The 144,179-nt window shown below is 45.3% G+C and overlaps 3 protein-coding genes and 1 non-coding gene across 6 annotated transcripts; 3 read left to right on the forward strand and 1 right to left on the reverse strand.

The window, feature by feature from the left end:
* The first annotated feature begins 5,450 nt into the window (after positions 1-5,450).
* LOC112230293 (BUB3-interacting and GLEBS motif-containing protein ZNF207) lies at positions 5,451-12,818 on the forward strand. Of its 2 annotated transcripts, XM_024396525.2 has the most exons (11): positions 5,451-5,628; positions 6,154-6,280; positions 6,385-6,520; positions 6,657-6,848; positions 7,074-7,155; positions 7,348-7,412; positions 7,977-8,110; positions 10,398-10,496; positions 11,236-11,460; positions 11,678-11,834; positions 11,985-12,818. In XM_024396525.2, exons 1-11 carry the CDS (start codon positions 5,588-5,590, stop codon positions 12,128-12,130), a joined length of 1,404 nt encoding a protein of 467 aa, XP_024252293.1. In that variant the 5' UTR covers positions 5,451-5,587; the 3' UTR covers positions 12,131-12,818. The 2 variants fall into 2 exon arrangements, with proteins under 2 accessions (XP_024252293.1, XP_024252294.1); XM_024396526.2 differs by lacking the exon at positions 10,398-10,496 and having other exon boundaries at positions 5,452-5,628.
* On the forward strand, positions 7,440-7,573 carry LOC112230478. The gene has a single exon (XR_002950339.1). It is a non-coding gene; the product is annotated as a small nucleolar RNA SNORA49 (small nucleolar RNA).
* Positions 12,819-16,670: 3,852 nt separating the features above from the next.
* Positions 16,671-20,189, forward strand: LOC112230292. 2 transcript variants are annotated; one of them, XM_024396521.2, is made up of 5 exons: positions 16,671-16,860; positions 17,588-17,944; positions 18,212-18,577; positions 19,035-19,138; positions 19,662-20,189. In XM_024396521.2, exons 1-5 carry the CDS (start codon positions 16,806-16,808, stop codon positions 19,908-19,910), a joined length of 1,131 nt encoding a protein of 376 aa, XP_024252289.1. In that variant the 5' UTR covers positions 16,671-16,805; the 3' UTR covers positions 19,911-20,189. The 2 variants fall into 2 exon arrangements, with proteins under 2 accessions (XP_024252289.1, XP_024252290.1); XM_024396522.2 differs by having other exon boundaries at positions 18,215-18,577.
* A 1,435-nt stretch (positions 20,190-21,624) lies between these two features.
* On the reverse strand, positions 21,625-87,392 carry LOC112230291 (trinucleotide repeat-containing gene 6C protein-like). The gene is given in 22 exon segments (XM_042310823.1): positions 21,625-28,920; positions 29,317-29,530; positions 30,234-30,455; positions 31,107-31,223; positions 31,545-31,694; positions 31,912-32,109; positions 39,448-39,612; positions 39,807-39,935; positions 39,938-40,037; positions 45,867-45,950; positions 46,373-46,492; positions 46,657-46,797; positions 47,728-47,871; positions 48,172-48,317; positions 48,417-48,474; positions 48,779-49,026; positions 49,557-49,766; positions 51,434-54,259; positions 65,682-66,041; positions 74,044-74,065; positions 76,112-76,202; positions 86,596-87,392. Coding segments are annotated over 21 exon segments (6,084 nt in total). The 5' UTR covers positions 76,166-76,202; positions 86,596-87,392; the 3' UTR covers positions 21,625-28,544.
* Between the last annotated feature and the right edge of the window lie 56,787 nt (positions 87,393-144,179).

Here is a 144,179-nt window from a genome sequence, read left to right on the forward strand (position 1 = left end):
TCACATGTCTGTTTTCAAAGGATGACGCTAAAAACATGAACAACGTCACAATTAAGAACACGATAACAACATGGAAGAAAATGAAACACATTCCACAAGAACCACTATCACTTCCTGAAAACACAACCCTTATGGACCAATCCGTGGACAGCTTTTCAGAATTGACCGATAAATTGGCTCACATGGAAAACTGGAGACATAGAAATCGTAAATGACATGCTAATAGAAAGTGCAACTTTTTCATGGCAGAATTAGAAAGTCATTTTGGACAGAACATTGTAGACATTTTCAAATATATGCAACAAAATGTTGACCTAAGAGCTTTTGGGGGGGATGCATGCCAGCAAAGCCTCTACACAACACAACCCTAACCAATACATTAATTGCACTATAAAGGTGACAAATGGTGCCCACAAACTGTTAGGGCCTACATACACTGCATTCGGGAAGTATTCAAACCCCTTGACTTTTTCCACATTTTGTTATGTTACAGCCTTATTCTAAAACGAATTAAATCGTTTTTTCCCGTTGCCAATATACACACAATACCCCGTAATGACAAAGCAAAAACAGGTTTTTAGACATTTTTACAAATGTAGTAAAAAACTGAAAATCACATTTACATAAGTATTCAGACCCTTTACTCAGTACTTTGTTGAAGCACTTTTGGCAGCGATTACAGCCTTGAGTCTTCTTGAGTTTGAAGCTCCAAGCTTGGCGCACCTGTATTTGGGGAGTTTCTCCTATTCTTCTCTGCAGATCCTCTCAAGCTCTGTCAAGTTGGATGGGGAGCATCACTGCACAGCTATTTTCAGGTCTCTCCAGAGATGTTCGATCGAGTTCAAGTCCGGTCTCTGGCTAGGCCACTCAAGGACATTCAGAGACTTGTCCCAAAGCCACTCCTGCGTTGTCTTGGCTGGTTGCTTAGGGTCGTTGTCCTGTTGGAAGGTGAACCTGACTAATCTCCCAGCCCCTGCCACTGAAAAACATCCGCACAGCATGATGATGCCACCACCACCATGCTTCACCCTAGGGATGGTGCCAGGTTTCTTCCAGATGTGACGTTTGGCATTCAGGCCAAAGAGTTCAATCTTGGTTTCATCACACCAGAGAATCTTGTTTCTCATGGTCTGAGAGTCTTTAGGTGCCTTTTTGCAAACTCCAAGCGGGCTGTCATGTTTCATTTACTGAGGAGTGGCTTCTGTCTGGCCACTCTACCATAAATGCCTGATTGGTGGAGTGCTGCAGAGATGGTTGTCCTTCTGGAAGATTCTCCCATCTCTACAGAGGAACTCTGGAGCTCTGTCAGAGTGACCACTGGGTTCTTTATCACCTTCCTGACCAAGGCCCTTCTCCCCCGATTGCTAAGCTTGGCCAGGTGGCCAGCTCTAGGAAGAGTCTTGGTGGTTCCAAACTTCTTCCATTTAAGAATGGTGGAGGCCACTGTGTTCTTGGCTTTTGCTCTGACATGCACAGTCAACTGTGGGACCTTAGACAGGTTTGTGCTTCTCCAAATCATGTCCAATCAATTGAATTTACCACAGGTGGACTCCAATCAATTTATAGAAACATCTCAAGGATGATCAATGGAAACATGATTGACCTAAGCTCAATTTTGAGTCTCATAGCAAAGAGTCTGAATACTTATGTAAATAAGGAATTTCAGTTTATATTTTTTAATACATTTGCAACAATTTATAAAAAACGTTTTTCACTTTGTCGTTATGGGGAATTGTGTGTAGATTGATGAGGGGAAAAAATAATTGTATTAATTTTAGAGTAAGGCTGTAACGTAACAAAATGTGGAAAAAGTCAAAGGGTCTGAATACTTTCCGAATGCACTGTAAAACTGTCCCAAAAGCAAAGTCCCAACAGCAGTCCCAACACTTTACCACTGCTACACCTGGCTATCAGCGGAGCCTTGTCTGGCATCCAAACCGTTAATTCAGCCTCATTTACTGTCTTTAAAAAAACATAGCTGATAGAGCTGACTTGCTTAAACAAATGTGGTTTCTACTGACAATTGAGATATAGAAACTATGACATAAGAGGACGACAAGCGGATAAGAGGCATTCCGTAATGTCGATTAAGACATTAATGAGTGAGCTAGGACGGACGTAGTCAATATAACTATTTGTTCAGCACTTTTGAAATATACAGCGACAGAATTCAGAACATGGGCCGTTCTTACAATGTTCTCCCTGTACACCAGGTCAAAACAGTAACGTTAAGTGAATTTAATTGAGGGAAAAATAGACCAAATTATTAGGGAGCGGCACATGGGCTACTAACAGCTTATTACACAACATACACTTAGTATTACTTTCTTAGCTACAGTATACATATCTCCCCGGAATATTACATAATTTATGCAGCAGCATACAAGACATTTTTTGGACTCACCTTGTTGTGCTGTGCTCACTTGAACAGGAAGGTGGGGCGGCGGTCCTTTGTGGGCAGATTTTGTCATCAAAGTTAGTCATCAAAGTCTGGCATTCTCTGGATTTATGGTGCTTTCAATACAAGGTTGAATGGTTGAATGATGATGACGTCAGTGATCTTCAGGTCGTAGCTCTAGAAAAAGGCCAGAGTTCTCGATTTACAATTCCGAGTTGGATGACCGTTCAAAAAGTATATTCCCAGTCGGAGCTCGTTTTTTCCTGTTTTCCCAGTTGACTTGAACTCACTGGTGAGATTTCCCAATTACGAGTTAACAGTTGTTTTGAGCGCGACAGAAATTATGCTGGATTGACAGCATGGCCAATGTTGAATGTTTATCATTTTAAACTTGGAAAAAAAGATCCTTAAACCCAGACTTGGGACAACACAGCCACCACTGAATAGCAGGCTAGTGATTGCTTTGCAATGCTTGCAGTTAGCCACTGATTCCTTCCAAACCACTCATTGCTGAATTTGCGATTTCCAACTTGTTGTGTAATGTTTAGGTCCAATGGCCGATGTGCACTATAATGTTATCTATAATTTCTCTTCATTATTTCTCTTCATATGACAAGGATTAAAAAGGATTTGCCAGTAGATTGTCATCTTGATTCATGATGATGACTGCTAGCTAAGATTATGAAAGTATGATGTTGACATGATCAGTCCAATCAAAGCTACTGTAGATATAACAAGTAGACAGCCTCTGATCTTTTCTGTCCATAAGAAACAATTGGATTAGTGGAAGAGGCAGGGCAGGCCAGGAACAAGGAAGAAGGGTGTGGTCAGCAGGGCATCCCCCGAGGCTGAATGCCCTAAGGTTTTTATCAGAACGGTTAGTTTCGCCTTTTTGCTTTTCCCGACATGAGTTCGTGGTGTTTTGTTTTAAAAATAGAGGTAAAAAATAAAATAAAAAAAGAGGAATAAAAGAGGTATAAAAGGACTTCATTAAAATTGTAGCTCACAGCTGTGCATAACGGGATTTGAGGTAATTTTATCTGTGGCCAAAGACCTTGAGTCTTCTTGGATGGGCACTTCTAATGTAACTCTGTGGCAGCACCCCAAGGGGCTTGAGTTTTCGAGCTCCCCATGAGTGACAGAACACTGAGCCAATCACTGCGCAACTAGAGAACATTACAAACTCTTACGCTCTGTATTTTCTGCTGGCTGCCCCACCACCACAGAAAGTACTGAGTTAGGCTGAAACACCTGCATTTTGGAGCTGCCTTATTCAAGAAAGCAAAACAAAGTTTGTATGTGGCTTTATTAACTCAATTATTTATTTCATTTTATTTACATGTTGTTTGCAAACTAATATGTGACACGTATTAATGCAAAAATAACATTAGCTGAAAATGATGGGTCGCCATTGGATAGGCCAGATGTACAAAACCTTGCAGAAAGCCTATTCAACTGACAATCTATTAAAAACATATAGAAACTATTGGAACCAAGACTTAAAAATGACTGATATTGATGGAGGGAGTGTTGGAACATAATGAACGAAATTACATGCCTTATTATTTAAATATATATTTTAAAATCTGGCTACAGACAGAAACAACATAAAACAATTTGAAGTCTTACAAGCATTAGAAACAACATTGGGTGTGGATATGGTGGGAACATGTGGGTCTGAGCAAGTGGGATATCATTCATATTTGTGGAAATGTATGTAGAAAGTTAAGTTGTCTATTGTTTTCGTTAATGTGTGTTTTTGTTTATTGAAAAAAATAAAATAAAAGTAAAATAAAATATATACAAATAAAAGAAATGCTTGAGTACAAGAGTCGGCCCTAATTCATTCAGAGAAGGGAGGCCTGCCACTGTGGTCTCTCTTCAGTCTAGTCACTGCCTATGGGAATCAACAGCAGCTCCCAATTTATACAATTTAACATTCATTAGGAGCCCTGAAATTGGCTTCTGTTGTGTTTACTCACTTGCATAAATATCCCATTTTCCAAATTAATCATTTACCTAGGAGAGAGAATGGGAGGGAGGGGAGAGAAAGGGAGAAAGGGAGGGAGGGAGGGAGGGAGGGAGGGGGAGGGAGAGAAAGAGAAGGGAGGGAGGGTGAAGATGGACATTGCCTGAAGTAGATTTATTGTTTCCTTTCTGCTCAGACTGCTGAGCACAGCTTTGGGTATAGTTATTTTCAGTTATTCAAATTAGTCTGGCTTATATGCAAGGCACTGGGCTGGGGGACTCACAATATAGGCCCTATTGAGTCTATGTACTGATCTAATACATTTTTATAGAACATTTTATTTAATCAAATGAAATTGAACATCCATATCATAATGCATGGCATGCATTGCAAGTTGGTGCTGTTCCGTATTATAAACTGGGTGATTCGAGCCTGAATGCTGATTGTCTGATAGCCGTGGTATATCAGACTGTATACCACGGGTATGACAAAACATGTATTTTTACTTCTCTAATTACGTTAGTAACCAGTTTATAATAGCAATAAGGCACATCGGGGGGTTGTGCTATATGGCCAACATACCACGCCTAATCGGCTGTATCAGGCACTCCGCGTAAGAAAAGTCCTTAGCGCTGGTATATTGGCCATATACCACACCCCCCATGTCTTATTGCTTAATTGTTGTTGTTGTTGTTCTATTATAAGGAGGGATAGGTCCGGAACTCAATCGGTTCGTATTTATTCAAGTCACGATATCAGTCAGCAGGTCTCAGTCAATGACTACATAGATCTACATTTGAATTGATTTCAGCATTGACGCCTTCATCACCACACAATAGTATGGTGCAATGTCGCGCCCATGTGGACATTACAGTTATTACACCAGCACAGAATACATTGAAATGACGCGAAATGAGCAGAAAAACATTAAATAATATGAAAATGTGGTGTGATTATTAAATTCCGATTATATCGGATCAAATCCCCCAAAATGTACAACTTCGTCAAAATGCTGGAAAGACGTAATTTAAATCACTTTTGTTTAGTGCACGTGTTCCATCAGCACAGCATTGTGGGTGCAAATCATAATCCATTTCCTCCAATTGAAGAAGCGCCATTTTCGGCGTTGTCACACAGCATGTCGCTAATGTTTATGACATAATAAGAACGAATTTCAGTGTTTGTTATTCTACGTTAGCTTTCCAAGTACTATCTGAAAGATGGGGCGAAAGAAGAAGAAGCAGATGAAGCCATGGTGCTGGTATCCTTTGGTTTGGGGAATAGACCAAACGCAAATCATGAAAGGAAAGTGAGGGCTCGAGTGCTTAGCAAGGTAGCTACTAAGATACTGTAGGCCTCACCAGACCCGTTCGGACTTTTGATACTTTGTCGTATGTTTGTAATATTGTTGTGTCAATTTAAGTTTACAACATTCTCTTTTAGTTTTATCTCAACAAAGTTAACCTAAATGGTGTATATTGTCGAACATTTATACCGGAAATCTAGGTATGTTCGCTAACTAGCCAGCGGGTTTATTAGTTAGCAAAGTAACTTATTGTATTCATTATGTAGCTATCTACAACTACCCAGTTTGACGCTTACTCGGCATACTTTGTCTGTCATAGATGGTGGTCAGAAGTTGTTCAAAGAGTAACTATACCTTACGTTCAAATAAAGGAGTAACGTTAATAGCAGGGAGCACCATCGATTGAATTAACTGAAACCAACTAGCTAGCTTGCTGACGTTAGTTTATACTCTGGCATTTCCTTAGTTCACAACTTGAAGGTATTGTAATCGAGATTTCGATGATGAAAAGATCCTCATCCAACATCAAAAGGCCAAACATTTTAAGTGCCATATATGTCACAAGAAGTTGTACACTGGTCCAGGGCTGGCAATTCACTGTATGCAGGTTGGTATTCACATTAACAACATGTTGGTTATTCATTCATCTGTGTTGTCATACCTTTTATGTGTGATATGAATCATTGATGGTGTGGGTCGTGTGCGTTTCAGGTTCACAAAGAGACCATCGACGGGGTCCCCAACGCTATACCTGGAAGGGTAGACATAGAGTTGGAAATCTATGGCATGGAAGGAATTCCAGAGAAGGATATGCAGGAGAGGAGACGGACATTGGAACAAAAGCAGGGTTAGTTAGTGTTAACATTTCCTGCATCTGTAAATGGGGGGATCTGTAAATGGGGGGGGTAGACCATAGAAATCTACAGCCAGAACAAATCATGTTAAACAAATATTGTGTGGCTAAAATACCCCCTTGTGTTCAGAGAGCCAGAAGAAGAAGCAGAATCAGGACGACTCTGACGAGGATGACGACGATGATGATGCTCCAGGCCCTTCGTTCGTTCAGCAGCAGATGCCTGTTGCCCAGCCTCAGGCTAGCTACGTCCCTCCCATGGCCCAGCCCAGCATCCCCCCCGGGGCCAGGGCTCCAGGCATGCCACCAGGAGCTTACTCAGGTAGAACATGGGCTGAATGGCCATACGATTGCTCTGTTCTGCCAGTAAGACATTTGCATCAAGTAATGATGATTGGCAAAAATGTTCAACTGCTCTGAATTGTGAATGAATCGTGCCCATTCTGAAAAAACCACAAACTGGGAAAAAATACATTCCATATAATGGATGATAAGCTATACCTGGTGTGTTTAAAATCTAGTTCTTTCCATTTTCTCCCCAATGCAGGAATGCCCCCTATGATGCCAGGTCACGGTGTCCCGCCCATGATGCATGGGATGCCCCCTGGTATGCACGGAATGCCACCAGGGTGAGTACTCACTCGTACTACTCAGTGGGCGACATTTTCATCTCTCAATGCATTTGCTCACTCTTTGCAGGAGTTAAATGTCGCCCAGAACTGGTCCATCGTTGCAGAATCTGACTTATTATTAAAGCTACAGACAGTTAGATTTGATCATTCAGATTGTAACTCACACCTGTTGGTTTGATCTCCATACAGCATGATGCACGGGATGGGAGGGATGATGCCTCCAATGATGCAAGGGATGCCCGGTATGCCGCCAGGTAAGCACTGTCCTAGGAGGTACTCCTCTTCCCCTCCCTTACTCCAGTCACTCTGTACTCGGTGGGGTGGTCTGGCATTGACAGGGGATACAGCACCGCGGCCCTCTCCCCTCTGATCTAGGACTATTCTCCTATATGAGGCTTGTGAGCGAGTTGACAATTTCACAAGAATAGAATGGTGCATAGAGCTGGGCGACATGGACAAAACTATTTAATGGTAAGCTTGTGCACCACCGTTTTAATATTACCCGTAAAAAATACTACTACTTTGAATGTTGTCGCTATCGATTGTTCGGTTATCAATCACCTATATGAAACAAAATAAGTTTGCTGAAACATCACATTTCTCTAGTAGGGCCCTATAGGTTATTTATTGTAATGAACGATATCAGCAAAATGCCCACGATAAGTGGTCGATGTCGATCGTTTTCGGTTTATCGTCCTGGCTCTAGTAGCACAAAATCATGTTCACTACATTCTATCATGACCTAGAAACCATCTGCTCCCCTAACTCCTTGAGAAAGAACTGTGATTTGATATTGAGACCTGATGTCTTGTCTATAGGAATGCCACCTCACATGGGTCACCGTCCTGGTATTCCCCACATGGCCCAGGCCCCCACCCCGGCAGGGATGCCCAGGCCCGCCGCAGCAGCCCCTGCTGCCGTCAGCAAGCCCCTGTTCCCCAGCGCAGTACAGGTGGGTCACCTTGCCTAGAGGCGAGGTGGGATGGAGCTGTAGCTTGTCATACCTGTCTCATTGGTTTACCTTCTTCATTTTAAATGGTGTCCATTGAATAATTCACCAAGAGGATTTCCTCTGTAGTAAGATGGTTGTACTGGTGCGCTCATCTCAGGCACATGCATACTATCAGAGTATCATCATCATTAATGATGGGGAGTAGGCTTGGGCGGTATCCAGATTGTCATACCGACCATGTGCCATATCGGTATGTTTGTTAATACCGGCACTGAACACAAGGGGCACTATTTTCAAACCCCAGCCTAGCTTTTGTAATTCAAAGGTTAGCAATGCTAACAAGTATATGTAAAATCCCATAGAATGCTAAAAAGCACATCGTGAACATTTAGACAGCCTTTGACCTAAACTGTTTTCAGGAGAGACATCCCAGTTCACAAAGTTATAAAAGTAACTTATATATGCTACAGTTTGGTGCATGCACAACACAATTATTAGACGGCAAGGCTCTTGATCCAGGAGGGGGTGTTCTGCTGTTACCGGCAGTATAATTAATTTTGTAAGAAGCTAACCACTTAGTTAGATAACTAACTAGCTACTAAATTAGCAAACCAAATGTACAGCTACAGAGCATTTAGCACATTTTACCTAAAAGTTTACTTACCGTAATTTCCGAACTATAAGCCGCTACTTTATTCCCACACTTTGAACCTTGCGGTTTATACAATGACGCGGCTAATTTATGGATTTTTCCCGCTTTCACAAGATTCATGCCGCCAAAAAACTGCGCGCTCAAACTTCCCATCATTCTGATTACGGTAGTAATTTTGTCACCATCTTTTACGGTAGTAATTGTGTCACCCTCATCATGGCAAAGACACGGAGAAATGCATATGATGCAGCTTTCAAGTTGAAGGCGATCGATCTGGCTGTTGGAAAAGGAAATAGAGCTGCTGCATGGGAGCTTGGCCTTAATGAGTCAATTATAAGATGTTGGAAACAGCAGCGTGAGGAACTTACTCAGTGCAAAAAGACAACAAACGCTTTCAGAGGGAAGAAAAGCAGATGGCCCAAAGTATTTGCAGCCACTCGACATCAGTGTAAATCGTGCAATTAAGGTGGCGCTCCTTGTTCAGTGGGGGGCTTGGATGACAAGTGGGGAGAAATCCTTCACTAAAACGGGCCGCAGGTGAAGAGCATCTTATGGTCAAGTCTACCAGTGGGTCCTGACAGCGTGGAGCATTGTCAAAAAATCCACTATCATCAACGGGTTTTCGAAAGGCTGGACTGCTGCGTGTTGAAGGGGCAGCATGAGCTCAGCGGGGTATTTGCCTCCGGATGAAAGTGACGAGAGCGACAATGAAAGCGATCCAACATCGGATGAAGCAATTCTGAGGCTATTCAACTCCGACACCGAAGGACATGACTTCAGTGGTTTCAGTGCACAGGAGGAGGAAGATAGTGACCAATGACTTCCTTGGTAGGCTACTGTTTTAATTTTTGTTACAAGCCGTGTTTCGTTAAAGCCTACTTATTTTTGTTACAAGCCGTGTTTCGTTAAAGCCTACTTATTTTTGTTACAAGCCGGGTTTCGTTTAAAGGCTGTGTAAAGTGAATTTGTTTCAATGTACTGGTAGGCACCTGCGGCTTATAGACATGTGCGGCTTATTTATGTACAAAATACATATTTTTTTATAATTCAGTGGGTGCGGTTTATATTCAGGTGCGCTTAATAGTCCAGCAATTACGGTAAGTTATAAAACATCTAGCTGGTGAACATTAAGTTGTGAATTCCATACTGTAACCTGATCACCTGGAGTGTGCTGCACAACGAGTGACTCACAAGGCTCTGATCCCGTTATTGTGTGCTTGCAAACAAACACCATGTGACTGGGTACTAGCGGTAAGCTTCATAATAAAAAATTCTGACAGGTGAAATGAAATACTCATTGTCTCTTAATATATTGCACAAGTTGACTGTAGATATTTACTTGGAATGTAGCAACAAATATTCACATTTATGCAATCTCCAAATAAATAATTTCAATGATATTGAAAAACCATCCTGTGGCTATTTCCAAATACCCCGGTATATGGTATACCGTCCAAGCCTAATATGGCGCCGCAATAGCAAAGTTGTATCGGTAATGCATCCATAGTACGGAACAATAGTGAACTGTAGCTCATTATCAAACTGCCCTCTTCTCGATTTCTTCTCTAGAGCTGCTGGTATTCACTCTAGGTTCTGCTAGTGTTGTTCACTCTGCCTCTCTTCTTTATGCTGCAGATGGGCTCTCATGTTCCAAACACCATCACAGCCTCTCCCAGTAGCACTGCAGACTCTCAGTCTGCTGCCTCTAAGCCTCTGTTCTCTAACACTCCACAAGTAGGCAGGACTCTTTCACTCCCATGTCCCATAGACGCTTGTGGCATGCAGCATATCCGCTTGATTTGGTTGGGAATGCTACAAAATGTCTGTTCTGACATACACATAAGTTAACATATTCAGCAGGCTTTTTGTCATTCCTTATGCATTTTTATGAATCGCTCCACCAAAAGGATGAGCTGCCGGTCGGCTTTCCCTTAGGAGGACTTGCTGCATGCCTGTGTGTGGCCTGCCTTAGTATTCTTAGCACTGGATTGGTGATTTAAATGTGTTTTGTTTAGGCACCGCTTGCATTTTAGTCATTTTTCCCTTCCCCTGACTTGTTAGCATGATTTCCTCAGATGGTATTTCGCATAATGCAATGCTCATCAGCAATATGTGATATGACAAGTTTTTCTTGCGTGTTTCAGCTGAACTGATGTTTCAATCACCTTTTCAAACTGCAATTTTATATGAATATAACCACCTGTGGAATCCTGATATTTTCCAGTCATTTAAAGTGCTAATCGGTTCAGCGGTAGATGTACAGTGCACTCTGGTTGATTCCTCAGATTTTTATAAGCAATCTTGTTGTGATCAAAAATCATGGGACAAATTCTGTTTAGAACGCACTTCTAAGGAATCAATAGGTCAAATGTCTAAATAACTGATTCCTATGAGAGGAGAGCATTGTAATCTGTGTGTGATTATGAGGAGTCGCTCACCCATCTGACGGTGCCTCTTCCTTCCTGTCTCCCAGGCCCAGCAGAGTGCCTCTGGAGCTGTGCCCCACAACGTGCCCTCCACCTCCTCTGACCCTCCCAAAGCAACATTCCCCGCCTACACCCAGTCCTCTGCCTCCTCCTCCAACCCCCCCAGTAACACTGTGGCCAAGCCCCCCGCCACAGTGACCAGTAAGCCAGCCACCCTCACCACCATGAGTGCAACCAGTAAGTTGATCCACCCTGATGAGGATATCTCACTGGTAAGTTGCTCCTTGCTTTGCGTTTTGCCCTTAAACAGTAAGTAATGAATGAGAAAGTACATTTATCTGTTTTGATACTTGTAATATTAGTTTAAAGCAAATTAGTTAAATCTAATATAATTTAGTTAGTTGTGTGATTTGCCGTTGCACTGAAAGGGATAGGCTAGTGTTGCATCCTGTCTAAGAATCCTCTCTGTGTTTGTCTGCCCGGTAACAGGAGGAGCGACGGGCTCAGTTGCCCCGGTACCAGCGTAACGTGCCCAGGCAGGGGCAGGTCCACATGTCTGCCCCTCCTGTGGCGGCCGTGGGCGGCATGATGCCCCCACAGCAGGGCATGCCCCCCCAGCAGCCTGGCATGAGGCACCCCATGCACGGTAGGAGACATTATGGCATCACTAGACCAGAAACTTGTAGCCTTTGATGGCACAAAAGACCCAAGTATCATACCAGTCAAAACATGTTTTTTTTTTGCATTTGCTTGCATTGTGACTGTGATGTTTCAATATACTTCCTCCTCCCTCCAGGTCAGTATGGTGGTCCCCCCCAGGGCATGCCTGGCTACATGCAGGGCGGGATGCCTCCGTATGGGCAGGGCCCTCCGATGGGATACCAAGGAGGGCCTCCCATGGGCATGCGGCCCCCCGTCATGTCTCCTGCGGGACGATACTGAAGCAGTCGCAACGACCTGGCCCCTCACTAGGTTTGGTGGTTAAACCTTTTCTCACCTTGTGCTTTGTAAAACCAAGCCAATGAGCTGTAAGACCAACCAGTGATGGTGAAGAAAAGTATTGATGAAAAAATATATATACGCAGCACACGGACATTTAACATGACATCTTTAATGGGGGAAAAAACATAGAAACAACAAAACACACAAAACAACTTGATGATAATGACAACTTTGTCGTTGTGCAGATTTGATACATGTATGGTGTTTTTCTTCTCATGTTTCACTCAGGTTTGTAGAAGTGAAGTGTGTTAAATATGGTTCATATTATTTTGACTGCTCGCTGCTGGAGTAACATGATCGTACCCCCCCTTACAAAAAGGCAAGTTTCCTGTAAATATATGATTTTCTGTTGTGTAGAGTAAGTCGGTGACGAGGCCCTCACAGCACACTTTGTGTGTTGTTGGACGCCCTGTCCCCAACCATATGGTTGGTGAGGGTCCTCCTTTATGATGATGATGATTCCAACTGTTTAGGAGTTTACCACCAGATCTATGGATTATTATCTATCAGTCTCTAGCTTCATTCTTATTTCAGGTTTATTCCATGATCAAAAGGGTAACTTGTGTGGATTTATTCTCTGTACTGTTTTAAGCAATCTATGTTGTAATAAAACTCACTTAAAATCCAACACTGTTTTCTTCCTGACCCGTGGATGGGGATGAGGCTTCATGAAGGTTTGTACCATGAAGGTTAGTACCTTCATCATGAAGGTTTGTACATAAATGTTGTATTTATGAAATATTGCTCAAATAATAGGATATCAACTTTCTAGGTCTCTGGTATTTTTAAAAACATGTTTTAATATACAAATTGTATTGATGCAGATAAGTTTATAGCCTAGACCTTCTTTAACAGTAATCCAGTCATTTAATACCTGCACCCTGAATTAGTTTACCTTCCTCACCTTAGGTTCACTAACATTTGCATGCAAGTGCTCTATGCTGTGTTTGTGTGTGAGTAGTTGATGATAAATATACAGTTTACTTGATGTCAGGTGTATTTTTCCTAAACCACCTACTCATGTCCTCCGGTTGTCTAGCTTTTGAAGTCAGAGGTCCTTATTTGGTGTTTGTTCACTATGGTGCATCAGTGTTTCCCCTATATGCATTTAGCAGCAGCACAATGCCGCTGCTAAACCGTGGCCACCACTGCAAAAAAATATATTTAAATTACTAAAACCAGGAATATAAAAACAATAATGGAGCAATATGTTTTTGAACTAAAAATCGCCAAAATAACTAGACAGTCGGAGTATCTAAAATTCCAAAATGTCATGACATAGGTCCCCGTTTTGATTTTGTTTGAGTCGTTTAGATAAATTTAGAACAATGCATAAGCCATGGCAAAATGTGTAGAATTGCAGGAAATTAGCTTTAAAGCGGCAAAATATTCATGGGAAAATGTGTAGAATTGCAGTAAACTTGCTTTTAGAACAGCTACAGTTTCTCTGGCTGAGAGGAGGGCATCTAAAATGTGCCATTTGCCATGCCCACTACCCCCACACGCTAACTTTGCCACCGCTGTTGGAAAAAAATACTAGGGGAAACACTGCATAGCATATTAAAATCAAAAAAACATTACTTTTATACTTTTTTTTTTAAGCCCATGTCTCTTTTGATGGTAATGTCCTTATCTGCTTTTCAGCCTAAAACACAGATTTCTTGCGAAACAGGTCAGTTATATCTGTAAGTACCCATTCCCTTACCATAGTGTGGCTGTATCTTGCACCGGATGTACGGTTTTAGTAGTAACTAGTTATTGAATCTGAAATCATGCATTTTGGGTGTTTTCCAAGATTTGTATGTATTGTAGAGTTATTCTAAAGTACTTGCTCAAGATTTGTGACACCATTTCGTTGCATATGAATGTTGAATGCTGTGGTGTGCCATTGTTGCCTCTTTCTGTCTGGTGGTGAAGGGGGCTGTTCGGTGGAAACTGGACACATTTTTATCCCACTCATTTGGTAAGTAGGATTTCACATCAGCTTTGAAAGTATTCATACCCCTTGTTACAGCCTAAATTCAAAATGGATTAAATAGATTCTCACAGATCTACCCACAATACCCCATATTGACAAAGTGAAATCACGTTTGAAAATGAAATGCATATCTCATACATAAGTATTCAACCCTTGAGTCAATATGTTAGAATCACCTTTGGAAGCCATTACAACTGAGTCTTTCTGGGTAAGTCTGAGCTTTGCACAAATATAATACAATCCAGGTGTGCAATCTTTAATTCTTCAAGCTCTGTCAATTTGGTTGTTGATCATTGCTAGACAGCCATTTTCAAGTCTTGCCATAGATTTTCAAACCGATTTGTAAGTCAACTCTTAACTAGGCCATTCGGGAACTTTCAATGTCTTCTTGGTAAGCAACTCCTGTGTATGTTTGACCTGTGTTTTAGGTTATTGTCTTGCTGAAAGGTACATTTGTCTCCCAGTGTCTTGGAAAGCAGGCTGAACCAGATTTTCCTTTAGGTGTTTTCATGTGCTTAGCTCTGTTTCTTTTTTATCCTAAACTGCCTAGCCCTTTGCTGACGACTAGCATACCCATAACATGATGCAGCCACCACCACCATGCTTGAAAATATGACGAGGGGTAGTCATTGTTGTGTTGGATTGGCCCCAAACACAATGCTTTGTATTCAGGACATAAAGTTGATTTCTTTGCCACATTTTAAAAAAATAAAAAAATGTTTTACAGGCTTCCTGTTCACGCTGTCATTTAGGTTAGTATTATGGAGTAACAATGTTGATCAATCATCCAGTTTTCTATCACAACCATTAAACTCAAATGTTTTATTGGCCTCATGAAATCCCTGAACGGTTTCCTCTCCGGCAACTGAGTAAGGAAGGATGCCTGTATCTTTAGTGACTGGGTGTATTGATACACCATCCAAAGTATTATAACTTCACCACACTCAAAGGGATATTCAATGTCTGCTTTTGATTTTAATTTTACCCACCTACCGATAGATACCCTTTGCGAGGCATTTGAAAACCTCCCTGTTCTGTGGTCAATTTGTTTTGAAATTCACTGCTCGGCTCGGGAACCTTTTTATCTGTATGTGTGGGGTACATGAATGAGGTAGTTATTCAAATCATGTTAAGCACTATTAATGCACACAGTGAGTCTATACAATTTATATTGTGACTTAAGCAAAATTTTTACTCCAGAATTTATTTAGGCTTGCCATAACAAAGGGGTTGAATACTTTGATTCAAGACGTTTCAGCTTTCCATTGAAATAATTAGTATAAAGTAAAAAATAAAAAAAGAATTCCACTTTGACATTGTGCGGTATTGTGCAAGCCAGTGACAATCTCAATTGTCAATTGAATCCCTTACAAAAAGTGAAGGGGGTGAATACTTTTGGAAGGCACTTGCTGACGATGGCAGTTATAAAATAATGATTGACAAGTTCATTTGAAAACACTCCCAAACAATATTACGGTAAAAAAAAAAATATTTTCCCCAAGTTATGATCATTGTTTACAGATGAATAGATTATTAATAATTATGGATTATAGTATTTGACCTGTTAGATGTCGTTCTCAACAAGAGTCCAAACTCGTCTTCCAACTTTCGTAAACAATGCTCAACTGTCTCGGATATGCTGCTGTCATTAATACTGTTACTCCACAGTACTCCATAAAGATGTTACTAGGATTAGCTTCACCATTATAATTAATCTCCCCACTTATAAAAAATTGTCAACATACATCCCTTTTAAAGGGAACCTTTGTTCAACCTTTGTCCCTGTTTGTTCATTAACTATACATTTCACATAAAACAAATGGACATGTTATTTCACAAGACCATGTAGGCAGTATCACAGTTGCTCTCCCCTTGCTGATGTGCATACATGTATCCTAATATAAGAATCCAAATGCTTTGTATCAACACTCGCTGTATAATAAATCATGTGTATATACTGTACAATTTTCAGTGTCTTTTTTTTTCAAGCCTATTGTTTAAAAACCCATTTTATATCAGGAACAGGACACATCTGAAGCATCTTTGTAAGAGTACCACTAGATGGTCTTGTTGGGTCGTGAACTTGACTTTCTCAAAATAACTGTTTCCAATATCTCCCACGACATTACAGTGAACAGTTAGTCTTGTATGTTTTTAACATTTTATAAACTTTCAACACATTTAGTTACTTTGAAGTTGTTTGGTTGATACCTAAATATATTCTCTTAGTAGCAGTATTTGGCTGAAATTGACAGATTTTTGCAGCTTTACCAATGGCATGGCTAAGAACTCAGTATTTTTATACTCTTAGTATAAGGTCAGCACACTTTGTCTGGCTTCAGTATTTTGCAGAACCATCTCATCTTTGCAGATCTATGTTGTAGTAATGGGGGGCATGGCTATTTGCTGTGACACTAGTGATAGTCATTTAGAAACCTCTCTTCCTCTTTAGAGTTACGTTTTGGGGTGGAGCATATTAGAACTTCCTGTAACTAGTCACCAATTTCCCTTCATCTGGCTGAGACCCCCCCCAGTCAGTGAACCACACTCAATAATTCCAGTTTACTAGTCCACTTATGTCTGAGGCTCACTGCATGCTGCTCAGTGTGATAGCATCATATAAGAACAAGGGAAGTCATGACTTTTCATCTGACAGGTGTTTGGCTGCTGCTCATGACATGTACTGTGTTGGGTAAGTTGTGTTTTTGTAACTTTCGGTGTGGGTTTAGTTTATTGGGAACTGTTGGCCACAGGAGGCTGCTGAAGGGAGGACGGCTCATAACGGCTGGCGTGGATGGAATGGCATCAAACACTTGGAAACCACAGGTTTGATTTATTTGATACCATTCCACTCATTAACACGTGCCTGTCCTCTCCAATTAAGGTGCCATCAACCTGTGGTACTTTTTTTTTCTGCCATTGCATGTTTTGGATGACTTTATTAGGGAGTAGTTTTAATGCCTATCAAAACAGCACTTGTTTGGTGTAGTCTAACCAGAGCCCTGCAACTGTTCCAGAATCATTACGTTGATCATTATGCAGGTGCTTTCTTGACCAGGCTAGGGAGAGCTAAACTATGCTGTCAGTACAATGGGATTCCCTTATGATCACCAACAAGCCATTAAAAAAACGACCAATGACACTAACGGGGCTCCCGAGTGGCGCACTGGTCTAAGGCACTGCATCTCAGTGGTAGAGGCGTCACTACAGACAGCCTGGTTCCATTCCAGGCTGTATCACAATCGGCCCTGATTGGAAGTCCCATAAGGCGGAGCACAATTGATCCAGCGTCGCCCGGGTTAGGGTTTGGCCATCATTGTAAATAAGAATTTGTTCTTAACAGACTTGCCTAGTTAAATGAAAGTAAAATAAAAACGGGGAGCTAACGTTGTATTACTTTCCTATATGTTGCCTCCTAGTGTTCTGTGAAATGGAATTCCTGGAGAGAACGCAGGGTGACTCTACAGAGTTCTACTGTATCTCTGAGTTCAGTGCCTCCAAGCCCATTGGGTTCTACCTGAAACGAAAGTGGCTGCAGCCCAACAGAGAGGTCCTGTTCATGTATACTGAACAAAACCCTGTGTTTTACCCTGACGTCAAAGAGCGCATCCATGTCACGGGAGACCCGAGTACTCACCGGGTCAACGTGACCCTCAGCCAGCTGAAGGGAACAGACACAGACCTCTACTACTGTGAGTTTGTCTTCCCCGATTCCTCCAGCTTAGATCAAAAGATTCCAAGCAAGATGGAGTTATTTCTGTACGTTGTCGATGCTGGTGAGTAATTCTTTATGGATTCCTCCATTGATTTAATTAATGTTTCTTGCTGCGAGTGGAGTTGTTGACATGATGTGTCAGCCACAGTAAGTAGCCTGCCAGTTTCCCCCTTTTTTGTTAATTACTCCAGATGCCATAGCTGAGCCACACTGTTCATGTTATGCATCCTGCCACTGCTTCCTCCTTTAGAATAGCCCTGGCTATAGCAATAGACTCTCATCTCCCACAACCTCATAGACAGTTATAGTGTTTGTTTCCCATGTGGAGAAGATGCCCCAGACAGCAAGATGGATGTAGGCCTAATAGAGACGTGCGCCGGGGGGTCAGCTGTTCTCCCCTGCCTCGCCCCCTACGGTTCCCCCTCGGCTATGGAAGGGGTATGCCTGAAGAGGCGGTGGGGCCGGGCTCCAGTGGAGGTGCTGTTCCACTCAAAGCGCCCCTTTTCCTCCGCCTCGTTCCCCCCAGAAGAAAGGCTTCACCTGGGCACGGGGCTGGGCGGCCTGGCCTACAACCTCACCCTGCTAAAGATGCAGCCGGAAGAGAGCGCCTTTTACAGCTGTGAGCTGCTGCTCCCCGGCAGGCCCGACAACAGTGCCAGGCTAGGGAGACACGTATACTTTGTATCTGTGCAAGGTGGGTCTTTATCTACTTCCCCAGAGTCAGATAAACTCATGGATATTTTTGTCTGCGTCTAGTATGAAGGGGAAGTCGGCGGTAGTTTCGCGAGACAATACTAGCTAGAGTTAGCGCAATGATTCAAACTGCACACAGACATAAAATGGTATCCACAAATTAATCTGCCAAAATCCCAAACTCTCCCTTTTAAACTGTAAATTCATGCCAGAAAATGTCCAGTTTATCTGTGGAAGCTGTTTCTATGACGCTGTATTGTTTATTAACTCTAGTAGCCAATTCAGTAACCCAGGTAACAATTATCAAACAGACAATGTTATATTAGTAATTCGTGTAATGTTCACCATACACAGTATCTGAAGGGTTGTCAATTTATTTTTAATTCCTGTAGTGAGCTGACATTCTGTGAAAGGCTTTAAAGTCTGACACCACATATTGGATTTTGTTGTTTCTCCAGATGTTAGGTGTAGCTGTGCGGGTTACGCTCCACTGCTCTATGCCCTTTCTGCTACTGTGGGGCTGCTACTCATCTTCGTTATGGCCCTGGGAGTGGCTCATTATGTGAGTGGGACTGTAAACTACTCACTATGGACAAAACGATTGACACACAGAATATTATTTATAGAAATGGTAGCCACTCCAGTTTTTTGCTGCTTTCCGGTCATAATTTAAAAAGCATTACAACCTCACATTCTGCAAAATTCTCATACATTTTCTTGAAATCACAAACCATTATTCACTCTGAGTTTATAAAGCCACACTCTAACCTTTTACAGCCACACCTGTAACCTCTATGGTTGTAGACTGGGGAGACATGATATTGTAATGTTTTTAGATACTTACTCATTTGGTAGCTACTGTATTCCTCAAGTGACAAATGTGGCAGTACCATAACACTGATTTCTGACCGGTATGACAATGTACCAGTGATTTGTCAAACACATCAAATTGAGGAAGGATGCCACTTTGAATCAAAACATCCATCCTCTTACTATTCACAGAATTTCACACAGGAAAGATACTAGTTTCACTAGTTGTTTTCCCCTGCTGCCTTCTCTGATTGGCTTCTGTCCACTGTTGTCAGGGTAAGACCCGAGGCGACCGTGTCAAACCGCAGCCCCACCAGGTCTCCATCTACGAGGAGATGGTCGGGGTGCGGCCCCCCAACCGGAATGGAAAAGTGTCCCCCTCTTACCACCCGAGGCCTCCCTTTCATCTGGAGGAAAAGGATGCTTCTGCCTATGACACCCCCCCCCTGAGGTCTCGACAGGAAAACCACTACGAGAGGCCTGAAGGGGTACCGCTAGTATCTGAAACTGTTGGGGAGATGTGAGGAACGAGGTTGGCCCAATCTCACCAACACTGTGTTTAACTATTCATTTATAAACTGGAGTCTGAACTATAACTACAACTTACTCACATAACTTTCAATTTGGACAACCAACATCCACCTTAGCCCACCTAATTTAGTTTGTTGTACTGTAAATGCTGTTGAGTTTTAATCAAGGATGTTTTGTATTTTATGTAAATGCTGGCAGCTGAATGTTGTAGCTTTTTCTTTTTTAAAGGAATGGTATTCCATTTTTTTTTAAATAAACAAAGTGTAATACTTGTCTTGATTAGTGTTATATTATTTTGACATTTACATGTATCCATGCCCATTCCTCACTGTCCAGTCCACAGGGAACTGTTATTATTGCCAATCATGGAGATGGGCTTAATATTTCTGCTGGATCAGTGCTGGAAACAGACAAGAATCGTGGCCAACCCATTATACCAGGACTTACAAAAACAATTTCAGGGATGCAACTAGTCACCTTATGGCGAAATTCACGGTTTTGAATCTAAAATAGGTGACCTACGTGAATCGTGTAGATCAGATGAGAAAAGTTTGGGTCTCTACTAGCTGTTACGCGAACGAGTGAGGCGCGGCTCAACCAATCGTTCACATGACAACAGAATGCCGCGCTCTGGAGAGACAGCAGTAGGGTTCAAATGCAGTTTGCCAGTTACAGCAGCGCGTCCCCTGAACGATAGCGAAGAGGTAGGTGATGAAACTTACTTCAGGAGCTGTAACCTAAAAATAACTTGCATTTGGAAAATTTGAGGAGAAAGTGTGGTGGAACAAGTATTGTTAGCATTGTATCTTGCTATAGTACTTACTGTAGCAGCTGGATCGAATTATCTGTTAGCTAGCCAGATAAATGTTGAGCAACATTATCCAAATAATTGAGTTAATTGTTTGAAAATTAGTTGGCTAACAAAGTCAGACAGCTAGCTAACGTGAGTAACCTAACCAATTCGCTATAGTATTAACTGGTAACGTTATACGACTCGTTGATGTGCCGTAATAGCTAGTTAGCTTGCTAGCTCATTTGTCCTGGGATAGAAACATTAGGTTGTTATTTTCCTTGAAATGCACAAGGTCCTCTACTCCAATTAATCCACACATAAAACGGTCAACCGAATCATTTGTCATCTTTCCTCCCTCCAGGCTTTTTCATCTTTGAAGATGGCACGTGGGTACCCGCTTCTATAAGCCAATGAGATGGGAGAGACAGGACTTGCAGCGTCATCTGTGCCAGAAAGTTCTATTTTAGCCTTTGGCAACGCAGACACTCGTTGACGCACGCGAGCAGTAATTGGATAACAGATTTCTACATTTATTTTGCAATGCGAGCGGTGTAGTCAAGCGTATTAGTCCCTGACTGCGTCGTGTGCGTATAAATATGTTATTGCACCAATGAGCGTCTGGCTAAAATAGAATTTAAAAAATAAAACTCACCTATAACAAGTCGTGCTTCTCAAGTGTAAAGTTAAGTGGATTCCTCAGTGGTGTGTCTCAATAGTCTAGTGGCTTCATTGTGTGGGTGAGTTGTCTAAAGGTCGCTTCCTTATCCGTCCGCATCTAGTTACTAGCTTTCTCTGGGGGTTGTGTCAATGCTGTGGTTTCTTTGTCTCTAGAGGTGCATTAATAACTAAATGTCCACATGAAAAATCCAACCCACAGTGAAGACTACACAAGAAAATCGACAAGACACTTTAACAGCCAAGAAAAATGTCAATTTATTAATATAGTCCGAAAGAAGCGCCATAACTTATGGAAACATGTTTTTCCCGGTGCATATCATTAACAATTACATTCTATGAGGAGAAAAAAAAACATTAAAAGCCATAACTTTCTCAGCACAGACACTTCTCCTTAACATTTTTTTTTTTAAATAAAAAAGGCGATAGGCAGATTATCACCTCCTCCCCCTTACAAAAACCGGATTGCCTTAAATCATGGGCTTTTTCTCAGTATAACCCACAGTGCTTTAGCAGAAGGATAAGCGCTCATTGGTTAAGGATTACACAGCATGGTGAAGCAATAAAGTTGCCATAAATCTGATGAGGGGGAAGAAAATCTAACATAGCACAACAATGACACACCCCTACATCAAACCCTGAACCCCAGAGTACCAGTCCTGGGCCCCAAGAGAAAAGCAGGCCTGGACTCTCCCTCCCACTTGTGCATAGATCATGAGCCTTTAAAAACCAGCTTCCCCCCTCCACTTCAAATCTTTCTTCTGAAACCCATCTATTAGACATTAGAATCTCTTAACTCATTGAATACCTGCCACAGGAACAGAGACATAAGAGTAATGCACAATGCTCCTGAACGTTACAGGATGGAACCGCAAGAAAATACATAAGTACAACTAAAACCATTGATAATTTTTGTTTCAATGTAAAGCCATTTCTACATCGATTTTACATGTAAAGCACTCCACTTTTTCCCTCTCAAAAAGTTCATTTTCAGTCATTTATTTGGTAAATATGTAACCGCTACAGATTTTTTAGAATCAAATGGTATTTCATATTCTATTTAAATCCCTAACTTTCAGTGCTTGGAGTTCGATTTCTCAAAGTTATTCTAATTTATAACTCTCAAATTTAAATAAAAATGGAGTTTAAACTCTGGAAATCCTGGCCTTCCCGAGACAAGATCCACATCTTTACGAGTGTGCAAGATAGTAAGCAGATTGCGTTGCCTTTTTACAAGACAAAATTCAAATAAATCAATACATACGTCTGTCGACATAAAAAATAATAATAATTGAAATACGACAACACTGATCAATCCCAGAGTTCTGAAAGTAGCATAAATCTTAATTTTGCAAAGTTGGTTTAATTAATGTTCATATTCATTTGATGGAAGATGGAATTAGTCTTTTTCAACATTTTCATTATAAAATTCATTTTCCCTCAACTTCAGACAAATGAAATGTTTGTAAACGACAGGTGGCTTTGCAAAAAAAATAAAAAAAATAGGCACCTCTGAAATGAGTCCTGTAACAAACTCACATCCCCACATTATCCCTTTCCATTTCTCCATGAAGTTAACATGGGGATTACTAGTCCTACCATCTATGGCCACAAATCTTAGATTGTTCATTTTTTGTAGTCTTTTTTTTCATTACATTTGTATGTAATCAGAACAAAATGGTGCAATACTCAATGATAATCCTTGTTTTGGATTATTCCACAATAAAAAGCCACTATAAAAAGGTAGATAAACATTTTACAGATAAAACAAAAACCTTTTTTCCCCCATTAAGTCCTTGAGTAAACATTTACACATGAATTATCACCCTCTCCCCTCAGTACTTAGTCTCGTTTGTCTACGATTAGCTGAGTGAGGGGTAGAAGACACTCAGTGCCATGTTAGAAGATAGACATTGTTATCAAAATATAGTTGACAAGCAAAAAAAATAAACTGAATAAAAGGACAGACAACAATGTCAATACACAACATACTGAATGGAACATGACAGCAGTCCTAAGCCTGCCAAGCACACAGTCGTTTGCACACATACATTTGACTTTCAAGCACACAAAATAATTTTTGCACATTTTTTTTCTACAATATTTTTTAAATCATTTTTTATATATATTTTTTAAACTGATGACCTCAAAAAGCTTGGAAGTGTACAAGTCAGACTTTTAATTTGAATTTTTTTAAACAATTTTTATTTTTTTACAAAAGACTTCACATTACGTTATTGGCTCTCCTTGATTCAAGTATTTGTGTATTTTTGTGTTGATATGTTTAATGATATTTTTCTCTGCTGGGAAAGTATACATTTAAAAAACAGGTGATTTCAGGTTGGGTTGTTTAGACAAATTCACTCACATACAGTAGAAGTACTTCAAGGTACTTACTGTAATGTGTTCATAAATCCAGAACGTGCATATCCAACTCCAAATAGGAAAGACATTACTCATGATCCATCTAGTACCAGTTTAACCCCTAACCCCATTTCATTTCCTTCAGATCACTTATTTCCGGAGGGGAATAAATATTGCTAATTTTCAGTTTGTATTGAACCCAGACCTTTTAAAAGGAACAAAAGGTTTTAGGAGGTTGAGATCAAAGGTGTCTGTTGATGTGCTACCTACCACACGTACATATCCATATGTGTATATACACACACACACACACACACAATCTATCTATAGTTAAGTTGTAGAGAGTGCACGGCGTGCCCCTCAATGCTGGTGCAGCACCACACACAGAGCGGACGTTTGGAGGCCCCCACCCGGCTAATTGGTCTCTGAGTTTGGATCAAGGCAGTTACAGAAACAGGCAATAGTGATTTTTGCTAGTGTGCTGCAGGACACCTCAGAGTCCCAAAAGGTAGCCTTATCCCATTTTAGTTTTTTTTTAGTTTTAAGAATTTTTGAACCTTTTTGAAATGCGCCCCCTCTCGTTGCCCACCACAGACGCAGTGAGGCGAGCGACCTGGGCTGATACAGTGGGCCCGAAGTCATCTGGGTCTGCGGAAATATACAGTTGTGGGCCCGCTTTGGGCGGAAACATTAACAAATAGGATCAAATATAGCATCCACAAAAAGGCTCCCCAACCTGCATTCTGGAAGCTAGAGGACTGGAGACATTTCAGCTAGAAGTGCAGAGCTTTAGTTAACATATTATTGATCTTTTATTGATTTTTGTACTTAAAAAAAAAAACTAAAAAAAAGATTTGTCAAACTTCATATTAAAAATGACATTAAACTTGAAGAATTTCTTTTTTGGTTTAAAAAAAATATGTACCCGGGATTACCCGTCAAACTGACTGTGCACCGTAGCATACTTGGATCCCGCAAACTCAGTAAAGATTTTATCCTCAACAACGGGGCATTCCCCACTAAAGCAAAGACTGCCTAAATGGCACCCTATGTCCCTATATAATGCACTACCTAGTAAACAGGGTGCCATTTGAGACACAGGCATATTATCTCAGGAGTTCAGGATGAGGTGTGTTGCCCCCACCCATCTGTTTAATCCCTCCTGCCCCCCTGCCTCCATCACAAAAGTTATCAAAGATCCTCCATCACAAAGGTTATCAAAGATCCTCCATCCAGAGAGAAGAGCTCTTTCTCCAGATCGTATAACATGGGCTAGTTTTATAGATCTATATATTTTTGGGTATTGGCACATAGGATAACACTGGCCTCTACATTGTAACATTACAGTAGGCCCATAGTTGAAGGGAATTCATTACTATTCCATTCCCCCAAAAAACAATTATCCAGCCAATACAAGTCTATAGTACTACTACTGCACAGCTTGCCATTAGTTAGTGTAGAACTTGGCTCTCTTACACTACAGCAAAAGGACATACATACAGAGAGAGCTGCATCTTTTAACGTCATCTCCTACCCTGAGATCAAGCTGACAGGAGATCAGTCTTCAGCACAGTAAAGAGAGGCCTACTATACCTGCACTCCAGTGGTACTAACTTCCCATAGAGGGTGGAAGTTTGGAATATGACAGTGTTGTGGTTTAAACCCAGCTATAAGGACCAAGAGCAGACATGTTCTAAGTGCTGAAGGGTACATACATCAGGAGGTCGTTGGTTCTAGCTCCGAGTCGGTGCTCAATCTTTAGGGCAGGATTGGCACGTTGGCTGTAAAGGGTCCGCAGCCTCTAGTCTTTTGCATAGAAACAGAACTGAGTCGCTTTTTATGTCTGGTCAAGGGGAGGGCCATGGTTGCTTTGGAGGGGACTGGAGGAGGGTGTAGCGTAGCAGCTGTGTGAGGGGGCGAGGGGACAGCCCTGGCAGAACCCAGGTGGAGCAGCTAGGGTCAGGCAGGACACACTCACCCATCTGAGACACCCTATTGGTCTAACTTACACATCTTGAGATACTACCTGGAAGTACTACAGCATACTGTCCAAAACAAAGCAATGATCAATCAATCAGTTAAGATACTAACTAATAATAGACAATCAATGACGGGCTGTAGTATTGATCCTCGTTTGCATTCAATACACAGGATGAACATACAGAGGCACCTCTGACCAAAGTGTTTCTGCATATGAACAGTGAAAAGGGCTAGTTTCAAGCAGCCACCTTGAAAAGACCACTGCATGTAGACAAAAATAAACCAAAAAATACACAACGTCAAATGAAAACTAAATAAAATGCATCAAACACTGGCAAAATTCCAGAAATTTGACTGTCTCTTGACTTCCAGCTAAAGTGATCTTTGTGTGAAAGAAGATTAGGGGAAATGAAGAGGGTTGGTTGAGACAAGGTCGAGTGCTGCTGGCGCGGTCGTTAGCTACCTAGCTCCGTGCTGATTGGCCAGTCTTGGAGGGAGCGTGGTTTCCTGCTGGGCTGAGGGTGTCCAATGAGAGAGCTTGGTGCAAGCCCAGGAGGAAATGCTGCTGTGGGGGGTAGCCTTGCCTAGCGACCGTCGCCATGGGCACCACAGCAGAGAGGCACTCAGTGGACCGTGACCATCCCCCTCCCCACTCCGACCGACCGTTGGCCGGAGACAGGTAACATTGCATGTCTAGTGTCTCCAGACAAGAAAAAGGCTAAACATTTTGGAGTAACAGTGATATTCACTTTGATATAGTTAAAAGAAAATGTCTTTAGAAAAAAAAAATCACACTTGCAGAATATTTTTTTCAGATAAAAGTAGATTTCCATTTTTTTTTTTTCATCCTGCTACCATTTCAAAGTTCATACAAGTCCTTGGACCAAAGAGGAACAAACAAATACCAGAAGTTATTTCCAAGTATAGATACAGTACAAAAAGAGCAAGTTCTTTGTCTTTTTTTCAGTTTTCAAAGTTGCTGCTCCATCTGTCTGATTTATTGGTTTGCAAGTTGAAGCGTTTAGCTTTCTTCATAAGTGCTATGATAAAACCCTTTGATATAGACAAAAGGTTAGTCGCTCTTACATTTTTGTACAGTACCAAATACAAGGAACACTCGTAGTAGATCTACTGCATTAGGAGAAACCCCTCTTATTTGGTATTGTGCCCCTCCAGTGACTCCCCCATCTGGATTCACCCTGTTCGGTGTGGCAACGCGGAGAGGAAGGGCTTTCTCATGTACCCCAGTTCAATATGAGGAGTTTCAGGGCTGCAGGGACCGTTTCTGAACGCACAGTTATAATAGTAACACCATCCTCGCTCCTCCTCTCCGCAAAACATAACGCAACAGTTTCTTAGGGAGTGGCCTGGTGGGAATCAAAAATGAGAAAAGGTAACGTTTCTGTAGTTCTTAAGTTCTTTGCTTTGATCAACAACGACAATACAAATTAAGAACGAAAAATGTAAAGAAACCAGCTCCTGCTTTGACTTGAGTGTGGACGGAAGAAGGGTCTGTGGCGTATATATTGCACAATGTAACTGTCACATCAAGTTGAAGCGTTTTTTTGTCGTCGTTTCCAGAAATTGGTGGACCATAATGGGGACGAGAGGGTCAACAACGGAATCAACTAATAATGTTAACTGACAAGAAGCATCTGTAAGTCCTGTTGGGTGAATATAGCTGAAGTCGTAGTTCTGAGCAGTGGTAATCTGAACTCCCAGACGTGAATGATTAGGTTTTATCAGACATATACTCAAGTACCCACACAAAACAGACGAAGCTAGGTCGGTCGATGTGTAATAATCTCAGTTTATGTTGCGATAGATATTATAAAAATGTGCCTGGATATACAAAAATAACAAAAACAGCAGTGTAAATCCCTTTAAGAACAAATGAATGACGAAAAAACGGAAAAGGTTTTAACTGATGATTGGTTGGGTCAGTGTTGACAGGCCTCATACTGCCGAGTGACTTGGGGGTCGTATTGATTAGTGCACACGTGGCAAAATGTTTTGCAACAGCATGCGAAAACAAGCTTTTCTTGTTGGACAAAGTTCAGGTAGTCCCTCAGTTTCAGTCCACTTGCTTCCGTTTCGTTCATAGTGAATACGACCTTGGTTGATCACACTTGTTCTGTTCCATTCACTGGCTCAGAGATGGGAACTGTGCAAGCTTTTAAACTCATACAATTTTCCTTCAGTTTCAAAACAATGAAAAAGGCTTGAGATTGAAGGAGGACCTGGGCCGCAGTAGAGCACTTAAGGCGAATATTAGTGCTAGGAAACAAAAAAATAACATAAGTAAAATGTCTTTGAACCACATCATTGGCCACGGGCATGCTGGGAATGGTATTTTTAAAAATCAATTTTGAGTTGTGGGCAAAGGAAAGATTCAAAATGGCAGCTTTTTCGATTGCTTCTCCTTAAAAACACTTCACACAGAATGTGCGATATTCATGGAAACTTAAAAACACTTAACGGTTCTCTCTTCATCGAGTCTTTGACATTTCATTTTTGTTTGCTTCCAACAATTTATCAAATACTAAAAAGAAAATCCCCTTTTAAAAAGATAACTAAAAAAGAAGAAAACGTAAAAACCAAAGGGTGTAGGGGTCAGCAGTCTTGTGTCGTCGCCCCCAGCCTTCCGGTACACGATTCACAGTTCCGTTGATACTGATTATCGCCACATGATTTGCTTGGTTTTGCTCCTGTTCATTGTCATTTTTTTTGTGTATTTCTGTATTTATTATTATTTTTCCACTGTGTTCCAGCATTGAAACATCCATTCTCATGGTTGGTTTGTTAGTGTGTTGTCCTACATGGACTCTCCACTCAGCAGGTCACCTGGCAACAGCGTGTTAATGGGGTTGGGGCTCCCGATGACGCCGCGACTGTCATCGCCACTAGGGGGCCCCCACAGGCTGGAGTACTGGGGCACGCCCCCCCACAGGAGGTCTCCGCCTCCGCCCGTCTTGGCTCCTCCCCCCAGGCCTCCACCGGCACTGCTCCAGTGATGGCCAATAGCGTGCTGCTGCGAACCTACGCCTCCTCCCATGCGCATCTGATTGGTGCCGGGGTTGGGCTGCCAGCTGGTGGTGGGCGGGAGCTGCTGCTGGCCTTGTGCAAAGTAGCGGTTCACCTCCTCCTCCCCAGCAAACTCTGCCAGGATGGTGGTGTTCCCCAGCACACACCTAAGAGGACAGGTGTCAGTTATACATCACATACTTACAAGTGTTACAGTATCAACATGGATGTCTTACACCTGGTGAAGTGCAGTACAAGTATTTCCTTATAGACTTTGACAATTTGTCAGTGAGATGTGTATAGCCTAGAAGTTGAGACAATATTTTGTGTTTCGTTTTAGGTCAGACGGAGAAAATCACTACCCTAAACAGCCTAGAGTATGGGTGAAAGAAAACCCACTCAATCTTTTGGTATTTTTTTCATTAGTCCACTGTTGATACAGTCCCACAATGTTTTTTCATGTCAGCAGTCAAGTTTTCAAGATATTGGACTTTCAAGAAGAAAATGAGTCACCGGCCACATGGCGATGCATGTTTTTTTCCCTTCAAGTATGGGAGTCTTACATGTGCAGGGACTTCTGGGCCTTGGCAGCCTCCTCCTTGGAGCTGTATCGCACCACAGCGTTTCCCTGGGTCAGGAAGAGGTGGAATGTGATGAGGGGGCCGTGCTGCATGCACAGCGTCCGCAGGGTGGAGCCATCTATCTGGGGGGTGAGGTTCCTCAGTACCAGCCAGCTACTGGTCCTGTTGGAGCTGTCTGTGCTCCAGGTGGTGCCCTCTGAGAGAAACAGAGAGGGGAACATGATCAGTCAATATTCAGGTCCTCACAAAATATAAATCAATCATTTTTGGTCAATAACTTGTCTTCTATTAATGACAACATATTTGTATGTATGTCATAAGTTGTCCATTATCTATGCATGTTTTTTATTTATTTTTTTACATATTTGTATCGTCTCATGTAAGCACTTTTACACTTGTACTACTACCACCTCAGTGTGACCTTAGGACTCATGCCAAAATAAGGTCACACACAGTTTAGGTTCTCTTTGAAGCCATGACAACAGTCCTTTAAGTCTTCTCTTGTAAGCTGCAAGACTTCAGTATGACAAGGGCCTCTAACCACAGCGGGGTGTGTAATTGCTCCACCTTACTACAGCGAGTGACAAGGAGAGGAGCTCAAAACAAAACACGGGGGAAAATCACTCTACAACAACCACACCTAGGAACATTACATGCTTGTGGTGTCCTACGCTATGCTTCTTGAGGCAAATGTGTCAAAAACATTATGTTAGGGTAGGATGTTGACACAGCACAAAGTAAGGTCAGCTCAAATCCAGTCAATGGTTTTCCAATCGATCTCAAAATGACTGATTTTCCTCTACTAGGTATATTACCAGGTTTAAGTCTTTCCAGGCTTGTTACAGAGGAACTCCGCCGGTCTATATTTCAGGCTGAGGAGTTATACTGTGGCATCTCACCTGAGGTGTACGAGCTGCTCCAGCCTTGGGCCAGGCCCAGGGAGTTTCCCCCCCAGGTGGAGGAGGGCTTGGCTGGGTTGGTAAGGCCGGGAGGTGGCCTTGAAGGGGCTGTGTTGTTACGGGGTCCCTGGGGGACCTTCCACAGCTCGTGGGATAGAGAGGCCTGGGAGGGGTGGGAGATGGGACCCGGGGACCAGGTGGACTTCATGTCAGATAGCTTACCTGAGAGAGAGAGAGAGAGAAAGAGAAGAGGGGAACCTATGAGATCCTGTTGTAGAGATGGAGACCCTCTATGAAGCCTATGTTCTATGACAGATTCTTCGAAATCTAACTTTGGGCAGATGCAAAGTTTTAAAAAGACGCCCCCTATTAACAGTTGTTCATCAACAAGAAACCTCAATCTTGACTTCATGGGTTTATATGAGTCATAATGGAGAACGCATTGAGGACTACAGGAAACATGAATGTAAAAAGAGAATGCAGATCCACTCAGACATTTAAAGGGGGACATTTTTCAAGTATTCATAGCAATTCTCAGTGGGTTGCTTAACGGCAACAAAAATGTCACGTCAACACATACTTATGTCTAGGGCCACAACATTCAAAGCATTTCTTGATTCAAACACTCAAACTTTTCATTCCATGAGGAATACAATGCAATCACATTGTAGAGCACTTGATACACCGGCACTGGGTAGTTGGTAGTAGGATTAAATTAGGCAAAAGAAGGATCTATCTACCGTAACACTCAACAAACACAGACCACACACAAACAATAGGATAAAGGTGTGTTGCTATGGTGGTAATTAGGGGAGGGGGTCAAGCTTGAGGACCATGGGTCAGCATGTCCACATAGGGGGCTGTGATCTGTACCTGCACTCTCCTCATCCGGGGAGGACAGACTGAAAGAGCTAGTGTAGCAGCCACTGACTGGCCAGTCCGTGGAGGGGGGCAGAGCACCGTTCTGAGGCGGTGAAGGAGGGGAGGAGCCTAGCCGTGGTGGCCCATTGTTATGGACAGAGGGGGTGGTGGGGAAAGAAACATGTACAACTTGATTTAAAGAACGTGTATAAATACAACAGGGCCTATGCTACTGGATGACACGGTCACAACAAGTGAGGTACTACTGTAACCCCTTCAGTGCCATGGAAAGGAATAGGATATAAGCTTAAGTTGTCAATATAGTAACACAAGTCAACAGCTGTTTGAGAATCAACAGCAGAGACCTGCCCTGTTAAGGAGCATATACAGTCTGTGTATCTTAAAGCCAACTAACTACAGACCCCGTCTCTCTGATTGACCCCTCCTCACCTCCGCTGCGGTCCCGGAGCAGGTAGCGGTTGACGTCCTGGATGTTGGTGTTGATGGTGGGGCCGCTGGGAACGCTTCCTGGGGTCATGTTGGGGTCGTTCTCGGGGTCAATGTTCTGCAGGCCCTTCCAGGGCACGCCTGGACAGAACTCTGAGGAGACAACATGGAGGACAAATGGTTATTTATCCTTTAAACTGAATAATTTAAATCAGATTTTTTCACTTTCTAAATCTTTCTTTTCTCTCTAAAATCAAAACAGTTTAGAAGAGTTTAAATCTCTTTTCTTTGTCCTCTATCAGTAACGTGTGTCAGGATCACGTGTGAAATAATGTTTGATCTGATTGAAATGTCGGTCTTCTCTACCAACCTGGGGGCCAGTTGATATTCGTTCCATTGGTGATCTGATCCTTGGGGCTCTTTCCTGGTCCCTGGCCCCAGCTGTCAGGGGGAACCAGGGGGGAGGTGGGAGACTCAGACCCACCCATCATACTGTATGGGCTGTAGGAGTCATCCATGTGGGGGGGCTTTCCGGGGGGGCCCAGGTTAGAAGCAGCAGATATGGCACCTAGGACAAGTCAAAGGAACTCATTAATTCATTCGACAGACATTTAAAATACATACAGTACCAGTCAAAAGTTTGGACACATCAACAGGTGTGCCTTATTAATTTGCGCTCTTAATGCGTTTCAGCCAATCAGTTGTGTTGTGACAAAGTAGGGGTGGTATACAGAAGGAAGACCCAGAGTTACCTCTGCTGCAAAGGATAAGTTCATTAGTTACCAGCCTCAGAAATTACAGTCCACCAAGGCACTACATCGCAGTGCTAGCTGTGCCACTAGAGATCCTGGTTCGAGTCCAGGCTCTGTCGCAGACGGCCACATCCGGGAGACCCATGGGGCGGCACACAATTGGCCCAGCGTCATCTGGGTTAGGGGAGGGTTTGGCTGGCCGGAAAGTCCTTGTCCTATAACAACTCCTGTGGCGGGCCAGAGCATGCACGCTGACATGGTCGCCAGGTGTACGTTTTTTCCCGACACATTGGTGCGGCTGGCCTCCGGGTTAAGCGGGCATTGTGTCAAGAAGCAGTGCGGCATGGCTGGGTCGTGTTTCGGAGGACGCACAGCTCTCGGCCTTCGCCTCTCCCGAGTCCGTACGGGAGTTGCAGCGATAGGACAAGACTAAGCTACCAATTGGATACCAAGAAATTGGGGAGGAATATAAAAAAAAAAAGTACATTCAAATTGCAGCCCAAATAAATGCGTCAAAGTTCAAGTAACAGACATCAACTGTTCAGAGGAGACTGTGTGAATCAGGCCTTCATGGTCAAAGTCCTGCAAAGAAACCACTACTAAAGGAAATCAATCAGAAGACTTGCTTGGACGAAGAAACACGAGCAATGGACATTAGACATTAGACCGGTGGAAATGTGTCCTTTGGTCTGTTGAGTCCAAATTTGAGATTTTTGGTTCCAACCACTGTCTTTGTGAGTCGCAGATTAGCTGAACGGATGATCTCCGCATGTGTGGTTCTCACCGTGAAGCATGGAGGTGGTGGTGTGATGGTGCTTTGCTGGCGACACTGATTTATTTAGAATTCAATCACACTTTACCAGCATGGCTACCACCGTATTCTGCAGCGATACACCATCCCACCTGGTTTGCCCTTAGTGGGGCTATCACTTGTTTTTCCTGGTGGTGCTCTCATGCATACTTCAGTGTTACTTCCCTCGAAGCAAGCATAAGTAGGCATTTAGCTCATCCGTTGCCTGTAATCCATGGCTTCTGGTTGGGATGTACGTACGGTCAACTATGGGGACGACGTCGTCAATGCACTTATTGATAAAGCCGATGACTGAGGTGGTGTACTCCTCAATGCCATTGGATGAATCCCGGAACATATTCCAGTCTGTGCTAGCAAAACAGTCCTATAGCGTAGCATCAGCGTCATCTGACCACTTCCGTATTGAGCGAGTCACTGGTACTTACTGCTTTAGTTTTTGTTTGTAAACCGAAGGATAGAATTATGGTCAGATTTGCCAAATGGGAGGGCGGGGTAGAGCTTTGTATCCATCTCTGTGTGTGGAGTAAATGTGGTCGAGTTTTTCCCCCCCTGGTTGCACGTGACATTTAAGTTTGCCTGCATTAATGTCCCCGGCCACAAGGAGCACCGCTTCTGGATGAGCATTTTCTTGTTTGCTTATCGCCTTATACAGTTGGTTGAGAGCGGTCTTAGTGCCAGCTTCGTTTTGTGGTGTTAAATAGACGGCTAGGAATAATATAGATGAGAACTCTTGGTAGATAGTGTTGGGAGTCTGGAGTAAACTTTGAACATTGTTATAGGAACATTATTTACACAAGAGACATGAGGTATGCCATAATAAAGCTTAGGAGGGGCTGAGTACAGGGAAAACAATCACATGTGACAGTACTGATAAGGGGAGAAACCGTTGAAGGCTCATATCACTTAGTTCCCTGCTTAGCAGGAAGGATGCAATGTTTAGAGATAAGAGACTCTACCCAAAGTGGGGTATGAATACCACTACGGGGGAAGCCATGTCTTTTGTCGGAATACAGCTGTGTCGACCCTTTGGGAAGAATTAAACTTGGTTAAGCTTCTCTAGTGTCCGTGTTGTCTACAGCTTATCATAAAGTACTCTACCTTAGGCGAGCAATACCCTACCTCAGGGGAGCAATACCCTGAGACTTAAATATTAGACATCGCGCAACAGCTGTTATTGACAAAGGCACACCCACCCACCCACTCCTCGTCTTACCAGAGGTAGCTTCTTGTCCTGCCGGTGCATGCAAAATCCCGCCAGCTCTATATTATCCATGTCGTCGTTTAGCCACGACTCAATGAAACAGTTTTTACTGTCCCGTTGGTAGGATAGAGATGGCCGCCTCGCTTCGCGTTCCTAGGAAACTATGCAGTTTTTTGTTTTTTTACGTGTTATTTCTTACACTAGTACCCCAGGTCATCTTAGGTTTCTTTACATACAGCCGACAAGAACTACTGAATATAAGATCAGCGTCAACTCACCATCAGTACGACCAAGAATATGTTTTTCGCGATGCGGATCCTGAGTTCTGCCTTACAACCAGTGTAACCGAGTGGATGACATGCAGCGACCAAAAAAAAAAAAAACGACCCAGAAAAAGAGGGAAACGAAGCGGTCTTCTGGTCAGACTCCGGAGACGGGCACATCGTGCACCACTCCCCAGCATTCTTCTTGCCAATGTCCAGTCTCTTGACAACAAGGTTGATGAAATCCGAGCAAGGGTAGCATTCCAGAGGGACATCAGAGACTGTAACGTTCTCTGCTTCACGGAAACATGGCTCACTGGAGAGACGCAATCCGAAGCGGTGCAGCCAGCGGGTTTCTCCACGCATCGCGCCGACAGAAACAAACATCTCTCTGGTAAGAAGACGGGCGGGGGCGTATGCCTTATGGCCAACGTGACATGGTGTGATGAAGGAAACATACAGGAACTCAAATCCTTCTGTTCACCTGATTTAGAATTCCTCACAATCAAATGTAGACCGCATTATCTACCAAGAGAATTCTCTTCGATTATAATCACAGCCGTATATATCCCCCCCAAGCAGACACATCGATGGCTCTGAACGAACTTTATTTAACTCTCTGCAAACTGGAAACGATTTATCCGGAGGCTGCATTCATTGTAGCTGGGGATTTTAACAAGGCTAATCTGAAAACAAGACTCCCTAAATTTTATCAGCATATTGATTGCGCAACCAGGGGTGGAAAGACCCTGGATCATTGTTACTCTAACTTCCGCGACGCATATAAGGCCCTGCCCCGCCCCCTTTCGGAAAAGCTGACCACGGCTCCATTTTGTTGATCCCTGCCTACAGACAGAAACTAAAACAAGAAGCTCCCACGCTGAGGTCTGTCCAACGCTGGTCCGACCAAGCTGACTCCACACTCCAAGACTGCTTCCATCACGTGGACTGGGAGATGTTTCGTATTGCGTCAGACAACAACATTGACGAATACGCTGATACGGTGTGCGAGTTCATTAGAACGTGCGTTGAAGATGTCGTTCCCATAGCAACGATTAAAACATTCCCTAACCAGAAACCGTGGATTGATGGCAGCATTCGTGTGAAACTGAAGGCACGAACCACTGCTTTTAATCAGGGCAAGGTGTCTGGTAACATGACTGAATACAAACAGTGCAGCTATTCCCTCCGCAAGGCTATCAAACAAGCTAAGCGCCAGTACAGAGACAAAGTAGAATCTCAATTCAACGGCTCAGACACCACAGGTATGTGGCAGGGTCTACAGTCAATCACGGACTACAGGAAGAAACCCAGCCCAGTCTCGGACCAGGATGTCTTGCTCCCAGGCAGACTAAATAACTTTTTTGCCCGCTTTGAGGACAATACAGTGCCACTGACACGGCCTGCAACGGAATCATGCGGTCTCTCCTTCACTGCAGCCGAAGTGAGTAAGACATTTAAACGTGTTAACCCTCGCAAGGCTGCAGGCCCAGACGGCATCCCCAGCCGCGCCCTCAGAGCATGCGCAGACCAGCTGGCCGGTGTGTTTACGGACATATTCAACCAATCCCTATACCAGTCTGCTGTTCCCACATGCTTCAAGAGGGCCACCATTGTTCCTGTTCCCAAGAAAGCTAAGGTAACTGAGCTAAACGACTACCGCCCCGTAGCACTCACATCCGTCATCATGAAGTGCTTTGAGAGACTAGTCAAGGACCATATCACCTCCACCCTACCTGACACCCTTGACCCACTCCAATTTGCTTACCGCCCAAATAGGTCCACAGACGATGCAATCTCAACCACACTGCACACTGCCCTAACCCATCTGGACAAGAGGAATACCTATGTGAGAATGCTGTTCATCGACTACAGCTCGGCATTCAACACCATAGTACCCTCCAAGCTCGTCATCAAGCTCGAGACCCTGGGTCTCGACCCCGCCCTGTGCAACTGGGTACTGGACTTCCTGACGGGCCGCCCCCAGGTGGTGAGGGTAGGCAACAACATCTCCTCCCCGCTGATCCTCAACACTGGGGCCCCACAAGGGTGCGTTCTGAGCCCCCTCCTGTACTCCCTGTTCACCCACGACTGCGTGGCCATGCACGCCTCCAACTCAATCATCAAGTTTGCGGACGACACAACAGTGGTAGGCTTGATTACCAACAACGACGAGACGGCCTACAGGGAGGAGGTGAGGGCCCTCGGAGTGTGGTGTCAGGAAAATAACCTCACACTCAACGTCAACAAAACTAAGGAGATGATTGTGGACTTCAGGAAACAGCAGAGGGAACACCCCCATCCACATCGATGGAACAGTAGTGGAGAGGGTAGCAAGTTTTAAGTTCCTCGGCATACACATCACAGACAAACTGAATTGGTCCACTCACACAGACAGCATCGTGAGGAAGGCGCAGCAGCGCCTCTTCAACCTCAGGAGGCTGAAGAAATTCGGCTTGTCACCAAAAGCACTCACAAACTTCTACAGATGCACAATCGAGAGCATCCTGGCGGGCTGTATCACCGCCTGGTATGGCAACTGCACCGCCCTCAACCGTAAGGCTCTCCAGAGGGTAGTGAGGTCTGCACAACGCATCACCGGGGCAAACTACCTGCCCTCCAGGACACCTACACCACCCGATGCTACAGGAAGGCCATAAAGATCATCAAGGACATCAACCACCCGAGCCACTGCCTGTTCACCCCGCTGTCATCCAGAAGGCGAGGTCAGTACAGGTGCATCAAAGCTGGGACCGAGAGACTGAAAAACAGCTTCTATCTCAAGGCCATCAGACTGTTAAACAGCCACCACTAACATTGAGTGGCTACTGCCAACACACTGTCAATGACACTGACTCTACTCCAGCCACTTTAATCATGGGAATTGATGGGAAATTATGTAAATATATCACTAGCCACTTTAAACAATGCTACCTTATATAATGTTACTTACCCTACATTGTTCATCTCATATGCATACGTTGATACTGTACTCTATATCATCGACTGCATCCTTATGTAATACATGTATCACTAGCCACTTTAACTATGCCACTTGGTTTACATACTTATCTCATATGTATATACTGTACTCGATATCATCTACTGTATCTTGCCTATGCTGCTCTGTACCATCACTCATTCATATATCCTTATGTACATATTCTTTATCCCCTTACACTGTGTATAAGACAGTAGTTTTTTTTTTGGAATTGTTAGTTAGATTACTTGCTCGTTATTACTGCATTGTCGGAACTAGAAGCACAAGCATTTCGCTACACTCGCATTAACATCTGCTAACCATGTGTATGTGACAAATAAAATTTGATTTGATTTGATTTGATCGTGGGTCATCGATTTTATTTTCCAATGATTGCACGTTGGCCAATAGAACGGGATGGCAGTGGGGGTTTGCTCACTCGCTTATGAATTCTCAGAAGGCTGCCGGAACTCCTCCCCCCTTTTCTCAGGCTTTTCTTCGTGCAAATGACAGGGATTTGGGCCTGCTGCCGAGAAAGCAGTATATCCTTTGCATCGGACATGTTATAGAATACAGCTTCTTACAGTTCGATGTGAGTAATAGCTGTTATGATGTCCAGAAGTTATTTTTCGGTCATAAGAGATGATAGCAGCAACATTATGTACAAAATAGGTAAGTTAAATGCAAAAAAAACCCCAGATCAAAATAGCACAGTTGGTTAAGAGCACGAAAAACCATCCCCCCAGCATCATTCTACCTACTACAATGACAACACACCTCCAGGCGGTGTAAGGGCTATTTTACCAAGGAGGAGAATGATGCAGTGCTGCATCAGATGACCTGACCTCAACTCAATTGAGATGGTTTGGGATGAGTTGGACCGCAGAGTGAAGGAAAAGCAGCCAACAAGTGCTCAGCAAATGTGGGAACTCCTTCAAGACTGTTGGAAAAGCATTCCAGGTGAAGCTGGTTGAGAGAATGCCAAGCGTGTGCAAAGTTGTCATCAAGGCAAAGGGTGGGTACTCTCAACAATCTCAAATATATTGATTTGTAACACTTTGTTGCTACATTATTCCATGTGTTATTTCATAGTTTGTCTTCACAATAATTCTACAATGTAGAAAAGAGTAAAAATAAAGAAAAACCCTTGAATGAGTAGGTGTGTCCATACTTTTGACTGGTAATGTATATAGATGTCTCAATCATAAAGGCTTAAAAACATGGCAAAGTAAGAGTGGTTGTCAGTGTTGCTCTTAGTGGAGTATGGAGGGCAAAACACTGAACACTGGGTCGCAAGGATACATCCAGATGAATATCAACGTGAGACATCACTTGAGAAATAGAAATGGATTTAAATAGTAATTTTCGATGTCAGACACTAAAGAGAAACCATTGATTTCATACTGAATACTTCCAGTTGAGATTTCCCACACCGTTTCATCACTGAGATATGTGGAAACATACAAAAGCCTTCGAGTAATAACAACCCCCTGTTTACTGGTACAAGTTGATTACTATAAGGGGCAGAACAGCAGCTTGTTGCTCGCGCCACAGTGGGAGAGGTTAGGGGAGGTGGTGTTTGTGGCTCACACGTTCAATTTCCAGTGTTAACGTGTCTGTTGTGAATGCAAAACCGTGTGAAAGAAACCCAGAGAATGTCTGTTGGCTGGTGAGAGAGTTGGTGTGAAATACGTTAATGTTATTCAGAGCGAGTCAAATAAGTCACTATGTTGGGGAAGAAAATCGACTAAGTGAGCAGAAAACCCAATTTTTCTACCGAGATGACTAATAGATGGATTTCTTGTTTGACAGCGTGTATATGTTTATTTATTGCCCCCCACCCCACGAGGGAACAACAGAATTTAAATGAGACTTCAAAGTTCCTAATGTTCCTCCTACCGTGCTTATTGAGGTTGGGCTCCATGTGGGAGGAGTTTCCAGAGAGGCTGTCCATGGAGTTGGAGTGGGTCCACTGGGACAGACGGGACTGGGGCTGGGGAGGCTCCTTCATGGACAGGCCCCCCACCTCCATGCAGTTTACATTCATGTTTGGATTGAGTCCAGCTAAGAGAGAGAAAACATCTAACATTGAATACACAGCTCAACACAAACCAGAGAGATAAAAGACATTGCAGGGACTTATACTGGCGTATTTAAGGCTTACTAGTTATACAAACAGCTTGTTTGTGAGAGATGTAGAGAGAGCGTAGGGGCTGAAGGAGTGCGTGTGTGAGTGACAGTGTGAGTGCTGGACTCACAGAGGGGGTAGGGGCTGTAGGAGTTGGGAGAAGACTGCGGCTCTTTGGTGTGCAGGTCGGAGAGGCCCGGTGCCTGGGGGTGGCCTGGGAACGAGTCCAGGGCTGATTTGCCTTGGCTGGGGTGCAGGCCGGAGTGGGAGCCGGGGGCTGCTGCTTCATCAGCAGGGCCTGGTACAGCTGACGCTGGTGCTGTTGGATCTGCTGCTGCATGTTATTGATTGTACGTGCAACCTGGAGGGGGGTTGAGAAAGAAACAGAACAGGAGAAAGAGGGGGATAAAGGAGAGAGAAAGAGTGAGGGCATAAGGTTACAATGACCAAGACCAACAGACCGTGGCATGACTCCTACAATCAGCACCTCATCAACAGTCACTTATCTGGTGGGAAAAGACTGCCTTTAGTGCATGCGGTTCCCAAATTAGGGGTCTATGAAAATGGATAACACTGAATTGATGCTATAGTTAGCAATCAAGAGGAAACTGACTGAAAGACTCAAACTCTCCACTTTATTCTCTCCAAATGGACGTTAGCTTTGAGGGCCGAGGTGCATTGACTTTTGTCAGGGGATGCTATACACAAGGACATATTGTTCTGTCTCATGATTCCCGAGCATGAAACAGCACAGGTGATGTTCAGCGTGGCTATATTGACGAAAAACTGATTCCACTCTAGTTATGAATGAGTCTCCCTCTACCATATGGATGCATTGTATGATACACCCACTGAGTTATAATAGGTACACCGAAAGCAACTGGCAGCAAGAGCACAGAACTCAGATACGCAGCAGGTAACATCGACTGTAAACTACATCGCGCACGCCTGTTCCCAAACTTTTGCGGCGATATGGGATCAGAGCATGACAATGTTCCATTTCAAACCGAGGCTTGGTGGTTATCGAGGGGGAGTGTGGGAAAGATTATATTTTTTTTAATTGAGAGGAAGTGTCATTGGCAATGGATGTAAAAAAACAACAAAAAACAGACTTAGCTGAAAATGAAACACGTCTCCTTGCCTATGTAACAGACATATTTGGGAAACTGAAAGAAATCATGCAGGGCAAATAGGGAAAAAAAATGGATACAGATGAGTGACCAAATCAGCTAAATCCGTTTGTGATCCTGGATCAGTAAGTGAAATGGAACAGCTGACCGAGCTGCGATGTCAAATCAAAGTTTGTCACATGCGCTGAATACAATGCTTACTTACAGGCTCTAACCAATAGCACAAAAAAGGTATTAGGTGAACAATAGGTAGGTAAAGAAATAAAACAACAGTAAAAAGACAGGCTATATACAGTAGCGAGGCTACATACAGACACCGGTTAGTCAGGCTGATTGCGGGAGTATGTACCTGTAGATCTGGTTAAAGTGACTATGCATATATGATGAACAGAGAGTAGCAGTAGCGTAAAAGAGGGGTTGGCGGGTGGTGGGCGGGACACAATGCAGATAGCCCGGATAGCCAATGTGCGGGAGCACTGGTTGGTCGGCCCAATTGAGGTAGTATGTACATGAATGTATAGTTAAAGTGACTATGCATATATGATAAACAGAGAGTAGCAGCAGTGTAAAAAGATGGGTTGGGGAGGCACACATCCGGGTAGCCATTTGATTACCTGTTCAGGAGTCTTATGGCTTGGGGGTAAAAACTGTTGAGAAACCTTTTTGTCCTAGACTTGGCACTCCAGTACCGCTTGCCATGCGGTAGTAGAGAGAACAGTCTATGACTGGGGTGGCTGGGGTCTTTGACAATTTTTAGGGCCTTCCTCTGACACCGTCTGGTGTAGAGGTCCTGGATGGCAGGCAGCTTAGCCCCGGTGATGTACTGGGCCGTACTCACTACCCTCTGTAGTGCAGCTGCTCCTGTTTCAACTACCTGTCCCAGACCTGCGGTTTTCAACTCTCTAGAGACAGCAGGAGTGGTAGAGATGATCAGCTATGAAAAGCCAACTGACATTTACTCCTGAGGTGCTGACTTGCTGCACCCTCGACAACTACTGTGATTATTATTATTTGACCATGCTGGTCATTTATGAACATTTGAACATCTTGGATTTATGAACATTTGAACATCTTGGTTATGTTATAATCTCTACCCGGCACAGCCAGAAGAGGACTGGCCACCCCTCATAGCCTGGTTCCTCTCTAGGTTTCTTCCTAGGTTTTGGCCTTTCTGGGGAGTTTTTCCTAGCCACCGTACTTCTACACCTGCATTGCTTGCTGTTTGGGGTTTTAGGCTGGGTTTCTGTACATCACTTTGAGATGTCAGCTGATGTACGAAGGGCTATAATAATACAGTGCCTTGCGAAAGTATTCAGCCCCCTTGAACTTTGCGACCTTTTGCCACATTTCAGGCTTCAAACAAAGATATAAAACTATATTTTTTTGTGAAGAATCAACAACAAGTGGGACACAATCATGAAGTGGAACAACATTTATTGGATATTTCAAACTTTAACAAATCAAAAACTGAAAAATTGGGCGTGCAAAATTATTCAGCCCCTTTACTTTCAGTGCAGCAAACTCTCTCCAGAAGTTCAGTGAGGATCTCTGAATGATCCAATGTTGACCTAAATGACTAATGATGATAAATACAATCCACCTGTGTGTAATCAAGTCTCCGTATAAATGCACCTGCACTGTGATAGTCTCAGACGTCCGTTAAAAGCGCAGAGAGCATCATGAAGAACAAGGAACACACCAGGCAGGTCCGAGATACTGTTGTGAAGAAGTTTAAAGCCGGATTTGGATACAAAAAGATTTCCCAAGCTTTAAACATCCCAAGGAGCACTGTGCAAGCGATAATATTGAAATGGAAGGAGTATCAGACCACTGCAAATCTACCAAGACCTGGCCGTCCCTCTAAACTTTCAGCTCATACAAGGAGAAGACTGATCAGAGATGCAGCCAAGAGGCCCATGATCACTCTGGATGAACTGCAGAGATCTACAGCTGAGGTGGGAGACTCTGTCCATAGGACAACAATCAGTCGTATATTGCACAAATCTGGCCTTTATGGAAGAGTGGCAAGAGCCAAAAAAGCCATTTCTTAAAGATATCCATAAAAAGTGTTGTTTAAAGTTTGCCACAAGCCACCTGGGAGACACACCAAACATGTGGAAGAAGGTGCTCTGGTCAGATGAAACCAAAATTGAAGGGTTTGCAAAACGTTTAGTTTGGCGTAAAAGCAACACAGCTCATCACCCTGAACACACCATCCCCACTGTCAGACATGGTGGTGGCAGCATCATGGTTTGGGCCTGCTTTTCAGCAGGGACAGGGAAGATGGTTAAAATTGATGGGAAGATGGATGGAGCCAAATACAGGACCATTCTGGAAGAAAACCTGATGGAGTCTGCAAAAGACCTGAGACTGGGACGGAGATTTGTCTTCCAACAAGACAATGATCCAAAACATAAAGCAAAATCTACAATGGAATGGTTCAAAAATAAACATATCCAGGTGTTAGAATGGTCAAGTCAAAGTCCAGACCTGAATCCAATCGAGAATCTGTGGAAAGAACTGAAAACTGCTGTTCACAAATGCTCTCCATCCAACCTCACTGAGCTCGAGCTGTTTTGCAAGGAGGAATGGGGAAAAATTTCAGTCTCTCGATGTGCAAAACTGATAGAGACATACCCCAAGCGACTTAGAGCTGTAATCGCAGCAAAAGGTGGCGCTACAAAGTATTAACTTAAGGGGGCTGAATAATTTTGCACGCCCAATTTTTTAGTTTTTGATTTGTTAAAAAAGTTTGAAATATCCAGTAAATGTCGTTCCACTTCATGATTGTGTCCCACTTGTTGATTCTTCACAAAAAAATACAGTTTTATATCTTTATGTTTGAAGCCTGAAATGTGGCAAAAGTTCAAAGTTCAAGGGGGCCGAATACTTTCGCAAGGCACTGTACATTTGATTTGATTTGTAGTGCCTTGCGGTCAGAGGCTGAGCAATTGCCATACCAGGCAGTGATGCAATGCTGTCGATGTTGCAGCTTTAGAACCTTTTTAGGATCTCAGGACCCATGCCAAATCTTTTTAGTTTCCTGAAGGGGAATAGGCTTTGTCGTGCCCTCTTCACAACTGTCTTGGTGTGTTTGGACCATGATAGTTTGTTTGAACCTGAAGCGCTCAATCTGCTCCACTACAGCCCCGTCGATGAGAATGAGGGCGTGCTTGGTCCTCCTTTTCCTGTAGTCCACAATCATCTCCTTTGGCTTGATCACGTTGAGGGATGTTATTCTGGCACCACCCGGCCAGGTCTCTGACTTCCCCCCCTATAGGCTGTCTCGTCGTTGTCGGTGATCAGGCCTACCATTGTTGTGTCGTCTGCAAACTTAATGATGGTGTAGGAGTCGTGCCTGGCCATGCAGTCAATGTGACCGTATGTTGCAGACAACGCATTCACGGGTCACTATTGAAGAGTTTCGGTTCCTGACTCAAAAGGAACACCGTGTCGTCTCCCTCCAAGAATTAAAACTCATAGTACGCCGATTCAGTGCGTTCGTCTGCATTAAAAACAAATATCGATCCAGGTTGGATGTGACAGGAGAGATGAGGTGCGCACTGTGGACCACACCCCTCGACTTTAAGAAGCGCATACGCGACATGCATCAAGCACACCTATGTCATAATTGATCTTATGTCAGACTCACTTGTAATTGACTCATAGCCCCACATTAAAAGTATGTGATGGTGAGTTGAGAATACAAAACAGAAATACTGTCAGAATGTTTTGCAATTGACTGCCATGGCCCCAGTTTAAAAAAGTCAACATTGGCTGTTAATCACACGGTTGGGGTCGCGAGAACTTTCAGATATCAAAATGGGGTCACGTGCCAAAAGGGTTTGGGAATCCCTGCTTTAGTGTCTTCAGATTATTTTACAGAAGTTCTCAATTTGCAAGAAAAAAAAGAAAAGGATCCAACCACACAAGCAACCAACTTCTGTAACCACTTCTCCATACATTCTAGAGAAATAGCAAGTTTGAGCAACTGGAGGTGCTTTTGACAAACACATTTCCCCTGACTCACACGCAACTTTAAGTCAGCATATCCGGTCGAGTTCAACACTAATCGTAAACAATACAATTTATAGCACATATCTACGGTATTATAGATTCTTTAAATCATTTTTAACTTTGTCAATGATCAAAAACTGTGCACGCTGATTATTTTTGCAGATGTTGTAGCTTAGACCCGATTTTGATATTATCTTTGGTGTTTGAGTTGTGCCTGCCATTGGTTGAGACACCATGCTCTTCAACACAGGGTGGATGTTCTGAAATGGGAATACATTTTAATATGTCAACTTTCAAAATGGTAGCAGGTCCACACATCAGAATGTTGACTTGAATGGGATAGATCAGTTGTTTTACATTATACTTTAAGTCTTCCATAGGAAACAGAGAAATGTCTGTTCTATTATTTGTTTTATATTGACATTCAATGGTGGGTGGACCAGCGGCCATCTTTGTCGGAGCAATTGGAAGTAAACATTTCAATTCAAATGTCAATGATATACCAGCTAAATTGCACCGGTTTGAAGGGTTATGTCCATTCTGTTTCTAGGATTGAAATGACACCTCGATTTCAAGAGCATGCTGTCTCAATCGATTGCGAGCACAAAAAAAACAAACTCAGATGACGTCAAATCGGGTCTAAGCTACAACATATGCCCGAAATGCAAAAACAAAAACACTAAAAAAAATAAAAATATATAATCAATCGAGGTTATGAGGTTTTAGATAAACAACATTAAAGGATGTAATTTTTTTATACTTGACATTTTCTCTTGAAATTATAAAATAGTTTGTAAGCTTTTAAATGATATCACGCTCAACAGTTTATCTTTTCCAGTGATGAAGACATGGATGTAGGTAGGGTATGCAAAATGGGTCAACTTTGAGCACCTCCATCTTCTCACTTTCTGACCACTTGTACCATGGGCAAATATGTATGGAAAGTTTAGTTCAAAATCAAAAAGTGATTGTAATCAAATGGAATGACCCAGAGGGTCACACAGTGATGAGAATGTATAGGGGTTGAAACAGGGGCCTCTTACTTGCTGCTCTTGTTGTCTGATGGGGCCCGAGACGTTGCGCTGAGCTTGCATCATCTGCTGCTGGATTTGTAAACGCTGGTACGCCTAGAAACAGCGAGAAAGAGAGACGGAAAGAGTCAATGCAAGAGAGCGAAATGCAGAGGGAGACGAAGAGAAAGAGAGAAAGGGTCATCACCTTATCCAAAAGACTCTGGGGTACCCCTGAGGGTGTCCATAAAAAATACAATAAGAATAGCCCATCCTGTCTGGTTCAGTTAGAATGAACCCTGTTTCTAATGCAGACAGGCCCATCCTGCCTGGTTCTGGGAGTACGAACCCTGTTTCTAATGGACAGGCCCATCCGGTCTGGTTCGGTTAGAACAAACCGTTTCTAATGCAGACAGGCCCATCCTGTCTGGTTCACTTAGAACAAACCCTGTTTCTAATGGAGACAGGCTCATCCGGTCTGGTTCAGTTAGAACGAACCCTGTTTCTAATGCAGACAGGGGCCTTTGGCTTGTACTCACCATTTGCAGTTGCTGAAGTTGGTACAACAGAGTCATTTGTTGAGGGTTTATTGGTGAGGTTAAAAGTGCAGGGTTCAGACCAATGTTTTTTGCGGCAAACTGCAAGAGCTGTGCTTGAACCTGGAGGGAGGACAAGGAGACAGATGAGAGTTGTTCAGAACATCTCAAAATATCTTAAACAGAGTAAAGCGGTCATGGAGAGAGCCTGGGGCTGGGGGACAGAAAACGTGGTGTGTGTGAACGGAGAGAAACTTGGCTGAGGCAGTGTGTGTGTGTGTGTGTACCTGAGGGGTGAGAAACTGAGGCACTTGAGCGCGTAGATTAGGCTGGGAGGAGCCGAGAGGCGGCACTGACGGCTGAGGAGGCGGCTGCTGCATGGCCCGGGATAGTGCTGCTCCACTACTGCCCAACATTCCACTCTGCATCTAGACACACACAAACACGAGAGAGGAAATGACTAAATGTCAATAAGAGTTGACATGGCAATCACTCAATCCACTCATTCCCTCCAGACATTCGATGAATAGGATGTCCCTCACAATACACAACTCTGGCTCACACAGTCTCAGAGAAACCACAAATAAAGACAAGCTATTTCTCCACCACTTCCCAAATCATCCAGGGTCCATTTGAAAGAAAATAGTTGAAAACCTAAGGTCTACCGCATTGAACCACTGACCAATACTGGAGAAACTGGCACATTTGGAGTGCATTCAGTTGGATTAAATGGTGACTGTGATTAAATGATAGCGCTCTTTAAATGCCCCCAGCAATATGCCAATAAAGGAAAATGGGACTTATGTAGTAAAGAGAATTATGTTCAGTGTCAGACAAGAAGTTGTTCAATTCAATACTGTTATGACAGAGTTACAGTGCTTTGTTGGGCTTTCAAGGACTCTTATGTTCTATAAAGGACTCGTATTTCTATGGCAGCTCCTTTCTGTAAAGTTGATGAGACAAAAACTATGCCATTTCAATGGGCTCTGCAGGCAAGGTTACGGACGTAACGACCCTTGAGAGAGTGGTGGAGAGCTGAATGGAATTCTCAACTACGTTCAAAGTGTTTTCCCTTTAGTGTCGCATATCGAGGCCCCTCTATTCTCCAGCTCCTGGCAATGGGTTCATGAAGTGTGTGTGTGAGAGAGATTGTCATGTAAGCACGTGTGTGTGGTTGTGTATGTGCTACTGTATACTTATCTACACTAAAAGTGTTTGTGTGTGTGTCACAGATGGGACCTGAACCAACGTCTCAACCGTTAGCCATAATAGGGCCGAGGGCGACACTAATCGCAGGAAGGGCTACCTCATTACGAGACTGAGGTGCAGCGCATGCGTTTCACCCCCCCCCACCTTACCTGTCTGTTGTTCAAGTTCTGCATGTTGAGCCCTGGGGAGCCCAGGGCCAGCCCAGGCTGAAGGTTGTTAATCAGGGGGAGCTTCAGGCTGACGGGAGAAGGCAGAAACGGTGAGGGGGGGGTGTCATCTGACAGACCACCGTCCTGGAGCCAGGGAGGAGGGGAGACAAGATCAGTCAGTCAGTAAATCATTTCAGTTAAATCAAATCACTTTTGTTTGTGTATGGCACGCTTTACAAAGGACACTGTCAACTTCTCGTAATCCCAATCGCGGTAATAAGAAAAGGTGGGACTGAAACAAGACCCCTGTATTTTCACCATTCATAGGCACGTGCGTTTGTGGTTTAATCCTTCGTCAATGGACATGTCTTTCACTAGCTGTCTTTCTATTGGACATGACGGCTGTCGATTCCTGATACAATGCTAGTGGCATTCATAAAGTACCTTGTCTAGGAATGGGCTGCGGTCCGAGGAGGGGTCTTTGGAGAGGGCCTGGGGACGGCAACCCAACGGCTTGTTCATCCCGTTGTTGTAGTCTGACATGCCCATGCCCCGCTTGTCCAGTTCAGTCTTCTTCTCCAACAAAGCGCCTTGGGAGAGAGGTCAGATAAATATGGAATGCACATATACACAGCAACAAGCAGAAACACACGTAGATGTGCGCCCACACACAGTCAGGGAAAACCTACTCATGGCCTGGTCCAGGTTCATGTCATTGCTCTTCAGAGCCTCCTCGGCAGGATCCCTCTGTAACACAATGGCAACACGAGACACCCAGTCAGTGACAACTTCAACAATACACTGACTACATGCTTGATACATACATATAAATGTGTGGATTCTGAAACAATTTGAAATCATTTCAAATACTTCATATCTGTGCTTGACTGAAATTGCCTGGTTTAAAGGACAAAACAATTATCCCAAAACCTCACACACCACCCACCCGCCCCCGGCACTCCAGGAGGCTGGAGCAAAAGTAGTTGAAATATATCTAATAGTATTTGAACCCAGGTCTAATTCTGACATTGCAAAACGATCACATTCATACCGGGAAGCCCATGTCCGTGAGCTGCTTGATGAGACGGTTCATGATCCAGGCTTCGTCTGGCTGGTTGCCCATCTTGCCCTTGGGCGGGCCCTTCTTGGGCGGCTGGCCCCACGAGTTACAGGAGGTGCTGCTCTCCTGGGAGGCGGGGCTGTTCCACATGTCTCCGGCGTCAGTATCCCATTGGCCAGAAGACATGCCCATCTCCTCCTCCCTCCCGCCTCCCCAGCCGTCTTGCATAGATTTGGGGGCTGGAAGAGGAGCAGTGCAGGGTAAGTATCCTGGATATGAATACCAAGTAAAAGTGATTTAGTAAGTGCCTTGTTGTAATATAGCTGGTTCATTGAAATCTGACTGTAGTGCCCAAACAGTAGTATCAAGCTAACCTTAGTATCTGTGTTTCTGCTGTACCAGTATACTGCAGTCGAGTCTAACCTTAGCACGTAGACAAGCAAGCATTTCACTGTACCATGTGACTAATACACTTTGATTTGACTTTTGAATGCTTGCAAAGATCAAGGGCAACCCCTTTGCGTGCAATTGGAATGCAACCACTTGGTGGCAGTATTGTCACACAAGTCCCTCCTTTTCTTGTCTGCCTTCTAGTATAAAATTCATGCAATAGCAGAAATAGCAGTGACACCGTGTTCTTCAAGACATCTAGAAAAGCAAATCTTTAACAGAAGCTTTCAGGTGCTTACAAACACAAGAGTATTTTTTATTTACTGATGAGTAAGTGAGTGTTAACCATGTTTGTACACCAACGGCGTGTGGGCCTAACCTGGCTTGCAGGGTGCAGGTCCAGAGGGTCCGTTGTTGCCCCTCCTGTAGGGTCCATTGGGCTCGTGCCCCCCATCGCCCCAGCCTCCAGGAACACCGGGGGGTTTGCCCCAGGCAGAGGTGCCGTTGTCCACTGCAGGAGAGGGGCCAGCGGGTTCCCCCCATGCCATTTCTGGTTTGGGCTGCTGGACACTGGGCAGCTCCCCCCAGCCTGGGAGAAGAGAGGGAAGGACATATTTATAAATGTATGCTTTAAAGTGATGTGTGCGTCACTTTATTGCAAGTATATTCCCTTACAAGACCAGCAAACAGTGATCAACAGACATATTGTTAGCAGTTGCAGTCTGGCAGTCTAGTTTTACTGCCAGCCAACTGGTTCCATTACTGATGAAAATGGAACCATAAAACTACTGAGGAACAGTGTGTGCTAGCTTCCATTCATTCACTTGCACTACATGCCGTTCTACTCTCAATCCTCAGGCTTTTCCTCCTTGTAAAACAGTGAGCCAAGTTGTTACATGTTAATCAGGGGCAGTATGGCTGTGTACCAAATGGCACCCTATTCCCTATATAGTGCATTACTTTTGACCAAGGCCCTTTGGGCTCTGGCCAAAAGTAGTGCACTATATAGGGAATAGGGTGCCATTTTGGACGTAAGCATAGGTTGATGCGGTGCCATGATGCTGCTATATATAGTCAGAGGGCTTTCAGCCTACGACAGAAAAGTCCGGCCAAGAGAGAGGGCGAGAGGCAGAGGAGGAGGACGGCCGTGACTGTTTCACTCCTGGCCCAGCTCCCAGACCCTCTTGTCTGAGCTGGCACCGCATCTGAGTCTGAGCTGAGTCCACCGAGGAGCACTGTGAGCAGGCAGACCAGAGCAGTGTGTGCCAAGCCTGGCTGATCAGTCTCTGGTTACTGGGGTTGTACACAGAGATAAACAGCAGGGGGCACTGGTCTCACTCTCATCCATAACCTTTCAGCGAGAACAGTGCCACAGTCGGCTTTCACTGAAGCGTTTGTCTTTGCAGTGGGGTGCCTTGAAAAGCCATGGCACTGTGCATGTTCTAGAATGCTGAGCGATTAGTGCTTTTTAAGGTCGGTTCGGTTTCTACACATTTTCAATTCCAATAATTTAACATTAAATGCACTATGCATTATGTGGGTTGAATGCTGCAACATAGAATAAAACAATTAATAAAAGTCCCATGATGGTAGTGACTGCCCATTAACTGCTTATGAACCTTCATTCACATTATTCAAATATTTCACTTTAATTCCAAGTCACCATCTCATCTCTATAGAGCTGCTGTCTATACTGTCCGACAAACCCACTATTTTAGTAGTTCTTCAAAGTAAATAAAGGTATACTATAATGACTGCTGAATAGCAGCTATCAATCACTTAGATGACACATTTTCAGGTCGAGAGACCTTGCTATGCAACTCTTGATCACACATTCTTCGGTCTCTTATGTAGCAGGCGTAAAAGAAACAGACAGGACAAGGAGGCACATAATGGATTATGGTCATTGTAGGCAATTACCAAACTCCCTAACACGTCGCACAGTTCGGGTGTCATCCGTTTGATATCTAAAGAAACTGGGCAATGTGCACATTGAGCTCACAGAAAACCCCAAACAGAATTTAAACAATTGAACCATGTCGCTCAATTTGTTGTTTAAAAAAAGCGATGAATCGCACCAATATTCAATGACAAAATATATACTTGAAAGTTGGATATTTCCTCAGACATAAGTCTCTCACTTGTAGCCTTTTCAGTATAGGTGAATCACAGGGCGAATACCACAATACATTACAGCGGTGCATAATAACCAGTTTTACAAACATTTCAGAAAAGTGAGTGGGGTCAATTTCTTACCTGGGTTGGCCATAGGTGGTCTGCCCTGGGGTCCACTGCCCTGGTGCGGGGCGGCGGTGTTGGGGGATCCATTGTTGTTGCCGTGGTGCTGGCTGTGTGGCGGGGGCTGTCCGTGGTGCGGGTGGTGGTGGTTCATGTGGTGGTGATTGTTATTGCTAGGGGGGACGGAGGAGTGGTTGTGGCTGTTGTTGACGGCCATGCTTCCATTGCTCTTGCTGGTCGGCGGCTGGGTGGGGGCGTTGCCTTGGTTACCGTTACCTCCAGTGGGGTTGTTGCGGTCCCACATATTCACGGTCTTATTGTAGGCGCTGGGGTCTCCCCATGTGGACGTGCCGTCATCGATCTCCATCTTGCGGCGGATGGAGGGAGGAGAGGGTTCCTCCCAGCCGGTGGGCTCCATCGCTGGGTCGGGTTTGGCTCCGGAGCTCCCTGGGCCCCAGCCGGGGTTGGAACTCTGCCTTACAGATGCAGGGCCTCCCCAGGACCCCATGCTGCCTCCTCCTGTTCCAACACCTCCACTATTTCCGTTGGGGCTTTCCTGGGGCTTGGAGCCCCATCCTGGTGCTGGGCCGTTGGGGCTTTCCTGGGGCTTGGAGCCCCATCCTGGTGCTGGGCCGTTGGGGCTTTCCTGGGGCTTGGAGCCCCATCCTGGTGCTGGGCCGTTGGTGCTTTCCAGGGGCTTGGAGCCCCATCCTTGTGCTGGGCCGTTGGGGCTTTCCTGGGGCTTGGAGCCCCATCCTTGTGCTGGGCCGTTGGGGCTTTCCTGGGGCTTGGAGCCCCATCCTGGTGCCGGGTTGTTGGGGCTTTCCTGGGGCTTGGAGCACCATCCTGGTGCTGGGCCGTTGGGGCTTTCCTGGGGCTTGGAGCCCCATCCTGGTGCTGGGCTGTTGGGATGCTGGGTCTCCACCCAGCCACCACCTCCAACAGCAGGGGCAGGCTTTGACGCCCAGCCGCCCCCATTTCCTCCACCTCCTCTGGGGCTGTCCTTCCACCCTCCTCCTCGTCCATTTCCTCCTTCTCCTTCCCACATGTGGCTGGAGGATCCATTCTTCTTCACCTCGGCCGGTTCTCTCCACTCTCCTCCATTGGAGCCGTTGGAGCCATTGGATCCACGGCTGCCACTTCCGTGGCCGGAGCCCCAGCCGTGGGAGGACTTGGGACCCTCTCCCCAGCTCTGGGACTGGCTCTGCTGGGTCTTGGTTGGCCCGTCGTCCCAGGTAGGGGAGGACTTCCCCTCAGGGACGCCCCAGGATTGAACTCCACTCTTGGGGCCATTGTTTGTGGTGTTGTGGCCTTGGGCCATGGGCTCCCCCCAACCACTGACTGAACCGTTGGGGGCCTTGTTGACAGGCTGCTCCCCCCAGCCTGAGGGTGGAGGGCCTCCCCAGCCTGAGGGGCCCTCGCTCTTGCCTCCGGAGCCCCCTGAGCCTGGCCTCTGAGATGGTCCCAGGTTGGGGTTGGCTCCCCCGTTCCGGGGGTCCAGTGGGGATCCGGAAGAGGGGCTGCTGGAGCCCTTCCAAGTGTCCCCTCCAGCACCTCCCCTCATCTCGCTGGTCTTCCTCTCGTTGGCGGCGCGCTGCTCCTCCATCTCCCAGGAGGTGTGCTGGCGGACGGGCGTCTGGCCCCAGCCTGTGTTGCAGAGCACCCGGGGGTCCAGGTCCTGCCGAGGCAGGGGAGGGGGGCCTCCGTCCTCGCTACCGGTCCTGTCCCTGCGGTGGGAGCGCACCTCGCTGCCGCCGCTTCCGCTACCCTCACTAGTCGGGGCCGGGGTTGGCTGGCCCCAGGAGCTTAACTGCTGGTCCTGGGCTGGGCCATCTGAGGAATCCCAGCCTCGTTTGGCCTCTCCTCCACCGCTGGAGGGCTTCCCCCAGCCTCCTTCTCCACCTCCACTCCCGCTGCCAGAGTGGCCCCAGCCGGACATGCCTCCGGAGGGTGCCGAGTCCCAGCCTGAGTTTTTGGAGTCAGCGGAAGTCTTGGTGTCTCCGTTGCCCCAGACGGAGCTCCCTGCGTCTCCGTTGAGCTGGGAGGACTCGGTAGGGGACTGGCCTCCCCAGCCGGGCAGGCCGTGGATGGGGCTGAGTGGCTGCTTAGTGTGGTGGCTGTTTTGTCCGTCAGTGTTAAGGTTGGGATGTTCCATGCTGCTGAAAGACACATTCTTATTGGAGGACGGGGCGTCAGGGCTCATCATGCCTCCCCAGGTGCTGCTGCTGTTGTTCTCTTCCCCTCCCAGGCTACTGTTGCCCAGGCTGCCGTTGGGAGGTAGTGAGGCGGGGTTGGGGCCACCTCCAGCCCCCTCTTGCCCCAGCACGGGCCAGGCCGAGGGGTTGGCGTTGGGGTTCAGGTTCAGGCTAAAACTGGGTTGGGAGTTCCAGCCGGGTGCTCCTCCACTCCGACCCATGTTGGGCCCTAGGCCATCGGGTTTGGCTCCCTCAGTGGGGCCCATGGTGATGGGGCCTGATCCGGAGCCCCAGCCCCTGCTGCCGATGGCTCCAACTCCCTGGCCACCGCCAGGCTGCATCATGTTAGTGGCGTTAGCTTTGAGAGAGGGGTAGTGGGCCTGCTGGCTAGTAGCCCCCGCGGCTATGCTCATGTTGCTGCTGGTCTCTGGGTTCGTACAGTCAGCGGCTGTGGCACATTCTGAAGGATTCGCTGGTCGGCTGTCGCTGCTGCGACTGATGGAGGGCCAGGCCTCGGTGTCGCTCCCGTCAATGATCACTTGATCCCAGCTACTACTGGTGGTGCTGCTGCTGCGGTCAGTGGCTGGTGGTAAGGCTCCCCAGTGGGGATTCTCATACTGGGCACCAGGACCACTCTGGAAGGGCAGGTCTGGAGGAGAAAGAGAAAGATATATATATATATATATGTGAGTGAGTGAGAATACCATGTAATAAACTCCCTCAGCTCCTAGAAGAAGTCATTGTACTGTCTCCCCTTGGTTGGTTAAACTGTTACCATCCGACATGGCAGCAGTCAGAGGAGAACGACGGTCACGCTCTCCTGGTCTGTTCTCCAGTCAGATGCCTGCCATAATCAGAATGTACAGCAGACCGTGCCCCATATCCTATTAGCTATGGCAAATCCATATATTCCTGCTTTGGGGCAGTCAGATGTGGAGTGGCTGGGTGAGCGATAGGAGCCCTCCCTCTCCTACTTTCACTCCCCCTAACCCTCATTCCATCCTACTCTCCCTCTATGTGAGTGGGTGAAATGGAACCCTCTCCCTTTCCTCCCACCTGCTCCTCCTGAACTGAGAGGCCCATCAGTCTTCCCTAGCTGTGGCTCTGAAGGGAAGCCCAAGTGGAAAGCTGCTCACTTATTGGAATGAAACCAAGATGGCTCCCTCCTCCATCACTCCCTACGCTCCAGCAGGTCCCCACAAAGCACTAGACCCAGCGACACTGATACTGTGGAGACTGCAGAGTAGAGGTCGACCGATTAATTAGGGACGATTTCAAGTTTTCATAACAATCGGAAATCGGTATTTCTGGGCACAGATTTGGCAGATTTTTTTTTTTTACACCTTTATTTAATCTTTATTTAACGGCAAGTCAGTTAAGAACACATTCTTATTTCCAATGACGGCCCAGGAATGGTGGGTTAACTGCCTCGTTCAGGGGCAGAACGACACATTTTCACCTTGTCAGCTCGGGAGATGCAATCTTGCAACCTTACAGTTAACTAGTCCAACGCTATAACGACCTGCCTCTCTCTCATTGCACCCCACAAGGCCTGTTACGCAAATGCAGTAAGCCAAGGTAAGTTGCTAGCTAGCATTAAACTTCTTATAAAAACAATCAATCATAATCACTAGTTAACTACACATAGTTGATGATATTACTAGATATTATCTGACTGAGCATACAAGTATCTGACTGAGCGGTGGTTGGCAGAAGCAGGCGCGTAAACATTCAAACAGCACTTTCGTGCATTTTGCCAGCAGCTCTTCGTTGTGCGTCAAGCATTGCGCTGTTTATGACTTCAAGCCCATCAACTCCCGAGATGAGGCTGGTGTAACTGAAGTGAAATGGCTAGCTAGTTAGCGCGTGCTAATAGCGTTTCAAACGTCACTCACTCTGAGCCTTGGAGTGGTTGTTCCCCTTGCTCTGCATGGGTAACGCTGCTTCGATGGTGGCTGTTGTCATTGGGTTCCTGGTTCGAGCCCAGGTAGGGGCGAGGAGAGGGACGGAAGCTATACTGTTACACTTGCAATACTAAAGTGCCTATAAGAACATACAATAGTCAAAGGGAAATAGTCCTATAATTCCTATAATAACTACAACCTAAAACCTCTTACCTGGGAATATTGAAGACTCATGTTAAAAGGAACCACCAGCTTTCATAGGTTCTCATGTTCTGAGCAAGGAACTTAAACGTTAGCTTTCTTACATGGCACGGCACATATTGCACTTTTACTTTCTTCCTCAACACAGCATTTTTTAAACCAAATTGAACATGTTTCATTATTTATTTGAGGCTATGAGGCTAAATTGATTTCATTGATGTATTATATTAAGTTAAAATAAGTGTTCATTCAGTATTGTTGTAATTGGCGGCAGGGTAGCCTAGTGATTAGAGCATTGGACTAGTAACCGGAAGGTTGCTAGTTCAAATCCCCGAGCTGTCGTTCTGCCCCTGAACAGGCAGTTAACCCACTGTTCCTAGGCCGTCATTGACTTGCCTAGTTAAATAAAGGTAAAATAAAATAAAAAATAAAATAAAATTGGGGGGAACAAAAACGTCCGATTAGTCGGTATCTGCTTTTTTGGTCATCCAATAATCGGTATCGGTGTTGAAAACTCATAATCAGTCGACCTTACTGCAGAGTACACACATTACTCTGCCTTCTTCAATTGTATCTTTCAAAAGTTTATTTTAATATATTCCCTCATACTAAGAGCAGGAGAAAAACAAGATAAGTCTAGCCCACACTGTGGAACATCGCCTCAGCCTACAGATAAACACTCATTAACGCCGATGAGAAAAACAAGTCCCGGTAACAACTAATAATAGGCAGGTAATCAATGGCCTTATTAATGCTGCTGGAGAGAAGAGAGGAGGTATTGATCCACCAACCACCATGCAAAGCCAACCACTAAACTGGTCTTATCTACAGAGAGGACCTAAGAACACGGTTGTTCCCACTCGTCTTCATGACTTTAGCGCAGGGTCGGGGCCAATTGCATTTCAAGCCGAGTCAATTCAGACTGAATAGAAATGAGATTGACCTCAACCCTGCTTACGTTACGAAACTGCACATTGTTGAAGGCTGTATTCTTATAATCTACTTGTTTTTGTAATTCACAAATCCAATAAGCTCATCAATTGTTATATCAAAAATAAATGGTATCCCATTGCTAGCTATATTATCTATGAAACAAAAGCATTTACAATGTCAAAGTCGTCTTAGACATATAGAAAACGTATAGCCTCCGGCTTTCCTTAGACAGTGTGAAACAGTGGGGTGGGTCATATTTGGTCATCACCCCGTTTCAAATGGAGATTCTTACCTTCTCTATTAGCTCGCTATTGGAGTCCACTGGATTTTTTCAGACCGTTCCGTGATTTGCATGATTTCCTGGAGGTTATCCATCACAGATAAAGCTATGGTCAAAACAATCCTGTCAAATAGTGGGTGGGGGACTAGCTTCCGTTTGAGACACACACTGACTGACGTGTGGTTAGGCTTAAGATACAGCACAACGCGCCTCCGAGTCCCTCCAAATGCAATTTTCCCCTCAACATACTTATCTCCTCTTCTCAGACTGCCTTATCACACAGGGTCGTCAGTGTGTGTAGAAAGGAATACACACAGAGAGAGAGAGTCTGCAATCAGCTCTACACTTCCTAGAAAGTGTAACCAGAGGTACCACAAAATTCCCATCTCAAATCCTAACTTCAACAATGTTGAAAAAGATTTCCCATTAAATGTTTCTCCTACTACATTGAGAGAAAAAAAAAAAAAAAGTCCGGCCGTTAGGTTCCCGCCCCTCGCACTGCCGGCCGTTAGGCCCCTCGCACTGCCGGCCGTTAGGCCCCCGCCCCTCGCACTGCCGGCCGTTAGGTTCCCGCCCCTCGCACTGCCGGCCGTTAGGTTCCCGCCCCTCGCACTGCCGGCCGTTAGGTTCCCGCCCCTCGCACTGCCGGCCGTTAGGTTCCCGCCCTCCCTCCTTCAAAACTGCACAAATAGAAAATAACATCTGGGGCATCTAGGGTCAAGCTGAGCTACACGTCCAAGACATCCCACAAAGCACAGTGACAGACCAGCCATGTAACAAAAGAGTGCATTAGGCTGAGTGATCCTTATGTAAGCACACCATGGATACTTATGTAAGCAACCTACATGCTCTGTTCAAAAGTAGTGCACTATAAAAAGGGAATAGGGTGCCATTTGGGACAACTTTTCTATGGCTTTGTTCACTTAGGAATACATATTTCCATACCACATTGATCATAACTCTCAATTGATTTAAATAGTCCCGGTAAGTAACATCTTAAACCCACAACTGAACCACAACCTCTTCCTCATGGCCTTCGAGAACAAACACATCAAAGTCAGTACACAACATCTAATGTCAGTGGCCAGCGCCCACAACAACCAATGAGGTTTTGCATGACGTGCATATTTTAGGAGTCGTTCCAACAGAGAGCCCTGTGTGGGTGTGTGAGAGATTGTGTCTTTCGCAGGATTTTGCTTTGGTAGGTTTGGCACCGTTTCAACGCCATTGTTTTGGTGCCGTACACCTGCCTGCCTTTCAGTCAAATTGCAGAGATAGCTAACCGCTAACCTAACATACAAAAGCTCATTGTTTCGCTGACGCTAACACCCACAATGTCAATCCATGTACCTGCAAGGCTGCTAGGTGTGTGTGTGTGTGTATACATTCATACATAAACACTGCTCAAAAAAATAAAGGGAATACTAAAGTAACACATCCTAGATCTGAATGAATGAAATATTCTTATTAAATACTTTTTTCTTTACATAGTTGAATGTGCTGACAAAATCACAAAAATGATCAATGGAAATCAAATTTATCAACCCATGGAGGTCTGGATGAGGAGTCACACTCAAAATTAAAGTGGAAAACCACACTACAGGCTGATGCAACTTTGATGTAATGTCCTTAAAACAAGTCAAAATGAGGTTAAGTAGTGTGTGTGGCCTCCACGTGCCTGTATGACCTCCCTACAACGCCTGGGCATGCTCCTGATGAGGTGGTGGATGGAGCGAGACATGACGTCCCAGATGTGCTCAATTGGATTCAGGTCTGGGGAACGGGCGGGCCAGTCCATAGCATCAATGCCTTCCTCTTGCAGGAACTGCTGACACACTCCAACCACATGAGGTCTAGCATGGTCTTGCATTAGGAGGAACCCAGGGCCAACCGCACCAGCATATGGTCTCACAAGGGGTGTGAGGATCTCATCTCAGTACCTAATGGCAGTCAGGCTACCTCTGGCGAGCACATGGAGGGCTGTGCGGCCCCCCAAAGAAATGCCACCCCACACCGGTCATGCTGGAGGATGTTGCAGGCAGCAGAACGTTCTCCATGGCATCTCCAGACTCTCTGTCACATGTGCTCAGTGTGAACCTGCTTTCATCTGTGAAGAGCACAGGGCGCCAGTGGCGAATTTGCCAATCGTGGTGTTCTCTGGCAAATGCCAAACGTCCTGCACAGTGTTGGGCTGTAAGCACAACCCCCACCTGTGGACGTCGGGCCCTCATACCACCCTCATGGAGTCTGTTTCTGACCGTTTGAGCAGACACATGCACATTTGTGGCCTGATGGAGGTCATTTTGCAGGGCTCTGGCAGTGCTCCTCCTGCTCCTCCTTGCACAAATGCGGAGGTAGCGGTCCTGCTGCTGGGTTGTTGCCCTCCTCCACGTCTCCTGATGTACTGGCCTGTCTCCTGGTAGCGCCGCCATGCTCTGGACACTACGCTGACAGACACAGCAAACCTTCTTGCCACAGCTGACATTGATGTGCCATCCTGGATGAGCTGCACTACCTGAGCCACTTGTGTGGGTTGTAGACTCCGTCTCATGCTACCACTAGAGTGAAAGCACCGCCAGCATTCAAAAGTGACCAAAACATCAGCCAGGAAGCATAGGAACTGAGAAGTGGTCTGTGATCACCACCTGCAGAACCACTCCTTTATTGGGTGTGTCTTGCTAATTGCCTATAATTTCCACCTGTTATCTATTCCATTTGCACAACAGCATGTGAAATGTATTGTCAATCAGTGTTGCTTCAAACAGTGGACAGTTTGATTTCACAGAAGTGTGATTGACTTGGAGTTACATTGTGTTGTTTAAGTGTTCCCTTTATTTTTTTGAGTAGTATCTAACGCACACAAGCGTCGCTCCCCCTCTCCCTCTGTCTGTCTTCAAGCCCGCCGAGCAGCAAGGAACGCCATTTTATCGGGCAGACCTGAAACTCAGCCAAGAGCTCAGAGGCTGCTGCCTGCAGCAAGAACGTCTCGCTCTGCCCTCTGCTTTCTCCCTTTCATTTATTTGCCCCCCCCTCGCACATTCTCTCTGAAGGGGCATAATAGGTTGCATGATAAATCAATCATATACTACACAGAAAAGCGTGCAGTTCAGCCCTATTTCTTTCTTCCGTCACTGCCCGTCACGGATACAACTCCACGAGCGAAACAAAACAACCCCGGAGTAGAGAGAGAAGAAGAGATAAGAGCTGATGGCAGCTGTAAAGAAGGGGGTCAGGGGTAGAGTGGAAAAATACCTGAAGAGAGGTGGTGCTGCTGCAACACCATGCTGTGAGGCGCTACAGCCATCGCCATCCTCCATTCAATATGTCTGCTACTGTTCGCTGCAAAGCATCGCAACTGCTTCCTTGATACGATGCCAAGAAATTGAGGCTGGCTGGCTGCGTAATGTGTGTATGTCTACTCAACCTTGCCCACTCTTTTCCTTACAACTCTGTACAACCTTATTTCTGGTAGGCATTCCAATAGATTAGTGAGAAATCTTCCTGTGTCGGGGAAAAAGGTGTGTCTGTGCGAGAGAAACGGGGGACAAAACCAAAGCTAAGGCAACAAAGGAAAAAAAGGGGGCAATTCTATTAGGTCTCTGTTCAGCCGTCAGTAATGTCTAGCTGCTTCCATTCTGGTCCCAATTAGGAGGGCAGTGGGTAACGATGGTGCTCGCTGAATGAATAGCGGCGACAGAAATAAAAACAATACGGCTTCTGTTCTTTGGTTCTGATGCAGCTCCCTGGTACCAAAGATGCAGTGCTGTGACAGCACGCACACATCTACAAAATCACTTCATATAGCAGCTCAGCTTCCTATCATAGAGCACTAGCCTACTACTCAGAATAAGACAAGGCAACAGTGATGCTAGCCCTGCCGGGGAAACAACTACCAGGAGATCAGGCTGCTGCTGATAATGAGGATGCTACTAGCAGGCAGCCAAAAGTTAGACACTGCCTTTCTCACCCTATGAAAGCCAGGGTGACGGGGAGAAGGGGGGAGGGGTTGACAGTGGCAAAGGGAGAGACACAGAGACGGCATGTATGAAAAAAAAGAAAGACACGGTGCACCAAAAAGGATTAAGTGCCTGTAATCAACATCTTGAGCAATAGCGTAGCCTTGGAGCTAGCTGTGAAATGCAGCCAGGAGCCACACGAATGGGACCGAACCGGATGCCATTATTCTCCCATTCATTCAACACTGCCAATTCACCACATTATCTCTAGCCAAACCTCACCGTGACGCACCACAAGCAGTAAATGCACCATTTAATCCCCTTTGTCCTCAAAATAGACCCCCTTTCCCCTTTCAGGAACTTCTGAGTTCCGGTCTCTGGGATCAAAAGATTCTGGTTTGTTTTCCAGAAATGGAGAGACACAGAGAGAGGAAAAAAGGGAAAAGGAGTGAGAGTGGGCACAGGAGGGTTTAAAACCAGAGAGGTAGTTTCCTCTTGGTTCCCTGGCAGAGTCTGGGCTAATGAGGCCACTAGGGGCTGGAGGAGAGGGGAAAGAGAGCGGGGCGGGCGAGAGAGAGAGAGGCTAGCATTCTCTCTAGCCTAGTCTGGCCAACTCCTTTGACTAGTGGAATCAGTGTCATGCATATAGTGCTGTGAAAAGGTATTTGCCCCCTTCCTGATTTCTTATTTTTTTGCACATTTGTCACACTTAAATGTTTCAGGTCAAACTAATTGAAATATTACACAAAGATAACCCAAGTAAACACAAATTGCAGTTAAGTGATGATTTTATTTATTAAGGTAAAAAAGCTATCCGAACCTTCATGGCCCTATGTGAAAGTAATTGCCCCCTAAACCTAATAACTGGTTGTGCCAGCCTCTGCAACTGCAATCAAGCGTTTGTGATAACTGGCAATGAGTCTTTCACGTCGCTGTGGAGGAATTTTGACCCACTCTTCTTTGCAGAATTGTTTTCATTCAGCCACATTGGAGGGTTTTTGAGCCACACCATCTCAGTCAGATTCAAGTCCAGACTTTGACTAGGCCACCACAAAACCTTCATTTTGTTATTGTTAAGCCATTCAGGAGGTGAACTTGCTAGTGTGTTTTGGATCATTGTCCTGCTGCAGAACCCAAGTGTGCTTCAGCTGGAGGTCACGAACTGGTGACCGGACATTCTCCTTCAGGATTTTTTGGGTAGAGAGCAGAATTCATGGTTCCATCAATCACAGCAAGTCGTCCAGGTCCTGAAGCAGCCCCAGACCACCACCATATTTGACTGTTGGTATGATGTTCTTTTTCTGACATGCTGTGTTACTTTTACGCCAGATGTAACAGGACACACCTTCCAAAAAGGTTAAAACTTTTGTCTTGCCAATCCACAGAATATTTTCCCAAAAGCCTTGGGGATCATCAAGATGTTTTTTGCCAAAAGTGAGACGCAATTGTTATTTCTGGTCAGCAGTGGTTTTCGCCTTGGAACTCTGCCATGGATGCCATTTTTGCCCGGTCTCTTTCTTATGGTTGGGTCATGAACACTGACCTCAACTTAGGCAAGTGAGGCCTGCAGTTCTTTAGATGTTGTTGTGGGTTCTTTTGTGAACTCTTGGATGAGTTGTCGCTGTGCTCTTGGGGTAATTTTGGTAGGCCAGCCACTCCTGGGAAGGTTCACCACTGTTCCAAATGTTCTCCATTTGTGGATAATGGCTCTCACCATGGTTCGCTGGAGTCCCAAAGCTTTAGAAATGGCTTTGTGTTCCTGAATTTGTTTGGATCGTGGCATGATGTCTTGCTTTTTGAGATCTTTTGGCCTACTTCACTTTGTCAGACAGGTTCTATTTAAGTGATTTCTTGATTCAACAGGTCTGGCAGTAATCAGGCCTGGGTGTGGCTTGTGAAATTGAAAACTCAGCTTTCCAGAAAATGTGATTAACCACAGTAAATTCATGATTTTAACAAGGGGGATTTCTTTGTCACATAGGACCACAAAGGTTCGGATAGATTTTTTCCCTTAATAAATAAATGTATTGCTTAAAATCTGCATTGTGTCATCTTTGTGTAATATTAAAATTGGTTTGATGAAGTGTGACAAATGTGAAAGAAAACAAAGAAATCAGGAAGGGGGCAAATACTTTCACAGCACTGCACCTCAACATTCTTCACTTACGTGGCCCTGACAACGATGGTCAAAGGAATAGCCTTACGGCTAAAACACATTAGGCAGTGATCACTGATGGGAATACCTGGCTGAACAGTCGTCAATGGGACGTGTTACGTATTGGTCTTTATGCGCAGACAAAACAATAGCGTCTGCAACTGGAATCAAAAGAACAAATATGCCACCCCATCCAGGCGTTTGAAGACAAAGCCAAGGGCCCAAATGAGAAGGGCGGCAGGGCCAACGCATGTTAACAACATCTAGCCAACAGTATTCCTTCTGGCCACATGCTACGTCACCCAGGGGCTTAGGAGACAGAGAGCCATGAATGAACCAGCTGTTGTAGAGGACTGAGTGCGTTTCCCACAGCACGGCTTGCATCTCAGACCCCCACTACAGCACCTGCTATGCGACGAAACGAAGGCCATACAGGCTTCAGCACTCACTGGGCTGTAATGCCATCAGCTGTTGTATTGGAGAGGGGCGAGGGGGTTGTGTCTAATGAGGACCACAATGGAAATAGGCCTATGACTTGTGTTTGTGTTCACTATGATTTTTAATGCATTGTTGTTCTCTCACTCGAGTCTTGTGCATTTTTGGTCAGATGGTCAGATAAAATTAATTCATTATTGAATTGGTTGATTGTGTTGTGACCATCCAGGCCTAGTGTGTAGCCAGCTGGGCCTGTGGGCAGACAGATGTGAGAGGACTTAACTGGGTCAAGGCAGTAACAGTGGATCTCCTCACTGACTCTTGTCCAGTCACAGCAGGCCTCTTGGGGCTGGAAGCGTGTCCTCTCTGTACTGTGAACCATGATGACTTCACTAGCAGGGAGGTCAAAGGGAAGCTGACCACAAAAGCAGAGCTCATCTACATACATAGTGTCGCACATTCAGCCTGGGGACAAATTAGATTGGCCCCACGTTTGCATGAATTTTGTACCATGCGGGCAGGAAAAAAAAAAAGTTTCCTCGTAAACTTGAGTGATGCTCGATACCGAAATCAAATGCATGCTTCTCAAAACTGCATCCATCCCAAATCTGTATTCCTTACTGTCAATGCCAAAACTAATGCTGTATCTCTTTCTGTAATTGGCAGTAGAGTACAGCTGTAGGGGAAAAAAAGCTATTTATGACAAGGCAGACAGAGGGAAGGACAGTTGATCAGAAGCCCCCAGGGACCCCCAGGGACTTAAAGCCTTCCCCAGCTCGGGCCTCTCCTGCCTGGGGCGGTGTTGCGCAGAGGGCCCCTGGGAGAGCTGTCCAGCCAGTCAGTAAAAAGAAAAAAAGGTTATCAGACCATCAGTGTGTGCGCTTGTGTGTGTGTGTGGCAACATTTGTCTGTAATGCCCTGTGCTGCCCAGGGCTCTGCAGAGAAATTGTGTTTACAGTGATGCTGCAGGCAGCCCCCTCAGAGTAAACATGGGAGTCAGTAATGGAAGACAGCACCACAGAGGAGGGAGGGGTAGATAGGAGTAAAATAAAACGGTATGTGAACAGACACCCGCAGCAAGCTCTTCGTCTCCCTCCGCCTCTAAGTGCCGTACAACAATTCACGGTGCGGTTATCTGCATGTTCTGCATTTAACACAGAGGTAAACCACGTCAATAAGAGAGAATAGATAGAGGTGTTGGTTGAACTACCTTCCATTGGGATGTGAAGACCGGTGGTGGTCAGAGAAAAGCTGCAGGGTCAAGGCACAGAAAGGAAGACTGTAGGCTAACACAGTGGTTCCCCAGACAGCTTGCAGTGACAGCACGCCTCCACTGCCTCACTGGAGGAAAAACGATGCTGGAGACATATCTACTCAAGGCTCATATTGTTTGTCCACCCACTCTGTCTTTCGCCCTAAATTAAAGCCCACTGGCAGGTTTCTCCGCAGTCCACAGACCCAGTCGCTGGGGAGTTTAAATTTTTTTTTTTTTTTTTTAAAAGGTGACCGCGGGAGATAAAAGTCCCGAGCGCTCTCCAATCGCCACAGCACCTACTCAGTGGCTCAACACCACCACGGCCATATTTCAATAGGGTCAAGCGAAAGCCTCTCTGCAGTGCACAGAGCCCATGTAGAAACACAGGTGAACCAATGGGTCAGAGTGGAGGAGATTCTCAGAGTAACACACCATCATCAATTCCCTAATGTCAGTGCTCGAGTAGAGAGAACAGGGGCAGTAACAAAAAGGCTTTTTGGACTGACCCACAGGTGGACCCATCATACGGATTTGCAATTCGCTCCATTCTTCCTCAACCTGTTGCAGGGCTCTAACACCGCAAACATTTCTCGCATATGGGCCTAAATATTTGCTGTCGACCTAGAATTTGAATTTCAGCGCACCTAGAACATTTTGGGATTATAGCTTTAATATTTCAAATATTATTCGTAGCGCTCCTAAATGTATTTGTGTGCGCCTACATTTCTTTCAAGTTAAGCGCACAAGTGCTCCTTGTAAAGGTCAGCGTAGAGCCCTGTGTTGAACAGCCTCGCCCATCTCCCACGATGACCTGTGACACTTCATTTCATGGGACCAATTTAGTAACATCAGCTTCTCTATCAAGTTACACAGAGAAACAGGACACATTCCTACTGGGGAACCAGATCTAGCCAAGGAGCCAAGGTTAAGACGCAATAAGCAGGGAACTGACCTGTGTGGCGCTTGCCTGTGGAGGAAGAAGAAGCGGGGGCACCAGGGGTGAGCGGGTCGGAGGCAGGGGTCACTGTGAGGCTACTCAGGGCTCCGGCTGGCAGTGGCTGGCCCCTCTTCAGTAGCTGCTTGTGCTCCTGCTGGCGGAAACGCGGGGGCACCTCACGGGGCGGGTAGCGGGGGCCTGAGGACGACGACGGAGGCTGAGGTGGGGTCTGCTGCTGTGGTGTTTGCTGGGTGGTAGGGGGCGCGCTTCCCATTGGTTCTGACTGAAGAGGACGAGGAGGGGGGTGTGAGGCCTGGGGCAGGGTCACACAGGTGGTGGGGTAGTGGAGGGGACCGGGGCTGGGCTTAGCTGGCTCTGGAGGAGGACGCAAACACAACACAGGAAGCAAGGTATTAGCTAATGCTGCACAGCACACATCACTAATCCACTGTACTTTACAAGACAACATTGTTGGTTGAATGAGGTTAGTGTTATATCCCTGATCGAGTGCGACATGAACACACACTGATCATTTGAACCGATGTTCACAGGTTGAAACATTAAATGACCTCTAACCTTAGAATACATATGGCAAGGTTTTAGTCTCAAAAACGTTACACCCCAAATATCTGACACCCGTATAACATGGATTGAAAACATTTCCCTTATTTACTAAGGAGAAATCAAGTGAAACGTGGTTAGCATTTCCAAAGTAGCGTCTTAGTAACCTTCCCTATGAGCCGGCCTGTGCCTGAACACCACCGACAGACAGCCCAGACAACATGAAAGGGCAAGTTCTCTCACACACACACACACACTCACCTCTGCCTGGCCCTGTGCATTCTTCGGTCTATTAGTTCCCCAGAGAGAACAGCCCTCTAATCAAGCCTTGCCCAGACTGAGTGGTATTAGCAGTCGGTACTAGCAGGACCTACTGGGTCAGCCTACTGTAGCTAAAAGGAGCTTAGCCGAGCCCTCTGGGTGGACAGGCTAAGAGCACAGAGGCTTACGGAAGCACAGGTGTGTGTGTTTGTATGCGCATGTGTGTGTGTGTGTCCGCACCAAGGCTTATGGAGCACAAGCGTGTGTGAGCATTAAGCAACTGCATTGGAAAGAGGTTAACACCCTACATATCTGATATGGTATGCTCCCTGTCCATGCTGAGCAGAAGAGCACGGCAGCCATATTGTCTCACAACACTTCCTGACCTCAGTGTTGCACTGAGCTGCTACATCAGTTTGGTGACTGTGAATACTGTTTGTTGTGGTTCTATACTCCCTAGGCGGCTACAGAGGACAATTCATAGGCCGGTTTTAAAAACAACTGGCTGGCAGCTATGCCTCAGGGGAGGAGAAAGAAAAGAGAGAAGACAATCACAGACAGCCAAGAGAGGAACGCGAGAGAGAAAGCGAAGGGATTGGCACAGGAGCGATGCAGATTAGCAGGGAACAGATTAGCAGGGAACAGATGTCACTCTCCTGGGAACACAGGAGCCACCGTCAGGACTCGTGCCAAGACACGCATACAAAATGCACATGACATTCGAGGTCATATCAGTCTGACCAATTAGGACAACTGCAGCTTATCTGTCATTGGTTCATGTTGACCAAGTTGTGGCTCCAGAGAAATCTAACAGGGTGGGACTGTGTAGAATCCCACACAAAAGTACAGTAGAGGACTGATGTGTCCTGCGCTACAGCAGCGTTGGGTTAAAGCAAACACTGCAGGCAGGCCCACGTATTCCCTCTGCCTGCCAATGGCCTGTCCCACTGCCAACACAGTTTCTGTAAAGAGAACACCCTCTGCACATGAGCTGTGCAACCCTGTGCCTCTGACACACACACTCTCAATATTCTTCAAATACGCGCAGACACAGCCAGGTTCTCGCGCTCACAAACTGCATACTGATCAACCTCCCTCTCTGGTCAGAGCTGGACCCTCCAGCAGCAGGAGCTAGCTAGCTGGTTGGGAGCTGAGGCAGGCAGTGGGTGACGCACATATCTGATTCAATTCAGCCCACGCCCGCCTGACGCAGTCACAGCCAATCAGCAGGCAGGGTGCTGCGTCCTCACAACCCACCCCATCCCTCGGCTCTCTCCCTCTCCTTCGTCCTGCTCCTCTCTCTGCCTCCCTCTCCTTCGTCCTACTCTCTCTTGCCTTTCACAATGCCCACCCTCTCCTGTTCCGTTTCTACCTCCGCTCAGCCATTGCATTCTCTCCCTTCAACCTGTCCCTGGTCCCCCTCCCCCCCCCGTTCATCCAATTCAGCCTCTCTCATTGTTCACTGCTGCCCTGAATCCATTAGAGGAAGCAGATGGACTGCTGGGCTGTTACTGCTCACACAGAGGCCGGCAGCCTCTCTCTCACACTATGAATCACAGCTTCTATGACGTAGGGGGGAGGGTGTGTGGGTGTACGTTGTGAGTGTGGATATCCCACATTATGCGAGTGTGTCGGGGGTTCGGTATGTGTTCCACTCTATTCTCCAGTAGCCTCTGTTTATGACAACACGGGTGCTTTTACAACACAATGAAATAGCAATTAAAGCACTATGTGGTGTGTGTAAATGATCACAGTTCATCTAGTCTATGATGTGAAATTGCTGTTATTCCAGCCAGCTGGGTAATGTGTAGCCATCTTTGGAATAATCTCGGGAGAGAGTAGGTGTGTGTGTGTGTGTGTGTGCGTGCACGAGAGAGTGTGTGTGTGAGCATGAGTGGCGGTTACGATGCGATAGGACATCTCAGCTCAAAACAAAGAGATTGAGCAAAACATTAGTCTTTTCCTTTTTGGGGAAGAGTTCCTTTTTAATCCATAACGGACGCTAAAGTGCTTTGTGGGAGATTTCCGAGGTGAGGGGAAACCAAATCCCTTCACCAGGATCAGAGAAAGCCATATTAAAATGCTGTCTAGTCAAGTACCCTAGCACCATCATTTGTGAGATAATTCTTTCTTTTTTTAATATATGGGAGATTCACCTGCATATCTGATGGGAGAGATAGCAGGTGATACGTGTGACACTGTCATACACCAAAGACTTGGAGGGGAGATTGAGAGATAGTAGGAACACCCAGAGAGCGAGGCACAGTAAAGGTAGAGAATGAAATAGGGAATGAATGGAGAATGAGCGAGTCAGAGAATGGTACACAGAATTAGAGAGCGCAAATGAGTGAGAGAGCGAGATGGGGAGCAAACAAACTGCAATACTAGACCCTTTGGGGTTGCTAAAGCCTTAAAAACACTATTTGATGTTCAAAGGAGAGTCAATTAAATAAACCATTATAGTGAGACGCACTGTAAATTCCATTAAACCATCAATGGAGAATCACTCCTAGCCAAACGTGTAATTATGGCCTCCTGTCCCCCACTCTCAATGGTTAATTACACCGAAAGAGAAGAAAAAGCCTGAGCGAAAAGGATGATGGTCAAGAGGGCAGGCCCTGGTGCATAAGGAGCCATTGTGATTGGCTCGGTTATGGAGTGAGCGCGCCTGGCTTTGAAGGGTTCTGGGAATCGCCCAGGTCAGAGGTTAGCTACGTGCTGCCATTGTGCGATGACACATTTTAATACGCGACTGTGTTTACAGCGGGGGAGGGCTGTGTGTGGAACACAAGTGGACTACAGAAGGTTTTTCAACCTCCTGTATTGAGTTACACGACTCTCATTGAAAATCAAACGTTATGAGACTTCATGAAAAACACACATCCAAGAAACACGTTGGAAAGACGTGATGTGGCGGAGATTTAACTAAACCATTTGACTGATGAGGTGTGTGTGTTTAGTGGCTTTGTTTCATGTGCATACAGGGTAGTTGAGAGAACTGACAATACTAAAGGTTAAGAGGGGCTATAGATTTTAGTGGTACTGAAGGAGCAGTAGCTTTGAGTTGGGATGGTTGCTTGTTAAGATACACCCAGACAGTGACTTGTGAGAGTGCGTACCATTGGGGGGCGGGGGGTCTGAGGTTCCATCTGTCAGTAGTAAACCCTGTAGTGGGTCAGAGACCCCCCCTCAAAAAACAGACTAAAAAGGCACAGCTTTCCACCCCTCACCCTTCCCTGGGTACTAGGCCATCACCATGGAGATAAGCACTGTTCCCATGCCTAATGCACCTCTGCTCTGTGGGCCTCCTGTGACACACACCCCCCAGCACACACGCTAATGAGCAGAGGGCTCATCTCAGCAGTGTCGACCCATTCTCTCCACTTTCTACGTGTTTTTGGAGTCTGGTTGATCCATAGAGACTACTCATAGAGATGGCTTGTTAGTGTTATCTACCCATAGTGAATTCTAAGTCCCACACTTAGATATGATTCAGTCAGTCTTCCCTTATCCATACAGTTTATCCAAAGTAGAAGGTTGCCCAAAGACTGATCTAAGGTCAGATGTGTATTTTCTACACCTTATGGTGAGGAGAAGGTAAGCTGATCCTAGATATGCACACAAGGACAGCTTCTATCCACGTGCCTTAGGAGTCGAGTGTATACCACCGAGCCAATGCTTCCCACGTAGATATGATGAATCAGTAAATCCTCGTCAACACACAAAAAAATGGCTGAATGGTGGTTTGGACATGAAGAGGCAGAACCTGAAGCAAAAGACTGCCTCTTCCAGACACACCAGGAAGTCCCTGCACAGCAACACACACTCTCTCCACCATACAAAGACTGCCTCTTCCAGACACACCAGGAAGTCCCTGCACAGCAACACACACTCTCTCCACCATACAAAGACTGCCTCTTCCAGACACACCAGGAAGTCCCTGCACAGCAACACACACCCTCTCCACCATACAAAGACTGCCTCTTCCAGACACACCAGGAAGTCCCTGCACAGCAACACACACCCTCTCCACCATACAAAGACTGCCTCTTCCAGACACACCAGGAAGTCCCTGCACAGCAACACACCCTCTCCACCATACAAAGAAGCCTCTTCGTTAAACGCCATTAACATCAGCAAATACACTTCACTATTAATCTGCCTTTAAATGTGACATGAGCCCTCTCAGCTGTGGTATAACTGGGGGGGTATTGAATTGCCTCTGTCTGCAGCGTGTGAGTGATAATCCAACATGAATACATGCAGAAAATCCCCCCCCCCTCCCCATCTCTTTCTCTTTGTCCCCTCCCTTCATCCCCCCCTCTCTACCCCTAATCAACCCCCTCGACTTGACATGCAAGCAAAGAGAAAACAATTATCCTTCGCATCCATAAATCCACGGGACGTAAACCAGGACCCAGTCACTCACTATTAATTTACAGAGTATTTATTAAATGTTGCAGTTCGACACAGGAAGGCGACGGCGCCCCTCCCACGGGAAAGTCAATTATCCCCCAATTAGATTGCGATTCAAGAAATACAACTAAAAAGTGTTGACAATTAATTGAATGTGAAATCGCAAATTAATCCATATGACGATGCGATGTGGTCCGGTTTCCTGTGTGGAAATAATGCAGTTCTCCTGTGGCCGCGGTGACGCCGTGTAAATATGTCAGTCGCCGTGGCAATTGGTGGGTCGCCATGGTAGCAGGGCAGGGGGTGGGGGTCTCCCGGGAAGGGGAGAAAACAGCATGGGTAAAGGTGTCCTCATGCTTCCCAGCCGAAAACAGTTCGGAAGAGTACGTGCATATAATAATATGACGACATTGACGTTTTTGTTAATTTTTTTTATTTGGTAAGGTTATTTTGGGGCAGTTCGATGCACAGAATTGTTCTTTCTTCTAGAGGCAAGCCAAAGTCAGTAGCCGAAGTCCACGCCCCTTCGTCGGTGATTGGTCAACTGTAGGGATTCAACGAGAGACAATTCCTTTTCCTGCACATTTCCTCATTGAGAAATACTGCACCAAACATCATGCTTAGATCTAAAAAATTGCACAACTAAGAGCTCTCAGATTAATTGTGGCTATTTTAAGGAAGTGTATACTGGCGACAGCGTCTCTAAACGGACAATGCGTACTACTATTCCCGCTTTTTTCTTTTTTTCAAGCGGATGTCTTAAGGGAGTATGCAAGCACATTCGCTCGGGTCGCCTAGCCGACTTCGGCTAGCAGCCAGCCGAACTGAAGCATGCCGACGCCTTCATGGGAAATGTAGATGGAAATTTGACACGCATTACATTTAGTCCCTTAACACTTTAAAAAGGCAGGCGCTGTTGTTCTGATCACACCAGGGCTGGGTAGAGAACGCGTCAGGTGTACCCGGGTATTACTGATGGCTTTCGCTCATGAAAACTCGGAAGCCGCCACCTGTTTCCATGAATTGCATTTGCATCACTCTGGGCCAGTTCCGTGTATTCTCATAACTTTTTGAATGTGTGTGTTTACGTGTGCAAACAGAAAGTTAGTGTGGCAATGGCTTTAAAAGCATATCCTTGCCTGGGAAGTTCCACACTAAGCATTTTCTCCAATTGCAGGGAGAACTGGATTGAGTCTCCCGGTCCCTATAGGGATGGGGGAGCTAGGTGTGTGTGTGGGGAGGGGGGGCATTGTGCATTATTGTGTGTGCGCAGCACGATGGGGTTTGATTGTGGGGAATAATCAGGCAGTTCCCCTGCCCTCCATACTAATTAGAGGGCTGAGGCGCTCTCATTCTACCCCAACAGGGACTGCCTGGATGGGGGAAGTCTGGTGGCTGGTCCCCGTCTCACTGGAGCTCCATGGCTAATGGGGGGGGGCACAGGAGTTAATTCCACAGCGCTTTATCTAATTTTCATACATATGAACGCGCCAGGCAGGATCGATTACCACAAACAAATTGAAACGTGAGAGGATGGGAGGAGGAAGCGTGAGAGGTGATGAGGCTGGGGGGGGTGTACAAACATCTTTGTTCCACGTTATGTTTGACTGATCATTAATATGGATGAAGAGACATCACAGCTGCATACTGATCTTAGTGACATGGATGCTAACTGAAGTAAAACAGTCATATGCTACTTAGTGGGCCCTGCAGCAGATTGAGCGGAGAACATTTTCTCTCTTGCTTACTTTGAAAGTAGGCTCTATGGTGTCCATTTATTAGTTTCAGCTCTACAAGTTCCTTTTTGGTCCTATTCTCTGTTGGCTGACGCTTGAACACACTCACCCCACTTCCTTTCTCACTCACTTCCTTCCTTCCTCACGCACTCACTCCCTTCCTTCCTCACACTCAGATTTTACACCTCTGTCATTTGACTTCAAACTAACCTTCTCAGTCTGTTGAAAGACACCCTCAGTCACCCCTCGGCTTAAAATGGTCCCTTCACACTGGGTGACTCACCAACACCAGACAGAGCAGAGTCCCCCTCCGCCCCCAGAGATAATGAGACAGACCTAAATGAGGTCAGAGGTCAAGAAAGGGCCATTGACCTCTACACAACGCCAACGGACCAATCCCCAATGGCTATTGGCGAGGGCTGTTAGTTAGCGGTTAGACCGCCTGGTGTGTGTTGGGGCCAATCCCTGGTAACACAAAACACACATCTTTTAGAGGGCGAGGTGCTGACCAGCGCAACCTGAACAGATGCTCTAATTGGCTTTAGAGAGGACCAAAGCCCTGGCCCCATCTGTCTAATGCCTGCCTGCAGGGGTTTAACACCTACACGCACTAACAACGACCCCCTGGCTTCTTCACACGCAATGACACAGACTGTTCACACACGCTAGACTAATTCGTTGGCTAAATACAATAGGAAACATTTGACGTGGAGCAGCAGTCTAAGGCACTGCATCACCACAGATCCTGGTTCGATCCCGGGCCGCATCACAACCGGATGCGATTGGGAGTCCAATAGGGCGGCGCACAATTGGTCCAGCGTCGTCCGGGTTAGGGGAGTGTTTGGCAGGGGGTAGGCCGCCATTGTAAATAAGAATTTGATCTTAATCGACTTGCTTAGTTAAATGGTTCAATTAAATAAAGTAAAGAATCGCGCCAAATGGAAACGGACGCAGAAATAGCAAACATACTACCGATGTGAGCACACATGCTGCTGGGACAGCGTGGAACAAGGTACCGTGAGGCAAGATGCCCCTTAAAGACTGTCGCCCCTGGAACTGACTGAACTCCTTACCATCCCCATTCATCCCCAAACCCCCCTCTCCCCACTGTTAGGAGCTCCCACCTGGGTGCCCGCCTCACAAATCATTGGCCAGCACTGCCGATCTCAGAGGAGTAGTCACTGTGCATCAGTGTGTGTTAGAGGACGCTGGACTGACTCGATAGCTGTAGGTTACAGGGGCCCTGCTACTACACAGCCCTTGTCTGTATATATACACACCTTTATGGCTCATATGACCTCCCTTAATCAGAGCTGATTAGGGCCGTGTGGGTCAATCATTTTCAAATATATATAAAAAAAAAAGCTGTGCGGCTATGAGTGGCAGTTAGGCATTCCACTCACCTTTGGTTTTCAGGTCAGCAGCCTAGAAGACACACAGGGAGATAGAGAGAGAAGTCAACAGCTGTAAACGTGTTGCTTTTGTTCAATGATTAATGTGGAGCTAGCAAAACGGCATGTCATAAAAGTTTAACATTAGCGCATTACAGGAAGGAACGTGTGTACTTTTACACAACAGGAAAAGAAACTGTTAAACTCACAATCAAAGTAAACATGAGAAATTATGTTCCCAGTAGATCATCACATTGCAGGCTGCCAAATTGGATGCAGCCCACAAATCACATAGTCATACAACGAGAATGGCTAAATATCGCAAATGAAAATCAGATTGAAATGAGTTGAAAATGTAGGGATCTGAGACATTGAGACATACAACTGGCAGTAGGCTATGTGGGCCTGACTAGACATGCAAGGTAAAACACCTCCATCTTCAAGAGCAAAACAACCCCACCTGGGAAGACGCCTGCTATAAAGTGCCTTGGCACGGCTGCTGGAAGTGATAATTACAGGCTGCCTAATCTGTCTGAGTGCAAATGTGTATGTTAGCAACTCGATCAATATGGGATTTTTGGGTCCGATTGTAGGGAGGCAAAAGGTCACCAATTACCGATATACGTTCCAATGTTGTTTTTTGTTTTTTTTAGGTGGAATGAAAACTTTTTTTTTTTAACAGATACTCTAAATGATTATTTATTAACAAAATATTAAAATTAACATTTTATTTGTGGTTTATATAACCACCAAAAAGCCACTATATCCTCTATGAATACAAAAGTAAATACAAAAACACTTGTTCAGTTGACCGTATGTACAACTTCAAGTTATACCTATGTAAGATCAGTGGATAAGAATGCAGAGGTGTTTGTGCTGAAGCACCACAAGCACATTAATAAAAAAAGGCTGAAAGTTCCTAATGTCGCCACTAGATGTCAGCATTTGAATTGAGTTGATTCCCTACAGTGCTTTACAACAGGTAAGTAAAGACACACTATGGCAACCTTGCAAAGCATACGCTAGTTGTACATTATTAAAAAAATTCTTACTGAAACCATAATGTGAATTATACTGTTATTCAATACAAAATGTATGTATTTGGCCATTTCAACTGCAGATGGCATGCGCTGATGACTGAAAACATTCATGCAGGAAAATGCTTGCCACACTGGTTTTAGTCACACGTTCACAGATATCTCACGCATTAGTCAGTGTTCACTTTGATGTCAGTCCAGTGTTTGCGCATATGTAGCACAGATTGCTAGCTAGAAGAACTACATAAGTAGCACAGATTGCTAGCTAGAAGAACTACATAAGTAGCACAGACTGCTAGCTAGCTAGGCTAACTACCATGCTGGCTAGCTAGCTAAGTGAGCATACGATGAGGACAGGGCTCCTTGCTTGGTAAAGGGTACCTTTGATTATTTACTCATTGAAATACGCCGTCGCTGGCTGTGGAAAGCCATCATGCCCACTCTCTCGCGTCCTGAAGGATGTTCAAGGAGCAGCTCTTAGAGTGCCCTCTTCGGGCAAACATTTAAAACGTATTTGTTCATTCTACGTATATAATATCAGTGCATTTGTCTGTAAAAAAGGCTAATAAATTGTCCGATAATATCGGTCAACCGATTTCTCTGTCGGGCTCTAGTGTATGTTTGTGCATATCATTGTGTTTTTATATGCCTGTGTGTACAATTGTATGAATGTGTGTGAATGGCGTGTGTCTATGTGCGACAGCAACATCTCCTTGGTTACCAGAGCCAGGCTAGTGTTTCCAACAGAGCAGTGTGTGTAGCTACTGTGCCAGCTCTAATCTGTCTTTAAATAGAGTCCATATACCTGGCAGTGAGCTGCCTACAGGGTTACGGGCTCTAGGATAATCCACGAGGATAAACTAGCGAGGTACTCCCACACTCAGTCATATATGGACTATACTGAACACACCTACCTGGGGAACAGAGGTGAATGAAGGAGAGGGGGAGGGAGAAGGTGTAGACTGATGGAGACATTTTTCAGAAGGAGGTACTCGATTTGAGGAGACAGCGAGACAGAGACGGACTTAAAACACACAACTCACCTGTTTCTGAGCAGCTTCCTTCTTGGTCTTGTCTTGCTTTTTATTTTCTTCCATCAAATGGTTCTCTTCTCGTGTTGTTAGCTTCTCTCAGCTGCAAACAGAAAGGGAGAGGTTTTCAGAACAGGGCAGAGAGGAGGAGCAGCAGGCTTTACGTTCAGAAACCTAGCGCTACAATTTCCCTTTCATCTGCTTAGAGGTCAATGTCAGAGCTAGCAAACTTTTTCCAGAGAAGACCTTCAGACACCAAGCACATTCAGCATTTCAGAAGAAACACATTGAGTTGCTTCTTAAATGCAATTTCCTTCATGGCCAGAGAAAGATTGGGGGTGGGGAACAACAGAGAGACACCCAGAAACTGACAGAGGGAGAAATGGGAGGAAAGAATGAGAAAAGAACAAACTCAAAGCCTTTCCCAAAGTCTGTCTCCAGTGGTCTGCCAGGCAGCCAAAGGAGAGACCAGATAGCTGGAGAGCCTGCGAGAGAAAGTGGTTTATTTAAGCCTTAATTTGTTTTGGCTGAAGTTTGGTGACGGTTCCTGGAAACTATTAAAAGGTATGAAGAGAGGACTGGGGGAGCCTGTGTGTGTGTGTGTGTACGTATGTGTGTTTGTGTGTCTAAAGCCTGCTAATGCAGGTTAGCCATTCCAATCTGGTCAGTGTTGCCAGCTAGGTAAGTGCCACTCACAGTGGACATTCTGGTTATTATCTGGGCAATACTAGACAGCTTCCAACTGCCTGGTTGTTCCTCTCACTGCAAATCCAGCATACTATCGTGGGACTCTGGGATCTCACTGTACTCTTCAACTCCCTCCACACACACACACAATCGGCCATTGGGCTCTGTCCTCAGCAATACGAAGGGCATAAACAAACATTTTTTATCAGTGCCTGAGTGACTGACACACACAGGAGCTGACCGGAGTTCCTCCAGCCTCAGACAAAGTGTCTGCAGACAGTGTCCATAGGGGCCTGCATATGAATACATTGATGAATTATCATAATAATGAACGGAGAGTAATGACAGGCCCGTCTCCCGGTGTGTTGCCTGTTGGTAGGGGAATGGAACTGTCAATCAAAGTGACAGGCAGAGGCAGGCTAAGAGTGAGTAATGGTGGGGAGGAATGTCCACAGGGACAGCCATGTTCTGACACAGAGAGTGAGGGGCCTGTTGCCTCAAGTTAAGGGCAACCAGTGAACAAACACCATTGTAAATACAACTTGTTTATTTATTTTTCCTTTTGTACATCATTACAACACTGTATATAGACATCTGAAATGTCTATTCTTTTGGAACTGTAATGTTTACAGTAATGTTTACTGTAAATAGTGTTTATTTCACTTTTGTTTATTATCTATTTCACTTGCTTTGGCAATGTACACATGTTTCCCCATGCCAATAAAGCCCCTTAAATGAAATGGAGAGAGTGCAAGAGAGGGAGACAGACAAGAGATTGCGAGAGAAAGAAATTGGCAGGCATGGCCATTAACTGTCAATCTACAGTACAGCTAGTGTACTGCTTAACAGTAGGGAATACTGAAAGAGGACGAATACAGCTGTAATGACTGAGTGAGGACAGTACAACTCACTATCAAACACCTATTCATTTTTAGGGGGAACTGTGTGTGTGGTGCACTAGTATCTAATCAGGCAGAAAGGCCGGTTGGTTCTCTGCCTGGTAATAAGTAGAAGCTCAATAGTGTCTCCTCTCTCAGATCTGCCTATTAACCAGACCAGCGCTCCTGCAGGGCGCTAACAATCCAACAACCCCATAGGCTACCACTCCCCCTTCACCCACCCCCTAGACCAATCACAATGCCCCGTCAGTCTAACTGGCATCTCACCCCACCATCCCCCCTGCTCTGATATTTCTTGGCACCAGTCCAAAAAGTAGGGGGGGGGGGTAGGCTAGCTGGCACTGTTCTGAATGTTGAAATCACCCTCAGAATAGGAAGGGGTGGAAGGAGGGGGAAGGGGACGTTGGATCGGGACATAAAAATACCCGGCGGAACCCTTTGTGTGCTGGAATTTTCAGAAAGAGAGCCTCCGACTCAGTCCATCTACTGCTTTGTGACTACTAGCCTACCGCCGTCCTAGCTGTTGTTAACATGGGATCTCCCATACAGCCTATCTGGTGGGTCAGCTTATGACAGAGGAGACGGAAGCGGGGGAAGGGTTATGACAATAATAGTACACCACGCGTATTTATTTATTGACCTCATATTCCTAGATAATACACGGTTAAGGAAACTGATAAAGGATGATGGTCGGTCCATTTTGGTAGCAGGCTAGTAGAGGTTGACCTAACACACCACGCTGTACAGTACAACCACCTGGCTGGTCCTGTATCCAAGATCATAACAAGCCATTGTTCACTGCTGTGCCCCACTCATCCATAGGAGCAGCATTGGAAATCGAAACCTAATTTATTGATGTGCAGCCTATATTTTGGGTAATTACAGGATTCGTCTGTAAAAGAGACCGTGGTCTCAGCATGACTTCCTGTCAAAATAAAAGGTTAAATAAAACATTTAGCTTATGTAGGCTATTCCCAAATATCATGTCACAGATATCCATTTCTGCACCGCAGCACAGACCAAATGAAAATAATTTATTGTTATTGTGCCGAATGTCCACTAATGTCTGTCATAGAAATAGATTCAATAGAACAGGCATCCCCATTCAAGTCAATGTTCTACTCGTCTGGTCTGAGCCAGAGATTTAACATGACAGCACAGTGCCAGTGCTCTGTCCCTAACAGAGTCTTAGTATTGTAACTGTCTCACACTAAACCCAAAGTAGTTGACATTCAATCTAAATCCTAGAAAGCACAGTACAATTTGAAGACTTAACTAGCAGCTGGGCCTAATCCGAAAAGAGCCAAAAAAGCAGCATAATTGTGCCGACTAAGACAGAGACAGCACTGTCTTCAGCTACGACGCTGAAGCAACTGCTCTGTCTGCCCCAGGAGTTCGTTCCTCCTCACAGGAGTTCCTCCTCACAAGAGTTCCCTGCAGAGACAGGACAGAGTCACAAGGGGTGGTGGTGAGCATGGTGCCCTGCTTCTCACTTTAATTACCCTCAAGGGAGCCAGGTGAGAGGAAGAAAACGAGAAAAGCAAAAGGGGATGAGAGAATGAAAAGCGAGAAAGAGAAATGTACAGTATAGATGATCAAATAGCATAGTTGTCCAATGACAGAACAAGATAGAGAGATAGCAATGCAGACAGACGGGGCACCAGTTCAGGGGAAATGACAAGGGCAGAGTGACTGTGCCCTTGTGTCCCCACTGAGTTGCTGAGACCGTCACCCCCAGAGTCAGGCTGACACGTTGGGTTGGCTGGGGATCAAGTTACACCTGCCTGGCAGAGGCACCCCACACAGCGAGCGACAAGCTGACATACTCTGGTGAAGCAGCGCTCTCTGAACCTGCCTGGCACTCCAGTCTAGTAAGTCTACACAGTGTCATATGCCTGTGTTGGATACTGTGGAAGACCTATAGCCTAGATACATTATATCACCCTTCCCCATGTTTTTGGATTACACTCTTCGCATATACAGATGGATTTGTTGTGCCGCTTTATAGCACACGTCTAACAATTGTGTATGGATAAAAATAGCCGAGTTGAGCATTCCAAGGGCGTCGCATTGCAAAGGTCTCCTTCCATCTGTGTGCCGCATATAAACTCTGCATGACCAGAATCAAAGCAGACAGAAAGCATAACAGGGAGGAAAGACTTATATGGTCTGTGAGGATCCTGCTACACAAAAATAGCAGCGCTTGTTAAGAGGGATTAACTGGTGTGTGTGTGTGTGTGTGTGTGTGTGGGAGAGAGAGAGAGACGCACAGCGGCACAGGGAGTCTGAGACATGTTCACAGAGAGATGCGGGAGCTGCTGCTCACACCGGGGAGGAGGAGAGGAAAACCGGAGGATGAAAAGACAGGCAGAGCAACACCAATTAAGAACGACAGCCGTCGGGAGAGGGAGATAGGAGAAGAAGAGAGCAGAGAGGGAGAGAGGAGAGCATCTGCGAAGGGAGAGTGAAAGCTCACTGTGGAGCAGAGGAAAAACACAGCAAGATAGAGGAAGGCGAGAAAGAGAGATATGGAGAAAAGAGAAGCTTAATTATATCCACGCACCTTGGGTGAGCAAGCAAGGAGGAGCGCCTGAGGAGAAGAGGGGGCGAGAGAGTGCGTGCGAGAGAGAGCCCGGCTCAGGCTGTAGAGCAGTGTGCAGAGCAGAACTAGACGTCCCTGACACAGAGACAAGGTTGCCACGATGGCCGCAAGGCAAACAGTGCTGCGGCGTGCTCCGGAGCCCTTCCGGCTAACACTGCCACTGCACGAACAACGGAGCAAAGCCATGGAGGATGAGGAAGGGAATAGAGGGGGGGTGAAGCCACCACAGTCTCCATCCCCCTTCCTTTTGCTTTCCTGCAGCCAGGCATTAGGAAAGCCACAGCTCTCCTGAGCCCTTTCACATGGCCATTATCCAGGGCGGCTACCCACAACCTGGCTGGAGAGTAGTAAATAAACAGCCAAAATTAAAGACTGAGGAGACTAGCGTAGTCTTAGGCTGTGTCCAAACTGGCACCCCATTCCCTATATAGTGCACTGCTTTTGGCAAGAGCCCCTACTCCCTATAAAGTGCACAGCTTTTGACCAGCTCTGGCACGAGCCTTCGTTTAGTCCGGCTTACACTTCTAAATGAATGATATGTACCCATTGATTCTTGAGAAATATACTTAGAAATGCCTCATGCCCGTAGTTTAACTGTCGTACCACATCAGAACCAAAAATAAGCTTGTTTTAATTCAATGTTTGTAAACAAAGTAAATGTAAACACTATTTAGCCTCAAAACATGCATAAATAAGGTACACTTTGAAGTCATGTGTGGTCAGTCCTTGCATCCATCGCTCTGTCTATGAATTTGAGGGTGGTTACATTTCTCCAGCCCCATCCCTCAGATTTTTACAGAAACCGGGGTGGGGAGTTGGCTTTGTTATTGTTTCAACGGCTCATTGCGGCTTTAATGCTGATGGACGGGAAAACACGCCTGTAAATTCCCCACCTGAAGTAATAAAAACAGTGTGTCAATCTCAGTTTTGGAGCATTCTGCTCATTCCAGCCACCAGTGCCCTGCTGCTTTAAAGCCAGGTGGAGATCAGCATGTGGAAATATGCCGCCTGCCCTTATGAGTGGGAACAAACAGCGATCTCAACTATGCTGCTGGGCTGACTCAATGAATGGAAAAGAGGGGGGTGGTTTTCATACTCTTGGTTGCTGGCTGCCGGCGAGAGCCCAACGGAAAGCTAAGAATAAAATTCCTTTGAAGTTTTCTTTTAGAAATGATTAGACGTCAATGTCTTCGCTAGCTGCTTCCTCGCCAAGTCAACAGGGAACTTATGTTCTGGCAGTTCATTAGGTAAAGAACTCCAACTTTAAGTTGATAAAAAAGCTTCTGTTGTGCCGAAGGCATATAGACTAGACTATCGGGGATACTGCAGTGTATAGAGAAGGCATGGGGAGTCCGTCAGTTTCTAGATTTGTATTATTTTATTTATTTAACTACACAAGTCCGTTAAGAATACATTCTTATTTACGATGACGGCCTACTCGGGCCAGGCCCTCCCCTAACCCGCACGACGCTGGGCCAATTATGTGCCACCCTATGGGACTCTCGATCACGGCCGGTTGTGATACAGCCTGGGATCGAACCAGGAACTGTAGTGCCGCCTTAGATCACTGCGCCACTCGGGAGCCTAAAGGACAAGGCTGTCAATGGCTGTGTTAAGACAGGCAGGCCAATTCTAATATTTTTCCCCACTAATTGGTCTTTTCGCATCAGATCTTTTTCGAAGCTGATCCGATTGGTCTGAAGGAGAGAAAAAATATCAGAATTGGGCTGCCTGTCTAAAAGCAGCCAGAGAAATGTGGATTGTGGACCGTGACGCCGACAATAAGGAAAAGTAACCTAGTACTTTTTTCTTAGGCTGAGAAGAGTTACATGACCATAACGTTAATTGAGAAAAGCTCTTAGTAGAGCACGGTACTCTGGTAACCTGTACTTCAGCTGGGTTGTCAAGCCACATAGGCCACTGGAGAGGTGAGAGAAAAGTGGGTCTATTTGTGAGACAGTCATTCTACTGCAACTCAAGATAGAGTGGAACATTGGCTGGTTGACAACAGTGCTGGAGCAACCTTAACCTTAACAACTTCAGCTTTTGTTAATGATATGTTGTTTTTATTACTTCATCAAGATAACTATACAGATCAAGATGTTTATCAGGACCAAGACGAATGTAAACTAAAGCTGCAAAGCGAAGACTAGTATCTACTAACTAGGCATTGGACTGCCTTGTTCCAGTACTACTATAGTCTAATAAAACTGTCAAAGCCTTGAGGACTCAGCGAAATGAAACCGACAGAAGAAAAAGGCAAACAGTTGGTCTCCTGAATAGAGCCAGTTGACTACATTCCCTCAAGGTTGCTCTGACATTGACTGTCTGCCTTTCATTGCTGCCAACCACAGCAGAGAGACAGGATCTGTCGAAATAAAAAAAAAGCAGAAAGCACAACAGACTGCACAACAGTCTGAGAAAGAGGAAAAATATATATATCTATCTGATGTGTTTGAAAGATGCTGCAAGGAGACAGACGGGGGGGGGATCTGTTAACTTACTTATGCCTTCATGGCTGACAAGATGGATGGGAATTTAGCTAATGTGCAATAGTACAAAGAGGCCATCTTATCAAGGTACTGAAGTTACCCCATAAGTAGCTTATTGCAAAAGCTGTTTGTCATTTAGTGCCGTGTTCTACTCATGGAAATCTATGAAGTATTGGAAGAGGCTGAGAAAAAAAAAAACATGGACTCCAACTGGAAATGCAAGCCAATGTTGAAATATTTTGCCATTCAAAAGTGAAGTGAACAAACAAGACTCAATTGCCATGTGTGCTAAAGCACTCAACACTATGCAGTCAAACTATGCCAAGTATGAATGCCATTCCTGTCACTGGGCTGATTCAGACAAGCATCAATGAAGATGCAGGTGGGGATTTGACAGGTATGTTCAAAATAAACAAAGTCTCAACCTAACCTGGAAAAGCCTTAGCACACACAAGACTTATCCCACAGCATGTAGCCTAATATAACTTAAGTTATCCACATAACTGCAAACAAACATGGGCTATCCCAAATGTAAGTTGTCATTACATTGTCTAATAGTCTGACAGAAACAGTACGCTCAGTCCAGCTTCTCTCTGCCCTCTACATGTGATGATGCCCCTCTGCCTCACGTCTCTCCAATTAGCCAACATAACAGGGAGGAGAGGGAGGCCCCCACCAGCCCCAGCCTTGAAACCGACTGGACATTCCCCTAGATCGCTGCCAGACACAGTTCCTGCCTGGGCTCCCCACCCGACCCCCATTCTTGTGCCCCTGCCAGGCCCTCCCCTCTCACATGGACCAGACGAGCGCAGGCAGGCTGCACCATGGTTAGTTAGTAAGTTACAGCCTTCTACATTAGGGGTCCTGGCCGATCGACCTCACCCACCCCATCCACATAAGCAACGGTTATGGCACTGGGGTCCTTGAGGGAAGGGTTTCCATTTCCCACGTTCAACCTCTCCTGGCCTCACACACAAGAGGCCGACTCCCCTTGAAGTAATAACATATTGATTGTGTTTACTTTCGAGGAAGAGTGCCTTTGTAGGAACTTACAAGTGTTGGCAGGAAAGGAACTAAACTAGCCACCACCGCCCACCCCATTGAAAGATCTTCAATTCATTCCAATTTTGATTACATTACATCCGTCATACAACAGCTGTTTGGCTCAAGCTTTACCCCGGGACTTATAAAGAACACCTGTGTGCTATAGGATAATGGGTTTGGCAGAAGCCTTCTTTGAATTAAGTCGATTTCACTGTTGACGCCCCTCTACCGCCAGCCCCCGACCAGCCTCAGCCATGACGACCCCTTGGCACAGAGCGAGAGCATGTTATCCATCAGCCTGTGTGTTTTTTTTTTTTTAAAGGCTCGTAATCGCCAGGCTTAGTATTGCAGAGGTGCGCGGAAGCCTGGGCGAGACTGAGATCAGTGTGGGATCTGGATGGATAGACTGAGGCAAATGGCACCCCGTGGGTTTGCCGACTCTGCTCATGACGTTTTGTCTGCAAGGCTGTTGAGGACATCGACGGAGAATCCAAAGCGGCTTGTGTTTTTACATCCGCCTCAGGCAGCCTTCACTCTAATTTCAAACAAATGATCCTTCTGAACAGGAGATAAGGGTTTTGGTGTAGTGTTGCTAGGCAGCCATCCCTCGGCTCCTTTACAAGACTCTAATCAAAACAAACGTGTCGTAATCAGTCTGGTAATGAAACAGCTCCCTCTCCAGTTCCATGCACATTTCATTCCCCAAGCACAGCTCTACACTGTTTTATAACATCTACCAGAATAGTCAAGTCAAATAGTTTAATAAAAGAATGCTTTTTTTCCTGGAAAAAAAATAACATTGTGTAACTGAAGGTCGAAATAACACCTGTAGGTTACAGGAACATCATAAGTAGCCAACATCCTCATTATGTTAAGACAACATGCCCAGTCAGTCCCTAGACTGCCCCTTCCTTCCCCATTGCCCTATCACCTGCTGTTGTCTGGAGAGGGTAATGGTGTCCACATGCTTCCAATCACAAACAGTTTGTGCATACATGATGACAATTGAGACTTTTTTTGCTCGTTTTGGTCTTCTGCAAGGGTTTTTCCCAGCTGTTCGCAGAGCTGAAGTCTACGCCCCTTCGCCGGTCAACAGTAGGGATTCTTCAATTCTTCAATTAAGTGTTTGTTGTCCATAAACGATGTGTGGTGCAGTATTTTCTCAAAAACACACTTGAGAAATACTGCACCAAACATCTTAGATAGATGTCAAATTGCATGACTAAGATCTCATTGGCAAAAACATCAAAATTTGTTGAGTTATCCTAGATTCATTCAGACTATTTTGAGGAATGTATACTGTTACGGCGTCTCCAGAGGGACAAAGTACCATTTCATCCTTTTTAAAATGTTCAAGTGAAGGTCATTTAAGAGAGTATGCGAGCACACTCGTTCGGCCAGCTGAACCAAAGCATGCAGAAACCTTAAGCCACCAAACAGTATGGCAACCGACATAACGCCCCTTCACCCCCCCCCCCACAGACCCTTTTCACTTCCACCGAGTGCTTACAGACCCCTAAAACGTCTTGTCAATTTTCCCATCCCCTCCCCCATGAATGCCCAGGGGGGTTGAACAGGGGTGGCCTGACACAGGGAGAGAAAGGTTGCTGGGGTGTAGGGTTCGGTTTGGGGGCTGTCAGTTGGGCTAGGGCGTCGCAGGGCGGAATCTTCACAAACTGATTAAGAACTGCAGCACGTTAACCAATTGGCAGCCAGAGCCTTCCGATTGACAGGAAATGGTCACGCTCCTCCCGGTAAGCACCTTAAGCATTCTATATACCCACCATGTCCCCCACTCTCCGGTCGCTATGCATTTCATTATTGCCCCACTGGTGCGTGAAGATTGAGATAAGATGGGTGGTGGAGGCTATAGGATCTACTCCAGCACCTTGGGATGGGAGGATGCATAGGGATAGTAGGGGGAAAGCGATCAATCACAACTCATATCTTCCTCTACTGTATGAAAAGGGGGTAGTGATGGCTAACAAATAAACAAACACTGCAGTCCACATTATTGTAGCAATTTGATGGAATGGAATCAACAGAGGAATAATGAACGTCTCAAATATGACGGTGTGTGGGGGTATGCCTTTTGCCTATATTCCAGGATGAATATGACAGTCAACTGACTTATTTGACATGAAAAGTATTACCAAAATCTGCGCTTTTCCTACAACAATTGTATTCGCTCGAATGAGGACAGCCAGTCCATTCCAGTGCCATTTCAACCCGCGCTAAACTGACCGTTAATTAGATGATATAACCTGCCTCTGGTGCTCCTGGTTTGCGATTCTGAAAACAAAAAAAAAAACTCTCGTTCATTTCCATCCAAACCAATGGATAAATCATGGTGTGTTTCAGAGAAGGCAACCCCTGTCAATAACATCTAACGTTACTAACGAGTTCTCATCAAATTCTTTATAACCGTGAAACTAAGCCGATCAGCAATGCACGCTACTACCCTTGTAGTTATATTTAAAGCTTCAGCTTGTTGGCATCAAGTCTTATCAGCCTAGCTACTATCATTGACATTGGCTCGTTGACTGTAAAGCAAAATAATATAGCTGACGTTTCCCTTTCCCATAACGTATTGCTACAAGTCATCAGCTAATATAAGTTAGTAAATAAAAGCAACGTAACTATGAAAACTGGAAGAGTAGAAAAACACCAACGGTAGTGTTAGTCCTCGAGTCACATAATAATAGAACACAATGTATGTGGCCCGCTTGTCAAACAAGCTGTGGTTTTGGATATCAATAAAGTATTCATTACCTTGCGTAATCACACGTTGAGCTTTGGCAGCTTTCAATACAAAGTCGGTGCATGGCAGAAGATGATGCAGAAAAGCATTCTGCTACGCGTTTTCCCGAAAAAAATACCCGTAAATGACAAATCAGGAATTCAGTCTTCGCAGTTATCCAGCTAGCTAGCATTAGCCACCGTCAGCTCTCCTGCTGCATGGGGCTTACTGACTGACTGGATAACAGTTAGAGCAGCTTCATAACAAAAAATACCGAGATCGATACTTGACAAACACACAGCAAGAACTTTGTATTTTAGCGCAACGATGCACTAAAAGGACAATTTTCGCAACACAAAAAAATGCTAAACGTCAGTATCACGTTATAGAAAACGAAAAAGCAACAAACGATTCGACTCAAAAAGTAGCGGAGTTAATGTTAGCTAGTTGGCATTAGTCATCGACTGTTGTAAGGAGTCATTTGCAAATTAATGAAAACAGGCAGATTTCAGTAAATTGTCGACGAAAATTGCTAGCTAGCTAGCCAACTTGGGTTAAAGTGCAAAATGAAATAAGTTGTGTTTAGGCCGCTAGCTAAGGAGCTAGCAGGTTAGCAACAACATCTGACCGACGACCTTGCTACTACGAATGCAAATTGAAAAACGAATCCAAGAAAATACATTCTCGAAAAATCCAAATGTAGGAGTGGACAGTCATAATGCGTTCAGTGAGCTCTCGTTGACAGCGTTCTTGCAGCCATTTTGTTCAAACTAAGACCGCTCGCTCTTCTCCTCTGAGCAGAAATAATGTAGGAAGTGGCCCCCATGCCCAAGCAGCCAATCCACGTGATCTCCCACTAACAACACAGCATGATCCCGCCCCGTCGTACCCTTGACAATGGCAGTCTGATTTGCTCACTAGAATAAATGATGGACATGGACAGATAGAGGATGATAAAATAGTGCATGTTTTATTTGCAGCCTACCTTGGACACTATTCAGTTGCATATGTGTAGTAAATATGTGGCAATGACTACCATATAGGTTATTTCTGTTATTGGTGATTTACACAGCCTGTTTATATTTACGGCAATGCAAAATAACAAATTTAGTTCTGTGAACAAAAGGCTAAATACTTTCAATAATGTATCAAAATAGTATGTGATTAGTTTGCAAATTAGAAGTTTATGCTAGAAGAATAAATCATTTTACAAGGGCCCTTGATTCTACCACATTAGCTTCCTCAAAATCTTGAAGTCACATGAAGTCCACCAAGAAGGAGCATATTTCAATTCCAGACTAATTGACAATTGATTGATGAAGGACGACTATTCCCCTTGTTTCGCTTCTCAGATTCAAGAAAGGATTGTGGCCCCAACTCATTCTCAATGCCTCTTTTCTTATGGAAATGACCATGCATCGTGCAGTATGCACACAGTGGGAATAGGTCAAAGTTGTGGTCCACAAAGGGGAGAATTGACCAGTGAGAACAGCCTAGACTAGACTGCACAGCCCCATAGATCACAGCAGAGACTGTCAATGAGAAAGCCAGAACCCAGACAAAGTTTCTTCCTATTCAAGGCAAGCTGCCCAAAGCTATTGCGAAAGCCAACTCTAGCTGAATGGGAAAAACAGCTGTTTAATCTTGGGGGTTAAGGGAGGTGAGCAGAGAAGGCTGCATTCCTTGGAGTTTTCATGTGATAACAAACTTGTAATACTGCCACACATACAGTGAGCTCCAAAAGTAAAACTATGAGGTTAAAGTGCAGACTGCTAACTTTCATTTGAGTGTATGTTCATCCATATTGGGTGAACAGTTTAGAAATTACAACCCTTTTTGTACATAGTCCCCCCCATTTTTGGGGACCAAAAGTATTTGGACAAATGCACTTATATGTGTATTAAAGTAGTAAAAAATTAAGTATTTAGTCCAATATTCAGAGGGCAATTACTACATCAAACTTGTGACTACACATTTGTTGGATGCATTTGCTGTTTGTTTTGGTTAAGTTTCTGATTATCTTGTGCCCAGTAGAAATTAATTGTAAATAATGTATTGTCATTTTAGACTCAATTTTATTGTAAATAAGAATATATGTTTCTAAACACTTCTACTTTAATGTGGATGCTACCATGAATCCTGAATTAATTGTGAATAATGATGAGTGAGAAAATTTGACGCACAAATATCCTACCCCCAAGACATGCTAAACTCTCACCATTACAATAACAGGGGAGGTTAGCATTTTGGAGGGGTATGTGCCACTGTCCCAATACTTTGAGGTCACTGTATATACTGTAGGTAGGTGTGAGGTTATTCACATTACAATACTGCACTTTTGTAGAGTGCATTTTGCAAGCACCTGCCAGCATCAGAGCAAGCCTGCCATCCAGGCAGGCTAATGCAGAACTAACATCCACATTTGCAGAACTCTCACCACAAAGTCATTAGTGCACTTTAAAAAGAGAGATGGAGATCTATGCCCCCACGTAGGACACCATCACACCTCCCACTTTAATAGTGAGTGGCAAGTAGCTGGACGTGAATGCAGAGAAGAACACAAGGGTAAACAACTGACATCTATTCTGAGTTTAGATCCTAAATGGCACCCTTTTCCCTACATAGTGCACTACTTTTGACCAGAGCCAGTCAAAAGTAGTGCACTACATAGGGAATAGGGTGCCATTCGGGACAATACTTAATCAGTGCTGCAATTCTTTTTTTTTAGGTGTCTCGGATGTTTCTTTGACTTGGGCCAATTTCCCTAATTGCTTTCACATTTAAGCTAGCCATCTGATGGAGGGGCGGCAATGAGAAAGGTCTGGTTGATATTCTGTTAAGAGGAAATCCAGACATGAGGTGAGGCGGATGGACTGCGGCGCTGGCAATCACTCACTTTCTCCTCTCTTCTGCTCTCCTGGGATACTCCTCTCCTCAGTCTTTCTTTCCCATTCTTTCTTTTCTTCATTTAAGCACCCTGTGATCATGTCTTTTGTTTTAATTCCAGTTCAATCACGTGTGTTCCACAGAAGGTTTTCATTTCTTGCCTGCCGTGAGATCTTGCTAGCAGAGAGACACTCCCACACACAAGTTACTGTATATCTGCGCACACACACTATTGTGGCTACATGTATATTTGATGCATGTGCTTTGGCTACAGTTTAACATTTTAAAAATGTTATACTTTAAACATGCTTGCCATGAGGGGAAGTATCACTCCCTTCTGAAACATTTCTAGACAGACAAAACTGAGACAGACACAATCAGGAACCAATTGTACAAAGCAAATCTCTATAGGTTTGGCCTTTCTTTAAGAAACAGAGATATTCCATGTGGTTTGATGATGAAGAATACTAGCCTGGTCCCAGATCTGTTTGTGCTGTCTTGCCATCTCCTATGGTCATTGGAGAGCTAAACATTGAAGCTGTCAAGACTGCAAAAACAGATCTTGAACCAGGTCAGAAGAAAAGTACATATAAATGACAATCCAGCTTTTCCAAAATGTCTACAATTTATCAGTTCTCACGACACGAAAGCCCCTCTCCCAATTTTCAGTTAATTGCCTTATCTTGTGGAATTAGGAATTAACTAAATAAATATGACCGGGTGAAAAGCCAAACAATTCACTGAACGACGAGCCAAAAAGTGAATCTTTGTTTACACTCCCTCCCTTGTCATTACGTCTGAAAATGGCACCCTATTCCCTTAGTGCACTACTTTAAATACTACTTAAATAAAGGTTAAATAAAATAAAAAATAATGTAAAGAAAATTGTAACTAATGCACTATATGCAATAGACAAGGAACCCATCACTGGTTCCCTGTCTGGTGCAGGATGATAGATGATAGGCCAGGTTTTTGGTATTGATCATGAATCCTGAATCCTCCAGTCTGGAGATTACGCCTCGGAGTAATCAAAATACAGACGGTGGCTGCCGCTCCGTTCAAAGTGACATTTCCAAAGGCATGACTTGACGTATGCTAAATGCTACAGCGATGATCAGTCTGACATGGGAGTATCAAGAGACAACAACCAAACTAGAGCCTGAGTGTCCCCAACTCTGCGCTTTTCACCCTACTGAATAGAGAGGTGACTATCAAAGTTCCACGCACCAATAATACAAATCATATCATCATTCCATGCTGCTACAGGTATAAGATTCATTTAGCAATCCAAATATTTTTATTTTTTATTTATATAGCCCTTCGTACATCAGCTGATATCTCAAAGTGCTGTACAGAAACCCAGCCTAAAACCCCAAACAGCAAGCAACGCAGGTGTAGAAGTACGGTGGCTTCTACAGGAAAAACTCCCTAGAAAGGCCAAAACCTAGGAAGAAACCTAGAGAGGAACCAGGCTATGTGGGGTGGCCAGTCCTCTTCTGGCTGTGCCGGGTGGAGATTATAACAGAACATGGCCAAGATGTTCAAATGTTCATAAATGACCAGCATGGTCAAATAATAATAATCACAGGCAGAACAGTTGAAACTGGAGCAGCAGCACGGCCAGGTGGACTGGGGACAGCAAGGAGTCATCATGGCAGGTAGTCTTGAGGCATGGTCCTAGGGCTCAGATCCTCCGAGAGAGAGAAAGAAAGAGAGAAAAGAGAGAATTAGAGAGGGCATACTTAAATTCCCACAGGACACCGGATAGGACAGGAGAAGTACTCCAGATATAACAAAACTGACCCTAGCCCCCCGACACAAACTACTGCAGCATAAATACTGGAGGCTGAGACAGAAGGGGTCAGGAGACACTGTGGCCCCATCCGAGGACACCCCCGGACAGGGCCAAACAGGAAGGATATAACCCCACCCACTTTGCCAAAGCACAGCCCCCACACCACTAGAGGGATATCTTCAACCACCAACTTACCATCCTGAGACAAGGCCGAGTATAGCCCACAAAGATCTCCGCCACGGCACAAGCCAAGGGGGGGCGCCAACCCAGACAGGAAGATCACATCAGTGACTCAACCCACTCAAGTGACGCACCCCTCCTAGGGACGGTAGGAAAGAGCCCTAGTAAGCCAGTGACTCAGCCCCTGTAATAGGGTTAGAGGCAGAGAATCCCAGTGGAAAGAGGGGAACCGGCCAGGCAGAGACAGTAAGGGCGTTTCTTTGCTCCAGAGCCTTTCCGTTCACCTTCCCACTCCTGGGCCAGACTACACTCAATCATATGACCCACTGAAGAGATGAGTCTTCAGTGAAGACTTAAAGGTTGAGACCGAGTTTGCATCTCTCACATGGGTAGGCAGACCATCCCATAAAAATGGAGCTCTATAGGAGAAAGCCCTGCCTCCAACTGTTTGCTTAGATATTCTAAGGACAATTAGGAGGCCTGCGTCTTGTGACCGTAGCGTACGTGTAGGTATGTACGGCAGGACCAAATCAGAGAGATAGGTAGGAGCAAGCCCATGTAATGCTTTGTAGAAACCGTGAAACTAGTCATTTACTGTAGTAGTGGTAGGGCTGTCATATAACCTATACAGTCATCTTCTCTGAGGGCCATACCATTGTAATGTGAGAAGAGGGACTTTAGAAAGCATATTGCCATACATATCAGGTGGACAGATCCTTTTTTATTATAGGCCTTATAAAGATTACAGTGAATTACCCAGAGAACAGAGGGCAAGGCCAATAAAATATGTGAAAGTGAGTGAGAGGAATAGAATCTGGAATAGAGAGCGAGAGAGAGAGAGAGGCAGAGCCTGTTCACCTGTGCAGTGCATAGTGGACCTTGGCCACAGGGTGACTGATTCAATTTCTATACAGGGGACAACAACAAGCAGAGCTTCTACAGAATAGCCGGTTACAGCAGCAGGCCTAGGGGACTGTATCGACTGAGGGAGGGGTGTGTGTGTGTATTGTAGTGCTGGTGGTGTGTTATATGGGCCGAGGGGAGAGTGGAGCAGTGTGGTGCAGTAGGACAGCGTTTCTGAGCTGTGGTAATTTCCCCAGAGAGTACTGGCCAGGGAGAGGGAGGAGAAGGAAGGAGGAGTGGAAGAGGAAAGGAGGGAGGAAGAGAGAGGGAGTGTGTTCAGAAATAATGAAGGATCATACAAACAGCATAGACGGGAGTAATGGAAAGAGTGGCAAAAGAGAGGAAAGGAAGGTTCATCCAACGCACAGCATCATTAAAAACTCTTTTCAAGCTTTATTTTTGGGACAACTGCTGTCAACACATTTAATAAGCCCATTTCTATTCTCCTTTCCAACGTGTCATTTTTTATCAATAAGCAGTTGAAGTGCCCTATTGTTTTCGTTGCTAATTCCATCTATTAATTACACTTCAGGTTTACTGATGACCTTGCATATTTTGTTGTTCGTGGTGCCCCTTAATATTAGCATACATTAATCCCAGTTTATCTTTCATCCCCAATGAATAGCTCTTTGCATATTGTGTGCGTGTGTGTGTACATGTGTGTGTGTGTGTATACATGTGAGTGTGTGTATACCGTTCTGTTTGTGTGTGTGAGAGTGTCACGCCTTGGTCTTAGTATTTTGTGTTTTCTTTAATTATTTGTTCAGGCCAGGGTGTGACATGGGTTTATTGTGTTGTCGTATTGGGGTTTTTGTAGGCATTGGGATTGTGGCTGATTAGGGGTGTGTCTAGCATAGGCTTGGCTGCCCGAGGCAGTTCTCAATCAGTCAGGTGATTCTCGTTGTCTCTGATTGGGAACCATATTTAGGTAGCCAGGGTTTCTCTGTGTATTTTGTGGGTGATTGTTCCTGTCTCTGTGTAGTTTCACCAGATAGGCTGTAATAGGTTTTCGCGTTCCGTTTGTTGTTTTGTTTATATATAGTTATTTCATGTATCGCTATTCTTCATTAAAAGACACGAGTAACCACCACGCTGCATTTTGGTCCGACTCTCCTTCAACAGACGAACGCCGTTACAGAGAGTGTGTGTGTGTACAGTGCTTGACTTGGGTAGGAGCTCACTGGAGCAGAGTACTGCTAGAGCTCTTGTTCCTGTTATAGAATATTATTGTGGAGCACCTGTACCTAAATATAAACTGTACCGGCACCCAAAATGAGTACTGGGACCTATTTCAGTCATAGTCAAGCACTGTGTGTGTGTTTGTGTGCATACATTAACGTATGCATGGGTATTTGCCCCCTCCCTCTCCACAAATTAATTAAAGGGAATAAGACCTGTGTGGATTTTATGGTGTTCTGGGAACCGACTGGCTAATCAGATTTATTGCACACTTAAGCTTAATTAATTGCATTTATGGATTCAAATGAATAATGAAGTACTCACAAGCGTTGTATCTGTTTCATCAACCTGCAGAGGCAAACCACTGGAACGATGATAATGACCTGGGGATGGGACAGGAGAGTTGTCAATCAACTAAGGTTCAACTCAACAATATCTACTCTTATAGAATACCATGTTCCTCTAACTACCAATGAAATTAGCCAAATGTAGCCTATTAGATGTATTTCAAATGGGATTGGATTAATTTGTTTTGTATGCAAACATGGCTTCTGGTTTAGAAATCTATGATTATAGGAATAGACAACTGATTCAACCACTAACAGATTTACAACAGAGGGGAAAATTAAGTGTGTGTGTCTGCACGCACGCTCTACGTCTTTGTCCTCATTGGACTCCCCAAAACGCTCCAAGCTTTCCATTAGAAAAGGTGGCACTTGTCCAATGAAAGCCAATGTGTATTACTGTGTATTACTACCTGGGCCTCCACAAACAGACAACATATCCTGACCTTCATATGATCTACCACCAGATCAATAGCGTCATCATTGCAGAGGACTGTCCACATATTAACTCAGCCAGGGCTCCTGCACGCACACACACCTTCCCCCAGCAGGGCCCCATCGTCATCGATCAGCCTGTATTGACTGACACAGAGCCACAGAACTGCCGTGTGTATTGTGTACACACACACACACACACACACACACACACACACACACACACACACACACACACACACACACACACACACACACACACACACACACAGTTGTTGACTTTAATTTTCACTGGCTGCCTGGCTGGTGTGGAGATTACTGGGGGGGAGGGAGAGTGTGGGTGTTTTGGAATAGGAGCGATGGCGATGGAGGGAGGAGAGATGAATTTTTTTGTGGGCTTAGTGGCTTGACCTTTGACTTGAGGGCACATACTGTACACAATGTTGGTGGGACGTGCTGTGGTTTCACATTAGCTGGCAGAGTTACAATGTTATGGCTATGGATGGAAATCATATTACGCACACACACACACACAAAGACAAACCACATCTCCATAAACATGCACCCACACACAAACAAAACAACAATGCGAGGGACGGGCAAATCATTAACAACACGGCTTTTATCCGCCAAAAGGCAGCCAAGTCATTCCCGCTCCCATATAAATGTAGGTGGCATATCCAAAGGCTAGGGCTGATATTTAGGAGTCCATTAACAGAGGTCTGAGATGGGTTAATTCACTGTTTGCAGCACCAGGAACCCCAGGGCTTCAGGGCACAGAGAGAGAAGGGAGGGATGCAGAGAAGATGGAAAGGGAGAGGGGTTTGTGGTGAGCAATATCATCCCTTCCCCCTCTTTCTCTCTTTGCCTCTCTGCCCACCACCATGTCATTTTGATTAATGCTGCTTTCCTTTGCGGTCACAGGAATAGTGGGACGCCCCCCCCACACACACACACGAACTGGAGGAGGGTAACGGCGGCATAATTCACTCCCTGGTGAAAGCTGTGCTCTCTCCGCGGCGGCTGTGGCTCTAATCTGAAATGTAATCAAAACTGTAATACAATTGTGTTTCAAGAGGCTAGAGAGAGAAGCCTAATGATATATTTTATATTTGAGATTCTTCAAAGTAGCCACCCTTTGCCTTGATGACTGCTTCGCACACTCTCAATTAACAGGTGTGCCTTTGTGGAATTTCTTTCCTTCTTAATTTGTTTGAGCCAATCAGTTGGGATGTGACAAGGTAGGGGTGGTAAACAGAAGATAGCCCTATTTGGTAAAAGACCAAGTCCATATTATGGCAAGAATAGCTCAAATAAGCAAAGAGAAACGACAGTCCATCATTACTTTAAGACATGAAGGTCAGTCATTGCGGAAAATGTCAAGAACTTTGAATCCAGCGCTATGATGAGACTGGCTCTCATGAGGACCGCCACAGGAAAGAAAGACCCAGAGTTGCATAACCCCAGTATGTCGTGGACAGAGAGGAGGTTGTTGGGATGGTCGCAGGAGGGTCATGGGTGGTGTCTCTCTGTGTCAATATGTGCCACCTCCGTGGAAAGTCTGGACCAGGCCACCCACGTCCCTATCCTACAGCCCTGCAGATCGCTGAGGCTCTCTTCTCTCACGTCTTCCGGCAGGCACTACGGGATCCCGGAGGATCCTCAGTTCACCTCCCGTGTCTGGAAGGCCTTCATGGAACGACTGGGGATCACAGTCAGCCTCACCTAAAGGGTAAATCAGGAACTGGGTAGGTACCTTCGTAGTTACTATCAGGACCGGCCGGGGGAGTGGGTTGCGTTTCTGCCTTGGGAAGAATTGCGCACAAAACTCTCTCTGTCCCTCCTCCACTAACCTCACACCCTTTCAGTGTGTTCTACGCTATCAGCCGGCCCTGGCACCGGAGTCAGATAGAGGCTTCTACGGTGGACGATTGGTTCTGGCGCCGAGGTGGTATGGAACACCGCGCACACCCGTCACACCAGCCTTCGCTTGGTCTCCCCCTCCTATTCAGCTCAGGAGTTTGGCGTCGCCGGCCTACTGCTGGCAAACGCCCTTCACTCATCAAGCCCGGACTTGTCTCTTCATCATTACACACACCTGGTTCCAATCCCCACTCTATCACTGTATATATATTCCCTCTGCCATTTGTCTTTGTCGGTCATCGTAAATGTTACTTGTTTTCCTGAGAGGAATCTCTCCTACTATTTCCTAAGCACTTTATATTTTGCACTTTGGGTTCACCCTGTGCCTTTTTGTTTATGAAGATATATTTTGAGCACAACAACGTTTGGGTTTTGTTCCACTTTGGTCTATGGTGCTTAAATAAATTCAGTAGTTCTAAACCTGCGACTGCCTCCTGCCTACTCCTCTCTACACCAGTGACAAATAGACTCCCGAAGACACATACTGGCACACACATATACAAACACACATACAGCCTGCTTACAACCACGCAAGAATACAAGCACATCCTAAATGGACACCGACACATCAACATTCTATGTTTGCTTCAAAGACACAACACGAGTCCTCCTCCTCCTCCTCCTTTCTCATACCCATTCCCAGATGACTACCAGAGTGATGTCACAATCTTATGAATAGAGTTGTGTTGGCTTGGCTCTGTCACCATGCTTCCTTTGGCTATGGCAGCTCTTAGCAACCAATGCCCCAGTCACCCGCCCACCCCCCCAGTCTCAGTCCGCCCCAGCTTGGCACAGACCTCATAGGATGCGTCCCAAATGGCAACCTATTCCCTATATAGTCCTTCAAAGGTAGTGCACTATAAAGGGAATAGGGTGCAATTTGGGACGCACCATGGACCAGACTGGCGCACGGGCACAGAGAGTGTGCCAGCCTGATTAACGCCATCATTATCACAGCACATGTTAGTACAGCAGACGCCCTCTGCTCTCTCCGTCTGCTCTGAATTCAATACTGGTCCATCAGAGAAGCATGGAGTTCTATGGCCTACGGTCTATTTGAAAGTCCATTAGAGACAATGCTTCAGTAACAATAGCTGACAGAAAGAGGGCATATAGGTTATGTGAGTCAGTAGTGTGCGTGTGCGACCCTTGCATGCGTTTGATGTGTCGTGTGTTTTTTTTTGTGTGTGAGGGGGTCAGTGGCCAGTGCAGTGAACCGCAGGCCTGTCCAACCAAGATGGCCACCTCCAACTGTGGTCAAAGGAGAAGCCTGTAATCTCAGCCTGGAAGCCAGTCCTGCTGTGCACCATCAATTTGTCTCTCACTTCTCTCTCCCCCTCCCCCTCTCGCCTTTCTTCTCTCCCTGCTCCCTGCTCTCTTTTTCCAGTCGGCGTACACACACACACTCCGGATCGTCATGAATCTTTCATGGCATCACTCTGTATAATCCCTGAGGCGTGCTCCCCCGAGACCCACACACACACCCCGCCTCCATCACCTTATGCCAGGCGAGAAAGAGGGAGGGAGGGATGGCGAGAGAGAGAGAGGGAGGGAGAGAGATGGGGAAAAGAGGGAGAGAAGGGCGGGAGAGCAAGTGATAGAAAGGGGAAGATAGATGAGAAGGGAAGATAGATGAGAAGGAGAGAGAGAGAGAGAGAGAGAGAGAGAGAGAGAGAGAGTCAAAGACAAATTGTAGGTTTGCAGAAGTACGGGCTTCACAGGGGTCTGAATCCACCACACCTTGGACCAAATAAAACAACTGAGGAAGAGAGGAGATAACAAAAGAAAAAGGTTTGTTCTTCTCTTTCGCGCTCCAGGCATCAATGCAAAGTCAATTGGCTGGGGCATGGTCTGAGCGAAACATTGCTGAAGATATCGATCCCTATGATAATAAAAGGAGCTGTGTGGTGTGATTAAACACGTACTTAATATGTATTGTGTAATGAATGTGTAACTTACACGTGATAAATTCTTAATAAATGCTGAATATTTTTTAACCCTGTGATGTCACATAATTCACGTCATATAATACATGCATGCATAGTATGCTTAAATGCTTAACAGTAGATTCATTCCGGTTCACTGGGTTTTTGAGAGAGAAAATATCTTGGGAACATTAGTCAACGTGGGAGCAGCAATGCACCCTGGGAGAGCTGAGGTCTAGTGTGTGCATGATGTACTCTAGTGGTGTGGGGGCTGTGCTTTGGCAAAGTGGGTGGGGTTATATCCTTCCTGTTTGGCCCTGTCTGGGGGTGTCCTCGGATGGGGCCACAGTGTCTCCTGACCCCTTCTGTCTCAGCCTCCAGTATTTATGCTGCAGTAGTTTGTGTCGGGGGGCTGGGGTCAGTTTGTTATATCTGGAGTACCTCTCCTGTCCTATTCGGTGTCCTGTGTGAATCTAAGTGTGCGTTCTCTAATTCTCTCTTTCTCTCTCTCTCTCTCTCGGAGGACCTGAGCCCTAGGACCATGCCCCAGGACTACCTGACATGATGACTCCTTGCTGTCCCCAGTCCACCTGACCGTGCTGCTGCTCCAGTTTCAACTGTTCTGCCTTATTATTATTCGACCATGCTGGTCATTTATGAACATTTGAACATCTTGGCCATGTTCTGTTATAATCTCCACCCGGCACAGCCAGAAGAGGACTGGCCACCCCTCATAGCCTGGTTCCTCTCTAGGTTTCTTCCTAGGTTTTGGCCTTTCTAGGGAGTTTTTCCTAGCCACCGTGCTTCTACACCTGCATTGCTTGCTGTTTGGGGTTTTAGGCTGGGTTTCTGTACAGCACTTTGAGATATCAGCTGATGTACGAAGGGCTATATAAATAAATTTGATTTGATGTGCTCATGGTAGGAGGAGGGATGGATTAGATGCGTTAATTATGAGGAAAAACACACGGGAGGCGTCAAGGCATGGAGAATATCTCCTCACAGCCCAGATGAGCTTATTACACCGCCGCTCCTGATTTACACTGACGCTGATTAAGAAGGCTGTCCAGAAGTCAAAGTATGTGTGATAAAACGATAGAAAGAGGTCACAAGGTCCCCATACATGCAGAGAAAAAGAAAGAGAGAAAGAAAGAAAGGGGAAAAGAGAGAAAGAAAGAGAGAAATAATGACATTACGCTGCTTTTACAAGGTCCTGATATACAGTATGTGCCATATATACTCAAGACACAAGGCACCACTCTCGCCCTAGAGGAGGGTACACTTCAAGGGCTTTGGCAAACAGGTTAGATAAAGGGTTATGTGTGTGTGTCGTAAATACCAGTGCATTTGGAGGGTCCAAAGTAGTGCACTATATAGGGAATAAAGTGCCCTTTGGGATGCAACCCTAAGAGGTCAGTAATGTGTCCCTGCTGGACCTCTGCCCTTCTTTCCATTACGGCTCCCACAAATCCTGCTGTATTAAACGTAGCAGAGGCTCTTTGCACATCACACACACTGCTCTGCCATGCGCTCTGTGTTTGAGCACCACCTATGTAATGCAATTAGGGTGAGTTATGGCCAGGCTGTAGTGGTGGGGGAAGGGGGTGAGAGGGGGATGCATCCCATCAGCAGCACAGCAACAACCTCACCGCTGCAGCCCAGCCCAGCCAGCCAGTAAGCCAGCCAGCCATCTACGGTCCTTCCAGTCAGTCAGACCTCCAGTCAGTCAGCAGCTCTTTGGCAAGCAGAGAGAGAGGGGGCAAATGGAGGGGGCAGTGCCAATTTCACGCCTCTGCTCCTGCCTCTTCCAGCTGCACGTTTCCTGCCTAGCTCTCTTCAAAACCCCCCTATCCTATCACCCTTCCTCCACTGACTACACCCTCTCTCTCCCTCCATTCCCTCCCTCCATCCCTCCATCCCCCGGTCAGAGAGTGAAAGCACGGTGGCATGGGCATCCATCTCCAGATAATAACCCAGCTGCATAATAACCCGCCGCCTGTCACATCTGAGCTGCCGAGGAGGAATAAAAAAAGAAACATTTAGCATCAGCCAGCAGCAGCATGACAAACCACGTCCCCTTTAGCAGCTCTGCATCGATGCCTCGCTACGAGGAGACAAATGCCTCGCTGTGGTCACTAATACATACCCAGTACAAGGGCAAGAGGAGGGCATAAGAACACCTTTATTTGCATGCGTAAAGTTAACATTTGTTTACCATTTGCACAACACGATGCCTCTTAACGACCCTCCCTCTTCCCCTGATTGAAGCACCTGCTAATTTGCCGTAATTGCACAACAATAGAATAAGCAATTCATGTGAGATGCAGATGTACGTTGACATATTCCCACCTGTGCAAATGTAAAAAATGCATTACTAAATGCCTGTTGTGGCTACGGCTATCTAAGCAGTCATAAACATTAGTTGCGAAGGTGTGTATCTTGTAGCACTACAGGACTACAATACATTCTCTTCTTCCCAGTAACATGGCAAGCAACACCCCTGATAGGTTTGTCCGCCGCTAATTGTTGGCAGCAGTTGGATTTTCAAAGACAGGAGCCGGTGAGGGTTTCCATTTTTAGTGGCACACTGTTTACAGCCTCCACTGCAGAGCAGAGATGTCGGGTGAGTCCCAAATGGCACCCTATTCCCTTTTGAGGGGACTACTATTGACCAGGGCCCTGGTCAAAAGTTGTGCCCTAATAGGGAATAGGTTACCATTTGGGAGTCAACCAGAGCCAGGGCCGCATGGCTACCTTTGTTTGTAGAGCAGCTCCTCCACGCAGTAACAGAGATAATCTCCACTGCTTCTCAGAACGACAGACTGCTGGCTAGCAGAGAGCCCTGGTAGTCTAGAGAGAAGCCCCCCGAGGGAGAAGGATGGTGGGGATGGAGTGGTGTGAATGTCTGGGTGGGAAGATGGAGGTAAGGGTGATGAGGAGAGGGGTGGGGTAGACTGAGCTGTGTGGTTGTCTGGGTGGGGTGGGGTGGGTTGGATAGAAAGCATATGAGAGATGTGGGAGTAGAGTAGCATGAGGCAGCATGGATGTCTGGGGTGGGTCGGCTGGGTGGTGGGTGCATGGAGGTGTGGAATGGTATCAAATACATCAAACATGCCATTTCCAACCACTCTGTTCCAGCCATTATGATGAGCCATCCTCCCCTCAGCAGCCTCCTGTGGAGAGGGGATACTGTACAGGGAGGGAGTTTGGGTGATGTGGGGAAGGGGTTTGACAACTTAGAAACCGAGAGTGTCCCTCCCAAGGCCATCAATGGGATTATTTGTGATCTATAAATGAATGTAATCGCCAACATGGATTGCCATGACCACCTCAGAACTCACGATACCTGAAAATTCCATGATTCCCTGGAATATCCCTGGAGATTACGCCAGAAATGACGCCAAGAAAAGGATTTCACACATACGTGAACTGTGAGATTCCCTCTTTTCCTTAAGGCATCTTATCAGAGCGTTGAGAAAATCCCGCCTTACCTGGTCAATCTTTCCTTATTCCCTGGCACGTTGCCCCAATTCCACATTCGTCTGGGATTTTCCAGAAAAACGTGAATAGTCTACATGAATGGTCTAGGAGGGGTTCTTTTGCAAATGACACATTATCCATGAGCAGGAAGTGGAGGCCTATTAAAGTTGAATCAGACATTGATGCTGCGCGTATCTGGAGAACAATCCCCCGGTTACGTTAATAACTGACAATTAATCACCGGTCACTTAGCAGACGGATAACGACATGCTGTTAAAGACGTCCTAATCTGTCCGTCCGCCGAGGGAAGGATGGAAGCAGAGAGTAGGATGAGGAAATTCGCACAGTGTAATCTGTCCGTCAACGGAGAGAGAGGAGAGAGAAGGGTGGGGGAAATTATCACAAATTGTAATCTGTCTGTCCGTCGACAGAGGAAAGAGGTAGAGACAGATGGAGGGAAATTGACAAAGTGTAAAATCGAAGAAGAGAGCTGGGTGTTTCTCCTTGACAGCCTGCCAAGGTGAGGGGGTTATAGCCTGTTCCCAGATCTGTTTGTGCCTTCTTGCCAACTTGGCTTGCAATAACAGATAGCATAGCAATAACAGATCAGGGACCAGACCATGAGGGGGTAGCTGGCTGCTGAGATCCCTTGCCATGCCCAGTTTCTGGGCACTGATCTGGGCAAGGGATGAAAGCTGGAAGGGGGATTAGATATGGGCAGTAGCACTGGATATGCTCACTACATGTCTCTATTGCTAAGAGTTCTGAGGATGGACCTGCAACAGAAAACCACCATTGTTCTGTCAGAAAACAGAGAAGAGACGAGGGAGTAGGCATGGAGAGAGGAAGGGACAGAGGTGAGGGGAGAGAAGCAGGGGGGGAAATTCACTTCCACAGTTGGCTAGTAGAGGAAATCCTGCAATTTCTCCGCAGTGAGAAACCAGTGGCGTAAAACATTTTGCATCAGAGCTGCATCCCTCCATCACCCCCTTTCTTTAACCCCTTTAAACCCCCCCCCCTCCTCCATGGTGGTCTACGCCAGTGACACTTCCCTATAGAGTTCTCACTGTACAACAACAAACCACCCTGTCCCTGAACCCGTGAAGTCTACCCCGCTCTCCAAACAAAACAATGACTACATTTCCACCTACGGATCCTACTACAATACCTGATAGATGGGAGGGGTCAACAGAGGTTAAAACAGAGCATTGAATATTAGAGTGGGTGAATGGCACACAACAAAGGACATAATTGAGACGCTCCAACAAAGCAATTACATCCTTTAATAAAGCCATAATTGTGTTTCATTACGACGCACGCGGCAGCGACATCTATTTGCGGCCTCCTTTTATTCTCTCCACTTCAAGTGTTGTGTGGGCCGCTAACCTCCGAGTGCCTCAAACAATGCATACTATTCTTTTGCTGGTGATCAGAGCACACACGTACACGAACACAAAGTGCACACACACACACACACACACACACACACACGAGACACTCTGCTCGCAGCGACACCGTGGAAATCTCTCCATTGAGAACCTGTAATTATAGACTCTCAAGATAAATCAATTAACGAGAACATATAGCCTTTAATTTAATCCACGGCTAATTAAAGAGGGATACGAGGGTGGGGGGAGGAGAGGGAGAGGGAATGAGTTATGGGTGGTGTGTGTATCCAATGTTGTGAGTGAACGAGGCTGGGGGATTGTTAGGGTATAGAGAGAGTATAATGGCATCACAAATGGTACCCTATTCCCTTTGTAGTGCACTACTTTTGAGCAGGGCCAATAGTGGCTCTGGTCAAAAGAAGTGCACCATATAAGGAAAAGGGTGCCATTTGGAACATACTATATGAATAGCCTGATTGGAGCCAAATCCATTGGTAGTTAAATCTCCACTGTTAGTTCAACCAACCTAAATATCACCTGGGGGTAGAGACTGACAGGTGGCACTTTTAATTGAACTGAATGAGAAGTTGATTAGAGAAATGGTAGGTCTGATGGGAGTGTGAGGTAAGAGGGGTAGAAACGAACGCTGGAGACCGACACAAAAGAACCTCGCTGAACTAATTATCGGGAGCTCGATTCCTTGACTCCCCGTGGTCAGAAAAACATGCAATCCTTCATCCTGCAGAACGAATCCCTTTGCGCAAATAAACATTCATTCTCACCTTCACTTTACTATACCAGCAGTCTATTCGCAAGATGGTACGTGTCTCTTGCAGTGGTAGTCAATGGGAAGCTTTTTGAACAGGATATGACAAGAGTGTGTGTGTGCATATTGGAGAAACTCACTCCGCACATATCCCCCAACCGGGGATGGGAATCTGCATCAGCTGGTTGTATGTATGCGGCCCTGCTCTGCGCTGATGACAATCTCCCAGTTTCAATTTAGCCGAGCGGCACGGAGATGTCGGCGTGTTCCGGTCCCGCTGACTATCTCCTTTTTCAATCCCCCTCACCTCCACATCTTGCCGTGTACGCCTCTCACACCGGCAAATTGAACAGAGGGGAACCGGAAGGAGGTGACAGACATCAAATTGTCCCGGTTAGGATAGGTTTGGACAGTTGAGTCCCTGGGATGGAGGGATATCTGGGGTGGGGGGAAGTGGGTCTAGTCTTGTGATAAGGCTAGACCCAGAGTTTTCAGTGTGATACCAAGGTGCAAGGCAAGGGTTACAGTATAAGCCCTACCGTTACACTATTTTGACCTGATAAAACTTAATTTATGATAGCAACTGTATTTTTACAGAATTTAGAAAGGTAACGTTAGCTGGGATTACTCTGACGGTACACTATGCTGAGAAAAATCATATTGGATGATATTCCAAGTTAACATATAATCGATAATCACTGTAGTAAAAAGTGTATTACTATCATGAAACTATATCGAACTCAGAGGGACTTAGAGGAATCTCTTTGATCGATTAGAAAATGAGGGGGAAAGAGAGAAAGGGATAGAACAAATGAAAGAGAAACCTCGACTATGTCAGTGTGAAATGTGATGGACTCCTCCCACTTACGGTAATTTCTCTTCCTGGCGTGGCGTGCTGAGCGTGATGTCACCACAACACTACCACTACTGTTTATGACACAGGGAGTGTCTCCGGTCCGCCCCACACTGGGCACCAGTGGTGTAAAGTACTGAAGTAAAAATACTTAGGTCGTTTTTTGGGGTATTTGTACTTTACTATTTATATTTTTGACAACTTTTCTTCACTACATTTCTAAAGAAAATAATGTACTTTTTAATCCATAGATTCTCCCTGACACCCAAACGTACTCTAATGGTCTAATTCACACACTTATCAAGAGAACGTCCTGAACACATGCTTAGTTCGTAAATTATGTCTGACTGTTGGAGAGTGCCCCTGGCTATCCATAAATTTAAAAAACAAGAAAATTGTGCCATCTGGTTTGCTTAATATAAAGAATTTAAAATGATTTATTCTTTTACTTTTGATACTTAAGTATATTTGAGCAATTACATTTATTTTTTATAATTAAGTATATATAAAACCAAATACTTAAACTTTTACTCAAGCAGGATTTTACTGGGTGACTTTCACTTTTACTTGAGTCATTTTATTTTAAGGGTATCTTTACTTTTACTCAAGTATGACAATTGGGTACTTTTTCTACCACTGCTACATTAATCTTCATTTGGAACTAATGCCTTTAATCAGGAGGATTTGGGAGACCTGAGAGTCTGTGTCTATCTGACAAAATCCACAAAAAAATACCATACCACTTAGAATGTATAGGGCATACATTGGCGTAGTCGGCAGGATTAATTACTCAGATCTATCAGTAAATCCTCCTAAGCGGTGTTCTTAGTGTTATGCTAGTATGGACATTGGTACGAAGCCTGTAACTGGAAGGAAGCACAGCATGGTTGAGGCTGGCTAGCTGGCTATGGAATGACTGACTGGCTGAGCTGCCATTCATTGGTATTAGTGTAATTACAGCCACAGATGAGCTCTGCGATGCTATTGATTTTCTCTGTTCCAAACACTGGGGATGGAGAGAGCGAGAGAGAGGGAGTGAGAAACTAAGGGGATATGGAGATTACAATTATGGACAACCTTGAACCAAGATAAGGACAAAAGACAACCAGTGTAAGAGAAACAATATAGGCATCTGAGCTGTATTTAAATGTATATGCATCCTAAAGCTACCTTCAAGCTAACAAAGACAGATTTAGCCAGGACATTCCAACCAACTGCACTACATCTAAGGTCATTTATAGGCTATTGAGTGCATATAGATGGATTATATGCTAACATTCCGCACTGCACACACACTCCCCCCCTGTGCCCTCTGGGCTCATAGAGAGCTCATTAATTCCTTGAATTAGCTTATATTAAGGTGACCAGATTTCTGAAATTAAAACCGGGGACATTTCCAGTTCGGCGGTCAATATATCATTAAAATATCCAATGTTATTATCTATGATAAAAAAACAGGGGGACAATTCCGGTTTTGTGTATTTAGTCTAACAGGCACACTGTGACAGAGAAAACAACTATATTACAGAAACACTACAGACAAGACAGAACTGTCCGATCTGAACAGCCATTCAGTGGTCCTGCTAGTCTGGGTGGAACTGATCTGAACAGCCATTCAGTGGTCCTGCTAGTCTGGGTAGAATAAGAGCAGAAGAGAACATGAGCAAAATTGAAAAAAAAAACAAACAGACAATAGTCTATGTGAAATACTTAACATAATAACGAAATAAAACGATGAGATTATATTATGTAGTTACCACTTATACCAACCTAATCTGTATATTTATCAGAAGAATGTATCTTATTCAGGATTGCTGTGTGTTTGGCCAGCTTCTCCATGAACTCCTGGCAGGGGAGGTTTGTCTTCACAATAAGCGTGGCCTTGATGGTAGGAACAGTGAACCTATTTCTCGCTGCTGTCCATAGATCATTCATTTGGGAGAACACTCTCTCGACTGGTGCATTACCTCCAGGTAAGCACATGACAACAGACGCTAATCTAGCCAGGTTAGAGTGTGGGATGTCGTTCTCTTTGAAGTGGGTAACCACCGTGCTCCATCTCTGACTAAGCGGTGTCCCCGATGTGGATCTCTTCACGCTGAGGTTGCCTTTTTAAAAGGAGACCATGTACATCTTTTAGATTATCTGTGTGCTTTCCCCAATGCCTGCAAGTAGTTCACAGCCGTAGTGAAGAATGATTGGGATGTTTTGAGAAAGCTCTCTTTAGACATGGCACCATTTCCCTCTAGCTCTCTCAGAAGTCCTCTGACCAAAACTGGAGTGAAGTTGTCATCACGTCTTTGCAGTCAATTTTGCCTCAACGTTTCTCAGAATTGCAGCTGACTCCACAGCACAGCGGTCCTGGCCTCCAAGCATCTTGATCGTGTCACTGAATACGGTCAAGTTTCCATGGACAAAGCCCAGCCAAAGTTCAGTCAGTGGATCTTCGAACATTGTTCGCAGGACAACAGGGCATTTGTCTTCAGAAAGAAAAATGGCACATACCTTTTCAGCACTTTTTCTAGAGCAGGGAGCATGGACAGCCAGCGAACATAGTGGTGTCCTAAAATGTTATGGTACTCCTGGCCAACAAACTCACAAAAGCTCTTCAGTCTTTCTACTCTGACGGTGAAAATATCTTTGTGAGCAGGTACTCAACATCAAGGGGGATCATATCCAAAGCTGTTCTGGCTGTGTTATGAATGATGTGTGCAGGTACTCAACATCAAGGGAATCATATCCAAAGCTGTTCTGGCTGTGTTATGAATGATGTGAGCAGGTACTCAACATCAAGGGGAATCATATCCAAAGCTGTTCTGGCTGTGTTATGAATGATGTGAGCAGGTACTCAACATCAAGGGGAATCATATCCAAAGCTGTTCTGGCTGTGTTATGAATGATGTGAGCAGGTACTCAACATCAAGGGAATCATATCCAAAGCTGTTCTGGCCGTGTTATGAATGATGTGAGCAGGTACTCAACATCAAGGGGAATCATATCCAAAGCTGTTCTGGCTGTGTTATGAATGATGTGAGCAGGTACTCAACATCAAGGGGAATCATATCCAAAGCTGTTCTGGCTGTGTTATGAATGATGTGAGCAGGTACTCAACATCAAGGGGAATCATATCCAAATCTGTTCTGGCTGTGTTATGAATGATGTGAGCAGGTACTCAACATCAAGGGGAATCATATCCAAAGCTGTTCTGGCTGTGTTATGAATGATGTGAGCAGGTACTCAACATCAAGGGGAATCATATCCAAATCTGTTCTGGCTGTGTTATGAATGATGTGAGCAGGTACTCAACATCAAGGGGAATCATATCCAAAGCTGTTCTGGCTGTGTTATGAATGATGTGAGCAGGTACTCAACATCAAGGGGAATCATATCCAAAGCTGTTCTGGCCGTGTTATTAATGATGTGGGCAGGACAACCTAAGCCAATCACCTCCCGCTGCAGAGCATTTTTAACTTTGGTATGGACATTGACCCTCCCCAGCCTATTCAGTCCTCCAAAGTTGGTATGTGTGTTGTCGGCAGAGAATGCCACAACTTTGTTTTGCTGGTTACATTTTTGGATGACCACCAGGACCTCAGTTGCAATCTCCTCTGCTGTTTCTCCTTTCAATTCAACAAAATCAAGCATGTTTCCACAGATGTGTTGCCACCATATATCTGACTACTATTGGCAGCAGCTTTACATGTCCATGATTGGACGCATCAATGGACAGGGACACAAATTCAACCTGGTCTAGGTCCTGTGTTACCAAAGTAGTTGCCCATGGTGCTAACACGTTACTCACTGTGGCGTCACATTTTGTCCTAGCACATGTCAACTTCGGCTCATAAAGCTTTTGTGTGAGTTGTGCTGTGCAGTCCATAGATCTGTAACTATGATTGTGTTGCATAGTGTGGTATGCAAAGACACCCTCCTGCACAGCTAAATCATATTCTTCTTGGGAAGGCTCTACCTTCTTGAAGAATGTGGTGACAGAGGGCAAACCAACACGGCCAATCAGAGAGGCTTAATGTTTTTTTGTCTGCTGATGTTCTACCACTGCCGTTCTTCCCCGGCTGCCAGTTGAAAAAGAGGAATTACAATGTGTGCAGTTCACCATTCTATCGTCTTGACCTGAGCATATAAATGGAAATTCTCTCATCCTGTTGTCATTAAAATGGCATTTCTGTTTCTTGGAAAGAGCCATTGTACCTCCTCTGTCTGCTCTTCTTCACTCTCCTTGTGTCACTCTTCTTACTCTCAACTTTTTCCTCCTCCTCCAATCGTCTTCCTGATCTTTCTTCCTTTCCAACTCACTCTTCCACACTCTCCTCGCTTCACTCTTTTCACTCCCTTAATTTTTCCTTCTTCTTCTCCAATCTTTAATAATAAATAGTACACTATTAGATAACCAAAGTATTTTAACAGATTCCCATTTGCTTGCCTCATTTTTGTATTTTATCTCAAAAACATTGTTTGGAATAATAAATTGGCAGGCTCTGTAATCATATCTTTCTTTCCTCCTCTCTCTTTTACTCGTCTTCCTATCCAGTCTTCCTCCTCTCCTTCTTCCACTCTCTAACAGAAAACATTATGCTAATGTTATCCATGAAAATGTCAAAATATATTTTTCACACTACCATTAAAATTGTAATCTACAAATAAATATAAATCACAATTGTGCATTCATTTAATATAATCATATTTTCAAAATAGCCCGTCTACTGCATGTTTACATGTGAACGTTTTTTAACCTAGCTACCATGACAGTAGCTAGCGATCCTAGCTAGATAACTTAGTTCGACATAGCTAATGTTAGCTAGCATAACCTATTTAAAACCTTATAAAGCAGAGCATCTATCTATATAATAACATAATTAGCTAGTATCTCAAATGAGTGTAATTTACCTGGCTTGAAAAAAATGTTTGTGGCGATGTTGTCGATTCACTTGACAGCTTCTGGCTGAGTTTTCCACAGCAGTTTTTTCTAAAACTATCGCGAGCAAGTAGTTAGTAGAAGAGGAGTGAATGAAGCTGCTATAGCGAGCAGCCCCCTCTGCTGGACAAAACAAGCACAACGCGATTGAGACATCAACCGGTAGACTCTGCTGCCCGGTCTTTCTTGCCACGTAAAATATTATTTCACTTTGCAGTCTGTTTTTAACGCAGTTAATGATATCTTTAATTATATCTTTAACGCAGTTAAAAACGGGGACATTTCCGGGGACAGGCCACTAAAAACGGGGACTGTCTCTGGAAAATGGGGACGTCTGGTCACCCTAGCTTATATGCCCTTATTTGATAATACCTTTCATGATTATTTGGAACTTAAGGATTCCCTAAGTGGGCCGCCGCCTGCGTGCCTCTGGTTCTGACAGGTTAAGGAAGGGGCTGTGTCCCAAATGGAACCTCATTCCCTATAGAGCTCTGGTCAAAAGTAGTGCACTACATAGGGAGGCAGGGCAGCTAGACCTCTCTTGCCAAGCACCGAGGGTCTTCACTAGCACCGTTACCAAGGCAACGGGTATTTCACGGCTGGCAGCCGATATAGAAGCTGCCAAATGGAAAATGTCAATTACAGGAGAATATGTAGATCTAGAGGAGAGAGGCAGTGGTGGAGGGAGGCAGGCTGGTGCAGTGGAGGGGGAAGAGGTAGACAACAGGCAGAGAAAGGCAGGGAGGATGGCGAGAGGGATGGGGAGGGAGGGGTGTTAAATGCAGAGATGAGAGGCTGGCTGGATTCGGAGAGAGAGCACAACGCTGACAGGGAACGTCTGTCTACATCCATTATAACACCTTTCCCTCTGGAGAAGGGAGCCTGCTGTCTGTGTGGAAGTCTCACCTAACTCTCTCTCCCTTTCTTTCTCTCTCCCACTCTCTGCCTCCCACATCTCGCTCTCTCGCTGCTTTCCCCACCACCGCCTGCCACCTCGACTGCCAATTTGATTATGCTTGTGAGATAAGGTCGGAGGGAGTAGCGGGGGATAGCGAGAGAGAGAGAACAGGATAGAGGGAGGAATCGAGAGAGAGAGAGAGAACCATTCTGTGGGTAATCAAAACATTGATCTCCTACCATGTGGCAAGTGCTGATTGTGGAAGAGAGTTAGGTCCATCATGGGGTGACTATAAAATGTAGAGACCATGGGGAGGGGAGTGTGTGTGTTCTACTGATCTATACAGCAGGAGTGATGAGATAATACTGAATTAATGTCTCCCAAAACCCCCTCACCCCTACCACCATCTGAGGTTCCTTGACCCGAGCACTCACTGGAATACACAATGATTCATTCGAGGTTTGGAGGAGACCATTGCTGGAGAAAACAGGGACTAGGCAAGTCAGTTAAGAACAAATTCTTATTTTCAATGACGGCCTAGGAACAGTGGGTTAACTGCCTTGTTCAGGGGCAGAACATCAGATTTTTACCTTGTCGGCTCGGGGATTCGATCTCGCAACCGTTCAGTTACTAGTTCAACGGTCTAACCACTAGGCTACGTGCCGCCCCTTTGTGTCTGGGTGGTCACATGTGGGATCTCTACACAGCACACATGATAGATAACAGAAAAGGATCACAACGAAGAAGACAAATAGATGTTAGAAAGGTGGACATATTTAAGCAATAAGACCCGAGGGGGTGTGGTATATTGCCAATATACCACGGTTAAGGGCTGTTCTTAGGCACGACGTAACACAATTTAATATTGTCTCATAGTCGACATGCTCTCCCTCTCTGCTTAACAAGTTCGCAATGATATCTTCAAAAGAACAAGGAAAAGGATGAGTAAGAAGAAAAATAAATTAAAAAGGCAATTTCAGTTTCTATAAGATCTGAGTTTGTCTGAGCTGCTGGTAGCCTGGAGGCAGGATGTCTCTCCGTTAATTTTTTTCCCATGGCTTTTTGAAGTGGGATTCACCTGGGTTTGTGACAGATGGCTATTTCATCACACACAAGGGAGAATAATGTTGATGAAGGGAGAGCGAGCTCATGATGTTGTTGTGGGGGATGTGGTGGTGGTGTGTGTGTGTGTGTGTGTGTGTGTGTGTGTGAGAGAGAGAGAGAGAGAGAGAGAGGGATCCCTACATAATTTTGCCACTGGACCAATCACTAATTGAAGTTTATATATGTGTTCCCTCCATAGGGCTTTTGGGTATTGTGGCGTTCTTTAGGCAGATACGTAATGCTAACTCCCAAATGTACTATGCACTTGTCTATGTACTTGTCTATGAAGGTACTCAGGTGTATTAGAATGAGGAAAAGTAAAGATAGAAGTGCAGCTGGTATGAGACATGCTGCCATCTACAGCGAACTCGCTAAGCCTGCACTGACTAAGGACTTGTGTTCTCACAATGCTAACAAGAGCCTTTAGCACATGCAAAAAGACTCCTCACCTTCTTCAACCTCAACAACACAAATAAAGTGTGGCAATTCCTCAACATACCGTAGACATGAGTGAAAATGGAGTAGCAGTAATCCAATGGAGTCATTTGAGATGGCCTGCTGCTCTGGGCCACCTGTCTCGGCAGACCTCTGACAACGTCATTACGTGACATTAACCTGTCCCCTTATATCCTACTCCACGTCTTTCCCCCTCGCTCAATCCCTGCTCATTTACTCCTGGCCATGCTGACTAATGATAGGGAATGGGGGTGAGCGGTAGGCAGGGGGGAGTGAGGGGGAGGCAGGGTGGGAGAGGGGAGGCGGGCTGGGAGAGGGGAGGGTTGGAGGCCAGACAGACTCGCAACATTCAGAAGACCCAGCCTGGACCCCTCCAAATGACCTGGAGCCAGTGTCTGAAACACTCGTGTGTGTGTGTGCATAGCCAGACTGAGGCACTGTAGACTCTAGACTGAGGGAAAATGTGTGTGTGTAATGTGTTTGTGTGCTTGAATGTCTGTATGCAAGTGTGCCCTTGAGAAAGAGTGTGTGCGCACGCACGTCACATGTATGTGTGTGTAAGAGGCACATACATGAATCATAAATAAATCACCCAGCCAGAACGTGAGAACGTTACCTTGAGCCGAAACTAAAGGTAAAGGACAAGCAACCAAGGTGGCCAGAAAATGTCAAGGAGAAAGAAGGGAAGGAGGATATGGAGAGAAAAAGGTTATAAAACAATTATATTATGGATGGAGAGAATGGAAGTGAAAGCAGAGTTGGGGAAACCTGGTTCTGTCTGTTGACAAGGCTGGGCTCTGGGACACCACTCTGAATAGGAATGTCTGTTCTGTCTGTTGACAAGGCTGGGCTCTGGGAACACCACTCTGAATAGGAATGTCTGTTCTGTCTGTTGACAAGGCTGGGCTCTGGGAACACCACTCTGAATAGGAACGTCTGTTCTGTCTGTTGACAAGGCTGGGCTCTGGGAACACCACTCTGAATAGGAACGTCTGTTCTGTCTGTTGACAAGGCTGGGCTCTGGGAACACCACTCTGAATAGGAACGTCTGTTCTGTCTGTTGACAAGGCTGGGCTCTGGGAACACCACTCTGAATAGGAACGTCTGTTCTGTCTGTTGACAAGGCTGGGCTCTGGGAACACCACTCTGAATAGGAACGTCTGTTCTGTCTGTTGACAAGGCTGGGCTCTGGGAACACCACTCTGAATAGGAACGTCTGTTCTGTCTGTTGACAAGGCTGGGCTCTGGGGACACCACTCTGAATAGGAACGTCTGTTCTGTCTGTTGACAAAGCTGGGCTCTGGGAACACCACTCTGAATAGGAACGTCTGTTCTGTCTGTTGACAAGGCTGGGCTCTGGGAACACCACTCTGAATAGGAACGTCTGTTCTGTCTGTTGACAAGGCTGGGCTCTGGGACACCACTCTGAATAGGAACGTCTGTTCTGTCTGTTGACAAGGCTGGGCTCTGGGACACCACTCTGAATAGGAACGTCTGTTCTGTCTGTTGACAAGGCTGGGCTCTGGGACACCACTCTGAATAGGAACGTCTGTTCTGTCTGTTGACAAGGCTGGGCTCTGGGACACCACTCTGAATAGGAACGTCTGTTCTGTCTGTTGACAAGGCTGGGCTCTGGGAACACCACTCTGAATAGGAACGTCTGTTCTGTCTGTTGACAAGGCTGGGCTCTGGGAACACCACTCTGAATAGGAATGTCTGTTCTGTCTGTTGACAAGGCTGGGCTCTGGGAACACCACTCTGAATAGGAATGTCTGTTCTGTCTGTTGACAAGGCTGGGCTCTGGGAACACCACTGAATAGGAACGTCTGTTCTGTCTGTTGACAAGGCTGGGCTCTGGGAACACCACTCTGAATAGGAATGTCTGTTCTGTCTGTTGACAAGGCTGGGCTCTGGGAACACCACTCTGAATAGGAATGTCTGTTCTGTCTGTTGACAAGGCTGGGCTCTGGGAACACCACTGAATAGGAACGTCTGTTCTGTCTGTTGACAAGGCTGGGCTCTGGGAACACCACTCTGAATAGGAATGTCTATTCTGTCTGTTGACAAGGCTGGGCTCTGGGAACACCACTCTGAATAGGAACGTCTGTTCTGTCTGTTGACAAGGCTGGGCTCTGGAACACCACTCTGAATAGGAACGTCTGCTGCGAGAGAAGGATAATGAAATGGGCCTGCACATTGGATAGGTATGAAAACAGTGAGGGAGCAGTGAGAGACAGGAGTGACAGTGAGCAAGAGAGTGACAGACCGAAAGAGAATGAAAGCCAGAGAGAGACTGAGCCAAACAATCCCACGGCAGGAGTCAATCTCAACAAAACATCCGCTTTACATGAACGACAATCAAAACTAACACATGGCGCGATAATGACATTGAATCACATTAAACCATAAACGCGTTCAAACATATGCAAATATATCATCTCAGAATGAATCACATGCACAGTACACACGATTTGATTAGGCTACGACGCTAACGTGATTGATATAATCCTGATTATCATTGTCATAATCACAAGCATCGCGCACACACACACACAGTCCGTTACTAGAGTACTCTTCCCTTTCAGTATATCAAGGTGAGAAACCCCTCTCGTCACACAGGGGGTCTTAGCTAGATTTACTTAATTCATCCACTCATAACCTCTATTAATCTGCCTTTCACAAATTGGGCTAATTTACACTCTCTCCCGCACAGTTTATTAGCGAGTTTGCGCTAAGGCCCAGCAGTGCATTACTATCACCGCTAATCCAATTAGCGCAATGTATTGGTGGATGCCTACAGGGGAGGGGGTAGGCAAGGCATGCAGCCGAGGCAGCTCCCTGCTGGGGGGGGGAAGCGCATTAGGGAGACCCCCTCCGTGCTCCCGGTGCCTTTTGATCGCTGTTGTTGTGATAATGGCCTGAGAACCCATGTGTGATTGTGTTGGGACAAGGGAGGAAAGGTAGTGTGTTGTGTGTGTTTACACAGCTAAGGCTGGGTGATCACGGAGGCCTCATGGGGCAGCCCCATTTCACAGCTAGAGCACAGACCTGTAACGTCCTCCTCTCTATCCCCCCTAACTCAACTGGGCACCCTGAACAGGGGCTCTGGTGTATTTGGGGAGTTTCTCCCATTCTTCTCTGTAGATCCTCTCAAACTCTGTCAGGTTGGATGGGGAACGTCAATGCACAGCTATTTTCAGGTCTCTCCAGAGATGTTTGATCAGGGACAAGTCTGGGCTCTGGCTGGGCCACTCAAGGACATTCAGAGACTTGTCCTGAAGCCACTCGTGCATTGTCTGGCTGTGTGCTTAGGGTTGTTGTCCTGTTGGAAGGTGAACCTTCACCCCAGTCTGCGGTCCTGAGCATTGTGGAGCAAGTTATCATAAAGGATCTCTCTGTACTTTGCTCTGTTCATCTTTGCCTTGATCCTGACTAGTCTCCCAGTCCCTGCCACTGAAAAACATCCCCACAGCATGATGCTGCCACCAACCATGCTTCACGGTAGAGATGGTGCCAGGTTTCTTCCAGACGTGACGCTTAGCATTTAGGCCAAAGAGTTCAATCTTGGTTTATCAGACAAGAGAATATTGTTTCTCATGGTCTGAGAGTCTTGTGTGCATGTTACTGAGGAGTGGCTTCTGTCTAACCACTACCATAAAGGCCTGATTGGTGGAGAGCTGCAGAGATAATTGTCCTGGAAGGTTCCCCCATCTCCACAGAGGTACTCTAGAGCTCTGTCAGAGTGACCATCGGGTTCTTGTTCACCTCCCTGACCAAGGCCCTTCTCCCCCGTTTGGCTGGACGGCTAGCTTTAGGAAGAGTCTTGGTGGTTCCAAACTTCTTCCATTTAAGAATGATGGAGGCCACTGTGTTCTTGGGGACCTTCAATGCTGCACGCTTATCCAGATCTGTGCCTCGACACAATCCTGTTTCAGAGTTCTACCGACAATTCCTTCAACCTCATGGCTTGGTTTATGCTCTGACATGCACTGTCAACTGTGGGACCTTCTATAGACTAGAGGTCGACCGATTAAATCGGAATGGCCGATTAATTTGGGCCGATTTAAAGTTTTCAGAACAATCGTAAATCGGTATTTTTAGACACCGTTTTGGCCCTCAATTTTTTTTACACCTTTATTTAATCTTTATTTAACGGCAAGTCAGTTAAAAACACATTCTTATTTACAACGACGGCCTAGGAAAGGTGGGTTAACTGCCTTGTTCAGGGGCAGAACGACAGATGTTTACCTTGTCAGCTCGGGGATTCAATCTTGCAACCTTACAGTTAACTAGTCCAACGCTCTAACCACCTGCCTCATTGCACTCCACAAGGAGCCTGCCTGTTACGCGAATGCAGTAAGCCAAGGTAGGTTGCTAGCTAGCATTAAACTTATCTTATAAAAAACAACCAATCAATCATAATCACTTGTTAAAACCTCTTGATGCATCCGCTGAATTGCAGCGCGCCAAATTCAAATTAAATTACGAAAAATATTACATTTTCATGAAATCACAAGTGCAATATAGCAAAACACAACTTAGCTTATTGTTAATTAACCCACCTGGCGTGTCAGATTTCAATAAAGCTTTTCGGCGAAAGCATACCAAGCGTTTATGTAAGGACATCTCTTTCAGTAGACAAAATATTACAAACAGCTAGCAGCCAAGTAGATTGGTCACAAAAGTCAGAAAAGCAATAAAATGAATCGCTTACCTTTGATGATCTTCGGATGTTTGCCCTCACAAGACTCCCTGTTACACAATAAATGTCCCTTTTGTTCCATAAAGATTATTTTTATATCCAAAATACCTCCATTTGGTTGGCTGGCGTTATGTTCAGAAATCCACAGGCTCGAGCGGTCACGACATCGCAGACGAAAATTCCAAATAGTATCCGTAATGTTCGTAGAAACATGTCAAATGTTTTTTATAATCAATCCTCAGGTTGTTTTTACAATATATAATCGATAATATATCAACCGGGACTGTAGCTTCTTCAATAGGAGAGAGAGAGAAATGTCTGCTCCAAGCTGTTGCGCATGCAAAACGCTGCTGGCACCCAGCCATACAATGATGCAATGTGATCTTTCTCGCTCATTTCTTCAAAAGAAAGCCTGAAACTATGCCTGAAGACTGTTCACACCATGGTGAAGCCATAGGAAAAGGAATCTGGTTGATATCCCTTTAAATGGAGCGAAAGCATGCTATGGAACAGAGAGCTTTCAGGAAAAACAACACTTACGGTTTGGATTTTCCTCAGGTTTTTGCCAGCAATATCAGTTCTGTTATACTCACAGATAATATTTTGACAGTTGGAAACGTTAGAGGGTTTTCTATCCTAATCTGACAATTACAGTGGGGCAAAAAAGTATTTAGTCAGCCACCAATTGTGCAAGTTCTCCCACTTAAAACAATGAGAGAGGCCTGTAATTTTCATCATAGGTACACTTCAACTATGACAGACAAAATGAGAAAAAAAATCCAGAAAATCACATTGTAGCTGGTGTAACTGAGTCCGGTTTGTAGGCCTCCTTGCTCGCACATGCTTTTTCAGTTCTGCCCACAAATTTTCTATGGGATTGAGGTCAGGGCTTTGTGATGGCCACTCCAATACCTTGACTTTATTACTACGTTCGGCGCCGACAGAGATGGCCACACCGCTTCGCGTTCCTAGGAAACTATGCAGTATTGTTTTTTTTTAATGTGTTATTTCTTACATTGGTACCCCAGGTAATCTTAGGTTACATTACATACAGTCAGGAACTACTGAATATAAGAGCAACGTCAACTCACCATCATTACGACAGGGAATATGACTCTCCCGAAGCGGATCCTGTGTTTTGCCTTCCACCCAGGACAATGGATCGGATCCCAGCCGGCAACCCTATACAACGTCGCCGTAAAAGGGGCAAACGAAGCGGTCTTCTGGTCAGGCTCCGGAGACTGGCACATCGCGCACCACTCCCTAGCATGCTACTCGCCAATGTCCAGTCTCTTGACAACAAGGTTGATGAAATCCGAGCAAGGATAGCATTCCAGAGAGACATCAGAGACTGTAACGTTCTTTGCTTCATGGAAACATGGCTCACTCAAGAGACGCTAACGGAGTCGGTGCAGCCAGCTGGTTTCTTCACGCATCGCACCGACAGAAACAAGCATCTTTCTGGTAAGAAGAGTGCATTGGCGATGTTCTACCCACAGAAACAATTAAAACATTATATGCATATTCTAGATTCTGGGCCTGAGAAATAGGCAGTTTAATTTGGGTACGTTTTTCATCCAAACATCAAAAATATTGCCCCCTACACTCAAGAGGTTAACGACACATTGATGATTGGTTGATGATATTACTAGTTTATCTAGCGTGTCCTGCGTTGCATATAATCGATGCGGTGTGTATTCGCGAAAAAGGACTGTCCTTGCTCCAACGTGTACCTAACCATAAACATCAATGCCTTTCTTAAAATCAATACACAGAAGTATACATTTTTAAACCTGCATATTTAGCTAAAAGAAATTCAGGTTAGCAGGCAATATTAACAAGGTGAAATTGTGTCACTTCCTGCGTTCATTGCACGCAGAGTCAGGGTATATGCAACAGTTTGGGCTGCCTAATTTGCCAGAAATGTACGTAATTATGACATAACATTGAAGGTTGTGCAATGAAACAGGTATATTTAGACTTATGGATGCCACCCGTTAGATAAGAATAAACGTCTTGTTTTCGAGATGATAGTTTCCGGATTCGACCATATTAATGACCTACGGTTCGTATTTCTGTGTGTTATTATGTTATAATTAAGTCTATGATTTGATAGAGCAGTCTGACTGAGCGATGGTAGTCACCAGCAGGCTCGTAAGCATTCATTCAAACAGCCCTTTCGTGCGTTTTGCCAGCAGCTCTTTGCTGTGCTTCAAGCATTGCGCTGTTTATGACTTCAAGCCCATCAACTCCCGAGATTAGGCTGGTGTAAAAAATGTGAAATGGCTAGCTAGTTAGTGGGGTGCGCGCTAATAGCGTTTCAAACGTCACTCGCTCTGAGACTTGGAGGAGTTATCACCCTTGCTCTGCATGGGTAACGCTGCTTCGAGGGTGGCTGTTGTCGATGTGTTCCTGGTTCGAGCCCAGGTAGGGGCGAGGAGAGGGACGGAAGCTATACTGTTACACTGGAAATACTAAAGTGCCTATAAAACATCTAATAGTCAAAGGTATATGAATACAAATAGTATAGAGAGAAATAGTCCTATAATTCCTATAACAACTACAACCTAAAACTTCTTACCTGGGAATATTGAAGACTCCTGTTAAAAGGAACCACCAGCTTTCATATGTTCTCATGTTCTGAGAAAGGATCTTAAACGTTAGCTTTCTTACATGGCACATATTGCACTTTTACTTTCTTCTCCAACACTTTGTTTTTGCATTATTTAAACAAAATTTAACATGTTTCATTATTTATTTGAGGCTAAATTGATTTTATTTATGTATTATATTAAGTTAAAATAAAATAAATAAATATTGTTGTAATTGTCATTATTACAAATAAATACAATTTAAAAATGGGTATCGGCTTTTTTTGGTCCTCCAATCATCGGTATCAGTATCGGCGTTGAAAAATCATAATCGGTCGACCTCTAATATAGACCGGTGTGTGCCACTCCAAATCATATCCAATCAATTGAATTTACCATGGGTGGACTCCAATCAGGTTGTAGAAACATCTCAAGAATGATCAATTGAAACAGGATGCACATGAGCTCAATTTCGAGTCTCATAGCAAAGGGTCTGAAGACTTATGTAAATAAGATATTTCATTTCTTTGTAATACATTTGCAAACATTTCTAAAAACCAGTTTTCGCTTTGTCATTTTGGGGTATTGTGTGTAGATTGCTGACAAATTGTTGTTTTTTAATCCATTTTAGAATAAGGCTGTAACGTAACACAATGGGGAAAAAGTCAAGGGGCTTGAATACTTTCCGAAGGCACTGGGTGTAGCTCTGACTATATCTAGTTGCTATTCAAACACAGTGTTAACCTGCTGAAAGGCACACTGAAATATGTCAATCTTCAGACTTATATTGCATATTTGAAAAAAATCATATTACTTACCCACTTCCTTGAACACACAGAAAACAAGTGTTTCACTAAATGCATGTTTCTCTCAATGATGAGCTCACACACACACACACACACACACACACACACACACAGAGAGAGACATACATAGAGAGAGACAGAGAGAGACCGAGAGAGAGAGAAGCTCAGAGAGATTAGCTCATATAGAAAGAGTGGAACTGTTTGCTGCACTCTAGAAACCAATTAGAACACAGTCAACTAATTAAACAAGCCTAGAATCATCCTCTAGAGTCTAGGGGGAACCAGAGTTTCTGACATTAAGTACAAAACCTCAAGCATTACCCAGTCTGGTAGTTATGTGACAACAACAAATATTAGCTGCAATATTTGAAAGAGAAAAATATTTGTTTTGACAGTAATATACCTTTGGTGTATAGTTTTGAAATTGATGGATAAATTTTTTTTATATATACAGTATGAAAATATATTTTTAATTACCTAGACAACAACCGGCAGTTGTTACGCAAAAATGCAAGACTACATTCTCAGGCTAATTTCGGTGCAGTGTTCAGAATTGCAGACAAGTAAATGGGTTCCCATTACTTCACAAAACTATTTTATCCACTGCGGCATAAAAAACAAGAATGAAGAGTGGTCTTAAAATATTTTGTTCTTCACAAAATAAACACACGTATGCACGTCACACAGGCACACACACTAGCATTAGCACTTGAGTGCCAACCAGTCATCTCCTGTTTTCCACATCTCTTCCTGCTCTCTCTCTGTGGAACTAGGGAAGGTAAACAGAGCTCTTGAGACAGAAAACAAAAAGACAGAGAGATGAGAGAAGAGCCCATTTAGCTGGGTGTTTAGCTGGGCCCTTCTGAGCCTCTCTCTCCCAGACCAGCCTGACTCACTAATAATCAGCACTATTGTCCTGGTTCCATCGTGAACAGGAGCGCAGAAGGACACACACGTGTGTGTGTGTGTGTGTTGTAGAGTGGAGAGCTCTAGTCTAGTGCAATTATATTGTGTGTTTTGAGGATGTATGAGGTTGAACGCTAAACAAATAAGACCTACTCAGGCATCATTATAAAGAAACACCCGGCAGTGACGTTCTCTCAGTGTCCTTACCCTCAAGGAATATTCATTTCTCTCAACCCACTTGGCTTCAAATACTATTTTAAAATATTAATCTAAAATGCTTTATTTTGTGCTTGATTGAGATTGCCTGGCTTAAATGGACTGATAGAATAGCCACAAACCCCACCCATCTAACACTCCAAGCAGGCTAGGGAAAACACTCAAAGTTCTTGAAAGATGTCAAATGTGGCTTGAACCCAATACTGACACGCTAGCTGGATAGTAGATAGGTTTACAATAGGATTTCGTCAAAAAGGCTTCATGCACGCTCTTCTAGTGTGGATAGAGCAATTACCCAAGGTGCATTAGCGACCCAACATCCCATCTCCACGTTATTACCAAGCACTTATGAATACAACAACCCCACTTTGGCTTCTAAAACCAACCCTTCATTCTGCCATTTTCTCCCTCCTATTTCCCTGAAAACGACTGGAGGGGAAATGTTAAAAATGGGGTGATTGTCGAAGCTATTCATGGCCTTCCAACAAATTCCATTGAAGGCAGCTAGCTAGTCTTTCTTCCATTAACAATCATGTCTGCTTTGTGTCAGGACTAAGTACTGAGGCCTGTAGAAACTGGGCCTCAATCAGGACACCACCGAGGGGAGTTATACATGACAAGCCTAAAATGGAGGGAAATCAGGCCCTGTGATTGGACTAGGGCATTTACCTCTATGATGGCTGTTTGGGAGCTCTCTTTCATGGAGCTATTCGCCTGGGTTGGATCTATCCATCTGGATGGTCATTACAGACGGAGAACCCAAAACTCCCCATTGGGAATTGTACAGAGAGGTACTAGAAAAGTGCTAACTCAAAAACATGGGAGAACGGACAAATAACACAGGCCAACACACCCAGAGATATACCCCACCCACCTTGATTTATTAGGTATAGTAAAAAAGGGTAACGAAGGGCTAACTTAAAAACATAGGAGAGCACACAGGCCAACACACACAGAGACATTGGAACACACTCATGAACACACACAGAGACATGAAAACACACACACACACACACACACAGAGACATGAAAACACACACACACAGAGACATTAAAACACACACACACACACACACACACACACACAGAGAGACATTAAAACACACACACACACACACAGCCCTGGCCTGCTCTGATCACGAAGCCCAGTGTGTTTCTGTGTAGTTGGTCTGAAAGAGGTGACCCATGCTGGGCCAGAGGCTCACTGGTGGACAATCAGTCAGAGTTTTTCTTCTTGATCATCCTCACAACTGAATCCTCCAGCATAAAAAAAAACAGACCGAACTCTGTACTTGACGACACACAACGGCGCAGGTGATCATGTGGAGCGTATCATGGCAGCATTACAATCAGAGGAAAGACAAACAGCCCTGGATAGAAGAGCCACGTAATTCACTGAAATGTTCACAACGGTTTGGGTGAACATGAATGATATTTCTCTACAGAGGCTCATCTGAAACGTGTGGGGATGCGGATCCCTGACGGCGTCTCCCAGGACACCCCTGCTCTGGCCCAAACTGTGGCCCTGCTACAATAGTCCTCCTCAGAGCTTACTGAGGCACATTACCCATTACCCAAGCACTGCTTTTACTCCCATAAGCCTATCATTCAGCACTTCAATGTATATTTGTATAAGGGTAAATCATGTATCATGTGTATATCATGAAATTGTATTATATGATTTATTCTTCAGTTGAAGAGAGAGGACTGACGCTGTCAGTCCAACCAATAGGGTGTCTTTGGTTGTGAGAACGGTCCATATACACCTTTTAGATAGAAACAAAAGGATGTACACAGTGCCTTCAGAAAGTACTCACACCCCTTGACCTTTCCCACATTTTGTTGCGTTACAGCCTAAATTTTTGACGCACAAGCACGTCAAAGTGTAATTATGTTTTTCAACATTTTTACAAAATGATTACAATTGTAAAGTCGTAATGGTTTGAATCAATAAGTATTCAACCCCTTTGTTACAGGCTAAACACGTATAGGAGTAAACATCTGCCTAACAAGTCACATAATAAGTTGCATGAACTCACTCGTTCACTAGCGTTTAAGATGCTTTTTTTTTAAATGACTACCTCATCGCCCACACATACAATTATCTGTAATGTCCCTCAGTCGAGCAGTGAATTTCAAACACAGATTCAACCACAAAGACCAGGGAGGCTTTCCAATGCCCTGCAAAGAACAGCATCTATTGGTAGATGGGTAAATATAAAAAAGCAGACGTTGAATATTCCTTTGAGCAAGGTGAAGTTATTAATTACACTTTGGATGGTCTATCAATACACCCAGTCAGTGAAAAGATACAGACGTCCTTCCTAACTCATTTGCCGGAGAGGAAGGAAACCGTTCAGGGACTTCACCATGAGACCAATGGGGACTTTAAAACAGTTCCAGAGTTTAATGGCTGAGAAAATTGAGGATGAATCAACAACATTGTAGTTAGTCCACAATACTAACCTAACTGACACAGTTAAAAGAAGGAAGCCTGTAGAGAAAAAATAATTCCAAAACATGCATCCTGTTTGTAACACTGCATTAAAGTAATAGTGCAAAAAAATGTGGCAAAGTAATTCACTTTTTGTCCTGAATACAAAGTGTTGTATTGGATTTGCCCCAAACATAACACATTACTGAGCACCACTCTCCATATTTTCAAGCATAGTGGTGGCTGCATCATGTTATGGGTATGCTTGGAATCATTAAGGACTGGGGAGCTTTTCATCACTGGAGGCTTCTTGCCATGGATCATCACTGGAGGCTTCTTGCCATGGATCATCACTGGAGGCTTCTTGCCATGGATCATCACTGGAGGCTTCTTGCCATGGATCATCACTGGAGGCTTCTTGCCATGGATCCTCACTGGAGGCTTCTTGCCATGGATCATCACTGGAGGCTTCTTGCCATGGATCCTCACTGGAGGCTTCTTGCCATGTATCATCACTGGAGGCTTCTTGCCATGAATCATCACTGGGCTGGAGAGACACACAGGAGGGCCTGGCTCTGGGAGCAGGCACAGGACTCACCAGGCTGGGAAGACATACAGGAGGCCTAGCTCTCGGAGCGGGCACAGGATACACTGGGCCGTGGAGGCGCACTGGAGGTCTCGAGCGTAGAGCCTGCACAACTCGTCCTGGCTGGATGGTTACTATGGCCCGGCACGTGCGGGGCGCAGGTACAGGACGCACTGGGCTGTGCAGACGCACCGGAGACACAGTGCGCAGAGCCGGCACAGGATATCCTGGGCCGTAGAGACGTACTTGCGGCCAGATGCGCTGAGCCGGCACCCTCCGACCTGGCTGGTTGCCCACTCTAGCCCGGACGATTCGGGGAGCTGGAAGGTAGCGCACCGGGCTGTGAACGCGCACTGGAGACACCGTGCGCTCCAACACATAACACGGTGCCTGACCAGTACGACGCTCGCCAAGGTAAGCACGGGGAGTTGGCTCAGGTCTCCAACCTGACTCAGCCTCCCCGTGTGCCCCCCAAAAACATTTTTGGGGGCTGCCTCTCGGGCTTCCTTGCTCACTGTGTTCCCTCGTAATGATGGGCCCCTTTACCACCTGCCTCCTCCTTCCTGGCTAATTCCATCTGCTTCCATGGAAGGCGATCCTTTCCGACCAGGATCTCCTCCCATGTCCAGGATCCTTTGCGGTCCACGATGTCATCCCATGTCCAGTCCTCCTTTTTACCAAGCTGCTTGGTCCTTTTGTGGTGGGTAGTTCAGTCACGGCCGTTGGAAAGAAGTAGACCAAAGTGCAGCGTGGTGAGCGTACATTTTCCTTTATTATGGAATGACGCCAACAAAACAACAAACAAAATTAACAACCGTGAAGCTTACAGGGCTATAGTGCCACTAACAAAGATAACTACCCACGCAGAACGGAGGGAAAAGGGCTACCTAAGTATGATTCCCAATCAGAGACAACGATAGACAGCTGTCCCTGATTGAGAACCATACCCGGCCAAAACATAGAAATAAAGAGAACATAGAAAACAAAACATAGAGTGCCCACCCCACATCACACATTGACAGCAAGACCTGGAAATGACTGTCTAGCAATTATTAACAACCAATTTGACAGAGCTTGAAGAATTTTGAAAGGAATAATGATTAAATCTTACACAATCCAGGTGTGGAAAGCTCTTAGAGACCCAGAAAGATTCACAGCTGTAATCATTCCCAAAGGTGCTTCTACAAAGTATTGACTCAGGGCTGTGAATACTAAATGTAAATGAGATATTTCTGTCTTTTCATTTTCAATACATTTTCAAGAAGTAAAAATATATGTTTTTTAAAATTAAAAACACTTTAATTATGGGGTATTCTCAAAGTAATCCATTTAAAATGCAGGCTGTCACACAACAAACATGTGGAATAAGTGAAGGGGTATAAAGAGTTTCTGAGAAAAATAAATAAATCGGTCTTTGGATCTGAGGGGTTCTGATCGTCTGGTCCGAGGGACAACGCACCCGGAGGAGCAGCTGTATAATCAGCGATCCCATGGGGACGTCAGAGCTTCAGCGACTATCTATCACCAGGCAGCACGCTGCATGCAGGGGAGCACACACACAGGGGTCTAAGAGAGGCTGACTTCAAACACACAGAACATGCCCCCCTCCCGTGGCCTCCTCTCCACAGCCCTGTGGGAGGCCTGCACACACACACACTATCTGTCACACACACACACGCCATGGCTGTCGGACAAAGAACACACCCTCGCCTTTAGAACACACACATCACAGACTAGCCATCATAAACCCGCCTGTCTGCACCAGCACACATGCACATTAAAGTGTACAAACACACACCTCTGATTAGGCCTTCTTACATCTGCCAATCATCCCATTCCAAGCCCTGTCTGTACGGATGACTAAAATGGATAAGGAAACTGCTTTCTGCAGTTAGGATTGGCTTCCACTGTTCAAAAGCCACAATTGATACGCTGCTTTGGGATTGATGGCTTCATGCTAACATTACTGGTGAGCACATAACACATCTCCATACATTATGCTACACAAAAACTGCTACTCATGTGTGCATACAAGTTTTATAATCGTCTACATACCCCCAGTGTGTGTGATAAACATCTGCCAGTAGCGGATGCTAATCTGCAGTGAAAGTCATTAGCTGTGTTTCCTGGGCCATTAGCGTAATGCTAAGGGATTAGCACAGGCTGTGAATGAGGCTACATTGCTAACAGGAGCTAATCAGGGGGCATGTTTGGGATGCTGTAAATGGTTTGTGAATCCCTTAAACCGGAGCAGTTTACATAGGACGTTTCGCAAACTGTTATTATACAGTCAGTGTCTCTGCATATTATTGGACCAATGAAGAGTTTCCATTCTCTCTTTTTCAATCACTGTATTTTACCAAGCAACAGAAAGTCTCAAAAGCTTTCCTCTGACATTGAAGGTAAAAATCATCCTGGGCTTTGACTAAATGATAAAATACGTCAGCTAACGAGGCATATTTCACAGCCATTTTACTTTTTAAATGAGCTGCTACCCAGAGAGGTTGACCAGTAGTTCTGCAACGGGCCGCTGGTATCGTACGCGCCGCCAAGAATGAATCAAGGCCATAACTCCATATTAAGCAGTCACAGATCCATATTAATTCACAAGCCCGGCCCCATGAGATATATACTACCTCACTATATGGGGTAGTGTCGGTGTGTGTGTGTGTGTGTGTGTGTGTGTGTGTGTGTGTGTGTGTGTGTGTGTGTGTGTGTGTGTGTGTGTGTGTGTGTGTGTGCGCGCGGGGGGGGGTCGTACGGTGTGGCGAGAGGTAGCCTGAGGTTAGAGCCTTGGGCTAGTAACCGAAAGGTTACTGGTTCGAATACCTGTGCCGACAAGGTAAAACAAATGTTTGTTGATGTGCTCCAACAACACATCTCACTGCACCTATCCGTGTATGTGACAATAAAACATCAACACAAAAGCTTGGACACACCTACTCATTCAAAGGTTTTTCTTTATTTTTACTACTTTCCACATTTTAAAGTTTCTTCAGCATATGTGGGAACTCCTTCAAGACTGCTGGAAAAGCCTTCCAGCATTGAAGCTGGTTGAGAGAATGCCAAGAGCGTGCAAAGCTGTCATCAAGGCAAAGGGTGGCTACTTTGAAGAATCCAAAATCTAAAATGTATTTTGATTTGTTTAACACTTTTTTGGTTACTATATGATTCCATATGTGTTATTTCATATTTATTTAATTTGATGTCTTCACTATTATTCTACAATGTAGAAAATAGTAAAAATACAGAAAAACCCTGGAATGAGAAGGTGTCCAAACTTTTGACTGGTACTGTATATATATTTTTTCATTTGTTATTACTATACGTGCATACACCCGTGTCAACATGGAGGGTAACGGTCTGGGTTAGAAAATCCCCTTCCACTTCAGACACACTCTTTAAAGCTTTAAAAGCAGAGACAAAATGGTGGCTTTGTCTTAGACCCTGGGCCATCAACATCTGCCTGCATTTCAAAGCTGGACATGGAATAGATGACTGGCTGATGCAGAGCAGAGCTGAAGGAGAGCCAGGACATTTGATGGGGGATACAGAGGAACAAACTTTGTGACCAGGTGGGGAGATAGACGGCTCCGATAGCGGCCACGCGGCGGAAGAGGTGACGAGAGGTGGCGAAAGGAGCAAGAAAATGAGGGAGAGAGCTACAAACAGTTCCAGGATGAAAAGAAACAGAATATGAGGGAGAGAGCTACAAACAGTTCCAGGATGAAAAGAAACAGAATATGAGGGAGAGAGCTACAAACAGTTCCAGGATTAACGGAGGGAGAGACCTTCAAACAGTTTCAGGATGAAAAGAAACAGAATATGAGGGAGAGAGCTACAAACAGTTCCAGGATTAAAAGAAACAGAATATGAGGGAGAGAGCTACAAACAGTTCCAGGATGAAAAGAAACAGAATATGAGGGAGAGACCTTCAAACAGTTCCAGGATGAAAAGAAACAGAATATGAGGGAGAGAGCAAAACAGTTCCAGGATGAAAAGAAACAGAATATGAGGGAGAGACCTTCAAACAGTTCCAGGATGAAAAGAAACAGAATATGAGGGAGAGAGCTATTCCAGGATGAAAAGAAACAGAATATGAGGGAGAGACCTTCAAACAGTTCCAGGATGAAAAGAAACAGAATATGAGGGAGAGAGCTTCAAACAGTTCCAGGATGAAAAGAAACAGAATATGAGGGAGAGAGCTACAAACAGTTCCAGGATGAAAAGAAACAGAATATGAGGGAGAGAGCTACAAACAGTTCCAGGATGAAAAGAAACAGAATATGAGGGAGAGACCTTCAAACAGTTCCAGGATGAAAAGAAACAGAATATGAGGGAGAGAGCTTCAAACAGTTCCAGGATGAAAAGAAACAGAATATGAGGGAGAGAGCTACAAACAGTTCCAGGATTAAAAGAAACAGAATATGAGGGAGAGAGCTACAAACAGTTCCAGGATGAAAAGAAACAGAATATGAGGGAGAGACCTTCAAACAGTTCCAGGATGAAAAGAAACAGAATATGAGGGAGAGACCTTCAAACAGTTCCAGGATGAAAAGAAACAGAATATGAGGGAGAGAGCTGTTCCAGGATGAAAAGAAACAGAATATGAGGGAGAGAGCTACAAACAGTTACAGGATTAAAAGAAACAGAATATGAGGGAGAGACCTTCAAACAGTTCCAGGATGAAAAGAAACAGAATATGAGGGAGAGACCTTCAAACAGTTCCAGGATGAAAAGAAACAGAATATGAGGGAGAGACCTTCAAACAGTTCCAGGATGAAAAGAAACAGAATATGAGGGAGAGACCTTCAAACAGTTCCAGGATGAAAAGAAACAGAATATGAGGGAGAGACCTTCAAACGGTTCCAGGATGAAAAGAAACAGAAAAGGAGAGGAGGGATGAGACGAGTAGACGTCCTCAGCGGCCCGCCCTACTTTGCATATTGGCCCCTTCATTAGGCAGGTCTACGCTGATGGGGGAGGTGATGGAGGGATGAATGGAGCGATAGAAAAGATAGGAGGGGAAGGTCAGGAGCAAATCCTATTAGCACGGTCCTTCACCTCTTCACCCCTGGGTCAGCTCATCTCCATAAAGGATCTGACCCCCTGTGTTAGTGGCTCATTAGACCAGGGGGAGGGGGAGGGGAGACAGACGCCTGTCACCTCCAAGACAGATGAAACAATGGAGGCTGGGAGAGGGGGAGAGGGGATGAGGAGGGGATGACAGGTTTGATCCTCAGAGGGAGGAGAGGGCAGAGCTGAACGGAGCTGACCCAACTGGGGGAGGCGGGGACCACAGAATGTGGGTGAGGACGATGGGAAAGAATGGGGGCGAAAGGTTAGATTCCTAGACGTAGGAGAGCGGTGAGGTGAAGTTGACCTCTCTCTTCTTCTTCCCTAGCTGAAGCTATAATACACAAATGGACTCGAGGACAGCTCTCAATGGCACTTCCTTTACTCAGTGCTCCTTATTCATTCTGTCGTTACTGTGGAACCAATATTGTAAATGAGAGCTGGTTTTCTACTGACAGATCTGGATACCAGGTAAAGATGTGTTTTGCAGAACAGGTCACCTCACCTGTGTCTATATTTATAGTCTTACTTCCACACTGAACCGCAAATGAGAACACATTTGTAGTGAGCTGGTACATGAGGATATGGAGTGCGAGAGATAGATTGACTGACAGGCTGTCTCGCCATTTGGGTCAGTCCAATGTTTTTTGGGGATCCTAGCTAGGGAGCCCAATTGGTCCAGACACTGTCCCCTCCTAACCCACCATTGATTAAGTCTCGCGCCCCCACGCCAGACTCCCACAGGACCAAACCAGGACAGGGGTCATAGATTAGAGGTCAAGGGTTAGGGACCCAGTCTGGCTCGCTCCAATTGGATGTTGATCACCTCATTGCAAACGGATTGATAGACTGCAGACTGACCAACTGACCAATCGATATATAGCAGCTGGCCCCAACAAACGAGCATCTGATTCCTGATTAGTAGTGTTTGATCTCCATTGCAAATGAACAGATTTGTGACAAATCGACGTATTTGGATCTAACACCTCTTGTCTCTTGGTTTGTAAAAACAGAATTGATGTGGTATTGGAGATATTGCAAGTCTTCTCTGGCTAGTGAGTAACATCTAGCCATCCTTCATGAGTCTTGCCTGCCTTCTTCATGTCCACTGTGATAGGATCTCGTGTTATAGACTGCAGGAAGCAGAGAGGAATCAGAATAACCTCAGCTCTGAGGCTTCACGGCCCACTGGCAGAGAGGAACACTGTCAGGGCAGAAAGTGTGCATGTGAGTGTGGCACTGTGTATTGGCGTGCATGCATCTGTGTGCCAGAGTGTATGTGTGTGTGCGTATTATCCAGTATGTGTGTCCCTCCCCTGTTAGCCCTGAGCGTCTGGTCCAGTGTGATTACTGCTGCCTTTCCTCTTCACTGGCCTCGTCTCTCCCAGCTCATTTCCCCTGCAGCTCCGCCGGCGATTGATAAGCCTGATCTCATCTCACCCCTCTCTCTCTCTCTCTCTCTCCATTCTCTCCCTTTTGCTCCCACTCCCTTTCTTTCTCTTTTCCCTTCTCTCTCTGTATCCTTCTCTCCCATTTGAATGCTTTCTCCTTCTCCATCTCTCCCCTTCATGTTCTCCCTCCACCTGCCTCCCTCCTTTCCAGGGCTGTGCGCCTGCTTGCAATCTGCAGTCAAACACACAGAGGGTTCCCCAGAGAGTGGTGTGTGCTGGTTCATACTGTATGTCCGATTGGCTTTGAAAGGTGTATCATCTGTGCTTTCATGGATCTGAGAGTGTGAGCTCCCCACAGGCGATCGCTTCCTCCCCAAAGGGTCCTCTAAGGATTAAAGTGTAAACAGCACAGCCCTCCCAGCAAGGTTCCCACCTTTATGTGTGATACTGGAATATTAGTGCGCTTACAGTCTCCTACACACACACACACACACACACAGTGTTGCAAATCAATACACACACAAACACACACTCCTCCCTACCCATCCCCACACATCTACCTCTGAGTGGATTAAGGATTCAGTACCTCTTCCCAACAAAGGAGAATCCCTAAACAAATTTGCAGATCTCACAAACCGCTCTCTCTCTCTCTACCTCTTTGCCTCTCACATTCCTCCTCTTTCGGTCTACTGTTTTAATGTGTTCCCAGAGACCTAGTAGCCATTTAAACCTTTAAACAGGTGCACCTGCCTGTCAAGGGCTAGATTGGAGAGATAGAGATGGAGAAGAGGTAAACTAAGAGTCTCTCGTCTCCTCCTCTCACCCTGTCCCTCTGCCACCACAACACCACCCTGACTTATCTAGGATTCGTTCCAAATGGCACCCTATTCCCATTATGGTGCACTTCGTTTGACCAAGGCCTACTGGGCTCCAGTCAAAGGTAGTGCACTTTATATGGAACAGGTTGCCATTTGGGATGCATCATCTAATGTTTGCTTTTATTTGCTCAGCGGGCTACAGCCCCTCAGCTTCTTATTTATTTTGATAAATCTAAGGGGAAGTCCTGCTAATAAATCAGCCTGGATGATGAATACAAGCCCTAAATAGGATATTAAGATTTATATCAGCCAGGCCTGGGACTCGCTGACAAGTAAACAATCGTGGAGCGATTCTCTCTCTTCAAGTCAAATTGGCCTGCCTGACTTTCATGGCGCTGACAGAGAGGAGATGGACGGAGAGAGAGGTAGGAGCGAGAGAACGAGAGAGGGGAGCAAAGGAAAGAGAGGGGGAGCAGAGAGTGAAGGGGGGGAAGGAGAGAAAGAGTGTTAGCAAGTGAGAGGGAGGGAGGGAGTGAGAGAGCGGAGGGGGCTCTTTTTGCTGCAGCCTGTGTGTCATTGGCTCTGTGTGTGTGTGTACCCCTCCCTGGGTCTGCAGTGTGATCACACACAGCCTTACTTACTGTGGAGGAGAGGCGAGGCTCTGGCCCCAGGTACTGAAGCCCCGTCTGGAATAATTGCTTTTTATCCATCCCCCTGTGGCACCAATGACCTTTGTTCCTAATGCCAGAGCTCAGATCTGTTTGTGTGTACGTGTGTGTGTGTTTGCGGCTGTTTCTTTACGTGCTTTCATCTTCACATGTCCCCTCTGTAAATGATGCACGGGCTCTATTGAATCGCCGCGCACACACACACACACACACACACACACACACACACACACACACACACACACACGTGAGTAATTGCTGTTGCCGCTTTCGCCAGTCACTCCAGTATCTGCTCTATTAGACTGTTGAGTAATGCAGCTTTTAACTTGGTTCCCATAATTAAGCCCAGTGTACAATTGAACACTCAGAGGCGCTGGGCATGTTTCATGGGTAATGATTACAATTAAGGGTCACACACAAAGCTGGAGGCTGCCATTGGAGGCACGAGCGCACAACGCCGCAATTAATTGAAAATACAGGGTGGATGAGAACTTGGTGTATGGAAAGATACTGGCCGAGACAGAAAGTTCATATTCTGTTCAAACAAGTTATTGTTGAATATCAATGTTCCTAAGGAGGGAGGCAAAGGGCAACAGTCTAGCTTCAGTTCCTGATAAGGCAGGCCAGCTGCGGAACGAGGGCGGAGTGATGAATTCGGCTCGAGGTCAAGTCAACAGATGACGTGAGAAGAAACCTCTGGGAGGGGAGCCAAACGACCCTCCTACTACAGTCCTATCTCACACACATACACAGCCACGCCCACGAAGGTTCTAGCATCAGGCAGGGCCATGACTACACCAGTGAGAAGAGCCAATTCAGTTCCTGCCTAGCAACAGAGGTGTTTTGGCTGTCTAGATGTGAAAGGAATTGACCCCGCCTAGTAGCAGGTTATAAATATATATGCTTGTGTAATCATACCTTTCATTTGCAGCTGTATGACAACAGTAGGGGAATAAACTTGGTTTGAGCACTTCCTAGTCATCCGATTGAGTTCTTACTCTGTTAGTTCAGAACCTAACAGTATCTATCCAACTACAGAAATATAGCATGGATTTGTCATTAGAGGTACACGTTGAGGTTACGTTGAGGTGACATACCAATGATCCAGCAATCAAACCATCCCCTGTTAGTGTAACCTGATTGGAGTGAAATACAGGGCTACCATACGAGAACACACTCCGTCAAGGTACGCATAAACACAGGTCTGCTGGTACGCAGGCATAAACACACACAGTGCTGCAGGGTGCTGTTGTCTTGACAACAATGGAGGCACAGTGGCTGGGCCCTGAGCTTTGGGTAACGTGAGGAGAATGAATAAACAGAGTGAGAGAGAACTAACACAGAGGGCAGGGGAGCTACATGCATTATAGTCTGCACACATAGAGACAGCCAACGCAAAACATCCAACACGAGTGTGAATGAACATCAGTCTCGACACGCAAACCTCCAACACGCATGCACTCAGGCACACAGCAACAGGAACCACAGTCCTACGTAGACCTCATAGAGCTTGAGGAACAGGCTCAGTGTGCTGTCTAAAATGGCATCCCATTTCCTAAAACAGTGCACTAATTTTGACCTGAGGCCAATGCACTATATTGGAAATGGGGAGCCATTTTAGATGCTGCTCCAGTCTCCTTCTCTCATTAGTGTGTAGTACTCCAGACAGAGCAGCGCTGAATATTCCCAGTGTTCCCAGTCATTAAGCCAGAAGCTTCCTCCTCCTCCTGTACATCATTAGAAGAACCAGAGAGAAGCCCCCAGGACCAAGAGGCTACACATATTACTCAAATGTAAACTTGTGTACTTGTTATGTCTCAACTGCTACTGCCAGGAGGTAACACACAACACTCGCCCCGACACTTACCTGACAGTTGCCCCTCTTGAAGCAGGGCAGTGTAAATAGAACTGTCTCCTTGAGCCAACAGTCCTACAGTATAAATGGTAATGGCAGAGTGATGTTTTTGAAACAGCGGAAATGTAGAAATGTTCCTAATATATTTGAGACTTGTTTTATTTAGTTTTTACCTGATATTGCAGTAACAGCCTGTCACAGTGGGGAATGATCGCAGTAGCTGCCGGCTGCACAGAGCCACGTAAAACTATGGAAGCCCATCCCCACCAAAATGTACAGAGCATTCGGAAAGTATTCAGACCCCTTCCCCTTTTCCACATTTTGTTACGTTACAGCCTTATTCTAAAATGTATTATAAAAATGTTTTCTTTTTGTCATCAATCTACACACAATACCCCATAATGACAAAGCGAAAACAGGTTTAGACATTTTTGCAAATTTATAAAATATTTAAAATATTGCTTATTGCTATGAGATTCAAAATAGAGATCAGGTGCATCCTGTTTCCATTGATCATCCTTGAGATGTTTCTACAACTTGATTGGAGTCCACCTGTGGTAAATTCAATTGATTGGACATGATTTGGAAAGGCACAGCTGTCTATATAAGGTCCTACAGTTGACAGTGCATGTCAGAGCAAAAACCAAGCCATGAGCTCGAAGGAATTGTCCGTAGAGCTCCGAGACAGGATTGTGTCAAGGCACAGATCTGGGGAAGGGTACCAAAACATGTCTGCTGCATTGAAGGTCCCTAAGAACACACTGGCCTCCATCATTCTTAAATGGAAGAAGTTTGGAACCACCAAGACTCTTCCTAGAGCTGGCCGCCCGGCCAAACTGAGCAACCAAGGGAGAAGGGCCTTGGTCAGGGAGGTGACCAAGAACCTCACATCAGGAAGAAACCTGGCACTATCCCGAAGGTGAAGCATGGTGGTGGCAGCATCATTCTGTGTGATGTTTTTCAATGGCAGGGACTGGGAGACTAGTCAGGACCGAGGGAATAATGAACAGAGCAAAGTACAGAGAGCTCCTTGATGAAAAGCTGCTCCAGAGCGCTCAGGACCTCAGACTGGGGCGAAGGTTCACCTTCCAACAGGACAACGACCCTAAGCACACTGCCAAGGCTTAAGGACAAGTCTCTGAATGTCCTTGAGTAGCCCAGCCAGAGGCCGGACTTGAAGCCGGTCTAACATCTCTGGAGAGACCTGAAAATAGCTGTGCAGCGACACTCCCCATCCAACCTGACAGAGCTGGAGAGGATCTGCAGAGAAGAATGGGAGAAACTCCCCAAATACAGGTGTGCCAAGCTTGCAGCGTCATACCCAAGAAGACTCAAGGCTGTAATTGCTGCCAAAGGTGTCACGAATCCCGCTTCCTGAGTCTGTGTTTGCCTGTGTTTCTGTCCTGGAGTGTGTTTCCGGTGTCCTGGAACGCACCCTGTCTGGTTGCCGGGCGAATTAGCTTGTTGGGAGATCATGTTCACCCGCACCTGTATCCCATCAGTAATCTGCACACCTGTCCTGATCATCACCTCTCCCCTTCAAAAGCTCTGACCTGACATCCATTCCCTGCCGGATCGTTAGCCATGAACAGTATGTTGTGCCCACGAACCAGCCTCCAGTTTATAGAGTTTGTTTTGTTTTGTTCGTCTTGCTTGCCTTTAACTTACCGCCGTTTGTTTTGTCTACAGCCATTCACCCGGAACCCATACCCCATCCATGTCTGCTCGTCGCCAGTGTGTTGTTATCCATTGGATCTGCCTATCCGCTCCCACCAACCCACCTCCGCTGCCCGCTCCTCCACCCGGAACTATCTACCTCCACGTTCTCATTAATTAATAAATACACACCATCTTCTTACTCACCTTGTCCTGGTCTGCTTCTGGGTCCAATTCTGGTAAAACCCTGACAAAAGGTGCTTCAACAAAGTACTGAGTAAAGGGTCTGAATACTTACGTAAATGTGATTTCAGTTTTTTATTTTAAATACATTTGATAAAATTCCCAAAATTGTTTTCCTGGGGCCCAGAGTTTTTCCTGATCTGGTAGTAGGCTAACCTAACCAACTCCAGACCCTAGTTGTAGCGTATGACATAGTAATAAATCAGCTGTAATAGACGTAATAGATTATTTTAGGGGGAAGAGGAGCTGTTCGACAGGCGTGATCCTCTGTGTGGCTCCCGATGGCTCCACACTGCAGTGGGTCTAAGACCAAGCCACTGGTGCTAGTGGATCTAATTGAACAACTAGTATGGGTTAGAATAGGGAGTAGGGTGAATCTGCCCTGTGACATTGATCTAAAGTCAGTTTGGCGTTTTACCCCCTGGTAGGGATGATTCTAAATCTGTGCCTAGGGGTAACTTCTAACTGGAGATTGCTTTATAGCAGCAAGGTCAATGAGAGGCCAGTCGCTGTAAGTGGTTTCTGATGAAAGGGGAGAGTGGAAAGAGGGGAGAGACTGGCAGGCTGGTCCTCTCAGTGGGAGGGTTGTGGGTGTGCCCATCTATCTAGGACTAGATGAGCTTCTGTCACTGTGCCAAGTCTGCACCAATGCCCCATATTACTGCCACGGGTTAACCCCGGTCGGTTTCTGTGCTGTGGTAGGGCATGGCTGGTTGTGCATGGCAGGGAGTGGGATGGCTCCTGGCTGGTGCCAAACCTGATCTATGGCGGCGCCAGCCTTCCTCCTCATGGGCCTCACTGAGACGCGAGGAACTAAGGGGGTTGGCAGAACAAAGGGTTACTCCAAGACACTTCATCAACCCTGTCAGGGGAGGGGGGGGCAGTCAGCCACTCTCTCTCACAGTCATGGAGATGTAGCCAGTCAGCAAGTCTGCTCGTTTACGTGTTAATTAGCCAGCCTGGCTCTCTTGTAGGGTAATTAAACTCCGGGGCCACTGTCAATCATTAAGGGCCACCACTCATGCCACGCAAGGCAGTGGGGAGACGTCACGCCGGCATGACAATAAGACGAGCCCTAAGATTCTACCTCTACTTGGGGACAACAGATGCTAATATTAAGAATTACACCACTTCTTTATACTGTATCGTACCATAGAAAGAAAGGTCAAGAGACGGAGAGAAAGAGAGGGAAAGAAACAGAGAAGAGGACGCAATAAAATGGTTCCTTTAGAAACCAGAGCTGGTGTTCAATTCAGAGATGAGAGAGTGAGACGGAGAAGCCCAGTGACTGGTGTTCAATTCAGAGATGAGAGAGTGAGAGAGAGAAGCCCAGTGACTAGTGTTCAATTCAGAGATGAGAGAGTGAGACAGAGAAGCCCAGTGACTGGTGTTCAATTCAGAGATGAGAGAGTGAGACAGAGAAGCCCAATGACTAGTGTTCAATTCAGAGATGAGAGAGTGAGACAGAGAAGCCCAGTGACTGGTGTTCAATTCAGAGATGAGAGAGTGAGACAGAGAAGCCCAGTGACTGGTGTTCAATTCAGAGATGAGAGAGTGAGACAGAGAAGCCCAGTGACTGGTGTTCAATTCAGAGATGAGAGAGTGAGACGGAGAAGCCCAGTGACTGGTGTTCAATTCAGAGATGAGAGAGTGAGACGGAGAAGCCCAGTGACTGGTGTTCAATTCAGAGATGAGAGAGTGAGAGAGAGAAGCCCAGTGACTAGTGTTCAATTCAGAGATGAGAGAGTGAGACAGAGAAGCCCAGTGACTGGTGTTCAATTCAGAGATGAGAGAGTGAGACAGAGAAGCCCAATGACTAGTGTTCAATTCAGAGATGAGAGAGTGAGACAGAGAAGCCCAGTGACTGGTGTTCAATTCAGAGATGAGAGAGTGAGACAGAGAAGCCCAGTGACTGGTGTTCAATTCAGAGATGAGAGAGTGAGACGGAGAAGCCCAGTGACTGGTGTTAAATTCAGAGATGAGAGAGTGAGACGGAGAAGCCCAGTGACTGGTGTTCAATTCAGAGATGAGAGAGTGAGACAGAGAAGCCCAGTGACTGGTGTTCAATTCAGAGATGAGAGAGTGAGACGGAGAAGCCCAGTGACTGGTGTTAAATTCAGAGATATGAGAGTGAGACAGAGAAGCCCAGTGACTGGTGTCTGCCTCGCACGAGAAGCGGCCCGTCTGCCTGTGTGCATCTGTCTGACAGACCAGATTAAGAGGAGTTTGTTTTATGCACGGCGGCTAATTGAGTTGGTTAGATTGCAGTCACCCCCCCCCGCCTCATTCCCTCCTTTCATATCTCAGTGCTGCAGCAGCCTAGTCCATCTATCTCCATTCCTCTCGCTCCTCCTCTTCATCTTCATTTGAGCTTATAGTCCTCTGTTTTAATTCATCACCAGCCGCCCCATGGACACCCATGCCTGCCTCATCCTCTCATTTCTCGCTCCCTCCATCTCTGCAACCCCCTCATTCCTGTTCTCTTCCCTTCTCTGAATTCCACCCCCTCCATTTCTACCAATCCTCACCCCTTCTCTCCATCTTCCACCCAACTGTTCTTCACCTCCTCCTTCTGTTTCTCTACCCTTCTTTCCATCTTGAGAGAGAGAGAGAGAGAGAGAGAGGTCATCCATTACACATGGTATGTGTGTGTGTGTGTGTGTGTGTGTGTACGAGTGGACATAGTGAGGAGGAAGAGAGCGAGAAAGAAAAAAAGAATGATGGATTTGACAGTCTCTTCACAGTCACGTGTAGGAGACTACAGTATTTCCCATAGAAAATGGTTCCGTTATAAAACCGCTTATAGCCCCCAAGGCAGAAATGCACCGGTTTACACCAATACAGCAATGTCTCAAAATTCATCCATATCAGTGCGTGAATGAGAGCTAGAGTACATGCTCTTAGTGTCAAGGCTTTTCCATTGGGGCTCTCAAGCACAAGTCACTGACTATTGTGTTGAATTATAAACTGGCCTTTCGTTCTCTGATAATTAGCACACTGCTACTCTGGAGGGCTATAGTGCTAAAGCCTCTGTCTCCATGGAGAATCTGTCAGCGGAGTAGTGATCCTCTGGACAAAAGGGGCGCGATGTAGCCCTCACACTGCTAGAGTAGCTAGTCCTACGCCAACACGACTGAGAGTCAATGAGGTTTCTCTATGGCAGGGGTATTCAACTCTTACCCTACGAGGTCCGAGAGAGCACGCTGGTTTTCTGTTCTACCTGATGATTAATTGCACCCACCTGGTGTGTTAGGTCTAAATCAGTCCCTGATTAGCAGGGAACAATCAAAACAAGCAGTGGCACTGGATTCCAGGTCTAGAGTTGAGTTTGAGGGCTCTTTGGAGTATTTCTCTATGGTTAGACAGCCTTTTTTAATTTTGGGAATTGGTTGATTAATAATAGTAATTCAAACAGATAGGAATTATATAGAGCTTTTCAAGGACCCAAAGTCACTTTCTAATTGTTGAAGGAAAAAAAATGAACTTGTAGCAACATCAGACTTAACAAAAACATTTAACAAAGAGAAGAAGATGGGGAAAAAGTGTGATGTGTCAAGTGTATGGAAGGTGGAAGAATTAGGATTTGACTGTCTGTCTTATGTGGTGGTCGATGGAGAGGGTGGAGTCCAGGGTTGTCCAAGGTTGCACGCGTGGGGGCAGGGAGAGACAGTGATGTCGTCAATGTCAAGGGTGCGTTTGCAACTTTAATTAGGGTGGATTTGTGCCTAGGTCAAATTGAATTGCTACTTGCTATTTGTATGTATTTTGCCAAAGCAGCAGCTACTCTTCCTGGGGTCCAGCAACATGAAGGCAGGTTATACCATTTTACAACATTACAAAACATTCACAACACACTGTGTGCCCTCAGGCCCCTACTCCACCACTACCACATATCTACAACACACTGTGTGCCCTCAGGCCCCTACTCCACCACTACCACATATCTACAACACACTGTGTGCCCTCAGGCCCCTACTCCACCACTACCACATATCTACAACACACTGTGTGCCCTCAGGCCCCTACTCCACCACTACCACATATCTACAACACACTGTGTGCCCTCAGGCCCCTACTCCACCACTCCCACATATCTACAACACACTGTGTGCCCTCAGGCCCCTACTCCACCACTACCACATATCTACAACACACTGTGTGCCCTCAGGCCCCTACTCCACCACTACCACATATCTACAACACACTGTGTGCCCTCAGGCCCCTACTCCACCACTACCACATATCTACAACACACTGTGTGCCCTCAGGCCCCTACTCCACCACTACCACATATCTACAACACACTGTGTGCCCTCAGGCCCCTACTCCACCACTACCACATATCTACAACACACTGTGTGCCCTCAGGCCCCTACTCCACCACTACCACATATCTACAACACACTGTGTGCCCTCAGGCCCCTACTCCACCACTACCACATATCTACAACACACTGTGTGCCCTCAGGCCCCTACTCCACCACTACCACATATCTACAACACACTGTGTGCCCTCAGGCCCGTACTCCACCACTCCCACATATCTACAACACACTGTGTGCCCTCAGGCCCCTACTCCACCACTACCACATATCTACAACACACTGTGTGCCCTCAGGCCCCTACTCCACCACTACCACATATCTACAACACACTGTGTGCCCTCAGGCCCCTACTCCACCACTACCACATATCTACACTACTAATTCTGTGTATGTGTGTGTATAGTGCGTATGTTATCGTGTGTGTGTGTGTATGCATGTGTCTGTGCCTATGTTTGTGTTGCTAAGGTGTTTTCTTATCTGTTTTTTAAATCTAATTTTACTGCTTGCATCAGTTACTTGATGTGGAATAGAGTTCCATGTAGTCATGGCTCTATGTAGTACTGTGTGCCGTCCATAGTCTGTTCTGGACTTGGGGACTGGGAAGAGACCTCTTGTGGCATGTCTTGTGGGGTATGCATGGGTGTCCGAGCTCTATGCCAGTAGTTTAAACAGACAGGTGCATTCAACATATCAATACCTCTCATAAGTACAAGTAGTGATACAGTCAATCTCTCCTCCACTTTGAGCCAGGAGAGATTGACATGCGTATTATTAAGGTTTGCTCTCTGTGTACATCCAAGTGCCAGCCGTGCTGCCCTGTTCTGAGCCAATTGCACCTGACCACACGACTGAACAGTAGTCAAGGTGCGACAAAACTAGGTCCTGTAGGACCCACGCTAAACGTGCTATCATGTTTAGCGTGGGTATGCAACAGCAGGGACATTTTAAATATGGCAACTGTATATGACTTCTGGTAAGTCATCTCCTTTTTCCATATGTCCCCCTCGTCTTCCTTTTCAATCCATTCAATTTACCCTGGAGTAAATTGGGGCGATAGGTAGGCTAGTGGTTAGAGCATTGGACTAGTAAACGAAAGGTTGCAAGATTGAATCCCCGAGCCGACAAGGTAAAAATCTCTCGTTCTGCCTCTGAACAAGGCAGTTAACCCACTGTTCCTAGGCCGTCATTGAAAATAAGAATTTGTTCTTAACTGACTTGCCTAGTTAAATAAAGGTAAAATAAAAAAATAAGCGATAACCAACCAATTTGGTGTCGTTACGAAACATTTTCCGCACTGTCAGGACTACCAGGTGGTTCTACTTCCCATGATCAGCTGAACCCTTGTTGTACGTAAACAAACGCCTTGTCAGGGCTACCGGGTGCAATTCTCCTTAACAACTGAACCCTTACTGTAGGAAAACACACAGGTTCAGGCTGTTGATCATGCATCATGACAAATATAGAAACACGAGGTCTAGAGAGCGGTGAGCCGGCTAGGAGATCATTTCCCTGCCTCTCCTCGATAAACAAAGCAATCAGTGACAGTCGGTGACACAATGAGGTAATTATAGAAAATAACTATTTCCTCTTCAACCTTTCACGCTTGTTTCACAGAGCACCGACAGCTTTCACCTCATGTACCCTTCCATGCACACACACACACACACACACACACACACACCCAAGAACCCCTCTTAATTAGCAGCCAATAAGCCATCTCATGGCAACACGCTTGTCAATCTCATTCTGCGCCATGGAGAGAGCGCTAATTAACAGATTTAAAAAGTGAGTGTGTAACAGAGTGACACAGAACACAGGTCTCTTCCCCCTCCCTCCTTCCTCCATCCCTCGATTGACCTGGCTGATTACTGCTGTCACAGCGTGAAGCGCCTCTCTGCCAACTGGCAAGCCCCCATGCTCTGTGCCCGCATAGCTGGTTGCATAGCTGGTTGCATGGCACAGGCTAACACGTTTCACAATATGGTCATTATACCATGGCTGGGTCCGTTGGGAGGGGATATGCTAAATGTTTGAATTAGAATGACATCGTGGTTTCAGAGAGCAGTAGTGAGTGACTTGAGTGTTGATGAAAGCTCGGCATATAACCTGAGGGTAAATTGAGAAAAAAACTAAAAATATATGAAAATAATAGAAATAGCTTGGGGGTACTAAGACAAGCGTACAGTCCATTTTTTGTAAGACAGGAATGAACAAGATTGACAGTCTCTAGACAGACATTCTCTGTTTTTCTTAGGGCGTCCAGGCTACATGCGCCTAGTACCAATGCAGAGGGGGCAGATACACAGGGGTACAAGGAGAAGACAAATCTCTGTTGTCCCCTCCGGGTCCCCGATCCTAACTAATGTTGAAGCCCTGCTCCACCAGAGAGGTGTTAGCAGCATTAGGAGGATAAATGATGGTCAATAAATCCTCCTGACCAACTGGGAGACCAGCACCACCTCCTTCTCCAGATGAGGTCTGGGAGGAGGCGTCATGGGAGGTCCTGGCCTGGGTGAGGTGTTACCTCGGGCCTCTCTGAGTTGCCCCGGGGCCCCCCGGACCCGCTCTCACGCTTCAATTATCTCTGAGTATGATGAAGCACTACTCTACTACACGGCCACATAGCTGGCAGTGGGGTCCCTCAAGGAACAGTGCTGAGTCTCATCAATGTTTCAGAATGGAATTGGAATATATATATGGCTTGTTTTTTCTTGAGAGGATGGTCAGGGGGCTGAAACATAATACAAAAATATGTGTAGCCTGCACATTTAACACAAGATGCCAAATATATATAATATTTGACTAAAAACAATCATTTCAAATCTTTTCGTATACGATCACATACACTACTGGTCAAATGTTTTAGAACACCTACTCATTCAAGGGTTTTACTTCCAAAGTTTTTTTTACATTTTCCATATTGACTGTCCTTCATGTCTTAAAGTAATGATGGACTGTCATTTCTCTCTGCTTATTTGAGCTGTTCTTGGCATAATATGGACTTGGTCTTTTACCAAATAGGGCGATCTTCTGTTTCCCCATCTACCTTGTCACAACAGAACTGATTTCCTGAAATGCATTAAGACGGTAAGAAATTCACTTTTAAGAAGGCACACCTGTTAATTGAAATGCATTCCAGATGACTACATCATGAAGCTGGTTGAGAGAATGCCAAGAGTGTGCAAAGCTGTTATCAAGGCAAAGTGTGGCTATTTGAAGAATCTCAAATCTAAAATACATTTTGATTTGTTGAACACTTTTTTTGACGACTTCACTATTATTCTACAATGTTGAAAATAGCTCAAATAAAGAAAAACCCTTGAATGAGTAGGTGTTCTAAAACTTTTGACCAGTAGTGTATATCGCTCTATTGTGCGTGGCAAAACTTTGGAACAGATTTCCAAAATCAAAATCACTTGGAGCTGATATGCTGGTGTTTGTACAGTCTTATGTCCAACAATTTAAATATATATACACTACCGTTCAAAAGTTTTATTTTATTTTAAAGAAAATCACATTTTTTGTCCATTAAAATAACATAAAATTGATCAGAAATACAGTGTAGACCTTGTTAATGTTGTAAATGACTATTGTAGATGGAAACGGCTGATTTGTAATGGAATATCTCCATAGGCGTACAGAGGAAATTATCAGAAACCATCAGTCCTGTGTTCCAATGGATTAGCTAACACAACGTTCCAAGTTGATCATTTTAAAAGGCTAATTGATCATTAGAACACCCTTTTGCAATTATGTTAGCACAGCTGAAAACTGAAAACTGTTGTTCTGATTAAAGAAACAATAAAACTGGACTTCTTTAGACTAGTTGAGTATCTGGAGCATCAGCATTTGTGGCTTCGATTACAGGCTCAAAATGGCCAGAAACAAAGACTTT

The sequence above is a fragment of the Oncorhynchus tshawytscha genome, linkage group LG32, assembly GCF_018296145.1.
Source record: "Oncorhynchus tshawytscha isolate Ot180627B linkage group LG32, Otsh_v2.0, whole genome shotgun sequence".
Classification (NCBI taxonomy): Eukaryota; Metazoa; Chordata; class Actinopteri; order Salmoniformes; family Salmonidae; genus Oncorhynchus; species Oncorhynchus tshawytscha.

Coding starts and splice junctions, on each gene's coding strand:
- LOC112230293 (XM_024396525.2), top strand. CDS start 5,588: ATGGGGCGAAAGAAGAAGAAGCAGATGAAGCCATGGTGCTG. Junction 8,111..10,397: donor TGTTCCCCAGCGCAGTACAG/GTGGGTCACCTT, acceptor TTTATGCTGCAG/ATGGGCTCTCATGTTCCAAA. Junction 10,497..11,235: donor TGTTCTCTAACACTCCACAA/GTAGGCAGGACT, acceptor CCTGTCTCCCAG/GCCCAGCAGAGTGCCTCTGG.
- LOC112230292 (XM_024396521.2), top strand. CDS start 16,806: ATGACTTTTCATCTGACAGGTGTTTGGCTGCTGCTCATGACATGTACT. Junction 16,861..17,587: donor CATGACATGTACTGTGTTGG/GTAAGTTGTGTT, acceptor GTTGCCTCCTAG/TGTTCTGTGAAATGGAATTC. Junction 18,578..19,034: donor ATACTTTGTATCTGTGCAAG/GTGGGTCTTTAT, acceptor TTGTTTCTCCAG/ATGTTAGGTGTAGCTGTGCG.